The sequence below is a fragment of the Sinohyriopsis cumingii genome, chromosome 8 (genome assembly GCF_028554795.1).
Source record: "Sinohyriopsis cumingii isolate HCF-2022 chromosome 8, ASM2855479v2, whole genome shotgun sequence".
NCBI classification, from domain to species: Eukaryota; Metazoa; Mollusca; class Bivalvia; order Unionida; family Unionidae; genus Sinohyriopsis; species Sinohyriopsis cumingii.
In genome coordinates, this window is record NC_142968.1 from 42461518 (window position 1) to 42584897 (window position 123380).

At 37.1% G+C, this 123380-nt stretch overlaps 1 protein-coding gene and 1 pseudogene across 1 annotated transcript; one reads left to right on the top strand and one right to left on the bottom strand.

Moving 5' to 3' along the window:
- Nucleotides 1–14857: 14857 nt before the first annotated feature.
- Nucleotides 14858–16084, top strand: LOC149793376 (histone-binding protein RBBP4 pseudogene; annotated as a pseudogene).
- A 23768-nt stretch (nt 16085–39852) lies between these two features.
- LOC149793377 (retinoic acid receptor RXR-alpha-B-like) lies at nt 39853–92228 on the bottom strand. Its single transcript, XM_089967351.1, has 7 exons — nt 92071–92228; nt 84033–84583; nt 66664–66867; nt 58296–58400; nt 52413–52497; nt 40574–40761; nt 39853–40276 (listed from the first exon to the last, which is right to left on the bottom strand). The coding sequence occupies exons 2-7, from the start codon at nt 84514–84516 to the stop codon at nt 40041–40043; spliced, it is 1302 nt and encodes a 433-aa protein (XP_089823477.1). The 5' UTR covers nt 84517–84583; nt 92071–92228; the 3' UTR covers nt 39853–40040.
- Between the last annotated feature and the right edge of the window lie 31152 nt (nt 92229–123380).

Consider the following 123380-nt stretch of genomic DNA (forward strand, 5'->3'; position numbering starts at 1 on the left):
CAGAGCGAAGGGGAGTGTGTACTGGATTTGATCTCCAAGATTCGAATATTTGGAACAGTCTAGAAGGAAGTGTTTTGCATTCTCAATTTCAATGCGGGAATAATACATGTTATTAGATACATGATTCGTGTATAAATCTAATTTAAGTTACTATAATTTATTCTTAATAATTTGATCTGAGACATTATATCACGAGCTAAGTAGTAACATGGAGTAGGTTCATTTTTCTCCAGGTGATTTGTCTTCGTTAAGCTGCATAATTTAGTAGTTTCATTTAAGTTTGAATAATGCAAGTTTCACGGCACTTTTTATTCTCCTCGTCCATTTTATTGAGATGATTACAATTTCATAGTATGATTATTTTTGTATGGGTCTATGTTTTATGTTGCATACAAATTATTGGATTGTTGGTAAATTTCTTCTGTAATATTTGTCCTCACTCTGCATTTTCGCTACATTCATGCTACATCATATTATAAACCATTTTCTTATTAATTCTTCTCTTTTATCGAGTATTTCCCCTTTAATGGAACCATCAAAACGTATATGATCTCCCTGTTTTTTTTTCCTTCTCATTAAAGTTATTTAGTATTTATGGTTTTATTACTTGTCCCTTCCCTCCAGTATCTTCATTATTTTCAATCATTATTTTGTATTCACTCTCCATCTTTCTTCCCTTATCCTATTAAAGATGTACCAAATTGTTTGCTTACTTTCGCCATTTTGCTTCATTTCTTACATAAATGTACATCTCTTCTGTTTTTGTTTTACTAAGAAAAATGTTATCAAACTAGTTCTCTTTCTTCGTTTCATATTTGTACGTGTATTTTCTTGTACTAGTTATTGTTTTCCTCAAGATGTCGTTGTGTTAATATTTTTCTATAACGTTCAAAATAATACAAGGCTAGTTGGTAAAGTTTTTTATGCAGATTTTTTGTTATAGCTCAGTGTGTTAGTATTTTTTTAATATTTTTTGTGGAGGGTACTCTCTCCTGTTTGATCTTATCAGACCAGTGAAGGAGCCCTCCAGCCCTGCATGTTAATCGTTACTATCTTGTAAGTGTTGTTATAAATGTGTTGTTGCATATTATAAATATTTTTTTAAAATGTTTTTTTTATAATTAAATTTGTTTTTATTTTTTAATTTATTTTTCTCTCATTCTAAATATTCATCAGTGTCAAACCAGTATTATTCTACCATTCTCCGTTCTTCTTTTATTCGTCTTCTTTCTTCTCTCCTCCTTTCTCTGTTTGCTTCTCGTATTTCTGGATTTGTTGCTGATTGTTGCTCGTTTCCTTCTGTGGTGTCTTGTTTTTCGCTTTCTCCAGTGTTTATTTTAGCTTCTTGATTCTCTTGTGCTGCTTGTTTTCCTATTAGTCAGTAGCTTTGTTAATTTTGCCGTTTCTATGGTTAATTGTTGGTCGTATTGGGAGCGTTTGTTTTATCTTTTCTGTTGTTATTTGTGGTAGTTGTGTTGTCTGTTGGGTCTGATGATGTTGTTCTTGTTGTTGCTGTTGAGTTCTGAGCGTTTGTTTGGAAATTGGATTTTCTTGCTGCTGAGATCGCCTTTTTTCCGTGTTTTTGTTGCTTCCTTTTTCTCTTTTAGTTGTGGTGTCGGTTCTATTATCGTTATTTGTTTTCCCATTGTTTCTGCTTTGTTGGTCAGTGGGTTTGTTAATTTTGCCTGTTCTAGGATCAGTGTTGGTCGTATTGGGAGCGTTTGTTGCTGAGACCGCCTTTCTTCCGTGATTTTTGTTTCTTCTTTATTCTGTTTTAGTCGTTGTGGCGGTTCTATGATCGTTGTTTGTTCTCCCATTGTTTCTGCTTTGTTAGTCAGTGGGTTTGTTCATTTTGCCGGTTCTAGGATCATTGTTTGTCGTATTGGGAGCGTTTGTTCTTTTTCTTCATATTGTTATTTATGGTAGTTGTGCTGTCGGTTGGATTTGGTGATGTTGTTCTTGTTGTTGCTGTTGAGTTCAGAGCGTTTGTTTGGAAATTGAATTTCCTTGCTGCCTTACTTCCGTGTTTTTTGTTGCTTCTTTATTCTCTTTTAGTTGTGTTGTCGGTTCTACAATCCTTGTTTGCCGTATTCGATGCATCGATTCTGTTGTTGTCTGTAGTGTTTGTTTGTTCTGTTGAATCTTGTTCCTTTGTCCAGTTGAATGTATTTCTGTTGTTGGTTTCTGTACCAGTTCTTGTTATTGTTGCTGCTGTTGTTGACTTCCCTGCATTTGTTTTAGAGTTGTATTTTCTTGATGTAATGGCTCAGTACTCTCTTGTATTTCTTGTTGCTGTTTTTGTTGCTTTTGTCATTGTTGCTGCTGTTGATTTCTCTGTATTTGTTTTGAGATTTGCTGTTGAGATTGTCTATTCTCAGTAACTTGATGGTTTTGTTGATATTGTTGTTGTTGTCGTTGTTGGTTCCTTTCTTGTACGTCTCTGTTTTCTGCTTGTCTATGTACCAGTGCTTTCTGGTGATGTTGGTCTTGTTGCTGTTCTTGTTGCTGTTGCTTATGGTCTTGTTGTTACTGTTGGTTTCTCTGCATTTGTTTTGGGGCTGTAGTCCCTTGCTGCTGACTATTCTCAGTTACTTGTTTATTTGGTTGATTCTGTTGTTGTTGTCGTCGTTGTTGGTTCTCGCATGCCTCTGTCTTTGGCTGGTGTCACCTGATTTGTTGGACATTTAAAGGGTGTATGCCCTGTCAGTTCACATCTATTGCATTTGCGGTTGAAAATGCATCCTTTGTACCATGATTTTGCTATATAAAAAACGATAAATGTACAATGCTCTTGATTTTGAAGATATATTTTTAATCAATATTGTGACTTAACATTTCTAACATTTCTAACATTAATTAGAACATAGCATTCAACCCAGATTTAGGGTTAATTAAAGGAATAGATACAAAGAGCCATGTCTGTAATGCCACTCCATACAAGAACGCCTAAACATATACTAGAAATATAAAATAATAAGGCACAAATGTAACATCGGTTCAAAGAATGTACAAAATCCTCTTGTCAATCTTCAACTCTGCTGGATCAAAAGAATGTGTATTTATAATGTATATAGTATAAAATAAAATATGTGTATAGTATAAACAATGTATATTTGATATACATCTGACACATTTTTGATTAAAGGGAAACTCGGGAATCTCAGTATGCATCTCGTAGTATATAAAGACACCGCATAAATGCTATTCACACACACACACACACACACACACACACACACCTCGTAGTATAGTATGACATCGCATAAATTCTATTCACACACACACACACAGACACACACCTCGTAGTATAGTATGACACCGAATACATGCTATTCACACACACACACACACACAGACACACCTCGTAGTATATTATGACACCCCATACATGCTTTTCACACACACACACACACACACAGAGGCACCTCTCGTAGCATATCAAGACACAGCATACATACTATTCAACACCCACCCACCCCACCACACCCACACACACACAAACACAAGGCCTCTCCTGTTCCGTTATTGGTGCGGGCCCTCTCAGAATCATCATAGAGGACCCCTGGTGTCGAAAATTTAAATATTTTTATATCTGTATGTTGGATCATTAACTGTGTTTGTGCATACGTAAAAATTAAATAGAATTTTGATAAAAGTTTATGGAATTTTGGTTAGGGTTTATCCACCGCCTTATACTAGTGTTCCAATAGACTCATTTTAGTTAAACCCAGGCTGGTTTATTGAGTCTTCTTTAATTAGTGATCTTTGCCAGAAATCATAGTATCCAGTGTTTGTTATATGTGCATTGCTATATTGTTATGTATGCTATCTCGTGTTTGTGTTTAGACGGCATTAAATGATCAAATCTTTATTCGAGTTTTGTTATTTTAGAAAGGTTATCTAAAGGGAAAAATAAATATAATAATTTGGTAGGGCTTGGACTCCTCTCAATGGGAGTTTTTATTTTTCTACCAGATTCCTATCTAATTGTTTTCTATTTTGTAGAGAATATAGAAGGAAAACTTAAACAAAATAGCGATGTTGAAATAAAGTCAATGCGTGCATGTTCTGTGTGTGGTTTAATATCCCGTAGTTGTTAGTAATGTTCCTATTTCTCTGTGTTTGTGTTTGTAATGTTAGCCACGTAGCATTGGTATCACACCATCATGCGCTCCTTACTCGGTTCGGTCGATACCCCTGTACCTTCATATTGCATTGATGTGTTCTTATAATTGTTTAAAAATGCTACGAGATAGTAATATTAGTAGCTAACCATCTACACTAAAGTAATATGGTCTGCTTTTTCCATCACAAAAGTAAAAGAAAAATGGATAGAATTTTCGATTAAAATTTTTTCATTTAATTAAACAAAGGTAATGGTAATTAATTTTATGCATAAATACCGGTATTGAGTTTAAAAATTGGTTTTAGGTGGATTATTTATTCAACAGTAGTAATTAAATACAATAATGTGGTGAGTGACATTGGGAGGGCGTGAGAGAGTATAACGTGCCCTTTTTTGATTGAATAAGGTCTTTACTTTCTTTTCGGTTGGCTTTCTAGGTGTAGACTGTGTCCTTTTCCTTTTTAGCTGTTTATTGGGGGTCGAGGTCTGTTCTTCCTCCCCTTTATTGATTCCTTTCTCCTCAGGAACCGTGCCTGAGGTTGGGGGTCAATTTGAAAGTGACTCACGTTTCCGATTTTCTGAGAATTATTTACCTCACTTTCATTTATAATTTTTGGTGAGGTAAAACTGGGATCAATGATTTCAAAGAATGGAGACAGAGTTTTCTACAAGTATTGTCTCCTTCTCTTCATTTCTTTTTCTTGTCTCCTAATTATTTGCCTTTCTTTTTTAAGTCGGTTTTTCTTTTCCGCCCAGCTCGTTTGGTCACAGCTCTGCCAGGCGACCGGATTGGAATCTCTGCTGGAGTTATCCCCCACAGTTGCTTCCATTTGGTAGTTCCAGATTATTATTTTGGATTCTGGGATCTGGAATCTCCTGTAGTTCTTTCTCTACACCCTCCTTTATCTTGTTGATTTGGGCTACATATGTTTGTTTAGGGGTGGGATTAGGGCATTCCCTTGGCAGGTGACCCGTTTTTCCACACCAGTTACAGGTTCTTATGTAGTGGCATCCCCATAACCATGAATTTACAATGAATCCCATTACGTATATGAAAGGCGGCAACCTTCTGGCATCCTCCTCACTCATGTATAATATACGTACTCCAGTGTGAATTTATGGATATCTCCAAAAGGATGTCATCTTGTCTTAATGCAGTTTAATTCCATTCTTCTTCTCCAGCTTATTAAAGGAGGAATTTCTAGAGGTAGTCCTGAACAGTGTACCTCTGTAAATTTGTCGCCCAGCATTCTTATAATAGGGGGACTCCTGATTTTAATTTGGTGTTCCTTGATTTCCATGATGGAATCCTTAGGGTACAGGAGGAGTGGTTTCCTTGGTGAAGAGAAAGTATGTACCTCTTCCACCATTCTGCAAACCCTTTATATCCTCTATTCTAATCCCTCTAGCAGCTAAATGCTGGAAGATATCAGAGGGCCTAGGTCTTGAGCGTCGGCCTCGCAAGCGGGAGGTCGTGGGTTCGATCCCCGGCCGAGTCATACCAAAGACTTACAAAATGATACTAACAGCTATCTCGCTTGGCGCTCAACATTAAGAGGTTAGTGTTAGGACTGGTTAGCCTGGTGTCAGGATAATGTGACTGGATGGGACATCATGCTACATTTCTGCGGCATGGTGCCCTGGTGCTAGATATCGATATAAACTGCCACACTGCAGACATCGTAGCGATATGACTGAAAAATTGTTAAAGCTACGTTACAAATCCAAATTACATCACAACACATCCTCCCTTTTTTCCTCTCCAGTTCCAAATTAATAGAATCTTTGTCTTGATGTGCGGTCTGATCAAGCGATGTGTTAAGGCCTTTGATCAAGACCTCATTTGAGATATACTCGGCTGACATGAGTTCTACTCTCAGTCTGTCCTTTGGACATGTCAAAGTAACATCCTGTAGTAGATGTGTTTTAGTTCTCCTGAGGCAAACCATATTTCGCTCAGCGATCATGAATAGAGTGAACACAGTTCTAATGACAGATGGGACGTTTGCAATTAGTTATAATCCTTTAATTAGATCTATAGAACGCGTGTTGAATGAGATGTTCTAAATAATGTTAAGTCACAATATTGACGAAAACTCTATGTACAAAATCTTGGACAAGTAAAGAAGTTACCCAGCTACACAAATAACCTATGTCAAAAGAAAGTTGGAACATACACAAAATGTTACTGTTGAATAGAGTACAAAACTGGAGAGAAAGAGTAAGAAAGAAATTGCGAATTTAATTAAACAATTAGGTAAAACGACTATGATAATGGAAAAATGGAGAAAGTATAAATTAAAGAGGGGAAGCAATCTGTATAAGAAAAACAAATACCGCCGCCAACCCGAAATGATTTGGAAAAGAATCGATATCTCAAATAAACCACTCCTAAAGAGAGAATCGCCAAGTAGGAAACTAGAGAGGAAAATACGAAAACTTTATGCCTCAGTATAACTCTGATCAAACTTTTCTGCATGCTTTGAGTTAAAAGCACCATGGAAATAGCAACTAAAATATTTTAAATAAAAGTAAAGGAATATAAATCTTTGGAAGAAAAAAAGAAAATCTTTGATTCCCCCACCCCAGCAAATAAATAAACAAAGGTATAGTCATTTGAAATGAGCTTATCGTTTCATTGTTGCTCATGTTTGTAGGGTATTAGGCGCTATAAAATGTCCTCATTATTATTATTATTATTATTATTATTATGCACACTCTGAGTAAAGAGACATATAGACTTTTTGGTTATGTGCCCTTTCAAAAACGTCAGGACACTTGAAATTTTCAATCCTCAGCCCACACTTGGCTCGATCAGGTCCTCTGTCATATGCAGAATTCATTTCAATAATACGTGATATCCAATAACAATAATAATGATAATAATAATGAGGACTTTGTATAGCGCCTAATCTTTAGAAGCTCTAAGCGCTTTACAACATTAGACAACACCTATAAGATAAAAAAACATATAATAATATTATTACAAAAACAAACACCATGAAATTAGAAAAACATTAAAAAATTTAAAAAAAAAACATGCTGAGAATATTTCAGGTAGGAAACATTATTAGGTCTTTAAGTTTGTTCTTGCAGTCGAATAGAACAGAGTAATAATAATAATAATGAGGACTTTGTATAGCGCATAATTGTTAGAAGCTCTAAGCTCTTTACAACATTAGACAACACCTATAACATAAAAACGTATATAATGAATGATTACAAAAAACAAACACCGTGAAATTAGAAAACATAAAAAAACATCCTGAAAATATTTAAGATAGGAAACAATCACAACATTAAATAAGGACTAAACGTACGACAATCAGAGACGATAAGTGTATGTATGTATGTATGTATGTATGTATGTATGTATGTATGTATGCATGCATGCATGCATGCATGCATGCATGTTGTATGTATGTATGTATGTATGTATGTATGCATGTGTGTGTCTGTGCGTGCGTGCGTGTGTGCGTGAGTGCGTGAGTGCGTGTATGTATGTATACATGTAAAGAATATTTACTTACGTACCTATGTGTTTACTGGCTAGACGAAACAGATGTTTTAAGGCAGGGCATTTGCAGGTTTTGGATCCATCAAATTTGAACTGACAACGAACAGTGCAAAACTAGTATCTAAGTGAGGACTTTCAACTCTTAATGAGGGTTTGTTTCAAAGGCAAGCACAAAACATAGACACGACAAACAAATAAAACAGAAAAACCGTTTTGTTTGCAAAACTTTACATGGCTGTTTCTACAAGAATTAAACGTTTAAATGTATTATGTTTTGACTAATTTATTTCAACTTGTTGCGGATGCTGGCAAATATTGGTATTGGATTTAAGCAATACTTTATTTTCAAGTAGAAATGTTATTTTGGCTTGACTCTAAAAGAAAATAATAGAAACCAAATTTCAACTGTTCAGCCAGAATACATTGTTGTAATTGCAAGTTAGTAAAAATGCTTCATGAACTAAAAATCATTATTAAATATCTTTTTATACAAATTTTTGTACCTTCTAAAGGTTTACAATGATGACACTTTCAGTGATTTCTAAACGCATTTGAAACAACCCCTGTACGATGTCCATGAGGGCAAATTGCACATGTGTGTTCAGATCATAATTTCCGTCCTCATTGCCGTAAATATTCATACATTGCACGTTAAAATGAATACAATTACAGACATGACTCCTTCATTGTCAGTATCTGAACAAAACCCTCGTTTCCAACCGAATCAAAACAGACGTGAGTGTGTCTACTTTTAGAAGGAATACTTTTCGTAATGTACTCACTCACTTTATATAGCTTCATTACAACAGTCTATTGATAGCATTGCAAACTTATGGTTTATTAATTTGTCTACGTACTTGTAATTTTTGGCAATCTGCTTCGATGCTTCTGTCCGTATATTCACAAATACGAGTCAAGTCACAACTTTGACCGTACAACGTTTATCGCAAATTCCACAAAACTGAATTGCATGACCTACACAGTTGCATTTTAAAGTTAAATCTAAAAAAAAAAATAATACCTAGGCTTTGCTTTCTGTGAATTGTATATTTTTCTGAATATATTTACCTGCTGATTTACGAAAACAGACAATCTAATAAACTTGTACTTCCCAGACATAGCGATGTCCCCCATTACTTCCCCATTACTGGTTCACTTAAGTTCCAAACTAATTTTATGACAAAATAGTGTACAAGAGGCAGTTAAAATATCCAGATCACCGATTCGCATACTAAAACACAAATTGCTATTTATGTACTATTGCTAAATTTTCGAAACAAGTTTCTTTCTTTATATCATCAAAGGATAACATGCGGAAATCGGGCCGTGATAGCTGCTATAACTGACCCGGGAAAGGAGTAATGGTCAATCAGCTGTAAAAACACATACCTGTGAATGTGCTAGTTTGTTTGTTAGCATAATTGATATCAAAACTAGGCCTAGCTACTTACAGCTTGATAAATGTATTTCGCTACAACACAATACTAGAATTAACCTCGGGAAGGGATCTCAAAAAGTGTGGTCAGTCAACATACCTCTAAAATCAGAGAGAAGGCGAATTTTACATTATTTTGTCGACTTAAATATACATACAAAACATGACATTAATATTTTAATAATTGAAAAATACACAAATTTAATTTCGATATAGACTAATGTCTAACGATATAAAGGTTGCATGCTTTTGAAACCAAAGGAATCGTGTTTGATGGTTCATCAAAAGTTAGTTTGGTTCCCTGCTTCGTAGACTCTCGTTTTCGTAAAACACTTTTTTTTTTACATATCACTATTCAACAAGGCAGTGACGCTCTACAAAAACGCTTTCGCCCACATGTGGTGGTTGTTGAAACCAGTTGGAATAACGTGGACGGTAGTTCAGATGTTGGACATTTTGAATATAAATGTATTTTATATACAATAACGAACAACTTCGTTAAAAAGCACTTTATTGACAATTAATCCAGACTCGATTCAGTCATTAAACAACACAGTTTCCACCCCACCCCCTCGATTTTCATGATGTCACGCGTACATTTGTTACGTCCTCGGTAACTCGCGCCCTCGCTTATAGTGCGATCTATGTTTTGGGCCCTGTTGTGCGCGAGTTATCGAGAGAGAGGTGTATTTGTGTTTTGTCTGCTCATTTGCTTTCTCTCTTTTCAAGGGCAGGGGTGCTTATATTTTACTTTTATTTCTGTTTCCGAATTAAGAAACACCGGTGTATTGAAATTTACCATAAAACTGGCAAAACTTTTGTTTTGATGCCTGTTGTTCGTTTTTCGACGTTTATGGTTCTTTATTTTCTGGGGCCGGGTTGTCGTTGTCCGTTCTTTTCCCCTTTATCCATCCTGGTAGTTTTCTTTGCAATAACTTCCTTTGCTTTCAAGTCCTCATCTACGAATATTCGTTGGGAGCCTATGTTGTCTTTCCAAGCGATTAATCTCCCTTTCATAATTGTCTTCCCTCGATCTCCAATATATATTAAGGAATTCTCTGAAACTCTTTTTCACCACAGTAGTCCGTTTCTGTGAAACAAAGCTATTTCGTGTGGTTGCCTTGCGATCATCTTTGATCACAATTATGACTGAGAAAGTTAATTTAAAGTAGATTACGTACACAATGACATTTATAACAGTGTACGATTGATCAACTGAAATGAGTACACCCGCAATACGACAGGTGCCGCTAGATCTTAAGCATGCAGGGTCGGTATGATTTTTAACTCATTATTAATCCTTTATTTCATTTAAAAACGTAATTAAGATTTGAATGCAAAGGAGGCTAATTTGAATTTATTGCAACAATACAAAAATTATTCCGCGATTCAGATATCTAAACACTGTCGGCATTTTATTAGTTTCACATAGAAACGCTCGCGTACATAGCTGTTACGGTAGATTGACACATCTTACGCTTAATTACAAGAGGGCACATTGCCTTTATGATCATTGCACTTAAAATGAATTACAATATATATCTAGAATACAAATTTCCCTTGACAAATAATTATTTAATTGGTGTTTTTGTTTAATTAAAGTAATGCGTCCACCAGGCGCAATAGACATTTTCATTGACATAAATTTTCTTAAATTACGTTAATTACGGAGTACTATGAATGTCAGAAAGAAAATGTAACAAAGTATCCTAAGCTATACTAGTATAACGGGGGATCAAAACCATAACGATACTGAGGGACAAACCTAGCCTCAGATCAAGGAAAAGAAACACTAATGAAAATGAGGTTAAGGAAGGTGTAAGAGCTAGGTCCTCGGTCTGGTCCTTCGATGTTCTCGAGATCTAAAGGTTAGGATTCTGGTGGTTGTACTTCCTTACATACACAAATGTCTAACACCAGTTTTCTTCCCCCTATTTCCCACTGTAATCTTTTGCCTAAGTCTTCCCTCTTATCATGTGTATCTTATGCATTCCATGCTATACTGTGTGTTTGTGCTTGCATTTGTGTTAGGATTCTCATCTAGGTTATATCTTGTTTCAGTTGTCTATTTCCTTTCACACACACACACACACACACACACACACACACACACACACATATATATATATATATATATATATATATATATATATATATATATATATATATATATATATATATATATATATATATATATATATATATATATATATATATATATATATATATTCACATGACTCGTATTACAGTGGTTTGGATTGATATCTTTATTTCCTCTTTTAGTCGACTTATCCAGTTTAATCCTATAGTCATAAACGACACCTCTAGTAAATAAGACGAAACAATACCAAATGTGTAAGAATTTTTTTTAAAGTTCCTATATATTTCTTGGAATAGGTTATTTCATAGCATAATATTGGTGTGTGTGTGTGCTTTCTATCTCTGACATCCCATTTAGTTTTCTTCATTAGATAAATATGCTTCAACAGGAAATTGATCCAAGAAGGTAGGATAAAATATAATATATGTATTTACCTCTTTTCTAGTGTTTTGCATCGAGCCTGTTTCGTTTCGTTCTTACCATAATTGTGTGTGCATTTTCTTTTACTAGTATTTAAGTTTCTCAAGATGTCGTTAATTTGAACTTATTTTCCATAACAGTAAGAATTATATCAGCAAGTTGTTTATATTTTTCTTGCAGTCTTTAAGGCTTGTCGTAGTCAGTTAGAAGATATCTTAAATCTCCCGCAATAAGTTAATTTATATTTTTTCATTTCTAATTATTTTCACAGATCTGTTAAGAAAACGACTTGGGCTTTTTTATCTTTGCGTATGTGTTCATAAAATCACATCACTTAATGTTTATGTGATTTATTTTCATTGTTTGCCGCAGATCAACTTCCATTTTTGTTGAACATTTTATACCTATATTCCAATCCCTACTGTGATCGTTTCACCCTCTCTTATCATTTCGTACTGTAACTACAACTATTGTCCTAAATCCGTGTTCTATATGTTTAATCAAAAGATTATAGCTAATTGCAGAAGCCCATGCCCCCTCTCTTATCATTTCTTACTGTAACTATAACTATTGTACTAAATCCGTGTTCCATATGTTTAATCAAAAGATTATAGCTAATTGCAGAAGCCCGTGCCCCCTCTCTTATCATTTCTTACTGTAACTACAACAATATTTCCTATCCGTGTCTTATAGGTTTAATTCAAGGATTATAGCTAATTGCAGATGTCACCCCTGTCATTACAAAGGTGTTCACTTCATTCAATATTCCTAATATAACGCATTTGGTCGATAGGGTCTTTACCCTGAGGCTAAGATTAACTAAACCGCATTTCCAACAGGATGTTACTTTGACATGTGACAAAATAACTATTGGGAGTAAAACTCGAGTAAGTTAACTCAAAGCCTTGATACCAAAAACAAACAAAAAAGAACTTTAAAAAAAGATCAAAATAAAATATTAACAATATTTTAACAATTAAAACTACAATATATGACTTTTCTATTTTTATTATGCTATATAAAGTGTGGGTGGGTGGGTGTGTTATTTTAATTTTTAACTTTTAACGAAGCTTTAACAACTTTTCAGTCATTTCACTACCATGTTTTAAATATGACAGTTTACACTGATGTCTAGGAAATAGACATCATGCCGCATTATGTTCCACCCAGTCATATTATCTTGACACCATGCCGACCAGTCCTAACACTATCCTTTTAATGCTTGGCGCCTGTAAGTACCATTTTTAGAATTCTTTGAAATGACTAGACCGGGGGTTCGAAGCACTAACCTCTTGATGCTGGGCGCTAAGCGAGGCAGATGTTAGTGAACACTAGACCACCGATGTAGAGAGGAAAACATCGAATGCTTCATACTTTAATATATATATATATATATATATATATATATATATATATATATATATATATATATATATATATATATATATATATAATACATAAACCGTTATGTCTGTTCTAAGAGAAAATCACAATGAAAACAACTGTGAACATATTTTAGGTGGAATGAAAAAGAGTATAAATATTAGGAAGGAAAAAGAAAATCTAACAAAAAATACTGCAAATAATAAACAAAAGTCTAATCAAACGCACACTTGGGTACACGATAAAAAAATGTAGAGTCAACAATCAGACTATTTTCTATATAAGATTGGCGGAGGGACACAGTAGTGTTGCTATTGTTGCTGTTTTGGGTTTAAACGATATTTTTTCAGCACAAGATAGGCAAATGGCAGCCAGTATTAATGGTGGAGGAAGAACCCGGGGAAAACTCCGGAAAGAACCACCTACCCACAAGAAGCTACTGGCAAGCTTTCTCACATGCCCACATAGGCCGAACCCGAGACTCGAACCCACGCAAACAGAGGTGAGATGGCAGTAATACGTAACGGTGATCGCTTTAGACCTCGCAGAGCCCGTACAGTTTTGTTACTAGAAGGGTATAGGAAGAGGCCCACTACGGGAGATGGTACATTTACCAGCCCAGCCACCGTCACATGCTACACATATTCTACCACCCGCATCTCCCTCCATGTATAAGTTTCACTTTGTGTTTTACATTAAATTATCTTGAAGTGTGGCATGTTTCTGTCATCAAGTCAAACGAACACGAAGGGACGTGACCGAATTTATCCACAAATGGAGAGAAAACAATCTATTTTCCATATGCGGTGTGTGTGTCTTTTCTTGCACATGTGTGTGTGTGTGTGTGTGTGTGTGATCATTGGCTAAAATATTAAATCCATCAATACACTCTTACCCTGAAATCCAAACACCCATAATATATTTTTTCGATTCTTCTGTCATATGAAAAAGCTATATAAAAATATCAATACAATTCAAAACAATAGTAACGAATGATATAATTCGTGCGAGAAATAAATGTATACCACCTGAACACGGATTGTGTTCCTTTTCGATAAGTAATATTTGAGAGATACCCTAATACACTATTAATATAAAAATTGTTCATTCATTCGTTCCTTCGTTCATGGAACCATGGTGCACTGCAACCCGAAAATGCTTTGTATCGTTGATATTAGTTGGATTAAATACCTTATCATTGGATATATTTTTAAGAATATGTCCGATTCATAGATATTACCTCATCAAATATGGTTCTGTGGAAGAAAAAAAAAACAGCCGGGTCCACAAAGACACATATTTGTTCAAAATATCAAATATATCCTTCTTCTATTCTTCTTCTTCATCTTTTTCTTTTTCTTCTTCTTCTTCTTCTTCTTCTTCTTCTTATTATTATTATTATTATTGATATTAGAAGTAGTAGCAGTACTAGTAGTAGTAGTAATAGTAGTAGTAGTACTAGTAGTAGTAGTACTAGTAGTAGTAGTAATAGTAGTATTGCTATTATTATTATCATTATTATTATCGGTTCACATTTATATAGTTTACAACTGGAAATCAGTTCAAGCCGGATGTCGAACAATGGGACTTGATTACTTCGACCTATGGCATGTGCAAGAAGGCAAAACAACTAATCCTTCTATAAACTGACGTACTATTGGTCAGTTCGATGTCTAATTAGCTTTTGTTTGCGAAATAATGAATAGGGACACGCAAGGGTGATAATATAAAAGGCAGGTGCAACATAGATGTATATCGCTATCCTAGAGATTTACTTTGTCGGTCCTAGCTTCGGTGTGAATCTTTGACCTGAAAAAGAACTGAGTTAAATTTAGGTACATTTCTTTCGTTTGGAAACGTGCAAACTTTATAACCATGATGGAGCAAGAAGGATGTTTTCATGACGCCGAGGAAGAGGTATATAACGGCAAAGACAACAAGATATTTGATGCGGACGAACATGTTCTCAGTGACGTAGTGGTGAGACTTGCCCTGGAATGGACAAGTCTTACAGTACAGTGGTTGCCCAATGTTACAAGACTACACGGAGAAGACTACAGTTTGCAAAGTCTAATATTGGGTACACACACAAATTGGGACGAACAAAACTACCTGCTGATAGCTGGTGTAGAGGTGCCCAGTGACAATCCTCAGTTTAACGATTTCGATTATAACAACGAATTAGGTAACTGGAATATCAAGATAAATAGGAAAATCAATCACGATGGTGAGGTGAATAAGGCTTGCTACATGCCACAAAATCCTCGCATCATTGCAACAAAGACATCTTACAATGATGTGCTGGTATTTGACTACATAACGCAGCCATCCGAACCTGACCCCAGTGGAAGATGTAAACCAGAACTGACATTGAAAGGTCACGAGGAAGAAGGATATGGCCTGTCTTGGAGTCCAATTTTAAATGGTCAGCTAATTAGTTCTTCAGACGACCACGTCATTTGTTTATGGGATATTAATTCCATGTGTACAGAAGGAGGAGTTATTGATGCAATGACCATTTTTACAGAACATACATCTATTGTAAATGATGTGGCATGGCATCCCTCATACCAGAATATGTTTGGGTCTGTGGCTGATGACAAGACTCTTATGCTCTGGGACACTCGCTCAAACCATAGCAGTCTCATTGTTCATGCCCACGCTGATGAGGCCCACTGCCTGGCCTTTAATCCCTATCAGGAGTTTCTTCTGGCCACTGGATCTATGGACGAGACTATTGCATTGTGGGATCTAAGGAATTTAAAATCGAAGCTGTACTCAATCGAGTCCCATAATGATGCAACATTTCAGGTTCAGTGGTCCCCTCACAATGAGAACATCCTGGCATCGAGTGGCAGAGACAGAAGGCAATACGTCTGGGATATAAGCAAACTTGGACTGGAACAAACTGCAGAAGATGCCGGAGGTGTCGTACCAGAGCTGCTATTCGTTCGTTGCGAGCACACTGGTGAGATCTTGGAATTCTCCTGGAATCCCATTGAACCCTTGGTAATCTGTTCTGTGACTGAGGATAACATCGTGCAATTCTGGAAAATGGCTGAACGCGGTTATCATAAACAACCTTTGAAATTGGCGCATTGAAATCAAGACTCATATCCTGGCATAATTGAATTCCTATTGTAGATCCATTTAAATGATTAAAGATGTTATTTAGTTTACAATATAACTTAAAGTTTAAGGCGTTTCTTTACTCTCAAAGATTTAAAACACTTTAGTTTACTTGGAAATAACATGTGATATTTCCTTGAGAAGTTAATTTTCGTGTTTGTATGAAAATCGTTCTTAGTGGTGAGTAAATAATGAAGCAATGTGATTTACCTGTGTATATGTTTTTCCCCTCAAATATTTCACTATATTCACGTGGTCAGGTGACATACTATTGTCACAGTAGTGTGGTTACTCGCGTTAATGACTTCACTATTTCTTTTTCCTTTCTACTCCCTATCGTATGTCACTTTTATTCTCTTTCTTTCAACATTTCTTCTACACATAAGGACTTATCACTAGTAAAAGTTGTAGAATAGCAAAGGCTGAGAACGTTTCATCCTTATTGTTTGTAATATTTTCATTCAGCCATTAACCTTTAAACTCTGTACCATTCTTCTCTATTCTCACTACCATCTAATGACATACAGGAGAGCTCATGTTCCGGAACGAGCAGTAGCAGTATAGCTCCTTCCATTCTATATAAAAGTGTTTATTCTCGATTCGTACCTTCCACAACAATAATATTATCAGCTCTCTCTCTCTCTCGCTCTCAAAAGGGTTGTGCATAAATAACTCTGATTATTAAAATATAGAATGGAAAATACTATCGGTGCTTTGACATTCTGCTGAATATAAAAACAAGCTAGAACTGATGATTACCAGACATGACGAGAATTCATAATATTTTCAACAAATGATATTTTTTAATAAAAATTATGGGGGAGGGAGGATGGTACGGTGAGCAATGAAATTATGTTATCTCGTTTATTAATTAATCGAATACCACTTAACATATCTACTTTATAGTTCTTGTCTTTTTATGAGAAACTATTATTATTATTATTATTATTATTGGAAGTTATAAACGTCGTTCTTTTTGACCATACATCAGTAATTTTGTCAGTTTTTCAGAACTAATATCATGGCGATCGGAAACTCCTTAGCTAGCCCACCAAATATCTCACGTTCCAGTAGTAACAGTATGAACGTTTAAACCAAGTTACTGGTATAGGACCACGCCGTCTATACCACATGAATTTACCTTTACATCACACACCCAAATAAATACGGTAGTTGGACATAGAACACAATTAATTTTACTAGATGTTCACTACATTTTTTTCTCTCATTACGGACCTTTCCACTGTGTGACAATCAATACAAACAATATGTTAATCTAAAATACCTTCAAAGATGACTTCACGGTGAAGTTCTTGTCAAAGGATAACCTGCATTTTTTTTTTTTTTTTTTTTTTTTTTTTTTTTTTTGAGAGGCTGGACTGTCAACAGAGCAGCATGTAAACAGAACCCAGTTTCACTTCCGGATCATCATCAAGGCCTTATTACTCACTGTGCAATGTCGCCGAAAGGGTCCTACTAAATACTGCTAAGCCCGAAAAACCCCAACAATGCAAGACAAAGCCTGACAAAACCCGTTTTAAACTTACAATACTGGAAAATATTTACTGTTGATATAGCCATTAAATACAATCAATCAAACAAACAAACTGTTGATATAAAATGTAAGGCATGTGGTCGAAGTGATACTGTAATTCGATTGACACGCATTAACGCGTGTTACAATGACGAGTAGGTGAGCGCTACCTATAACTCAACACAGAGGCACTATAAGGGTAGTTTCAAAATGTTGATTATGCAAAATAATAGTATATTAATGTGATCATGAGTTTTTCGTTTTATGTTTATGCATTCCAAAAAAAAGGGTCAAATTAACTGTTTATTAGCGCAGAACAAAATTCTTCAAAATGTTCTTTTCAACCTTACTAAATTTAATCAATTTATCAATTTTTGGACTGTACTTCAGAGAAATAACAATAAACAATAATTACTGGACATTCATTATTAAATTGAATTGATTAGATGAAGTGGAATGTAGTGTAGTTTATCATTAATTTTACTATACTTTATTATTATTTACATAAATTAGCGAGTTTGGCATATAGTTATAAGGAAAAGCATGGAAGGACTGTCAATTATGATCGCAAAGTGACCTATTCCTTCGACCTATAGACACAAATCTAATTAGTTTATCAAAGTGAGGGATAGCTACATATTCAGCTTCATTACTGATATTTTTCTCGTTGCAGACGGCTTCATTCAGCATTGATCACGTGCGTGTCATGGCCAAACGAGAGAAACAACTTCTGCCGCCATTACGATTGGATCATCATCAATTAGACCCAGCACAACATTACATCTACTTCGCAGCACTTGGCTACTTGGAAGAAAATGCCAACGAAGACTCCCAAACGAACCAGCCTTTACTGAAAACAGAAGATGGGAACTGTCTTTTTAATGTCCTTTCCATCGCATTGTGTGGTGCCGAGTCTATGTGTTATGAAATTAAAGTGCGCACCTGTATAGAAATGGCCTGTAATGAACAGTTTTACATAACGCAGAATTATTTTAAAAAAACTATGTTGTGTTCACCTTCGTTTGTAGATGCACTCGTGAACTGTGCTATGATTGGTGCATATTCTAGTGCGTGGACCATCCAAGCTGCAGGTGATGCGCGGAATTGTAACATCAACGCTTTGTACCCAAAAGTAAACGGACCTGCCGACTACATAGCACAACTCTTGACGAGAACACATGTGCCACAACGCACAAATGAAACAACAAGTCACTTGGAGTTTTGTGGTCGAGAATAGGATTACAGGGCGGTCGCATCTGGTTGCCGAATCATTTTGTGGCACTGGTTCCATGTAAACATGAAATGGTCAGCACACCAAATAAGTCAATGAATGGTATGGACCTCACTTGCGAAGAATCATGTATCCCCGCCGACCCCATTGTCACAGATGAGGATAATTTAGCACAAACTCAAAGATTAGGCCTGGATATAACTTTGAGCAATGACACAGCTTATATACAAACTGAAGAACTCAAAAAAATTAATACTTGGGGCACGTTAAATGGACATATTGAATGTGAGGATCGGGTAGCATCATCAATCCCAGACATTGTAGACAGCAGCGAAGCTTCAGAGCATAGACGAGTTGACCAACATTCAGGAAATACCAGGAACTTGCCGTCTTCCCGGAAGAACCAACCCCCCCCCCCCACTAAATGCAGAAGAAATACTCAATATGATTGTGAGTGACATTCCGACTAGAATTAAACAAAATGTCTATGTGGTTCTGGATAATATGAACAACACAGAGAGAAGAAAAGAACACAATTATAAGCCTGCGCAGTACTGGGATGACTGTGCTGTATGGAACTCAAAGAAGGTCCGCGTGTGTAAAACTAAATATCTGATAGGAGTGAACGGAGAAGATAAGAAACTGTGCCAAGTTATAGTCAAAGAAGATTTGATTTACACAGAAACACGTGAAGCGGGAACAAGTAAAATAAAACTGCTGCAACTGCAGCCACCCAGGTCCGAGATAATTACATTCGTTAGGTATTATGCAACACTGAAGAAAAATAACAAATTACAAAAAAAAACGTGTCACCTGGATACACGGTTTAAAGTGTAGAGATGTCGCCATCGTGGAATATACCGGAGACTATGATGTTACGCTGGTTCAGCATGGGAATACAAAAATCTGCTCAGATTGTTATGAAAGAACGAATCCACAGGTTATGGATAAAATTAGAGAACTTGCAGAACACCAGAAACCGACAGATGTGTACGCCAGGATGACTGATCCATCCCATAATATATCTGTAGATTATCCGCGTGATCTCAGACAGTGTCAGAATATTAAAGAGGAATAAAAGCGAAGAAGATAACCAAAGGAAGCTCACATAATGTTGGCGACGAGTTACTGGATGTTTTGAGAATGATGAGTGAACATCATCCCTACGTAGCTGAAGTTATTCATTCCAGAGACAACGCTCTTCCTGCAATTATCTGCTACACAGAAGCACAATTGGCCGACTTTAAATCGTTTTAGAGTCCGGAGCAGGTGTGGTTGGCACTGACAGAACATTTTCCCTCGGGAAATGTTTCGTAACAACCACAGTATACAAATCGCATAAAGTGCTGCGGAAGATAACAGGCGATGCGCCAATTTTGTTGGGGCCATTGATGCTCCATTGGGACGGTCGTCAACAGAACTATTTCCGGTTCTTTTCCCATCTCAGAGGTGTGCTAGGTATTGAACTTAAAAATGTGGAGATACTAATGGGGACTGACGATGAGAAGGCAGTGGTTAACGCTATTGATCTGGCTTTCCCTGATTGCCAAAGAAAGCTGTGCACCAAACACATCAAAGACAATCTTATCCGTCAAATGACAGAAAAGATTCCCCAAAACACTAAGGAGCGGACATGTATCGTTGAAATGATCTTTGGATCAAATGGTGTTGCCACAGCCAATGACTCAGCAACTTTTGACGAACGTAACCAAATCTTGGAAACTAAATTGACTGAAAATAATCACGGAGATTTTTTGGTCTATTACGAAAAATACATTCAAGAGAAAATAGCAAAACATGTTGTATCTGGTGATGACCAACTTTGGACTAATAATAATACGGAAAGCATGAACAACCGGTTAAAGGTCTTACTCAATTGGCAACCAAGGAAAACGAATGAACTCATAGAAAAAATATATGAACTGGTCCAGGTCCAGCTCGTCGACCTTCGCCGATCTCTTTAAGGGACAGGCAACTATATCCTCAACACAAAATTCTCCCGATGTAAAATAATTGAAATAACATGGAATTCCAAATCTGAGGAAGAAAAAGACGATACATTCAAGACTTCTTTGAAGAAATCCCACCTTCAGTTAACAACAGCGGTCACGTCCTCTGACGGCATGTACACTGTTTTGAAAGCTCCAAAATTGGCAAAAAGCCAAATCAAAAAACACTGTGCCGGGCGACAAGGACTCAGAGAAAGAATCAGAAAATGTTTGCTTTGTCTATGATCATTATTTCTTATTTATTATCTATTTAACTCAGCGCAAAGGAACAGTTTAAAACATCTTACCAGTTGAGAATCTGTGATTATTCATTGTAGATTTGATTGGCTGTTGCCAAATCCATGTTCAGCATTTTGTACTAAATATGAAGACATTATACAAATGTTATTTCATAATTAAAACAATTTATTCGTCAATATAATTTACAATATAAATACACTTGTCTAAAATGACTTTTATGACTGTCAGGCTTTGTGAAGCCTTGTGAGGATTTGTTAGGCTTTGTATGAATTTGTCTGACTTTGTGTGATCAGTAAATATTTAAAAACAAAATGCACTTTCTTTCGATACGTTCAATGAACAATGTATACAGTAATAAACAGTTTACGTATGATTTTGTCATACTTATTTATTACTTTGTGATTATTCAGTTTCGAATTTATACTCTGTCTTCCAATTTTCGGTCATATAATTTTGCATAAATAAATTGAAAACTAGTCTTTCGGCTTTGTTAATTTATTCATCAATATAATTAAAAATATAAATACGCCTTTTTTATTTGACTTCACATGGCTTTGTCAGGCTTTGTCTCGCTTTGTCGGTCTTAGCAGCATTTAGTAGGACCCTTGCCGAAATACACAAGGAAAGCCACACCCTGAGCTCATATTCTCAAGAATAAACAATGACCTTTAAATCTCTACCAAAAATGCATAAATATAACTCTTCTATCACACCCGAAATGAGAGGAAAATATGTTCTAAAATAAACTAGAACTACATTTGGTACTGAACTGGAAGTACTATTTGTGACCTTCCAACTGGGGAGGGGAGGGTGCATTAAAAAAATATATAATTCCAACATAACGGTAATAATTTTGCGCAACACTCTTATTACTAATAGTTACTAGTTTTCTGAGAAAATATTATAGTTTTTGAAAATACAATTACTACACTCATTGGTTGCGTAAACTATATTGCAAAGCTAGCTCTAATGGCAGTCAGGCATATGCTGTTGAGTGTGGTCATACTACATATATCAAGGTGAAGCGTGCTAAGTCGTGATGGAATATGGGCTGGTGTGTGCAGGCATGGCGATGGGTGCCGTTTACCCGTGTACCTGGGTTTGAATCTCCGTAGAATGCGAATTACACATTCTCGAACCTGTATGATAGTATTATTTGTATTAAATATTTATTCTGCCTACTATTATCAAGCATTCTTATATAGGCTCCAGGGATAGCACTTTCCATTCTGTCTGGTGTATATTTCTCTCTCTCTCTCTCTCTCTCTCTCTCTCTCTCTCTCTCTCTCTCTATATATATATATATATATATATATATATATATATATATATATATATATATATATATATATATATATATTGGACAATGTCAGGTACACCAGGTAAATTATAGGGGAGTCCCAGTAACCTAGACCCACCTAAATACCTTTACTTCAGTTAGTAATGATCCTGATAATAAATCCATAAACAGAGAGAATATTTTACCTATGTATTACACTCAAATCACTAATGAGGCACAAATCAATGTCGCTGACTCCCTTGTACGTTTTATTTTATTTTTAAAAACAACCATATAAATGGATATTGTTGATGAATATAATTTTTACGTGCCACATGTTGTGATGTCCATTGGTTATAAAACATGGGATACTTACGTTACTTGGTCCAAATAATATGAAATCAAAATCAAAGGATTGAATAAACCTTTGAAAATGTAATCATGCTTCATATATGTCTGAAAATATCAAAATCAAAGGATTGAATAAACCCTTTGAAAATGTAATCTTGTTTCATATATGTCTGAAAACAAAATCTTGATAAATCAATCAAGCAATATTTTGACGAATGTTAGCATAAATAATGCAAAATAATACGTACGTTACCAATACATACGTGACAAAATATACTAAACAACGGAAAAGGTGATGATAGCCGGCCAACGTTGTATGCTGAAAGGTGTCATGCCACCATCTTTCAATTCTCAGTAATAAAAAAAGACATCAAGTACAACGAGGACAAGCCAGTAAAATTGTGTTATACTCTATGTACTAAAGCCCAACTATAGGTAAGCGATTCCAATTAATACTTTTGTTTCACACTTACGTTTTTTTGGACAGGAATCAGTGAAAAAGAAAGTAGAGATACATTAAAATATAGTGACCTCATTGTTTATAAGTGATGTAATCACTGTGTATAGTGTACTGATACATACGTTACAGAGCGTAACGTATGTATTATGACTTAATCCAGAACAAAAATGATTATGAGTGCAAAAATATGAGTACAATTTAGATCATCAATTTAGCTCTTAAAATCACAATTAATATTGGATAAATTTTTAAAAACTTTTAAAAGTGACTATGAATGACATTAGTATATTCGGTAACAAATGGTTGATGGACATGCATTTAAAAAAAATCTTTAGTGCGAAGGTAAAGTATAAATAAACGAGGGAAAAAAATTCAGTGCAAAGGTAAATTAGAAACAAACCATGAGTGTAAATATTTATAAAAAATTAAACTAATTTCAGCAATGCTCACATGATAATACAATACTCACATGATAATACTCACATACTTCAGATGATAATTTCGTAACGTAGTATCGATACTTACGTTATTAGTCCCCTACCGGTGAAACGGGGGGGGGGGGGGGGCTCAAGGTTACCACTGACTTGTTCTTGTCTTATGTAACGTGTTTAGGCTCTAATAAACAGTTAGTAGAAAAAGTGAAGATAACAAGCTTTATAAAATTTAACAAATAATTTATTTCCCTGGAAAAAACAAGGTAAAAATTAAATAATGGAACTTAGGGTTTTAAGAATCAAATCCAAAAAATAATCTAAGAATAATCCAAGAATTAAACATTAGAAGTCCTAATAATATAATGATCTAAAGAAATTTGAGCTCGAGTCCCGAAGAAAATCGAAAAATGGAAGGCGATAACGTATACTATAGCTAGTATAGTGCTGTTGTGTCGACAGTTCTTTATTATTCCACAGACAATACATATTCCGGTGTTTGAATTCCGAATAAAATTTAAAGAAATGTCTTTGTCCAAAAATTAAGTATGAGCACTAAAATATTTCCAGGAAAACGAATTCATCTTTTAGAATCCAAATAATTTGAATAAAAATCAAAAGGTAACTCCAAACTGGTTACGACAAAACGAACACATTGTCATCAAGTGTTTTTAAGCCCGAACTGACTAAAGTCTTTACAAACATCGGTATTAAACATGACTACTGCGCAATTCCGGTAAAACCAGATTTCGAAATAGAGGATGTTTACATCTGAAGACACATATTCTCAGTATGACCTTAACAAAAGCGAATTATTTTACTCTAAGAATAAGATAAAAATAGAAAGTAGTTTGCTTGACCCACTGGTTTTTGAATCAAGGTCAGGAACTAGGGCAGCTTAGGTGTTTACGACAAAACATTCAGGTCAAATTAATTTCTGGAAAATGCCAAATTCCAGTAAACTAAATTATATTTTTTAAAACTTACAGACAATTCAATGAAATCAAATATAAATTAAATCAAATATAAACAACACTTGTTTATTTTAAAATTGCCAAAGCAAGAAAGGAAATACAAAATGCATCAGGAAGGCCAGAAGGCTAAAGGTCCGGAGTTCCTCCAAAAAGAGAGAGCTGGGCAAAGGCAATATTATGTGCCATCGTCACAAGTAAATAAGAAGAAAAAGAAGGAGAGAAACATGAAAAATAAATTAAGAAATCTGACGTTTCAAACCCGAGACGCAATACGAAGACAATAAAAAAAGACAATTGAGCGATTCAGCAAAAAAAAGGTCAGACTGTTGACAGCACCTAAGGAATTAACACCAAGTAAAGGAGCCAATGCAGATGTTGAAAATTTATATCTGACCCCAAGAAGACGGAATCTTGTAAGAAGAAAGCTCCTTTTATGCAAATGCAGTTTTGTATGAAATAAAGACGTCAAAACACGTATTTGAACTTTAAAATATTTCCGTGTTTTACACTACGACACATACGTTACCATTCTACGTTGCAAAACATTTTATAAAATGCATTAGTTATTTTGTTTTATTTTAACAATTTGGTGAATTCACTTAATTTAGCATAAAATTTTTAATCATTTTATCTTCCAATAAAATATAAAATAAGCCATAAAGATGATAATAGATCAATTATCATGTGAATAATGATAATGTTCAACTGTCACATACAGGAGAAAAACACTAAAATGACGAATGTACGTGTTTAATATGGTTAATCAAACATATCTGTAATACTTTTATGCCATATTTTCATGACCAAAAGGGAACCAAGAAAACTGAGTGAAAACAATTTAAGATTTAATGAATAGTCTTTTGTCGTGTGTATCGGATACATATGTTATATTTTTGGAGTGTCTGGAAAGGCATACACATTTTAAACTTTCGTGCTTATATTTTGAATCGGAAACTGTTATGATTAGAATGGTATTAATTTGACAACTTAAAATGTTTTTGATGTTTTGAATATTCATTATTATCAATTTAAATCAAATTTAAAATAAGAGAAATTTTGGTAAAGATGCATTTTACTTTACGCACATTTGTCTGTCTTTTTTGATAACTCATAATAGCAAAACGCAATAAGGTTTTGAATTAAATTTATTTGCAATTATCGCAAAATACCTAATTATACAATTTTCAACCATTTCCCGGTATAATTTTATTTGTAAATCATAAAAAAACATACTTTCAAATACGATAACATCCCTTGTAACGTATGTAATTTGCTTTAGAATTAAGGTTTTGAGACCATATTTGTGAGTAAACATAAACGCAATATGAGTCAAATGGTGTTGTTGAAATTTTTAGTTTAAATTGTAGATATTTCTCTGTAAAATAAGCCAATATAGTTGTTGTTTCTGTGTTAAAATTTTTCTTCCATTTTTATACGTTTAATTGCGCCTCATTGGTGAGTTGGGGTCAATAGTTGTTTACAAAATAAAATAATTTTTAAAAGATAATTTATTCAGGTCAAGTAGAAAATGAGATTGATTTTGGACAGTGTTAAATCCAGCATACATTGTTAAATTACAATATCATTAGTGACATAACCCACAAAAACAATGCGAATTAAATATGCATAAAAATCGCACAAGATGTTTGGGAAATTGGTGTACTTGCAACAGAATGTTTTAAAGAACAAAGTACTGTACGAGTAAAAAAAATGGCACAGTAATATTATGCAGGTATTATCAAAATTAAAAACTATCAAATATCGAAAGCTACCTTTCCACTGAACAACCATTTTCCACATGACCACGCTTTTATGTCTGAAAGGCTCTCTATAGATTAGATCCTTATTGCTACGACTCGAATATTTATAACGTTTATAAAAGCAGAATATGTTTAGTATTTAACAGCTACGATACAATTTACATTAGATAAATATATGACATTGATCTTTTACTCCGGAGAAATAGTGATAACAGTTTTAAAAGATGGCGGGTGCAGAGGCCGATCGGATGCATCAGCAGCGCCATTTTCATTTTGCACTAACTAGACCTTGGGATAAATGGATGTGTACATAGTTTGTACACATATTCATGGCAATCTTCCAAGTAATAAAGGATTATCTCTAACAGATTTTTGATAATCCACGTGCGGACATCAAATGAGCAGACAACAAATGACAGGCCCTCCCATAAACTCTTTTCGTCTATGACCAGTAGGGCTTCAAATACTGAATGAAACTAGCATGGTCTGCACTTTGGTCAGGGTTCACCCAGGAGGTATGCACACGTGAGATACGTGCCATGATCACTAAATCTTCCCAATTTGTTATATACGAGTATTGATGTGATTGATGGTACGGAGTTTGCTTGTGGAGTTCTCTCTCTCTCTCTCTCTCTCTCTCTCTCTCTCTCTCTATATATATATATATATATATATATATATATATATATATATATATATATATATATATATATATATATATATATATTCTGTATAATAGATTTTCCATTCAGAAGCGGGACATTCCAGGGTGGAGTATTTTTTCTGTTCATTACCGCTCATACTACCGCTCTGGTGGCCTAGTGGTTAGAGCGACCGCCTCGGATGCGGGGTTTTGTGGGTTCGATCCCCGGCCGAGTCATACATAAGACATAAAAATGGTACCTACAGCTGCCTCGTTTGGCGCTCATTATTAAGAGGTTAGTGTTAGGACTGGCCGGCCTGGTGGCAGGATAATGTGACGGGGTGGGACATCACGCCACGTCTGCGGCATGATGCGCCAGTGCTAGACATCACTATAAACTGCCACACGGCAGACATCGTATCGATATGACTGAAAAATTGTTAAGGCTACGTTAAAAATCCAAATCACACACATATGTGCGCGTGCGCAGCTCATATCTATTTGACTAGTACATTTTTTTCTCCAAACTGCAACAGCTTTTCAGGTTTCTACAAGATTACAGGTTATCATTTTAAGGAATTGCAGGAAATTCAATGTATATATAAAATAAAATATATGTAATTTGCATTATTTTTTATTATAGAGGTTTCAATCTATTTAAAAGATTTGAGTATGACAGTAATTTATGCAGCGGACAACAGCATAAGAATATTGAAGTTAGCAAATGGTTCATCTGGACCACACGTCCATTATTTGTACGTTTCTAACAGATTCTTTGTACGGCTTTAAAGCTATGCTCTTGACAAAAGTGTGGATAATGGATGGATTGACACAAAATGGACAAAAACATAAAAAAGAACATTTTAAGTGAAGAACTGAGAATAGCAATGGCACACATGGGTCACTAGTCCAATATGTATTTACCAAATTAAATACAGATACCTTTAATAGTTCTATAGTCGTGCCCCAGAAGCAAAAGGACAGCACCGGTGGCCTAAGTGGATAGAGCATGGGGAGGTAGCAGGTTCGTAAACGGGAAAATCACACCAAAGACATAAAAATGTTACCTGCTGGTTCCTCGATTAGCGCTCAGCTTTAGGAGGTTAGTTAGGACTGGTCAGTCGGGTGTCAGGATAATGTGACTGGATGGGTCATGATGCTATATGTCTGCGGCATCATGTCCCAATGCTAGACATCACTATAAACTGCCATACGGCAGACATCGTAGAATATGACTAAAAATTGTTAAAGCTGCGTTAGAAATCACACACACACGCACGCGCGCGCACACACACATACACCAGAAGCAAAAGTGTGTATAATGAACAGGTGGATCGATGTAGAGAAAACTGGATAAAATAAATAAAGAACAAGATTCAAAGTGCAGAAATGAGAATAGCAAATAGCATGTTTCGGCCACAAGAACAATATATGTTCCAAATTTCATACAATTACCTAGAATAGTTTTATAGTAGTATTAGAGACGCAAAACTGTGGTCATTGATAGATTGATCAATGTGGAGACAATTGGACCAGCTCATAATATATAATGAGACTGAGGGATTTTACATATCAATGGCATGCGTGGACAACAAGCCTGACAGGCATACTAAGTTTCATATATATATATATATATATATATATATATATATATATATATATATATATATATATATATATATATATATATATATATACACATACATATATATATATATATATATATATATATATATATATATATATATATATATATATATATATATATATATATATATATATATATAGTGTCGTTCAGATACATTGAAATTCTGCTGTCCTAAATTCCGTGACAAAAATAATTCCGGCTACAATTTGTTCTCGTATATTTAACCTACCATGATCTGCAGTCACTAAAACATAACAAATTTACGTATAAACAGATCTTTCTGTAAGACACCAGTGTATGTAGATCTGAACCGACCAATTTACACTGTATTATCTTACTTGGTTATCCTTTACAAATGAATCTGAACTGTCAGCCTCTATCATCAGACATTCTGCCATTGATTTTCTCAGAATTGTTATGCGAGTTAATCCTCCAATCCGCTAATTTCAGAACTCTTTTAAATGAAATAGTTTCTTTCTTTCTTTCTTTTGAAATTTTCCTTATTTATTTTAATGTGTACCTAAATGATAATTTCTCTACAGTATATACCTTAACCTCTCCCTGGTCGTTACACGTCACTTCCAGGCAAGGCTGCCATTAATGTACTGATTAAGTTTTTTTTATATATGTGTCGGACCTGAGAAAGATATAATATAAACGGTGACACTACAAATACTTCCATATGCCTTTATTATCAAGATTCAACTTCGGTGAAACTGTCAAATCTATACTTTAAAACATAAATGTAAACAGTTACACCAGAATATAACAACGCAAAAATGATACTTTGTTACACTTGCGTCTAAAGAATTAGTGTTCACACAGGAAAATATAACAATAACCCAACTGTCCATTTAACTTAAAAGGCAACAACTAAATTTATTTAAAACAATCGTTCAAATGTTAAGTGCAATGAAATTTAAAACCCGACAAATTATCTCTAATCGCCGCCAACCCCTCCAATACATACATACATACATACATGCATACATACGTACGTACGTACGTACGTACTTACATACATACATACAATTTACTAAGGTCATTATGAGTATATTTTTCCTTTCCTTGAAAACTGTTTTATTTATATATAAAAAATGCACTTATCTATGTACAAGTTTGAAAGATTAGCTTAAATATTGATTATTTATGCTTTGGCTATATAGTTAGTTTTGGAGAAAAGGTAACATCGTCTGTTATACTATTTATCACAAGTACAATGTACATTCACTTACTGCAAATTGCACAGACCCAGCTCTCCCGTCGCATAATACACCAGAAGAACCGAGTCCATACAGTTTGTTAAGGACTTATTAGCAGAAACAAACAAAACAGGCCCTAACGAGCAAGAGAATAAGGCGATGATAAATCAGGGTCTGTGTTGTTTGCAATTGGACTTGACTTGCAAGCAAGTATATACAATAGATCATGATCTTTTCTGACACTGAGATATGATGAAAGTGAATATTTAATATAATCTTATGACAAATTCTTGCTGGGATAATTGATAAGGGAAGAGTTTCAATAAAAGAACACTATTTTTTTAACAATTGATAAAATTAGTTAAATAATTCAAATATAGAACTATGGTATCAATGACTGAGGTAAATGTCAACCATTCCCTAAGTTGCTGCCTTTTGGATATAAAAGCCAAAAGTAACCAAATGAAATTATACAGAAAAACGGCCTAAATTATAACAGCAATGAAACTTTAATCAAATCACCTAGTGTTTCATAGTAATGGATTGCTAACTTAAGAAATACTTATACAAATACATTATATTTACAGTAAATGCATACAGTAATAACTTCCATAGTACCGAGCACTATTTGATAACAGCATCATAATGGTCGAACATGATATGAATGTGGCAACCCCTTTTAAACCAGAATGGAAATGTCAATTCTCTGCCATGTATATCACGTGCATCGAAATTTATCTCCCCTCACATTTCATTAGTTTTGCGCCGATCCTTAAAAGTCTATTGTTGGTTAGTCTATATACAGAAGGGTCATTGGAATGATTTATGAAGTGGGTGCACACCCCTAAAAAGGTATCAATGCACCTGAATAACACTACTGAAGATTTCAAGAATTCTGTAATCTAAAATCGAGATGTACAATTAAGTTCATCTATTAGTGGAATAAACGAACTTTTATTTTGTCATTCTTTATATTAAACACATAAAAACATATCTCTCAGTTGGATGTAAAGTATCGCTATGTCCCATTCAAAGGTGCTCAACGCGAGCATGATGTTGAGAGAAAAAACAAAACAATAATCTGAAGGAAAAAGATCATAGTGACAAAACTACATTAGATTACCGTTCTGACATAGGACTCTTTCTATCATGCTATATAAGAGGTGTGTGTGTGTGTGATTTGAATTTTTAACGTAGCCTTAACAATTTTTCAGTCCTATCGTTACGATGTGTGCAGATTGACAGTTTATAGTGATGTCTAGCACTGGGGCATCATGCTGCAGACATCTAGCATGATGTCCATTATCCTGACACCAGGCCAACCAGTCCTAGCACTAATCTCTTAATGCTGAGCGCCAAGCGAGGCAGCTGTTAGTACCATTTTGTAGGTCTTTTGTATGACTCGGCCGGGGATCGAACCTACGACCTCCCGCATCCGAGAGAAGGTACGTAACTTCCAAATATTTCTTTCCACCCATGACCCTCAACTTCTTTCTGCTATTTCCGTCTTTAAAGGCACACGACCATACCATATGGCTTGTGTTACTTCTCAGATATTTGTCTATTCATCAAGCCATCATTGACTTTTCTGCGTTGTACCAAACTGAAGTTATGGGCTCCGAAATGTTACAACAATAATCAATGAACAAAAGAGCATCATTATCTTTTACCCACACAACATTCATCACAAGGTCTGATTACAAATTTTATATATATATATATATATATATATATATATATATATATATATATATATATATATATATATATATATATATATATATATATATATATTAATTGATGTACTAAAGAATGATCAAAATAAATGGCCATAAAACAAATCAAAGCATAACACCCTTTAAAATGTGAAAAATGTATTGTTAATATGACACTGAAGGAAATGTCAAACAACTTTTAGTATTAACCATGATGCATCCAAGGGAATACTTTTTCTCACCCATTTTGCTTGTTGTTGAGGTCATAAAGACTAGGGTTCCATAGAACACACCAGTATACCTTTGACGTGTTATAATGATGTGACTTGCTACTTACAAAGGTGGGATGGGAAATATTATCATATCAGGGTACACACTTAAAGGCATATACCGGGGCATACCTAAAGTATTTGGCACTTGGGGCAGATCCTTCCCCTGGTACCCCCAAAAATAATTTTAAAATGTAAATGCACAGAAAAATATATTATGTTTTGCAAGTCGATTTTTAAACAGTACAGTACTGTCATAAGAAAAATGGAAATAACTTTTACTTGTTGGGCTGTCACTCTGGGGCGGACCGCCTCCCTCACACCTTCCTTTGTATGCGACTGGGCATATCATACATGGAGTAGCTACACTATTTTCAAATTAAAGCATCTGAGAGACAGAGAGAGAGAGCGAGAGAGAACGAGAGAGAGTAAACAATGGCTAAAAAGACCACTGACCACTGTTATAAAACCATTTGTCTTAAGAGAATATGCCGATTTAGTAATTATATAGCGTTATCACTTGTTCTGAGACCACCTGTTTTGAGACAGGTTCTACTGTTTACCTTTAATAGAGTCTGAAAATTGTTGATAATGCCACAGCTGCCAAGACAGTGATATCCATTTTCATAATTCACATGCAACAAAAAAACTGAAAATTGTGAAATTAGGACAGCACTGATAGGTATCACAATGTCTATTGGTGAAAAGCCCATATTCGTATAGACACCCATTTAGAGAGGAGTAGAGATAATAATATTTCCAAGATATGACTTTCTATTCTGAAGTAGCAATAACACAATTTTCAAGACGGTTGTTGTGGTGGCAATATTGGATGTCCAAGTTGCACCATTTTTATTGAAGACCAACTGGACATCAACTGTAGTCTTTGGTGAAAACTCCATGACAATACGTCTTCCTGTTTAAGTAGAGATGTGATAAGTTTTAAGATGGCTGCCACAGTGGCCATACTGGATTTCAGATTGGCACCATTTTTATTTGGGACCAGCTAGACATGATAAGAACTACATGCTGACATGAGGAGTAGCTGTAACAAGCTTTAGAAGATGGAAATTGTGGTGGCCATACTGGACATCTGATCGGCACCATTTTTCTTTAGGACCAGCAAGACATCACAAATCCTTTAGGATGCACTCTGCAGCTTCATATTTTGCATATGGTTTTTCTCAATGGTTATCATGGCCAGTTAAGAAAAAGAGCTTGTAAATCTTAGGCACGGTTGAAATAATTTTGAATTCTCTTTATTCTAGCATATGACTGATGCGTGTAATTTGGTTATAAAGTATACAGCTTGGCCTGACATCAACTGTGCACCTAACGAGAAACTAATAACTCAAATTGGTCATTTTCTTTTTAATTCCCAGATTTCAAACTTAAATTGTATTTTTAAAAACAAAACAAGCTTATAACGTTTTGACTTAAATATTTTGCAGTTCATTCACAGCACCTTCTGAAGCTGGTATTGCAAACTCTGGCAGAATTAGTTTTTCTTGCTATGTTAGTAACTTTTTAAAGATATTGTACATTGGATTAACTTGTGATGATCTTTTTTAATCACATGGCACCAGCCGACTGCTAAGGTGATGTACAATTTCCACAAATACAATATGTAAAGAAATTTCAGTCACAGTACATGATAGCAGTACCGAGTTGTGCCAACATTCTCTCCAATGTGCATTCTGCAAATGCCTGAACTTACACCTGTCACTCTTTCAGAAGCACATGCTTTCTGTACAGCACCATCATTATGAAAAGTGAGCTATTTTAAGAATGATCTTTGCATTTTCTCAACCAATGTTATGCTGAAAGATAGGAACATAAAACTTACCACAATCATTCCCGAGATATCACTAATAGGTGTTACAGTTTAAGCAGGGATGGAACAGATCAGGTTCACAAAGGTCACCTGACCTGTGATACTGACTTTGTAAATTAGACTGCAAAAGTGATATGATACAATCTAGAGTCAATAGAGAGAAGTATACCAAGTTCTACATTACAATATTGCATGAACTAAGATTTCTCTTCCAGTGACCTTGAAGAAAGGACCTTGAATGTGGAAAGTCATAAATGTAAATGTACAATTTTCAACCCAATATTAATTATGATTTTAGAGCCACAGTTCAGACATGAAAACCAAGCAAGTCGACCTATGACCTGAAAATCAAGCAAGTCTGACCTATGACATTAGCCTATAAGATAGGTACAGTCATTTGGTATATCAGATACTGTTCGGTAACTATATACTGAAGTACCTGCATATCAAAATTCATCTTCGATACAAATGTTTATGAGCTATAGTGTAGGCATAAAACAAAAATACCTCATTATCTTCGACCTGAACACTGAGGATAAAACTCAAGTCCGTCTATAACACCCTTCCTAACAGCCATGCTGTGAATTACATCAACCAGTCCTATTTTATTATCATTAAACTTAAAGCCCCAATGCCACCATTTATCATAATTTTCACTATTCTTCCAGTCTAAGTAATGTTTGGGAGGAAGGAAATGTGCTGAAATGTAAATATTACCTGGTTTAATGGAACCCAACCGTATTTTTCAGACAATTTGGCTTTTTTTTTGTACAAAATGGTGGCATTGGGGTTTATGGTATTATCATAAAGCTTAAGGTGAAATTCATCACTGTATATACAAGCTTTATTACTGAGCTCCCAGGACTACTACCAATTTTTTTACATGGCATGATTAACTGAGCAATAAAGTCAACTAAACATGTTGCTTACAAAGAATTCTACCCACCGCTGAATTAGTTTTCATTTAAATCTGGCATGCTGAACATGGGTAATGTTACTGGTAACAAAAATGCAATCTTTAGTTTGAAACTTTATCGCTATAATGGAGGCAGGTCTGGCCTAGCATGACGCACTTAACTGTTCCAATCAACAAACATACCTTTTTAATCTGCAACTTAAGATAAAAATTATACAAGCTTTAGTTGACTGATCGTAAAGAAAAATCTTTTTCATAACATCACTTATTTTTATTGCTTGGAACGTTTGAAGAGTCACTTCATCATTAAAGCGTACACCAGAAGATTTGTCTTCATAGAGAACAATCAATCATAGAGATCACCATAAATGATCCTTAGCTGTGAAAAGCAATTTTTGCTTCAAGTAAAAGAAAAATATTAAGAAATACTTATGTCATTTTCTAAACAATAATTAGGACATGGTTTGGTAGAAGAAAAAAAACACTTGTTTATTGTACAGAAGGGAAGAGAGAGGTTGCTTTTTGAGTAAAAGAGTTTGAGATTCTTAAATTCTCTGGGCAAATATTTTTCTGAAAGTTCTTCAGCCATTGTTTTTCCAAAAAAGAATTAATTTAATTACAGTAAAACTTCTCTTAAGACACCACCCTATCTATCAACAAACAGTGGTTGCTCAAGACAGGTGGTCTATCACTACAATGTCTGTGCAAGAGGGCCAGTTTTCAAAGTCAGAATTAAACTACGTTTAAGAAGAAAACATACTGGGTGTCCCATAATTTCTGAACTTATATTTTGTCAGCACTAAAAATACATTGATCATAAACATTATCATTTTTATTTGATATTTACATGTAGTCAGTTGGCATGATGAAATAAGTGAAAGTAAATAAAATAGGATATCCCCCAAATTCAGAAAGTTAGCTACAGTACCATTTATTCAAAATCTAAGGCACCGACAACCTAAATAATAATGGATTAACCTTGTATGCGCATTTCAAACAAAAACCTTTGATAATTACCTCCAAATGCAAGACAAAATAACAAAGAATATGAACACTGATAATAACTATACAACTCATAGTTTGGTTTGGTTTTGTGTGGTTTAACACCATTTTTTTAGCACATGATAGGCTATTGTAGGTGGCCAGTATATTTGGTGGAGGAAAAAGACAGAAGATCCCCCAACCCACAGGAATTTACTGACAGGCTTTCTCATATACACATACTGGGCAAACCACGACTCCAACTCAAAATGGCAATGGTGTGATGTGTGAATGATTTGTAATGGTTGTTGTAGGGTTTAACGCCATTTTTCAGCACAAGATAGGCTATACATGGCGGCCAGTATAACTGGTGGAGGAAGAACCCTGGAAAACCCAGGGAAGAACCGACCCACAAGCAGCTACTGGCAGGCTTTCCCACGTACCCACGCTAGCCAAGCCTTGGACTCAAACCCACGCAGTCAGAGGTTAGATGGCAGTGATCTGGAACGGTGAGTGCTTTAGACCACTCGGCTACTCGGGGCCCTGATTTGTAATGGCAATACCAATTTTGTGTTTTTTTCTCTGACAAATAAGGGAGTTCGAAAATGTAAATGCACAAACAAATGAGAATAAACATGAGAAAAATAGAAATCAAGATTAAAAGATTGTATGTTTTACATAAAATGTAACAGAAATCATGTTTTTTACAGGTACAATTTAATTATAGTGAAACCAGGAAGTTAAACACAGTCAGGACTAAATTAAAAGAATGACTTGTGTTACTTTTGGAAAATAAGTTTTCATGTTTTCATTAAACAGAGAAATAAGTAATTCTCTTTCTCGCATGTCACTTTTGGATGCAGACAGTACACTGATCTCCTGAGAGTATAGTACTTGATGCAATAACGATTTTGGTTTGGTTTTTATGTATGTAATGCCATTTTTCAGCACAAAATTTACTGTACACGGCAGACATTTTTTTTTGGTGGAGGAAGAACCAGAGAAGATTCATCTGCCCATGGGAAGCAACTGGCAAGCTTTCTCACATACCAAAGTAGGACAAGCCTATATTTGAAACCAAACCAACAGAGATGAGATGCCAGTGATTTGTGAAGGTGAGCACCTTACACCACTTGAATATCTGGGGCCCTGTCATTTTATCTAATCTGCAACATCTGTTATTTTATCCTGGTGTCGTCTTTGTACATGATGTAACTTAAAAATAGTTAAAGGATTTAATGAGTGTAACTAGAATTAGGTTATTGATAGATATAACTAGAACTGTATTGATATAAATTGCCAATTTGTTGTTGTTGCTGTTGTTATTGTAGGGTTCAAAGCCATTTTTCAGCACATGATAGGCTATACATGGCGGCCAGTATTAATGGTGGAGGAAGAACCCAGGAAATCCCTGGAAAGAACCACTGACCCTCGAGAAGCTACTGGCAAGCTTTCTCACATACCCACATTGGCCGAATCCGAGAGAAATTGCCAAGAACAAGTTACTCAGATATAGTTCAGACAAACTGTTGTCACTACTCTCTAAGGGCAAAGTCAGTACCCAGATTGGAAGTTGACATTCTTTTGTCATCTGTTTATAACAGATGGTCTAAATGTTTGTATTAAGAGGCAGTATTAACAAGTTGAGATAGTTATAATTAATGTTGAAGATTGGCACCAATGACATGACATAAGAACATTAATCTTTGCTGAAATTCGTTGCATTTGTGTCATGTGGTTGGTCACTGCTATTTAAAATCATACTTTTATAAAACTACTATTTTATCTTCAATAAACTAAATGACAAACTGGATGTGTTTAATGGTATTTCATTGCAAACTTTACTTCATAAAATTTGACAAAACATGATCTTTATTAGCTTCAGAGTTCAAGTCCATACATAATCAAGCCTTATCAAGATTCATCCCATGTATGTAAAAAACAACATTCTTCAAGGGGTTTAGAAAATATAAATGAATGAAAAAATCTGGCCCAAAAACCATAACACAAATTTTTCTGTGAACTTGCTGTGTAATGAATTGTCGTACCTTTACAGTGACTTGTACCAGGTGTGACGAGAATATTTCAAGTGGTTTAGAAAAGTACACAAATGAAAAGCTTGTGAAAACCTTAAGAAGATGAAGATGAGGAGGAGGAGGAGGAGGAGGACTGATGAAAAGAGACTGTGCAATGGCATGCTTCCCATTAATGTGATCTACACAAAATTTGTTTTACTTTTAACCATGTCCTTACAGACAGGACTATGACAGTGGTACAAGATATAAATCATACTAATATAGTGTACAAAGTTTCAAAAATATTTTAAACAGCTTGTGCAGCACACTGTCGTGTAACCTTTGACCTTAAGAAATGATCATGAGAGACATGACCTTAATTTCATCATATACAAGATTTGAATTGTAATTTCATAGTTTTGCCTAAAACTAACTATCCAAAATAATGACAGTCATGTAGCACACTCAAATGAAAGTGTAGTTAGTTCTGCCTAAAGTATAATGTAGAAATGAGAACTTCCACATACCCACTCAAAAACTGAACATTTTATGTAACAAAACATTGGTTTTGATCATTATTTGTTGTTTTCTTCCACCATTGTAAAGGGAAGTAACTCTTGAGTGTTGCTTCTGCTTACATTCAGATTCCAGAATTCCTGATATATCCAGAAAATTATCTTGACATTTCAGTCTACTCTGTTTCATCTACAATTTTACTGATGCAGTATATATTCTAAACTGCAAGTCGACCATGTTCAGTTATCAATCAAGGTCAGCACTTAATTAGGCTCTCAGCGAAAAGCTTGCGGACAGATGGTAAGATAGATTGACAAATTTTACATTTAAATTTACACATTGCATTTATGATTATTATGCTTAAGTGGACATAAAAGATATTAGTAAAACAAAAATTCCACTTAATTAAAATAACTGGCATTTAAATATTAATATTCTGCCTAACACGAGGTGTAAGTGACATTTTCATTGATTAAAATTTCCTTAATATCTTTAATTAGGGTGTACTAAAAATGTCATTTGGGAAAGAAAATGTAACCAACTATATGATTTCTTATTAAAAGTTGATAATTTCAAAATGTCAATTCAGGTTTCCAGGTCATATCTACCGTTTTCGACCATAAAATGAGCGATATATCAATGTTTCAGCAACCAATTTTGATCACAATTTTTTTTAAGTTCAAGAAATAGAGATCAATTTTTTTTGGGGGGGGGGGGGGTATTTTCTGGTTTAATAAAAATGGGATCCATGCCTGACCCCACATTATAAGCACGTTCGCAAATTATCAGGTCATGAGTTATCAAGGGAGTGGTGTACATAGCGTTTTATTAATAATAGTACTCCAAGCAAGAGTTCTAATATTGCTACATGTGCAATGGAACAAGATTAAATGATTTTTATTATTTTTTCAAAAGGTTAAAATAAAACAAAATCAGTTCCTAACTTTTCATTGGGTCTTTAAATTTGTGGTTCTGGGCAACAACAAAATTCATGATAATCATTCCAAACAAAAAATTCTGATACAATATTTGCTTTGACTGTGACCTTGACTCCAGGGTGCAAGGGGCAAGCAAGCATGTCATAGAATTAAACTGTCTTGACTGTGACCTTGACTCCTGGGTGCAAGGGGCAAGCAAGCATGTCATAGAATTAAACTGTCTTGACTGTGACCTTGACTCCAGGGTGCAAGGGGCAAGCAAGCATGTCAAATAATTAAACCGTCTTGGCTTTACAAAGGTTCAAAACATTAACAACTTTTCTATGTCTATGACCTTGATTCCATGATCAAAGAGGCAAGTGGGTATGTTACAGTATGAATTATTTTACATTCATAAGGATTCATGCCAATTATGATGACAGTCTATCAAGAATTTTTTGAAATTTAAGCAAACTAAAGAAAATGTGTTAAATTAAAACCTGAATGAATATTTTCTATGAACATGACCTTGGCCTCAATATAAAAGGAACCAGCGAGTGTGTGGTAGAATTAGCTGTCTTAGCTTTGTGCTCCTGTCAAGTGTGATGAGAATCTGTCAAGGGGTTTAGGAATTATACTTAAACCAGAACTTTACAACAAATTTTGTATGACTGTGACCTTGATCCCAAGATTAAAGCATTTCATAGAATGAATTGTCTTGACTACAAAATGAATAATTCCAAGTATGATGGGAATCCATCAAGACATTTAGGAAATACATGCAAATGAAAAACTGACAAAAATCAAAACAAACCATTGATGTCACCACTAATTCCAACACCAGAAAAAGTGACTGTTATATGTATTTTCCAAGAACGCATGCTCAACAAAAATCAAAGAATGTCAAGAATTATGGACCGATATTTTATGTACATATGCTGCATGAAGATTACAACTTTGTGATTTTGATTTCTTCATCTCGGAGGAAATTACAATATCCATGGCTAATTCATCATCTCCAGGACTAGATCATTAATTTGCAACGTTCCCTCAAGAGTGAGGGAAAGAAAACGCTCTGCAGCCTTTGCACTCAGGGTTCTCAGAGACGGTAATCGTAAAAGAATTTTTCCATATCTATAGGGATCTTGAGGATAGGTATGTCTCATGTAGCGGCGAAGAACATCCAGAAATTGTGTCTGAAGATTTAGTATCTTTTGTTTGTCCTGAACTCCTTGAGCATCTACAAAATACATAAAAAATTCTATCTGATTAAATTAAGGCATAACCATTTAAATACACAGAATTTCCCTCACTTCTTTAATTTAAAGATGTTAGACTCACTTTACTAACATGCTTTTGCTGATAATGTAAAATAGTTCAAAAGATTTTAAAAGTAAAATCTAACCCATGTCGTGTGGTAACTTTGGTTATGGCAAACATGCTAGTGCAAACTGACATATTAGATGTAGTGTTTTCCAAGCTGTGTGCATGCTATACACGGTATAATACATTACGTAACAAAATCAGTACAGTGTACCTGGATATGTGAGCACGATGGCGTTCATAATAGAGAATTCCGGCTGGTCCAGTTCCAGGTCCCGCAATCTATGAGTGAACTCGAGTGTGGCAGATACCAACTCCTTCCCCCACCCTAGACCCTCAGCCATGCTGCTGGGTACTTCCAAGCCATCCGCAAATTTAATTGCATTTTCCAATGGCAGTGATCTGAAGCAATAATTAGTCCGATTCAAAAGACTTTCTCCAAAACAAGGAACATCTCTACAAATATCATGATATCGGAATGAAAGTGAAGGTTTTATCCTTCAAATATGTTAATTTAGAACAATAATATGGTGGCAGTCTCTAACAATATGCTTGGCATTATCGACCAACTAACAGTTTTCTGGTAATAAAAATAAACTAGAATGGACTCAAATCATCATCAGGTATCACACAACTGACTCTTTGGATCAAGTGAAAAGATTCAGATTGCATCGAAAATATCTTTGTATTTGTTGCAAATGGATATTCGCTGAAGGTTGTCAACTCTTCCTGTTAAACAATCTCATTAATGATTCTGTTATAGCAACAGGTAATGAATTATGAAACTACAAAAATTATAAAACCAAGTAATGTAAAATGCTGAGAATCATTGTTATTTTCCAGTTAAAACTGGGACACAACTCTATTGTGAGACAAAGTCAATGAACATATTGGATTACTTTCCCAAAATAAGTTCCTGCAATATGCTCAAAGTCACCTATCTAACTGATCTATTATTGCAAACAAGGGTGACAAAGCTTAAATTTTCAACAAAAAAGTCAAAGATATGATTTTAATATGACAATTCTGGTCACACAGTTACACTGGGAGTATGACAAGTTTAGTAATATTGTTACACCAGGACAATGACACGTCTGGTAACAGTGTTTCACTGGGACTGTGACAATTCTGGTCACACAGATACAATGGGAGTATAACAAGTTTGTGAAGTGTTACATCAGGATAATGACAAGTCTGGTAACAGTTTTACACTAGGACTATGACAATTCTGGTGACACTGTTACAATGGGAGTATGACAAGTTTGCTAAGTGTTACATCGGGATAATGACAAGTCTGGTAACAGTCTTACACTAGGCCTATGACAATTCTGGTGACACAGTTACAATGGGAGTATGACATGTTTGCTAAGTGTTACATCAGGATAATGACAATTCTGGTAACAGTCTTACACTAGGACTATGACAATTCTGGTGACACAGTTACAATGGGAGTATGACATGTTTGCTAAGTGTTACATCAGGATAATGACAAGTCTGGTAACAGTCTTACACTAGGCCTATGACAATTCTGGTGACACAGTTACAATGGGAGTATGACATGTTTGCTAAGTGTTACATCAGGATAATGACAATTCTGGTAACAGTCTTACACTAGGCCTATGACAATTCTGGTGACACAGTTACAATGGGAGTATGACATGTTTGCTAAGTGTTACATCGGGATAATGACAATTCTGGTAACAGTCTTACACTAGGACTATGACAATTCTGGTGACACAGTTACAATGGGAGTATGACATGTTTGCTAAGTGTTACATCGGGATAATGACAAGTCTGGTAACAGTCTTACACTAGGCCTATGACAATTCTGGTGACACAGTTACAATGGGAGTATGACATGTTTGCTAAGTGTTACATCGGGATAATGACAAGTCTGGTCACATTGTTACAATAGGACAATGACAAGCCTGGTAACCTCCAAAGTGAACCTCCAGTCCTGGAGAAATCTGAACTGTTAGGGGTCATTATGAGATTTCCATTTCACCAAGATGAGAAACTGTATAGAGCACAAGTGAAGTCTTCCTAGGAGAACCATGTCTGCCAAGGAATTCAAGGTTCTAAGAGACAGAAATAGGCATGATGACAACCAGATCAAGGCTCTCAGCAGTTCCAACAGGGTCAGGATTCTGTCCAAGCTTTCTCATGGAAAATAGATTAATTCCATGTTTGTTAAGAAATTCATCTCTATGTACATGATGTCCCAAGATGGGATGAACTCTGATTTCTCTAGGATGGGTAAAAGACCAAACCGGTCTCTATGAAGGAGGACAGATCATGACTTTGGGACTCTTAGGAAAATACTGGGCTGCTAGGATCCCCATGGACCTTATGTGGATGGTGACTGTTCCTTACACCTTGGAAAACCCACTGGGTGCAGAGGCTAAGTTTAACGACTGAGCAAGAAACTGGAAGTCCTCTCCAACCAAGCAGAACTGGAGAAACTTCCTGTGAGGGAATATGTGGATATGAAGATATGCATCCTGGAGGTTGATAGAGATAATCCAGTTGCTAGATCTGACTGAGGCTGTGGTCTCCATCTTGAAAGATACAGCCTCTAGAAACATGTTTGCAGAGGAAGGATATATGATTAGCTAAAAACTTTCCAACCTTTTTAGAAACCAGGAAGATCAACAAGCTGAAGAGAGCTGCCTAAAAGATGTTGTCATGAGAGACTATATAAACCAGTGATCTAACCCTGAGATCTGAAACCTCCAGTGTCTTACATGTGAGGCAGGTCCAGGTCTCTGCAGGTATGTCCACTTATATTACCCTGGATTTCAAAGTGGGAGCTTTACGTGGCTAGACAGGGGTGTGAACCCTGCAAACAGATGTGAAAACCACAGTCTCAATGGGAACTGACCACCTGTTGTGCTGCCTAACCAGCTCCTGACCTTAGAGAAAGCTCCCAGAGCATGGTCAGGTGAGGGAGCAATAATCAGTTTGGGAGGAAGAGGCCTCAGAAGATCTTTTCCAAACTGGAAATCATTCTTTTTTTTTTCTGCCCATATGGATTCATTATGATGCTGATCCACCTACCTTCACTTGTCAGTCATCTGTTAGCTGACTCAATCCCCAACAGGGTTTACTGCTACACTGGCAAGCTGGATGGTTTCAATCTAGTCCTTGTTGCTGTACCAATGGATTTCTGATTAATGGTGACCAATGACCAGCAACCAGTGACCAGTTACCTGTCAATTACCAGTCAGATGACTGTAATCTGTTGGAGAATCCAGCCTCAGAAACAATCAAGTGTGATCATGGCTCTCTCTTACAAGGGTGGAAGGGGATCAATCTGCCAGTCACTTCATGGCTTAAATCTTTAAGAGAGTGCTGCTCCTCAGTCGTGGTGGGGAGGGAAAGGGGCATGACTTACTCTTTATAGCCAATGAGCAAAGGACAACTCCTCCACATGGGGGCGATGGTGCACTCAATCCCCTCGCTCTGGATTAGGAAAGGGCACTGCTCCTCCCTCAAGAAAGGGCATGCCTTACTCTCAGCCCCATGGACATGGGGAGAGCTCTATTTCTCCCTCAATGAATGAGAAAGGCACAACTCATTCTCCACCCTGATTATCCCTCCTTTGGGAGGCACCCATGACCCTAAGGTTTCTTGGGCCTGATCCATATCCAAAGAAACTGATCCTGTATGAAAGGGCTAGATTTTCTCTTCTGACCCCCATGGGACACAGGGCAGGTGAAATAATGTTAAGATAAGGAAGAGGAAGGTCATTTCATACATTTCATACTCTTATATGCATGTCAGTTCTCTGCAAGGTCCCACACCTTTTCATGTCAGACTGCAGTGCAGACACTTGTATTTCTGCAACCTGTGCAAAAGGCAGGTGTTGTGGGTATCTCAAAGGAGCTTCAAAGGAGCTTCTGATGAATGCTATTTCCGCCAGTTTCTTTAAACATTTCCCTCAAAGTCTGATTGTTGCTGTTGTTGTTGTTGTGGGGTTTAACGCCATTCTTCAGCACATGATAGGCTATGCATGGCGGCCAGTATTAATGGTGGAGGAAGAACCCGGGAAAACCCCGAAAAGAACCACTGACCCATGAGAAGCTACTGGCAAGCTTTCTCACATACCCACATTGGCCGAATCCTAGAGTCGAACCCACGCAGACAGAGGTGAGATGGCAGTGATCCGTAACGGAGAGCACTTTAAACCACTCAGCCACTCGGGGCCCCCCCGTCAAAGTCTGAAAGGAAAAGCAATAAACAATAACATAAATATGAAATGTATAGTATTTACAATGCCATAAAATGTATTGAGGTAGACAGATGATGAGTGGTGATGAGTGGTGTAACTTGTACCAACCTAAGATTGCGTTACCAAACCTAAGTAAAGACAGTCAAGCAGCCAGTGCATATTTATAAACAGATGCAGGAGTGGTGTGAAATAAATGAATCAAATATTGCTCTTCTAATAAACAAGACAACAGACAAAATTAATTACAGGAAAGAATAAAAAAGCCAAGAGGGAGTGCAAGTACTATAACGTGATAAGTACTGTATTTGATGGCCTATAAGTCGATGTGGAGTAGAAGTCAAATGAGCAAATTTGGTCAAATTTTCCATCCTTCATCCAGATATAGGTCAATGCTGAATATAAGAGGAGGCCAGATCAATAACTTGGTTTCATCTTTTTCACTTCATTCCACACATTTTATCTGTAATTCAGTAACCTTTCCTGTTAAGATAATTAAATGTAACTAAAAGTACCTAATTTGTTTCACAAGAAGTATTTTAAATGTACTACATACTTTTAGCTACATATAATGATGACCTTACAATTACAGACATAAAAGAAATTTACAATACCGTGTTCAACTAAACTACAGTAGCTTCCGGTTTCATAAATATTTAAGGTATCACTGTATGCTATTTCAGATTACCACCAACAGGGAAATTGCATCATTAATGCCAAAGTGCTTTTTCTAGAGTTGTTTTTTGAAGAGAGATACAGAGAGGCATATGTATTCCATCACACTGTTCTTCCTCCACCTCATGATCAAATAAAATATCACCTGATATGAGAGAAAGTGAGAGATTTCAGCTCTTCATGCTTTTTGGGGGGTGGGGTGGTAACTTAATGCCCCTGTTAGCTGAAGCATTTGTCAAGGAGAGAAAACAATAGTAAATTAAATAGTAAATGTAAACTATGAAAATACATACCATACTCCTTCAGAGTTTCAATATTCACAATATTAATATCCATATAGACTCTATTTAGGTTAAATACCAAGAATGACCATTTCACATGCTGTCTAATTTTCTTGCAAGAACAACGACCACTCTATTCCCAACAAATAAGATTTTTTTAAAGTGCATGTACTCTTCCTGTACTTAGGCAATTGTTTTTGATCTTTGCTCACACTTTAAATTGCTGTGAGTTCTATCAGCAAGTTCAAAAGATGTCACTTGTTGAGAAATTCACATGAGTAACCAGCATTTCCTTTCATTATATGGTACCATATTCATAATATCCTATGGGTAGCATCATTTCCCTATTGATAGCCTCACTAATTTGACCTGGTCTGCCAAATCTTGACTCCAAACAGGTGTTATCTTGCAAAAGCCTGACTACAGCTCTGTATGTGTGTGACTTGGATTTTTAATGTAGCTTTAAACAAATATAAATTACATCTTAAACATATTTAATTAACGTGTAAATACCACTACAAAGCCATGTCATTCTTGAACAATGGAAGTGGTAACTAAAACTAAAGAGAATCGATTTGCTTACCAGTGTTATGAATTGACAATGGAATACAGTAAAATCTGTTACATGAGACTGACCTTTCTGCCAACAAAAAATGGTCTCTCAAGACAGGTGGTCTTTCATAGCAGTTTTGTGGAAAAAGACCAGTTTCCAAGGTCCAGTTTCAGAACAATTTAAAGAAAAATAATCACAATCACTGTACATATGCTTTAATCTTTATTAATAGTTCTTGCAAAAAAATTCTGTGCATTCATCTAAAAACAAAATTATATAGCAATAAAGATATACTTCTATCATTAAACATGAAATCGCATTGTCGTTTGAAGATCACATAAATCAGCATATGAAATAGTTTCTGATTTACTCCTTTTCCTTTATAACAAACTAAATTTGTTTTACCGATGTTTAAGCTGTTTTTTTACGAGTGGTCTGCTCTTTTTCACTTTTTTTTTGAGTTACAATAGTTATTTTCTCCAGCCTTAAAATTTATCTCTTTTTAGTTGGAGTTTCGTCCATTGTTATTAAGGTTCTAGGTGTTAACATTATTAGAGCTCAGTTGTAATATCGAACGTAAAGACGGTTTTGACTGGGCTTTGAGAAAGTATGAAAAAACTATACAGGTGCATTGCATATCTAACAATTAATGAAATAAAAAGAAACAATTATCTCACCCAGAAACAGAACCGTTTACTCAGAGACAAAAGTAAATGGCTTCATTCAAAGAAGACATACAGGGATTAAACCTGGTCACACCAACTTGAATAGATGACAGCTCTGATTAAGATGTAATCATTTGACATAAAGGGAAAAATCAGAAAACAGCACCAGTCTATCATTTGAATCCCATAAACAATTCTCTTTTGCTGATTTAACAGACACCCCCAGCCAATAAGGATTAACTCCAAAGACAAACAATATACACAACCACTACATCAATTTCAGCACTTCAGTGGCAATCTGTGACATGTACATTAGCCTGGTTTACGGACTCTAGCATCTATCACCAGTAGCCACAATCCATTTTTTTCTTTATATTTGTTTTTGATCAGAACAATTGTTACTAACAAAGCGGTCTTTGTAACAACTGATTACATATAGGTCAGTGGTGTCAATGTTCTCATGATACAGTCGTTCATAGGGATGCTGGGTCCTACTCATACATATGATCTATGATAAGGCCATGAAGCAGGCTAAGTGTGAGAATAATTAGTCTGGTTCCCTGCTTCGTATGCTCCCTGCATTGATCTACCCTGTACAAATTGAGGAAAACAATGCAAGGAGCATACAAAACAGGAAACCAGACTATGGAATAATCTACATTTACTTTAGTCTGGTTTACAACAGTAACTATAAAACCCTATAAGAATACCTAGAAAATTTTAGATATCGATAGCCAGCCTATTTTTTAAATCTTTTATTAGAATGGTTTGAGTTATTGTTGTTGCAGGGTTAAAATGAAAGTCAATGGATTATATCCTCATTTTTGTGATGCAGTCATTCATAGCAGCATCAAAATGCATATTTAACCAAGATATCACAGTCGCTGGTCGTGTTCAGCAGGTGGTCGTTCATGACTGCATTTATATAACAAAATCAATCCATGCATTACGATTGTGGTCGGAAATGACAGGTGATCGCCCATAGCAGAGGTCATTCATAACAGTTTTTACTGTATGGTACTGCACTTGTACAAAAGATCACAGTCATCAAGCGAACAATACAGATTCATCAGGACATTTCTCTCTCTCTCTCTCTCACATACGGGGCATCAATTTTATTTGATTGTAAGTTGCAAGAAGTATAATGTAATGGAAAATTGTCTTTCTCATGGTTATTCATCTCCTAACTTGTCAATTCTAATGTACCGATATGTACTGGTAATGAAATTCAAACGCATATTTCCAGTGCACACTGATTCAATGCAATTACATCATTCTAATGTACATTAATTTTTAATACTGACGATCATGTAATTGTTTAAAATTCTTCTCAGTGTGGGGTCCTATATTTTTTCATACATAATCACTTTCCCAAAATAAAATATTTTTTACACATTATTTTTTGTACTTACAGAAGAAGTTTTTTCCATGCAAAAAATTATGTGACATATGATAAAACGATTTGGATGATATAATCCATTAACAAGTCAATTCGGAGTATAAGACAAAGCTAAGATTTTCTGTTAAAAAGGTATTGTCTTATAGGCCAGTAAAATAAATCAAAGAAGCATGACAGTCTGAACAAACAAAACAAAAGCTGGTGTGCAACCCCCTTATGAAATACTACAGTCAATGTAATTCATGACAGATAAGGAGTATTAGTAGCTGTACACTAACATAAAAGGAACATGTGACATGGAGGGCTCAAGGGTTCTGGCAACGAAGGCAGATAATGAAAAACAGACCAGCCACACACCACAAGGAGTGGTTGGAGGTGGGTTGGAGTTAACATTAAGCAGGTTACTGTTGAAAATGTAACAATAATGGCCTGCAAAAAAACAAAACAATACATGATCAAAATGTAATGAACTGAGGGGAAACACTCTGAAAATATGGAAATCGATATTTGCCAGATGAGCAATTTAACACAAATCAAAGGCATAAATTCTAAGAGTAATGTCACCAAAGCTTTAATACATGTGCATGTAGCATCCAGAATAATGACGAGGGCAACAGTACATGAGCCTGAAACCTGGGCAGCAGACTGGGTCTGTTTTGTTTTGAATTCTATCTCTGTGACAGTTCATCCATTAGAGAATTCTTACTGACTGGTTGAGGGTAATTCCATTCCAAAATAACTAAGCTACACAATGCAATATTGACAGGTATCATACGACTCACATGAACCAACTGATTTATCATTTTTTCCTCAGTATAATATGTATTTATACCAATGCATGTTGTTTGAAAAATTAAGAACCATTACATACGAGTTAAAAAAATAATTCTTCTGACGGTAATTTTTACGAGTATAAATTGTTTATGATGTCAAAGACCAGGACATGGACATTCTGAAATATCAACGATGAATTTATCACGACATGTATTTATGGTTGTGGTGGGAGTACGGACTTTTTGGAGCTTTTCCTGTTGCAGTATCAGGGGGCTCTCCAGTGTCCATACTCTCTCGACTTGTTGAGCAGTTTCACAGGATATCAGATCCTTTGGGAAGTCAAGAACTTTTGTTAATCCTCTCCTTTTTTTTGGCTTTGAGCATGCAATACCACTGATTCCAGCAGAAATCTGCTCTCTTTGTGGGTCATACCAGTTTCTTGGCAGGAGAGTTGATAATCTGTGGCAAACACATTCAAAACTATTGGGGACCGGTTTGCTGCTCTTTTCATGGGCTGGATTTGGGTGGTTTGTCATTTAAACAATAGGAGTTTTAACTGTTACACTATCACACTGATTCTTTGATATATCTACTTCAATAGTGGCTTCAACAGCTGCTAACATGGGATTTGGTGGTGTGAGGACTGAATTTTGGCTTGCTCTTCAAGTCATGTAATGTTTGAGTACAGTCAGCACTCGTGGAAGGTTTTCTCCTTCACTCAAGTTGTACTGGTGTAGGACATGCCAGCTGTGTTAAGTGGAAATGTGCCTTCCACATATATCCTGGCCTTAGGAAAGCTCATGCCTTTCTCTTGTTTGATGCATTGGATTGCCTTCACCTGTTTGATGCATTGGATTGCCTTCTCTTATTTGATGCATTGGATTGCCTTCTCTTATTTGATGCACTGGACTGCCTTCTCTTGTTTTTGATGCACTGGATTGGCTTCTCTTGTTTGCATTTTTGGCAGTCTCTGGAGCACAACATATTTGTACAAAATATTCTCTAAGCAGACTGGTTTCTCCCTTCAATCATTTTTTTTGGAGGCCATATTTATGGCAGCTGAACAATGTAAAGCAATAGAAATGAAAGGGTCAACATAGATGCTCAAAAACCTGGCCCTGATTAATGTAGGTAAAACAACGCAGCTAAACATTAGTAAATGCTCATAGGAATCAACCAGTCATTACAGCAAGCATGTTTGTTTTTATGTGAAACAGCATTTATTATTTACACATCACCACAATCCTGTCTATATAGCAAAATGCTAGTTTAATACACACGTGTCCCTTAGAGGTACTATTTCTCCACTGGCCAAAAAGAACTTTCAGGAATTCACAAGTCTGTTTCTTCTGTCCTTAACTTCTTTCAAGTCTGGTTTTCAAAACTCCTTCACAAAAGCGTAGATACTTTGATGGTCAGATCTGCACCATTTTCATTTCTGAACTAGCCAGATGAAAGGTCATTGCAAAAGTTCCTTTGGTCTTTGACTTGTAGAGCTAAAAGCAGACTAGATGGCAACTAATTTGAATTACATCAGGCTATTTAGCGCACAATGTTCATCAAATTTACCATGTGATTAGGACTGCATCTGCACAGTATTCATCACTTTGCATCAATCAAAGTACTAAGAATACTGAAGTCTTGTGGGTGTATGTGTGTGATTTGGATTTTTAATGTAGCTTCAACAATGTTTCAGTCAAATTGCTATAATGTCTGCAGTGTGGCAGTTTACAGTGATGTCAAGCATAGGGCATCATGCCACAGACATGTAGTTTGATGTCCCACCCAGTCACAGTATCCCGACATCAGGCCGACTAACCTCTTAATTGCTGGGTCCTTAGCTAGGCAGCTGTTAGTACTTTTTTTTATGTCTTTGGTATGACTCAGCTTGGGTTTGAACCCCTGACCTCCTGCATCTGAGGCGGACATTCTAACCACTAGGTCACCAGAGCATTTGTCTTGTAGGGTAGAAGTGAAACTAATTTATCTAAGATCAGATGGAAGAACACAACTCCAAAGAAATTGCTATTCATCATCCTTTTTACTACGAAAAAATACTGCTTTAAATAATCTTTATATTTTTGTTTAAAAAATTCTTTGTACATCACAAGAAAATTTACATCTATATATAATTATTAATTTAATGAGATGATATTATTAACAACTTCTTGCACTGTCTTCATTATAAAAGGACTTATTATTACTTCTGATACAAGGACAACCATCAGTGCTAATGCACACCATTGCTGTTAAGTGCCTCTGCTATCTGGCAATTTACTCTCCAGTTTTGGATGATGTTATCCTTCTGCCAACCAGCTCAGAGGTCACATCTGTGTGTTAAGAGTAACAGATTAGTTCCAAACTCATGACCCTATTACTCAGTTTATTTTCATGACTTGCCAAGGTCAATCTAATATATCTCTGGACTGCAATTTAAACTAAGCACATCTCTTCATAAGAAGAAATATTCAAGGGAGATAACTACTATCAGATCTAATCATTTACTTAAATCTGGTAGCCTCCACTGGCTTACAAAATTAACCTGAATTTCAGTAAGACCATACAGTTTGTAAAAAGAGAATGGATGATCACTTTGTCATATGCATGGAGAGACTGAAATCCTTCCATGCAAAAAATGTTCACAGTACATACAAATGCATGTGTGAACATTCATAGACTAGAGCGTGTAAACTGCTATTGCTGTGACTTTGTCAAATGAACCATATTATTTTTTTATTTAATATTGCTTACTTTGGAAGTTTTTCTGACTAATCTGAGGTTCTCTATTTTTATGAAATTTTGTATAAGGCAGGTTGATGAAATTTGTGCATAAAACTTCCCTTCAAAAACCATTTAACAAGGGAAAACAATTAATATGCCCATCTAGCCAACTAAAAATCATTGCTGGGGTTATATGTTTCCATGTAACTAGTCCAACTTTTGTACAAGAAGAATAATAAAGAAAAGAATCACAGTTCTAATTTCATGAGATGGCCTTCCATCCACACTTTGTGTCAGTATAGGAGGTCAATTTCTGAATTATCACCTCTGCTTTGACCTAACCAAAGTGCATACAATGTACTTACCTAATCAAAGTGCATACAATGTACTTACCTAATCAAAGTGTATACAATGTACATACCTAATCAAAGTGCATTCAATGTACTTACCTAATTGAAGTGCATACAATGTACTTACCTAATCAAAGTGCATGCAAAGTACTTACCTAATTAAAGTGCATACAATGTACTTACCGAACCAAAGTGCATACAATGTACTTACCTAATCAAAGTGCATACAATGTACTTACCTAATTAAAGTGCATACAATGTACTTACCTAATCAAAGTGCATACAATGTACTTACCTAATCAAAGCGAATACAATGTACTTACCTAATCAAAGTGCATACAATGTACTTACCTAATTAAAGTGCATACAATGTACTTACCTAATCAAAGTGCATACAATGTACTTACCTAAATGCAAGTCTGAAAACATTGAGCTCCATGAAAGATGACTTTAACAAGGCCATTTGGTCCTCTATGCAGAAATCACGAAACCCTACAAACAAAAGGGTTGAAAGGAAAATAACACTAATAACAGCATTTCCTCTGTGACAAATTGGGATTTACAAATCTTGTGCGAGGGTTGGGGGTTCATATCATTTATCAAGCTGTGTAAAATATACATTTTAACAATTAACTGCAAACATCATGTACTTTCTGATTAGTCACAGATCAGAATTTGAGACATTATTAGATTCTGCTCAGGTTTTTTACTTCATTGTCTTGTCAAAACTTTTTCCTATTTTTGTAACCAGAAAAAAATGTTTTCAGCTATTCTTTGACAAATATTTGAAACAAATACTGGTAGAATAGGTAAGAGTTTTCTATTTGAGGATTTGAAAGTGTAACCGGTGGTTTTACTTTTTAAAAGAATTTGTTTTACCACTTCCAATTAGTCTTGCCAGTACAATTCAAATCTGCAACAGAACAAACTCCATACCATATATGCAAACTTATAAGACATGTCCAATCGCAAATGGTACAGACCCACATATGCCATTACATAAAGCTTCAGCAAATCTGGGTCTGTGCAGTTTGTTAGGAGTAATCAGTACAACAAACAACATATATCCTGACTGGCAGGTGCATTATGCTAAGGCAGATAGGGATCTTTGTTGTTTGCAGTCTGACTTGACTTAAAATGAATATAGACCGTAAATATTTCGAAATCCGCAAATACAAGATCGTTATCATCCAAATTAACAGAATCTTCTAAAATCAAAGGGTGCATTTTACAAGATTTATTGTATTCCTCAAGATTGGACTTTACAACTACTGCATATTCTCTGCAGATGAAAGAATATAAGAACAACCTACCTTGTCACAGATGTTATGGTTGAGTAGTAGGACCTGTTCTAATGTAGCTGTGCTTATGGGTAATTGGTTACAAGTGAGAGGGTTTTCTTTTACACATTTAATATAACCTTAATGCTTCCAGATCTACATGCTGACCCCTGCACTACCTAGCTTATAAACAATCCTAGCAGACTTCAGAAAGAGCATTCCCAGAAGACCTTTCCCAGTGTTGAACTTATTGTCTGTGTTAACTGCAGACCCTTTATTTCACCCTAGTCTGTATACCAAAGTGCACAGAATCTAAACTATAAAATCCAAATAAAGACATATATACAGGCTCTTTTGCAATCTTTAATGTATATTTCAATTTTCAAAAATACATGTATTATATTAAATGGTAAATTACCTGCTTTTCTTCCAAACATTGATAAACACCATACCAATTGAAATAACTATGTTTAGCCCAGTAATATTGTGTGTATGTGTGTGTGTGTGTGTGATTTGGATTTTTAACATAGCTTTAACAATTTTTTGATCATATCGCTATGATGTCTGCAGTGTGGCAGTTTAGAATAATGTCTAGCATGATGTCCCACCCAGTCACATTTTCCTGACATCAGGCCAACCAGTCCTAAAACTAACCTCTTAATGCTGAGTGCCTAGCAAGGCAGCTGTTAGTACCATATTTATAAGTATTTGGTATGACTCAGCTGGGGTTTGAAACTGCACCATCTCGCATCCAATGCAGACACTCTAACCTCTAGGCCACACAAGAAATCTGCCACAAACACAATGACCTACTCTCTGAAATCATAAATTTTTTGGGTACCGATTGTCATAGATTTCATGCTTGCTACAAGTATAATTATGACCTGCTCTCTGAAATCAAAATTTCTTTGAGCATCTCCATGAAATTAGGTACCTAAGTCCACCCCCCATCGTGATGCATGGGGTTCCGAAAATAAAAGTGAGCTGTATTCTATTGTCACAGGTTTTATGGTTGTCACAAATATAATAATGACCTACTCTTTGAAATCATGATTTGGTGACAGGGGTATCTAATGTTATAGTGGCAGAGTGGTCTAAAGCACTCTCCATTATGGATCACTGCCATATCACCTCTGTCTGCGTGGGTTCGAGTCTCGGATTCAGCCAATGTGGGTATGTGAAATAACTTGCCAGTAGCTTATCATGGGTTGGTGGTTCTTTCCAGGGGTTTACCGGGTTCTTCCTCCATCATTAATACTGGCCGCCATGTATAGCCTATCATGTGCTGAAAAATGGCGTTAAACCCTACGACGATGACAACAACAATCTATTGTTATCATTTTACAGTTGCAACAAATATGATAACAACCTAGTGCTCTCTAAAATCCTGATGTTTTGCTGGGCACCTATTAACACTGATTGATGGTTGCTATAAATATAATAATGACCTACTCTGTGATTCATGATTTGATGTTTTGCTGTGTATTATTAACACTGATTGATGGTTGCTATAAATATCATAATGACCTACTCTGTGATTCATGATTTGATGTTTTGCTGGGTACCTATTAACATAAATTGATGGTTGCTATAAATATAATAATGACCTACTTTGTGATTCATGATTTGATGTTTTGCTGTGTATTATTAACACTGATTGATGGTTGCTATAAATATCATAATGACCTACTCTGTGATTCATTGATGTTTTGCTGGGTACCTATTAACATAAATTGATGGTTGCTATAAATATCATAATGACCTACTCTGTGATTCATGATTTGATGTTTTGCTGTGTACTATTAACATTGATTGATGGTTGCTATAAATATAATAATGACCTACTCTGTGATTCATGATTTGATGTTTTGCTGTGTCTATTAACATTGATTGATGGTTGCTATAAATATAATAATGACCTACTTTGTGATTCATGATTTGATGTTTTGCTGTGTACTATTAACATTGATTGATGGTTGCTATAAATATCATAATGACCTACTCTGTGATTCATGATTTGATGTTTTGCTGGGTATCTATTAGCATTGATTGATGGTTGCTATAAATATAATAATGATCTACTCTGTGATTCATAAATTTTGTTGGGTACCTATTGTCATAGATTTTATGGCTGACACAAACCATGAATTTAAGACCCAATGACAAAACAAAATGACCACTCCCACAACCCATCAATTTAAGTACAAACAAAAATATAAATTTTTTGCAAAGCTACAAAAAGTGCCCATTGAGAAAAAAGTATTTTTTAAAATGAGAAGTCTGTTTTTTATTGCATCCTTCTTAATAACTGCCATGTACCAAAATCATCTCATTCTTATTAAACACCAACATACTAAATCTAACGGCAAAATATCTTCAGACATGTTTGTGTTAACATGTGACTGATACTGTAAATGGTACAGAAAAAACACTGTGACCTTGAACTTGATACCATAAACAGAAGATCACTAAAATGACCCCTAATGCTGTCAGGCTGCTATACCCACAAGCTAAGTTTAGTTACATTCATAATTAACGCTTTCTGAAGGAAAAAAATGCAAGTTATGAAAATGGCATCATTAAAGGTAATCTTCACAATTCTGAGCTTATTACCAAAGTTTTGGAACTGCTCCAGATATTTTAATACAGCTGCCACCCCTCCTCCACCAGACAATGACAACAAGTTTCATTTCTCCTTGTTTATGGCAACATAAATGTTCTTTGTCAAACACAAACATGAAATTTAAGTATTGGTTCAATGGAAATAGTTTTGTTGCCCATATTGGTTTCAAGTGAAACACTGCAAACATGACTGTGTGCGTGTGTGAGTCAGCCATAGATTTCTTGGTATATTTATTTAAAATACAGGGAGCCTTTTGTAGATTGCTTATCTTTTCTATCATTTTCAACCCTACGATAGTTGTGTAGAATTTTAAAATTAACTCTAAAGAAATAAGATCTTAACAATTATGTGTGTGACAAATGAACAAAGATATAAATCCAGGGCTGAACAAAAAAAGCTGACCAAAGTACACGACAAGTGAAATTCTTGGTTTGGCTAGCAAATATTTCATTTGAGAGGTTTGAATGGGTCAAGCACGATTATATTAATGTGACAAAATGCATATTTCTGAAAGATTCACAGCTGGCATGCAAAATAATCAATCAGATCAGTTGCTTTCACAACTAAATTACTTCAGTTAATGCAAGTACTTTCAACAGAAGTGATCAACAAGCTTATCAACAACATGAAGCAGCACTCAAAAGAATATCTGCAAATGTGTACAAGCCACAATGTCACACAACGACTGTTGACACCTGTGTATCTCAGCTTCATTTGGCAACAGAGGTCAAAGGTGTAAATTGTAGGCTGTCATCTCTATCCAGAGATTTGACCTGGATTACCAGATGAAGGAGGCCTGTATTATTCATCCTGACATGGAGCAGGCCAATACCACAGGATGTGGTTTATGTGTACAGCCAGTTATGTCTCTCCCACTAGGGGATGAGGTGTGCATCGGGTGAGCTGGATGACAGCCCTCTAACCTTCCAGAAAAATTATACTTTCAATCTGAGTTACAACTCCAAGCTTAAAAGAATTATTATGCAAAATTGATGAGGTCAATCCATTACTACAAAATGTTACAATCATTTTCTTCCTTTTTAAAGCCTTGTTTTTGATTGGCTAATTTGCTCATGCATGTGCAGAAGGGTTAAAATTAGTCTGAAACAAAGTGAAAAATTTAATTTTCAAAGCCAATTTGGAAACAAATTATGACTCAGTGGATGTATCTTGGTCTAATATTAATAACATTATTTATTTTGTCAATATTTCTTCATAAAAAGAAACTTCCATTGATTTTCACCTGACACCAATTTTTGACATTAGTGGAATATCCAAGATAGTGCATGTATTTTGTAATTTTTTTATCACTGGCAAACATATTCAAAGACAATCATCTCAATGTTCCCCCTTTCCCTAAGTATCTATCTGGCTTGAAGGACCAGCAACTCTAAAGAGTTTTGGGGGGTCCAGAACATTTAACTTCCAAACATTTACTGGTCCTCAAAATTTACTTTTCATAAACTTGTAAAAAGTTTCAACCACATCTTTGATTTTTTTTTGGCAAACCCAAAACCAGAGTTTTATTGGCATGGGGGGGGGGGGGCAGGTGTGAACCTGTAGGCTGAGGCAGCATGACATTTTTACTAACCAGACATTATGATTCAGTGTTCCTGGAAACTTTAAAACTTCCATGACTTTTCCAAAACTTTTCCATGGCTTGCCCATTTCACAAAACTCTAGGACCACAAAGGAGCATGGCTAGCCACATAATTTTTGAATAAAACTAAACGGAAATCATACGAGATATACTGTTAAGGGATCTTACGCTTGCTAATTAAATGAAGTTGTTTATCGATCATAAATGTGTCACGTTTGAGAAGAAGTATTTTTAATCAGTGCTCAACTCCCTATGAAATCAGCAGTTATCATTTTTTTCAACTCCACTGTCGGATATACCATGACATTTCAAAACTTTGCAAGGTTTTGAGAAATTTCATGACCTTTCAATGCCACTGAAATTAAGTTTTTTTAAATTCCAAAGTTTTCCAAGATTCCTAAACCCACAGGAATCCTGTATGAAGAAATTTTCAGTTCATCATTTTTACACTACTATGATCAATTAGGCATCTAGAGAGTGCAATTAGGCTTCTACAGAGTGCAATTAGACTTCTAGAAAGTGCAATTAGGCTTCTAGAAGAGTGCAATTAGGCTTCTAGAGGGTGCAATTAGGTTTCTAGAAGAGTGGAAGTAGGCTTCTAGAAGAGTGGAATTAGGCTTCTACAGAGTGCAAAAAACAGTCTGCAATGCAGCTATGTTATTTGTGACCATGCAAGATCATTTTTGTTTTCCCAAATCCCCTGCTAATGAATACCTTTGCTGAGTGCCAGTAGATCTGTGTAAAAAAAATTGCACATGGGTTCTGAAAACAACCATGAGAAACTTACCAGGCACCTTCTTGGCCCAGTCAATTATCAATCGAAGTTCCATGTAACCAAACTGCATCAGCTCGTTGATGCCCAATGATCTGACCACATCTGTATCGAATGAGCCTGGAAATAAATTTAACAGCATTTAAACAAGTGGATAAAACTTAATAATTATTAAATGCAGTTAAATTAATACAACTATCAGATTTCCTGTACATGTGTGTGTGTGTGTGTGTGTAAATGGATAGGTCATTTAAATAAATGATTTATCTCCCTTGAAATGGAGACTATTCAGCACCCTATCACTTCCTGGGATTATGCTGTCATCAATAACATTGATGGATAAAGGAATCTTCTCTGAAGCAAGTGAATTTTTGGGCATAAATTTACAAAACACATAAATAAAATTCTCCAAAACGTACGATAATACAATGTATGGTTAATGCAAATGATGCCCATAGTACATGTACCATAAGTAAAGTTAATAAATTTATGCTCTGTGATTAACATAAGCAACATCTGTTATCTGTTGTCGAAAAATCATCCAAATACATTTGGAAGAATATTTAATAAAATTCCCTAAACAAATATATTTACATATACCTATCTTGAATTTTAGGACCATATAATACCTAATGAAACTTTTCAAAGTATCAAAATTCCATACATCGAAAGAAAATGTTTAAAATGTCAAAATGAGTGAAAAATTCAATCACCTTTTTGAGCATGAATTCTTTGGACTGAATCTGACCATGAAATATCATTACAAATGATAAAATACTTTGAAATATCAACATTAATGACAAATAGGCACAAAATACTGGTGAAAAATTTAAGCATATTTGGACAAATTAAAAACTGAATGGAGGACTGAATAGCTACCTAAATGTATACTGATTTCACATTCCAACCATCTGCGACTCATTTAAATAAAATGTATTTAACGAAACATAAAAAAAATGTTCTAACTTAAATCACTGATCACTCTTTTCTTTAGTAGACACTCCTTAATACTGAGATAATATGTGCCCTCTCTCTCATTTTCTATCTCATAGTGTTGCCTTGTTTCTGCCTTTTTATTTATATTACAATGTGATGGCTGCTTATATAACTGAACTTTGATTATAATTAACTCATATCCCATCAATGTATAGCTTAAATATTTTTTCTTCTTCTCAATAATGTTGTTCAGATCTGTTCCATTAAGTAGCTTTATAATTTTTAAATAAACTTTAATCAAAATAGCTCTTAGTGACAAGTGAACAGAACAAATAAAACTCACTCACAAAATCCACCAAATTCTAATTTAACTTGTAGTGCTTTATCTTTTTCAGTCTTTTTAGCAACTTTTGATTTGAGAAGTTAACTGTCACAATATCCGAACCATGTATACACGATGTTGTCAATAGAACTTCACAAGAATTACTTGATCTTTGTGAAAAGGCTAGTTAATGGAAATTTATGCAGACAAGATGTTTTTACATTATAAAATCTAACTTTTGTAAACATAGGAAAGAAAAGTAATCCAAACCATGCCATGTGTTTTACGTCTTATGGAGAAACAGTATCTACTGATATACAGAACTAAAACAGTAAATGTCAAAACTTCAGTGGCTATTTTAGGTTTCATAACTGCTATTCTAAGAATGTGATAGATTGCAGGTATCTGGAGCAACTGTACCCAGAAGATGAGTTGCCAAGTGGGCCATAAGCGATGAGTGGACAGAAGAATTACAATCAAAGGGAGTAACCTAGTTTCCGCAAAGGACTATAGCACTACAGCACTATAAAGGTTACAAAGTGCTAATTCAAATTTAACTTCTGAAAAAAGTACTATAAAACATGTATTGTGGTCATACAAGAAAAAAGCCAGATGGTAAATAGGCTCAAATTCTTCAAAAGGTACATGTATATTTAAAAAATAATTCATTTTAATAATCCTAAATATATTAGGTCAATTTTTTTATATGAACTGCATTCCCTCAAAAAGCGGTACATCACCAAAATTCTTCAGAGTTCACACAAAAATATCATCCATTCTGCAGATCAGAGGTCAATAGATTTGACAATGATGTGTTCTACCATACATGGACTGGCATTATCCAATCGTAGATTTGATGTTCCATTGGTTCTTTGTAAAGTTTTCACGCAGACATTTTGACAAGTACATGTACACAGAACATATCAATGTATATATGTATATATAATATTCTTAAGTCACCATATGGAATCTTTCATATAAAAACTAGTGATTGCAGGAACTCCTCGAGTCTTATCTGCCCATTCATTACCATTTATACCAATGGACATCATAATGGACTTTCTTCTCTCAATTGTACAAGTAAATCATATTTCTGTGCAAGATTTTGCACACTTTCATTGTGGAAATGAAACATGCAAATATATAATTCATTTTTGAGAGGTTTGATGTAGTTCAAGGATTTGTTGTTGTTGTTGTAGGGTTTAACGCCATTTTTCAGCACACGACAGGCTATACATGGCGGCCAGTATTAATGGTGGAGGAAGAACCCGGGAAAACTCCAGAAAGAACCACCGACCCACAAAAAACTACTGGCAAGCTTTCTCACATGCTCACATTAGCCGAATCTGAGACTCGAACCCAGGCAGACAGGTGAGATGGCAGTGATCCACAACAGAAAGCGCTTTAGACCACTCTGCCACTCTGGGCCCCTTCAAGGATTTGAGTATGAATGAAATTTCTGCAGCAAAAATGACTTTTGCAGTGGTGAAAATAAAACATATGGGGTAGGAAATAACTAAGTCTGTTAATATAAAAAAAGAAAACTTTGGAGTAAATGCAACACTGAGTTTTTAGTTTTGCTTGCGAATAAGGACGAATATAAAGGTGGAATAAAATTAAGTTTCCAGTCATGTGGAACCTTGGCCTAGAGATGATATCATATTGTGTAGGATTTGGTGGATTACATTAGAGTTTGGTAGTATACTGAACAGTCAACTTCATTCAACCAAGATGTGATGGCTCATTTGCTTCAACACAGATGGAACAGGAAGTTCTAAATGCTCCCTGACATTCCATTCTACATGCTCCCCCAATAGTCCATTATTAATGTTCCCCGACAGTCCATTATAAATGCTTCCAGAAAGTCTATTATAAATGCTCTCAAACAGTCCATTCTAAATGCTCCTAATCATTCCATTCTAAATGCTCCCAGACAGTCTATTCTAAATGCTCTCAGACACTCCTTTCTAAATGCTCCCATACAGTACATTATACATGCTCCACGACAGTCCAGTCTAAATGCTCCTAGACAATCCATTCTAAATACTTCTCGATAGTCCATTCTAACTCACCGACAGTCCATTCAAAATGCTCCCAATCATTCCATTCTAAATGCTCCCAGACAGTCTATTCTAAATGCTCTCAGACACTCCTTTCTAAATGCTCCCATACAGTACATTTTACATGCTCCCTGATAGTCCAGTCTAAATGCTCCTAGACAATCCATTCTAAATACTTCTAGACAGTCCATTCTAACTCACTGACAGTCCATTCAAAATGCTCCCAATCATTCCATTCTAAATGCTCCCAGACAGTCTATTCTAAATGCTCTCAGACACTCCCTTCTAAATGCTCCCATACAGTACATTATACATGCTCCCTGACAGTCCAGTCCAAATGCTCCCAGACAATCCATTCTAAATACTTCTAGATAGTCCATTCTAAATGCTCTAAAACAGTCCATTCTAAATGCTCCCCAAAAAAGTCCAATCTAAATGCTCCCAGATAGTCCATTCTAAATGCTCTCAAACAGTCCATTGTAAATGATCCCAGATAGTCCATTCTATATGCTCCCAGACAGTCCATTCTAAATGCTCCCAGACAGTCCAATCTACATGCTCCTAGACAGTCCATTCTAACTCACTGACAGTCCATTCTAAATGCTCCCATACAGTCCATTATAAATGCTCTAAAACAGCCCATTCTAAATGCTCCTAGACAGTCTATATGCTATCAGACAGTCTGTTCTAAATGCTCCCAGTCCAAGTCCCTTACTGTGCTTTGGCTCAAGCATCTGCAGCTAATATTCGCAAGAAAATTTGCATACAAGGTCAAGTTTACCATGTAACAAATGCTTGTATTAACAGTAACACAACTATTAAACCCTGTCTTTATGACACTGTCTGCAAGATATCTGCAGTAAAGATTGTTTATGTGTGTGATTTGGATTTTTAACATATCTTTAACAATTTTCCAGTCATATAACTATGATGTCTGCAGTGTGGCAGTTTATAGTGATGTCAAGCACTGTCCTAACCAATCACATTATCCTGACACCAGGCCTACTAGTCCTAACAACCTAACAATAACCTCATAATGCTGAGCACCTAGCGAGGAACCTGCTAGTACCATTTTCATAACTCTTTGGTATGACACGGCTGGGGTTCGAATCTGCAACCTGCTGCATCCAAGGCAGGCACTCTAATGATTTAGCCACTGGAGTGCTCTCAATATAGAATTCGCAGGAATTCAAGACAAGACAATTTCTGTTATTTTTAACTGCAGAGTTTTGAAACCATCTCTGATATTCTTTGGCTACAAGATTTTCAAATTGGCCACTTTGGTGGCCATACTGGATATAAGATCAGTACTATTTTCATTCAGGACAAACTAGACATCATTTGAAGACTTTTGGTGAAAATCCCATGCCAACAGAACCATCCATTATGGTGTAGTAGCAACAAAATTTTAGATGGCCATCTTGGCAGCCACACTATATATATGATTGGCACCATTTGCATTGCCATATTGGAAGTCTTCTGGTGAAAACACAATGTTGATATAACCATCAATTCCAGAGTAATAGCAATAATAAGATTTTCAAGAAAGCTGCCATGGTGACCATACAGGATGTTGGATCAGCATTATTTTTGTTCAAGACCAACCACAAAACCGTAAGAAGTTAGGAAGAGTTGCAATAACAAGATTATCAAGATGGCTGCTATAGTTGAAATATTTGATATCAGATCAGAACCATTTTTATACAGGACCAACTGGATGTCAAATTAGATTTCTGGTGAAAAAAACATGTACATATGACTTTTTTCCATTCATCAAGAGTAGCATGAACAAGATTTTATGATGGCTGCCATGGTGGCCATATTGGATATCAGATCACCATCATTTTCGTTAAAGAAAAACCAGATATCATAATTAGTCTTTTGGTGAAAACCCTGTGTCAGAATTAATTCCATTTAGAAGGAGTAGTGATAACAAAAATTATCAAGATGGCTGCCAATCTGGCTAACATATTGTGTTGCAGATTAGTACTATTTTCATTTAGGACCAACCAGATACCATAAAATAAACCCAATGTCAATATGACTTTCCATCTAAGACAAGTAGTGATAGATCAGCACAATTTCAAATAAAACCAACTAGACACCATAAGAATTCTTCCCGTGATAACCCAATGTTGATACACCTTTCAGTTTAGGAGAAAGATTGACAACAATATTTTGAAGACAGCTGCCATGGTAACCCTACTGGATGTCAGATTGGCATGATTTTCCTACAGGGCCAACTGTAATTAGTCTTTGGGTGAAAACCCAATCTGATTAAAATTAGATCTCCACCATCCTAGGTGAAGATCTGACAGCAACTACTCAAGGGACATGTTCTGGTGATCTTTGAATTAGTCAATGGAAATGCAGCTTTCAAAAATCTGAAAACGAATCAAATTGTTAAGAACATACTGATGCACTTCAGCCACAATGTTTAGTTTGCCAAACACAAAGATATAAGACATCATCTGATTGGCTGATAAAATTAGCGATTATAATAATAATAATAATAATAATAAAGGTCACCAGAACATGACCCCTAAGCAATGACTGTCAGATCTACACCTAGGAGTGGAGATCTGATTTTAATCAGATTGGATGAAAAACCTATTTTAATATGACCTTCCATTTAGGAGAAGTAATCATTTTCATTTAGGACCATAAAAATATCATATTAAGTCTTCTGATAAAAACTCTCGGTTAACAACTTTCCATTCAAGAGTTACTGTAGTAGCTATAAAGACATTTTAAAATGGCTGCCTGGCAGTCTTATTGGATGACAGATCAGCACTGCATTCAATTAAGACCAACTAGATATCACAAGAAGTCTTTGAGTGAAAACCCCATGGTGATATGACCATCCATTCAGAAGGCATAGCTATAACAAGATTTTCAAAATGGATGCTGTGGTGACCATATTTGATGCCAGATAGGCACCATTTTCATTTCAAACCAAACAAACATGATAAGCAGTCTTGTGGTAAAAATCCCATGCTGATATGACCTTACATTCAGGAGAGATAGCAAAAAAATCATTTTAAGATGGTGCCATGGCAGCCATACTGGACATCAGATTAGCCATTTTCATTAGGACTAGTTAGACATCATAATAAATCAAAAGTTCATGCTGATATGACCATCCATTTAGATTAAGTAGTAATAACAAGATTTTCAAAATGGATGCTGACTGGTGACAATATTGGATGCCTGATAAGCACCATTTTCATTTAGGACCAGGTAGAGATCATAAAAAGTCTTTTAGGAAAAACCCAATGCTGATATGACTCAGAAGGAGTAGCTGTAACTCAATACAGTCAGTGTGGTGGCCATACTGGGTATTTCAGGAGGAATAGCTATAACTCAATACAGCCAATGTGGTGGCCATACTGGGTATTTCAGAAGAAGTAGCTATAACTCAATACAGCCAATGTGGTGGCCATATTGGGTATTTCAGGAAGAGTAGCTATAACTCAATACAGCCAATGTGGTGGCCATACTGGGTATTTCAGGTAGAGTAGCTATAACTCAATACAGCCAATGTGGTGGCCATATTGGGTATTTCAGGAAGAGTAGCTATAACTCAATACAGCCAATGTGGTGGCCATACTGGGTATTTCAGGTAGAGTAGCTATAACTCAATACAGCCAATGTGGTGGCCATACTGGGTATTTCAGGTAGAGTAGCTATAACTCAATACAGCCAATGTGGTGGCCATACTGGGTATTTCAGGAGGAATAGCTATAACTCAATACAGCCAATGTGGTGGCCATACTGGGTATTTCAGAAGGAGTAGCTATAACTCAATACAGCCAATGTGGTGGCCATACTGGGTATTTCAGAAGGAATAGCTATAACTCAATACAGTCAATGTGGTGACCATACTCAGTATTTCAGGAGGAATAGCTATAACTCAATACCGCCAATGTGGTGGCCATATTGGGTATTTCAGGTGGAGTAGCTATAACTCAATACAGTCAGTGTGGTGACCATACTGGGTATTTCAGAAGGAGTAGCTATAACTCAATACAGTCAGTGTGGTGGCCATACTGGGTATTTCAGGAGGAATAGCTATAACTCAATACAGCCAATGTGGTGGCCATACTGGGTATTTCAGAAGGAGTAGCTATAACTCAATACAGCCAATGTGGTGGCCATACTGGGTATTTCAGAGAAATAGCTATAACTCAATACAGCCAATGGGGTGGCCACACTGGGTATTTCAGGTGGAGTAGACTTATAACTCAATACAGCTAATGGGGTGGCCATATTGGGTATTTCAGAAGGAGTAGCTATAACTCAATACAGTCAGTGTGGTGGCCATACTGGGTATTTCAGGAGGAATAGCTATAACTCAATACAGTCAGTGTGGTGGCCATATTGGGTATTTCAGAAGGAGTAGCTATAACTCAATACAGCCAATGTGGTGGCCATACTGGGTATTTCAGAGAAATTGCTATAACTCAATACAGCCAATGTGGTGACCATACTGGATATTTCAGGTGGAGTAGAGTTATAACTCAATACAGCCAATGTGGTGGCCATACTGGGTATTTCAGCAGTACCATTTTCATTATTTAGGACAAAAAAAAATCCTTGGGATAAAGGAATGTATAAAGTTTCATGGTAATCATCCAAGTATCAATCACAGACTTGTGCTAACAGATGGATGACAACAGGCCATGATATAAGGTCGTCTGGTAAATGACCAATAGAGCTACAGAGACAGGACTACGGGTGACAAAAAAGAAGGTAGTCCCAATGGTGACATATGCAAACTGAACCTCTCGAAAACTTGGTGTGACAAGCATACTGATCAGACTGGGCCCTTCTGACAGCCTGTCTAGCCTTAAGTTGATGCCAAAGTAATGTGTTGTTACCTAGATCCTCTCCTCCACCAACATTGGACACAAGCCAAACCAGGTGTCTCCAATAGTGACCTCTTATGAAATGCAAGATGTTGCACTGGATCTAATATATCCTTGAACACATATGGGGTTTATGACAAAGTTCTGGGTGAGTTTACAATTAATGAGAAAAGATGCATAAACAAATACAAACTTACCTGGATTTGGAAATAAATCATTTTTAGGAAAATTAAATGGTTTAGCTGTCATTAACTCATCAACAAGCTTTCTGTGATTCTCAGCATAATCTGAAGTAAGGTCAGGCTCCGTGCAATCTGAACTACCTATTTCTGTGGCAACTTCTCCAAGTCTGAGTCGCTTGTGGCGGTGCTTCCCTCCTGGAGATCTGTCCTCTCTCACCGCTTCAAAAAATAAAGTTAAAAAATTTGCAGTTGGTAATCATTCAAATTGCTGACCACAACAAAAGACACAACTACAAAAATCGCTATGGTTACTTACATGACTTAACACCTGAAACTTCACTAAGCAGGTTTATGAAGTATTGTGTGAACACTATCAAGGTACACTATCTCCCAAATTTTATATCATTTTATTTGATTTTATGTAATTAATATCCTGATAAAAAGTGATAATAGCATGATTAATATGCATAGTCTCATGGACTGTTTTGTTTCAGTTCTTTTGTTTTGTTTTAATGACACTTTCAAAACATTACTGGATATTTCCTTTTACAAGGAAATCAATTATAGAAACCAGATGAGAAATAAGGTCTTAAGATCCAGACAGGCAACAGTTCAACCAATCATTATTACAGTACATGTTTAAAGTCTAATCAAAATCAGATTTTAAAAATATGGCTTCAAGAGTGGCAACAAACTCAACCCACCAGGTGTAGGATCACCTCATTAATATGCACGAGTCCCAAGCACTTTCAATGTTGACCATGTGATTGTTCTTCATATACAAATGTAGCTGCTGAAATAATATCATACTGTCATTTCTATGAAGTAATTTAGACTGCTCTAGTGGCCAAAGTATTTAGAGCCTCTGCCTCGGATGCATGAGGTCACAGGATTGAACTCTGAATGAGTCATATCAAAGACTTATAAAAATGGTACTAACATCTGCCTCGCTTGACGCTTAGCATTAAGAGGTTAGTGTTAGGACTGGTTGGCCTGGCATCAAGATAATGTGACTGGGTGGGACATCACAGTACATGTCTGTGGCATGATGTCCCAGTGCTAGACATCACCATTAACTGCCACACTGCTTACATCATAGCAATTGGACTAATACATTTTTTAAGCTATGTTAAAAATCCAAATCATACACACACACACACACACACATACTTTATGATGTAACAAAGTTTGTGTGCATGCATGCATAATCGATAACAATGTATTCATCATTAAACCAATTTCAAATATTACTAATCTCATTTATTGTATTTTCTTATGTTAAAGGAGTCTTCAAACTGGGATCGTGTAACAAAGATACCAAGGTCAATGGTGAATCTGTTTCAAGCAACGATGCTGATAAACTCAGTGTGTGGGGCCAAAGGTTCTGGACCAATGGGTTGTGGGACAGATTCTTGGGGAATCCTTCAGCAGGATGGAAGAAGTGGATCACACAAGGATGACTGTGACAAGCTCAAATTCTGCTTGGGCAAGCCCATGTTTGCAAGGTACTTGCCAATGTGCAAGAGAAAGAGATGAGGGAGAGAGGGGCCTGATCAGTTCAAAAAGTTTTGCACTCTGCTATCTTGCCTGTATGTACATAAATTTTCTTTTTTTGCTTCTATATTCATTCAAATACACAGTTGCCCCCTACCCCAATTTCTTTTATCAACAGAGCATTTATTTCAGCCTATATATTGACAATCTTTCATTTCCTTCTAGTCAATGTTATGGTCAGTCTTGCATTTTCTCATGCAAACATGAAAATGTGAATGCACTGTTTCAAGCCTGTTTATATGCTAGCATTTCAATTATATTAAACTATGATATTTATACATATCTGAGAATCGCCAACTTTTAAATCCAAACTGGACAGCATATGAACTCAAAATGTACCATGATTGCTGAATGAACAAAACTGTTATGTGAAAGATTCCTTTGATGCATGTTGCTGTTTTCAAGGTGACTAGGTGATAATGGTTAATTACACTGGTCAACAGTGAAATCATTACTGACTTGAAAAGGCCCTAATCTGTAGTATTTTGGTGTGCCGAACACGAATATAACCGTGAAAAATTTGTATTGGCTCTCGTTTTGAAGATATTCATATACCTCATTTTCTATGTTTCACTGTGTAAATTTCTCCAGTAGGACTGCAGCAACATCCGGAATAATGATGTAACATTGCATAATACCATCATGCTCACATCATCCACAGTTGATTGCATCATTTTCTGATGCAATGTAATACTAATGCCATGCGGCTGCTGAAGTAAGTTGACGTCAGCAGTGTACTATACATGTGTAGGCCTATTATACTAATGCCAGGCGGCTGCTGAAGCTGACGTAAGCAGTGTACTATATAAAGCCCAATCAGATAGGTTCAGCATTTAAAATATTTTAGACGTTGTGCGAGACAGTTCAAGCTACTGTTACATAAAACTTATTATTTTATCCATTTACGTACAATAAAGAACAGTAATGCCTCGAAAGTGTGTTAATACCGTGGACAATTTTTGCTATATTTGTGGGGAAGTGACATTTGCCAACCAGAAGAAAAGTATCAATTCTCAAGTGAAGAAGGCATATCATCTTTACTTCGGATGCAAGGTTGGTGACCAAGACAAGCCTTGAGCTCCGCATATATGCTGTGCTACATGTACAACACAGCTTTCACAGTGGTTGAATTGCAAAAGGTCATCAATGCCGTTTGCAGTCCCAATGGTGTGGAGAGAGCCAAGCAACCACCTAAATGACTGTTACTTCTGCTTGGTTCCTCCTCTTTCCGGCGGAATAACGAAGCGAAAGAAGTCGAGAATAGTCTACCCAAACATTCCGTCTGCATTGAGACCAGTTCCACATGGTGAGGGACTTCCTATTCCAGAACCTCCAGCAGAATATTCTCTTGATTCATCTGACGAAGACAAAGGTGAGTCGACCTGTTCTTCTCCTGGTCCATCAGCATGCAGTGATCCAGATTTTCACTGTGGTGCATCATCAACCCCACACAGAATAACACAGGAAGAACTAAATGACCTGATTCGTGATTTGGACTTATCAAAGAACAAGGCAGAATTGCTAGGATCAAGACTCCAACAATGGAATCTTCTAGAAGAAGATGTCACAATTACTGCATATCGAAAGCGCCACCAGCAATTGGAGCCTTTCTTCAGAAAGGAAAGTAATCTGATATTCTGTTCCGATATTGAGGGCCTCATGAATGCTTTAAAAATCACTCATGACCCACAAGAATGGAGACTATTTGTGGACTCTTCAAAACTGAGTCTCAAGGCTGTGCTTTTGCACAATGGAAACATTCTTCCATCTATTCCAGTAGCGTATGCTGTCCACATGAAAGAGACATACGATAACTTAAGGCAGCTACTGAATTCTATTGAGTATAACAAGTACAGCTGGCACCTCTGTGGTGATTTGAAGGTAGTTGCCCTTTTAATGGGACTGCAGCAAGGATATACAAAATACATGTGTTTCTTATGCGAGTGGGATAGCCGAGCAAGGGAAATGCACTACATGAGGAAGGAATGGACTCACAGGCAGAATGTAGCCATTGGAGAGAAGAATATCCAACACCCAGCTCTGGTTGAGGCTCAGAAAATCTTGCTACCACCCCTTCACATCAAACTAGGTTTGATGAAGAACTTCGTGAAAGCCATTGACCGGACTTTGCCAGCATTCCGATACCTGCATGAAAAATTCCCTCGACTCAGCGAAGCAAAGATTAAAGAGGGAGTTTTTGTGGGTCCTCAGATTCGAGAGCTTTTCAAAGATGACCGGTTCAACAACTTGCTGGAAGGTGACGCGAAACAAGCATGGAATGCTTTTCGCCTAGTTTCTACAAACTTCCTCGGAAATGTTAGGGCAGAAAACTATAAGGAACTAGTAGAAGACATGTTGATGAAGTATAAGAAACTTGGCTGCAATATGTCTCTAAAGATTCACTTCCTTCATTCCCATTTGGATTTCTTTCCTAGCAACTGTGGTATTGTTAGTGATGAACACGGCGAACGTTTTCATCAAGATATCGCAACAATGGAACAAAGATACCAGGGAAAATGGTCCACTACAATGCTGGCTGACTACTGCTAAACACTCCTCAGAGATGCTCCCGAACAGCTGTACAAGAGACAGGCGAAGAAATCTAAGATGTAGTCAATGACTTGATTTTTTATAGGTAGGCTATTACAGTTGACCTTTTACTATTGGAATGCATTTCGTTATGTAAACATTAATTTCTTGCAGATTACAAAAAAACTAGAGCCAATTTTGCAATTTGACTGTCATATTCGTGTTCAGCACATAAAAATTGATAAGAATTGACTAATTTTATTTCAGTAACATGACTTTTGTAAAAATTTGTTGTCCAGTGTTATATAACCCATGAGACTGATTGACAGGTGCATAGGAAATCAAAAGCACTAAACGCTAATGATTAGCCACCTGAAAATCTAACATGCATCAATAGTTTACACGATTATTACATGAGACTGATATGGAAAATAATTATAAGGATCAAAATAAGTGTCCTCAAATAGTTCTCAAAAGTCAGCTTGTCAAAGATTGTTTAGATGCATGTTGCCAAATTCAAGGTGAAAATTAAATGATGTGGAAGCAGAAGCACATACGTGTGTGGACATAACACTGCCCAGAAAACAAAAGCAAAGAGGGAATTGATTGACAATGAAATATTTCAGTGAGGGACTAGTTTTTAATTTGTTTTCTTACTGGATTTGATACTAAAATTTGCACAATCAGCTGAAATTTGGGGGAATCACTGATGAAGCAAAAGGTTATATAACAATTTGATTAAAGTGAAGTTCTGTTCTGTGGGGGATCAATATTCAGTTTAAGGTATTTTACGTAAACAATACTACCTCTTACAAATCTAGCCATTTCCAAACCCTGATCTGTCTATGCATTTATCTATTTTATACAGAGTGACATGTCCTTCTTTGTTCCTCTCACTATATCTACACCTCTGCATAGCTCCTTATTTACATATCCCTCTATATGTACTATTTACATAAGTCTTTTCCAATAACTTCAATTACTGGCCTTGTTTAAAGGTACAAACAAAAATAACAAGACAAAAAATCTATATCGTAAAACTAAAAATAACATTATTTCCTTAAAACAGTCCTATACTTATTTTACATTTTACTTCTGATATTTTGTTGTCATATTCTGGGGCAAGTTAAAATCCCATAAGGGCAAAATGAATTTTCCAGTCAGTTTGCCATGGGCAAGCAGACTTTTATTAAATTTGCAAAGCCCTGATAAATCCATAAATCAATGAAATCTGTTAATAAAATCTATGCTTTGGTCATATCCACTGAAAAACAATATAATTTTTTATTATTCTGTTGAAATGCCATGCTTTCATCGTATCCACTGAGAAAAATACGCCATTTTGTTATATTCATTACTAACCTTTGTACACATGAGTAGGAGAGGTTTTTCAGTTGTTTGTTTACTTTATAAGGTGTCAGTAAAGGTGTGAGATAAGTTATCACTGGCCGATTCAGGATGTCACAGACTGAGTATCACTGACTGATTCAAGGTGTCACAGACTGAGTTACATTGATTGATTCAAGGTGTCACAGATTGAGTCATCATTAATTTGTATTTATAAATCTACATCTGATTCACATATGCAACATTCACATAACAAAAATAGCCCAAGCCCTAACAACTCTTTCTTTATATAATAATGAAATACACAGAACATGGACCTGAAAGAAAAGCTAGACAGGTATGTACAGTCATAGATAACCAAAAGCTGAGGTGTGTGCCAAAAATATTATGAATTCCACATGTGAACATGCAGTTAGAAATTATGCTAGTCAAGAACCCCTCTACTGCAGGAAGATTCAGTCTCATGAACAGTATCAAAATTATCGAGTCTAATAAAAAAATGGTTGAAAGCTACACAAACATCAAATCGTCACTTCCGAACCAGGTGGTAAAAAGTGCATTGATAAAGCAATCAGTCTCTGAAACCAGGTGGTAAAGAGTGCATTGATAAAGCAATCAGTCTCTGAAACCAGGTGGTAAAGAGTGCATTGATAAAGCAATCAGTCTCTGAAACCAGGTGGTAAAGAGTGCATTGATAAAGCAATCAGTCTCTGAAACCAAGTGGTAAAGAGTGCATTGATAAAGCGATCAGTCTCTGAAACCAGGTGGTAAAGAGTGCATTGATAAAGCAATCAGTCTCTGAAACCAGGTGGTAAAGACTGCATTGATAAAGCAATCAGTCTCTGAAACCAGGTGGTAAAGAGTGAATTGATAAAGCAATCAGTCTCTGAAACCAGGTGGTAAAGAGTGCATTGATAAAGCAATCAGTCTCTGAAACCAGGTGGTAAAGAGTGCATTGATAAAGCAATCAGTCTCTGAAACCAGGTGGTAAAGAGTGCACTGATAAAGCAATCAGTCTCTGAAATGAGGTGGTAAAGAGTGCATTGATAAAGCAATCAGTCTCTGAAACCAGGTGGTAAAGAGTGCACTGATAAAGCAATCAGTCTCTGAAACCATGTGGTATAGAGTGCATTGATAAAGCAATCATTCCCTGAAACCAGGTGGTAAAGAGTGCACTGATAAAGCAATCAGTCTCTGAAACCTGGTGGTAAAGAGTGCATTGATAAAGCAATCAGTATCCGAAACCAGGTGGTAAAGAGTGCATTGATAAAGCAATCAGTCTCTGAAACCAGGACCCAGAGGAAACAATTCCTTTAACTGAAACAGAATCAAAATTTAAGTAAAACAAGATATTTTGCTTGAAAATGCTGAAAAGCATTAACTAATTTGGAACCAAGTACTGGATTGCATCAGGACCTGCAAAAAACATTACATGTATTCTGAATGAAAACATTCTTCTGTGGTAAGGGTGCTAACTAATAGAGATGCATTAAATCACCCAGTTTGGTGATTCTAGTATAAACAGATCAGATCAACTTAAAATACAATATGAACTAATTTAGTGAAGCATGAAATATAGGTCACAGTGATTTATGTCTATGATTTGGTTGTACTACTCACTAGGATGCACCTCCTCGACAACTTTTATGAATCTAGTTATAACAGTATACATCAACAGGGTGCGAAATCCTATCTGGTCATGAGCTGAAACATGAAAACTGAACCCAAGCCAGTAAAATGTGAATTGTAGGTCACATTGACATTCTTCTGTGGTATGAATGAGGTACTAATAGAGATGCATACAAACTAGTTTGATGACTCTTGCATCAACAGAGCTTGCAAAATTAACTTAAAGCACAAAATTTAACCAATGAGAGTAATGTGTGAAATCAGTCACAGTGACCTACTTTTCTTATGAGGGTATAGTACTCATCAAGATGCACCCCTTCAGTAAAATTTAGCCAAAAATGTACTATTAAAATAAATGTACATGTACATACGAAGTTCATCTCCTCAGCCCCCTTCCCACAGGAGTAAGTGCTATGAAACCCACTCCAAACTGCTGCTTAGGGCCTAGGAAGAAAGAATGGTTGACATTCAGTCAGGGTGTAAATATGTACATGGTTTCATCTGTGTAGATGCTTATGCCTGGGGCTTGTAAAATTGCTTGACTCTAATTTATAGAGGTGTACACAAAATTATAATTACAACTTGAGTGGATTGCTCCTCTATGAATATTTTGTATAAACTGTCGATCCAAGTAAGAAAAGAAGCAAGTTTTATCTTCAAATTTTACATGCTCATAAAACATGTACAGTGGGACCCCGCTATAGCACGCTCTGTTATAACGCTAATTTGAAATTAACACGGTCATGGCTTGGCTCCCGAAATTTTATAAACATGTATTTTTCTCGCACACACAAAAAAATTCTTTCTGAAAAGTACGGAGAAAAATAAAGTAAAAAGTTTATTATCATTTTGGGAGAAGAGATCACGCATGAATAATACAAGACGATCGTGAAGTGGCTCCTGAAATTTTATATGTATTTTTTCGTACACGTAAAAAGTTTATCTTCTTAAAAGTACTAAAAATAAAGTGTATAAGGTTTATTCTAGGATCACGAAGGGCTTCGCCAATGTTGCAAACTGTGATTTTATTTTCCTTATTGGCAGCAAAATATACCATCTGGTGAATTTTTTTTATTGGCGACATTGTTGGCTGTTTAAACTTGTATATACAACCATTGGTTTGGAGTGGAGAAATTCAGAGGCCCCATGAAAGGAAGCCTCAAACCTGATATAAAATACACTAAAATTTATCTACTGTTACATGAACAATTTCTTTGTCCATACTGACAAACCATCTTAATAGTGCATTGTTATATGATAATTGGCTTATCCTGACATCTAGCATTAGTACTATATGTTGTGAGATATCCATTTTTTTTTGTTGTTGTTGACATTTCTGGCAGCAAAGATCAACCGGACGAAGCATTATCTAGTAATCTATCTTTCGTCATATTTTCGGCCGCTCGCTAGTAATTAATATATTTACATAGACTGACATTTGTGTGTGGATGGTATGTAAAATTCCTCTTCTTTCCACTCAGAATTAAATCCTTCAGAAGACCCACTTGTTCTGTAATAATCCTTGTCATAATACTAGAAACCTGCGTCTCTATTGCCGCTGACCCTTTGTTAAATTGAGTGGAAGGCAGCATCACTCCGCAACCACCAAAAATTATCTTACTTGTTGGTTTATTCAATAGGCAGGGAGGAATTGAAACTACGATCAACCAAATGATGGCCAATTCCTTTTTTAAAAACGTATCCAGATAAAATAGTTTGCTGAAATTTCAAAGAAAACATTACCTTTGAAGCACCGACTGTTATGAAAACGTACTAAGCAAATGAAAAAAAACTCAGTCTCAATCATGCAATACAATTATTTGATGTTGCCACCACAATAAGAAATGGGCATTTGCTTGGGTCTCTAAAGCCAGCCTTCAGCGGTGACTTCAATAAAGCATGCATATTTCATCAAGAAAACCAGACTACAATCTTCAATAAAAACAAAAAACTTTTCTTCAAAGTCAGTACCAAACATAACTCATTCGGCCCCAGCACTGTTATCAGTATCTCTGCTGCTATGCCCCAGAAACACTAAGCTGTGTCTAGCTGCTTGTGCCCCAGAGTTTTTACCTGTTTGAAAAATTTTGTTAACATTGTGCACATGCATTCACTCTTACCTTAATTTCTCTTCTTATATCCAATTAAAATCCACAAAATTTTCACCACTTATAGCAAATGAATTTGTCTACACAGTGATGTATTTTATTTCCCTATTTGTCCAAGTCTTTCACATTTTATTTATACACTATTTACAAAATTATGTGCAATGTTTATCCACAAGAACTCTTATCATCATCGCTGTCAGCATCATCATCTTCAGATGATTCAATCTCAGAAACTTTTATGTCCGAATCTAAATCTTGCAAAATATCCAACTGCCAAAAATATATTTCCTCAGCTTGCTCAATATTTTCTAGATCAAACCCAAGAAACTCCTCATTTTTGCTCTCCTCAAAATCACTCTTACATCCACCATCATTTATGATTTTTTTAGAACAGAACACATGTAGTGAAACTGCTCTCAAACAGTAACCCTTGGCTTCTGAACAATTCAAATTTCCACAAATGAAAGTAAAATCATTTCTGATTGGTTTAATAGTTGTTTAGTTCTTGGGAAAAAAAACATTTCTAACCAATCAGAGACGCTGTATCTAACATACATTCATCACACCTGGAGATGGAATCGGCCATTGAATGCAGTAAACAATCCACGATTACAGGTGGGATCGGCCAATGAATGCAGAAACTGGATCACGCCTACAGTAGGGATCGGGGCCAAATGAGTTAAATAAAAGCAATGGAATCTGATCGATTTTTTCATTTTCCAACGCGACTGGAACACGTTTACTGTGCCATGAAAGTTTCCTTTTTGCAAGGAAAAGTTTATGCTTACGAATGCTACCAACAGCGGCTTAAAACGCAAACTAACTTTTACCGACTTGGGACGTACTGAAAAGTAAATGTGCTTCATCATTTATTACGTGATTGCGCTATGTTTATCCACTGAATTCAGACCTCTATGACCTATGACAAAATTACTGAATATTTTAAATCTGTGTGGATTTTTTTGATGGAATTACTTGTATTGTGGATTCAATGTATGTGATAAGATTCGCATGTGAGTACACGGTGATGACATTATTCATGCTATACATAAGACATGTATATATGAACACTATACACATATATCTACCAATCCATGGTTCTCTAAATAAAGTAAAACATTATACATGCCTTATCTTTTTTCACTACAGACGTATTTCCCATATAATATGAATCGACATAAGAACGTAACTGTGCCAATGAAGCACAAGTATTTTACCGCCCGCATTTATTACCTACCCCCCCCAAAAAAAATTTGTTGGGGTATATGCATTATTTTCTTCAGCTAACTGACTTGGTTGCATATAACACAGTTCTATGTCTTCCAACTACCATGTCATAGCAGGATCACACTGTAATGAGAATATTCTAATTATTTCTTCATTTATAAATTAAATATTTCTTCAGTAAAAAGCAACTACTGCCAACTATTTCTACAGCAGATAACTAAAGCACTTTTAATGTAACAACAATATTTAACCTCTCTGTCATTTAAGGAAATAAACTATAACAATTAACTGGCAGAGAACACATCTGGAACAAACACACCATCTGGGCTCAAATATAGCTTTATTTAAGTATCTGAATTTTTTGACAAGTAGAGAAAATAAACACTCACAAAATCCTATTTCTAATGGCAATTTATTTTACTTGTTACTAGTATTAACCTATATACAGTGTACAACAAAAGTCTGATTTGCAATGGGCATGGAAAAAATGGTACAAGCAATTCCAACCAAACAAATGCAATATAATGCAAATGACATGACAACAACAACAAAAATTCAGAAAATTAGCAAGTCCGATTCCTTGAAAGGAAGATCTTTCAAAGTCTCAGCCCTATCAAATATATAGGTCTTACACATAGTAGCAATCTAAAAATGTAATCTTCACATATAAGAAATATGCATCAAGGTCATTCATGCATCAAGGTCATTCATGCTTCAAGGTCATTCATGCTTCAAGGCCATTCATGCTTCAAGAATATAAACATCTAACAAATCATACTGCCCGTAAAATGCAACAGAATCAGTTTTAAGGTTTAGTTAGACCTATCTGAGAAAATGCTTTAAAAGTCTGTGACCCCTACTTGCAAAAAATGACCTTGAAAGAAAAATCCAAAAGCCAGATTTTCTACACACAATTATAATTAAAGACCATGACATATGAACTCTATATTCAGTAGGTTGTCATGTGGCCCTAAACCTATGTAAACTGGAAAAGATATAGGATTTTCAAAAAGTTTTAACAAATACTAAAAATATCATCTTCAACAATGTGTGTATCAATCAAAACGAACAATTAGAAATCAGCAAGAACATACCCACTGCTTAAAAGATAGTTAAAAACTTCTTTCCTTTTAAACAAAATTAATGCATTTCCTAAATTAGCATCAAGGTCAAATTTTGTCTGAAAGTTTTGTTGCAAGCTATTTGGTGATTTAATGTCAACATGGCACAGAACCAAACTAAGCAAGATCACACTGATTCAAGTTTGCATTTTTTTACCATGAGGCATGCACAAGGCTCATAAATAAATAGCCTCACCTGACTGAAATGGAACATAGTATTGACAACCACCACTTTAGGAAAATGTCAGGATAAAATGTGACTCAAATATCTCGGAGGGGACATCCTATAAAACTGCTAATAAAGCAAGTACCATCAACGACACAATATTGTATACTAAAACTGTCTTTAAAGATTACTGCTGTGAGAGACGAGCTGTCTCAAGAGACAAGCTCTCAATGCGCTGATTCATTAACTGCACAGTGTTAAGATCGGTTATGAGAGCTCTCCTGTCTGGAGAGACCATTATTTTTAGACAATAGGTACAGTCTTTCAATACATGTTCTATTCCAATGTAATAGATTTTACGTAAATTAAGATAATATCAGAGAAATATTTTTGTATTTGTTAATAAAATGGTTGAACTTGAAAGAGATAACCTATTTCTCCTTGAAAATATGATGGCTGTGCCCTAGTTCAGAATATATTATCATTCAGTAACATGTATGACCACATTATTACGCTACACACTGACTAGCTTTTCTAAATTTCACCTTGGGTAACACTGTGCATGTATTTTTGCTGAATTGGCATAAAGGCTTTTAATATTGATATGCTGAATCAGCATAATTAAAGGGCTTTTAATAATGATTTGATGTATTGACATATTTACAGGGTTTTTAATAATAATTTGTTGAATCGGAATACTTAAAGGGCTTTTAACAATGATTTGATGTATTGGCATACTTAAAGGGTTTTTAATAATAATTTGCTGAATCGGCATATTTAAAGGGTATTTAATAACAATTTGCTGAATCAGCATAATTAAAGGGTTTTTAATAATGATTTAATGTACTGGCATATTTACAGGGTTTTTAATAATAATTTGCTGAATCAGCATACTTAAAGGGCTTTTAATAATAATTTGCTGAATTGGCATATTTACAGGGTTTTTAATAATAATTTGCTGAATCAGCATACTTAAAGGGCTTTTAATAATGATCTGATGTATTGGCATACTTAAAGGGTCTGTAATAATTATTTGCTGAATCGGCATATTTAAAGGGTATTTAATACTGATTTGCTGAATCAGCAAAATTAAAGGGTTTTTAATAATGATTTAATGTATTGGCATACTTAAAGGGCTTTTAATAATAATTTGCTGAATCGGCATACTTAAAGGGCTTTTAATAATAATTTGCTTAATTGGCATATTTAAAGGGCTTTTAATAATAATTTGTTGAATCGACATATTTAAAGGGTATTTAATAATGATTTGCTGAATCAGCGTAATTAAAAGGTTTTTAATAATGATCTGCTTTATATCACTGGAAAACGTATCACTCGCAAAAAGATGCAAGAGCTTGAAATGTCAACTTGCTTTTTTCTGAGTGAACTCACTTTTCCGACTATGCAAGCATTAAATTTGACCCCTATACTATAAAACTTCCAGCACAGCATCCTGTACATGAAGCCTAGCCTGACAGCATTCTATACATGAGGCCTAGCCAGATAGTGTCCTATACACGAGGCTTAGCCAGATAGTGTCCTATACTTGAAGCCTAGCCAAATAATTTCCTATACATTAGGCATACCTATTTAGTGTCTTATACAGTGGAACCCCGCTATAACGCGATGATCGGGGTCCATAAAATCGGATCGCGTTAAAAGCGGGGTCGCATTAATGCGGGGTTTTACATTATTTAACTTTTTTTCCGAGAACATATACGTGTATACATGTACAATGATAAAAAGTCGGCTTATCATCAGATGAATATTAACTGGAATGCATTAATTAAGATATATTCAAAATAATCGATGGCTAATATATTTATAGGTTATTACTGTGCATTAAAAACATTTACTAATTTTTAATACAGATTGACCGATAATACCAGACTATCGCTATATCATGAATAGTGTATCAACACCGTATGCTACCGTGCAGTCGTGGCATGCAGTTCATCCATAATGGATGTAATTTCATTGAAAATCGTACAGATTTAAAATATTCAATAATTTTGTAATAGTCTGAATTCGTTGTGTAAAATATAGGATGAACAAAATATTGAAACCATTTACTTGCCGTCTGATATCGTACGGTCATTGGATGCAGCTATTCCCGGGTCTACATACGGTGTCTGTACAAATTTCATACCGCTAAAATTTTATCATATGCGACAACTGCAAGAATAATTAACAATCAACGCATGATTTCAGCGTGCAAATAACTTTTATTTCAGATTTTGTGAACATCAAAAGAAACATGTGAAAACTGCTAAATTAATCGTTGCGCAAAGTGCAAAGTCAGTGTGGTTCCAAATTTAAATTTCATCATTTCTTGAAAAATATATCCAATGACGTTTGCTTCTTTGCCGCGAACTGTTGGGTTCTAGCAAAGTCAAGAATGTTTCTTAATTGAAGGACTTTGACGCTGTCAACATCTTGTGTTTCCAGCCACCTTAAACTTGCTTCTAAATGTACTACTGCTTCAGACACTTTTGGTGGGGGAGTTGGGGTGCCATCGTCATCGTTATCATTATCGTCACTGGTTTCAGGTTCTGACTGTGCAGCTTCATTCTTCCTGCTGACATTTGTAACAATTTCGTCATCTGATATGTGTTCGTATATAGGGCAGATGTCATCTACTGAATACCAGTTTAGGATATCATGATGACTGTGCTCGTATTTTTTGAGTGCTTCTTCTGCTAAACGTACGTCGTCTTCAGTGAATCCTGTAAATTCAAGCTCATCGTCACTATCATTTTGTGTCGAGGGCGTAAAAGCTGGCCCAAGACCCTTTATCCAGCATCGTTCAGTGCAGCGTGCAGTGATAGCATCCCAGGCTTTACCTCCAAGGTGACATACTTCTTTTAAGTTGAGTAATGCCAATGATGTGTCGACGGATGCATTATTATCTGCTACCATTCCCTTTATCATTTCACGGCGATAATTTTGTTTAAATACGGAAATTATGCCTTGGTCAAGTGGCTGGATTTCTGACGTAGTGTTTTTCGGGAGGTACGAAACTTTGATCTTGCCATCACTGCTGACAAGATTTTCCACTGGGGGGTGGGCAGGGCAATTATCCAGCAGGAGGAGAGCTTTTTCCTCCAGCTTGAGTTTTCGTAAATGAGCCCGAACATCTGGAACGAATGTTTTGTGAAACCAGTCGTCAAATATGGAGTTATTCATCCAAGCATTCTTGCTGTTAGTGTACTGAAATGGAAGTGCCTTCATATTTACATGATGAAAACATCTGGGAGCTTTCGATTTTCCAATCATCAGAGGTCTGACTTTGTGGCTGCCAGACTTGTTAACACAAAATAAGAGAGTCACTCTGTCCTTCCTCTTCTTGAAACCTTCTCGTTTGTGACTGTCAGTCTTGGCTGCAAGGGTGCGATCGCGTAACATTTTATAACATAAACCAGTCTCATCGCAGTTGTAAACTTGGTCGGCTGTGTAGCAACTGTCCTCCAGCAACTTTTTAAGCCCAATCGGGTAGGAATTGGCAGCCTCTTTGTCAGTGGAGCGGATTTCCCCAGACACAAGAACTTGGCTGATAGCGTGCCTTTTCTTGAATCTGTCTAGCCAGCCATTACTCGCCTTAAATTTGGAATCATCTCCATTGATACGGCGATCAAATTTCTCTGCTTGGGCTTTCAGAATTGGGCCAGAAATTGGAACACCTTCTGAGCGAGCTTGTACAAACCATTGGTACAAAGCTGAATCTAGGACATTGTCATTAGCTAACTTAACCCTTTTACACTGTAAACCAGTTTCCTCTTCAAGAATGTTGGGTAGACTACGGAGCTTTCCTTCATCTGTTTTCCACCCTCGCAAAGTGGACTCGCTGATTCCTAGATTTCTGGCAAGCTGAGTTTGTTGTTTGCCCTTCTTTAGTTGATCTAGGGCATACAGTTTCTCTTTAGCAGAAAACGACTTGCGTTTTTGAACTTGCTTTTCCATAACAGGAAAATATTTTTTTATATAAGCAAACAACGTACACAGATAAAGCTCGATAACTAAGTAATGAAGGCCTGCAATGGTTACGAATCACTTTTTATATAAAACAAAATTAAGCTGAACGGATGTACAATTTCATACCCTTTTAATTTACAGATAATAAAGTGGATATTATTTACTTTCAACTGTTTGTTGTTTGATCACACCGCCAAGCACAGCATACATGTTGGCGGCTTTCGTCCTTTGATGTTTATTAAATTGTGCGACTCTTGTATCAACCACAGCTTTGTCTGCTGCTTGGCTGTGATTGCAGTTAAATAAGAAGCCCATGTCGGCTATTGTTTGAGCAACGACTGTATACAGAATTCATGGAAGACAATCACAAAGACGATTTACTGGCTTTACTCATGGATCCGTAATAAGTAACACTTCTGATAATGTTTACTTTGGCTTAACAATTCAAAAACCTAATGAAACCAGTTTTCTCTTCTAGAGTAGAATACGGAGCTTCACCACAACCTGTTCAAATTGATAAATTTCAGAAGCAAAGCGTTGTACACACTATTTCTCGTACGTTATATATATCGTATTATTTTAGAATTCATACACGATCACTTCTCCAAAATCACTTAAAGAACGTGGATAAATTGTTAAGTTCCGATCGTTTATTATTAAAAGTCATACGCGAATTCTTCCACCAAATTATAATAAACGTTTTACACACTATTTCTCGTACGTAAAACAAACATTTTCACAGTCCAATAAAAATACACGTAAATGAATTTCAAATTTCAGGAACCATGCCACGATCATATTATTTTAAAAGTCACAACTAATCTCATGCCCAAAATGAAGTTAATTTCTTGTTTTGTTTCTTTTTACTTTTCTCCAAATTTTTTTTTCCCCATGTGTGAATGAATATACGAAATTTCGGGAGCCATGCTACGACCGCGTTATATCCGAATTCGCGTTATGGCGGGGCGCGTTATAGCGGGGTTCCACTGTACATGAGGCCTAGCCAGATAGCGTCCTATACACGACTGATAACTGGTGGTTTTGTTCTATTTAAAAAGGTGTATTTAACATGTGTGCTTTCAATTTCTGCAGTTTGGCTGGTTTAAAATGTACAGCTATAAAGAAAAAAACTTTAATGATCAGAATTTTTTTAAACTGCACTACTTAGCATTAAAAACTAAGCTAAACTTAGGCTATTGCAAAAATTACTAGCTATAAGGCCTTATTAGACTCAAATAACTGATTCCACCATGAGGAAATGATTCAATAATTAATAATTGAAGCAGTACTTCAAAAATGTTACTTATGTGCCCCTACTTTGTGGTGATTCCCTTCATACATACTGCATACCGACCAATATATAACATACACTCTACTGCAAAACAGGGTAAATCTAGATCTGTGGCTGCATTACATGCCAGTAGATCAGGATATTCACTTCTTGCTTGAAAAGAACAATGGCAAAGAAAAAACTATATGGACCCTAATCTGCCAGAAAATTATTTAATGACAATTATGCAAGCAAGTTATTTAACAGCAAGTTTGTGACTGCTATTCGTGGTTTTATAAGAATTAAATGGAGATAGTTCTGGGTCTAGTCGTATTCATCACAATGCTATTGATGGAACAATCATTTCACTCCCTGTCAGATTACCTGATCATTGAGGTCATTTCTGAAGGTCATTTAAAAGAACAAGAACGTATAAAATTTTGAAGACCTAAGGAACTCACCTTCTCGTTTCATGCCCATTTCCATGCATTTTTGAAATCTACATGCCTGGCAAGTGTTGCGTGTAAATTTGTTGATCATGCACTGGCCTTTATCTTTACAATTATAGATTAGATTTTTCTGGACAGTTCTTTTGAAGAAGCCTTTACAGCCTTCACAAGAAAATACAGAATAGTGGTACCCTGATCCTCGGTCACCGCATACCAGACAGGCAGACGTTTGATCAGAGTCGGAGAGAGGCTGACAGTCACCACTCTGAGCACCAACCTTGCCAGCATGGCGATAGTGCATCTTTGACCCCGGTGAATCAAGCCCAGCCTGTGAATCTGGATCGTTAATTGTCAAGACTGAAACATTGTCAGTGGAAAAGGTAACAACTGAATGTCCATCTGCACTCTCAATCTGTATCATTGGAATATTTCCTGTGTTGTCATCCACATCCTCGGATGAGCCTGCTGAACTGTGCATTTCTGATCTATCCATCATCTTATATAAATTGTTGAAGACAAATTACAGCCAGCAAGCAGAACTGTTCAGCAAGCCTGACATGAAACTGAAAGAGAGAGAAGAAATTAACTGTATGCAGCATTAAAACAATAACTGACAAAACTCAATGAAAAACAATTGCTAAATAACTATAACACCACGACAGTATGCATCACATACAAAAATAAACCTTCTTAAAAATTATAAACATTACCAGGCCTACAGTGACAATGCACATGGATCCTTTTAACAACCCATCCCCTCTCCCGCTGATGAGTTCTTCTCTGCTGAAATGGCCAGTAATACATAGTTTGGTGAATGAATACACATGTGAAGTATAAAATAAATTTGCAGGATAGTTTTTTTGCTGAATCAGCATAATTAAAGGGTTTTTAATAATGATCTGCTTTATATCACTGGAAAACAATGGACATGGATCCTTTTAACAACCCATCCTCTCTCCCACTGATGAGTTCTTCTCTGCTGAAATGGCCAGTAATACATAAAGTTTGTTGAATGAACACACATGTGAAGTATAAAATAAATTTGCATGATAGTTTTTACAAAAACTTTAAGGATTGTCTTTCTTATCTTGACCAACTGATCCTGATTTATATCAGCCACAAACTGATTACTATCCAATGCAAACAAAGGAACAACTTTATAAAAATATGACAGCATTATGATAGTGACCAGTTACTCTCCACTGGTCCAAGTAAACATAAATTTTGATTCCTTAACTTCAATGACAGGTATCCTGACTGTCAATGACAAGCATCCTAACTGTAAATGATAGGCATCCTCACTGTCGCTGACGTATATCATCATTGTCAATGTGGGTATCCTGACTGTCAATGACATATCCTCACTGTCAATGATAGGTATCCTGTCAATGACTGATATCCCTACTGGTAATGATGAGGAATCCTCACTATCAACGACAGGTACCATTACTGTCAATGACATGTATCCTCAATGTCAATGACAAGTAACCTCAATGTCACTGATAGGCACCCTCACTACCCTAGACATCACTATAAGCTGTCACACTGCAGACATCAAAGCGACATGACTGAAATATTTTTAAAGCTACATTAAAAATCCAGATCACACACACACATATACTCATTCCATAGTTTGATTATCACATTACATTCCCAAAACAACTGCAGTATTGTTTCCGGGGCATTTTTACAAACAGTACATTTATCAGTGATGGATAATTTTATTTTATAAAGAAAAGAATTAATTGGTAAAATTCTTTGAGCAATGCAAAATTGAAACCATTGTAATTTTGAGTTTCTTGTAACTTTAGCATATACGCCAGTATCCATATTCAGTATCCATATTCAGATTGAAAATTTCATTCCATTTATTTTCACCAGCTGGTTTAACACCCTTTTTTAAAAGTTGTTGTTGTGGGGTTTAACGTCATTTTTTAGCACATGATAGGCTATACATGGCGGCCAGTATAAATGGTGGAGGAAGGACCCAGAAAACCCCTGGAAAGAAGCTACTGGCAAGCTTTCTCACATACCCACATTGGCTGAATATGAGACACGAACCCAAGCAGACAGAAGTGAGATGGTAGTGATCCGTAACAGAGAGCACTTTAGACCACTCAGCCAGTCTGGGCTCCTGGGATAACGTGACTAGGGGGCATGATACTACATGTCTGCAGCATAATTCCCCAGTGCTAGACATCACTATTAGCTGCCACACCGCAAACATCACAGCAATATGACTAAAGCTATGTTAACAAAATCTAAATCACACACACACACACTCACACACAGATCAATAATTGTGGGTCCAGAAAGAAAATTAGTGACATTAGCAATTAATTAGCACTCATTCATTACAGATAGCATGACATATGTACGTGAATACCATATTAACTTAAAATCTGCTAAGTTTATGGTTCCGTTTATAATGAAGCATCCACATGACGGTCAGTGTGTGTTCAAATTTCTTGTTTCTTGGCCACTTTAAGTGGCTATAAGTTTTGTGTGAATATAAATTTAGTGGTTAAACTGTGTTAATATCCTTTTTCTTGGTTAAACTAGCTACTAGACCTTCATTTTTCTTTTACCAATGTATTGTAAAAAGTATTTCATATTAGAGGAAAAATGTATATTGTATTACACTTGTATGTTCCTGGTATGTATGCTATTTTAATTGACAGGATTCGTTGTTTTTATTAGGTCTACTTCTGATATACATGAGCTCATGGTCTGTTGTCCGTAACTGATTGCCTCGCATCCGTACATTAGCACAAGTTTCTTAGTGCTACTTTTCCTAAATGGATGGTCATATAATTATGAGTTTTTCATTGAAAGACTTCTTATTATGTCTAACTTGTCCTAAAAGAAAATGGTGCTGACTGAATGTCCAATATGGCCACCATGGTAGCCATCATGAAAATCTTGTTATCACAACTCTATAGAAAGTCATTATTCAAATGTCATATTGATGACACCTTATTATGTCCAGTTGCTATTGCCAACCTAACTTCCAGTATAAATGCCACAGCAGCAATCTCGATAATCTTGTTATTGCTAATTTGAAATTTCCTAATTTGAAAATCTTCACATTTATCTCACAGATGGTTTCAACACTCAACATTCAAAAATAAATCGACTTATCTTAAATTTCTGGAAATTCTTTTTGCTGAGTAGAGTATCTGTCAAGGAACAGTTGCTTTATTTATAATTTTTTCTGATTAAATATGTTGGGCATTTTATCCCACTTGTTTGCCTTAATTTCTTCTTTTTAATCATTAAACTAAATGAAAACAATAGCAAGACAAAGAACATAGAATACATTTTAATAAATGACTAAAACGTCTTTTTAAAATATACTCACTGAATTTCTTTATAGTTTGAAATTGCTTTTATTGTTTATTTTCTATGGATAAACCCTTTTTATTTGTTTCCTTTATCTGTATATGTAATATGATTGTATAATCGGGGGATATATCTATGTTTAATTTTTTTTATAGATTATTTTCATTGTACAATATGTTATTTTTTATCAGTCTACTTATACCAGCTTTTAATACCCTTAAGAAGTACAAATCAATTTTAGCATTTGGGGATGTGCACCTCCCCCAGGTAATAAATCTGATAATTCAAAATTAAATTTAGTAGTCTCTATTTATAACTAATCACTGAAAAAATTAATAGGTAAGGAAAATGCGACATGAAATAGTCTCTTAACTGTTATTATTTTGGCTAGTGAAACTTTTGGTATTTAATAAATGTAGTGAACAGCAAAATAATCTCAAGTTATACCTCTAAATGGCACCTGCTGGAATTATGATCCATATATGTTAGCTAACATGGCATAAAAAAAGTTGTATTTGGTGAAACTAAATCTTAACTGCAGTCTTTAAATCAACTTTTCTGATTTTGTCATAAAATACATGATGATCATCTACATACACTTATGTATATAACACAATTTTGATTATCTATAGTACATTTGTGCACACAAATATAACCTTTAATGCCTATGATCAGAGATCTCGGAAACGCTTAATTACGCATATTTGGATGCCAATTTTTGATCTGGGATGCAGAAAATCACTGAGGCGGGAGTCCTCTGTACGCATGTAATAGGTGTGCAGCAAAATTCAAAGACTTGCCAGTCCTGCTTCAGCCAACTGCTTTGTGGGAAAATGTGTTGATCAATTAGCTGTGCTGATATTTATAATGACAGAATTCAGTGACTGAAAGACCCCTTGAAGTACATACATGTTGCCATTATAAGAGTACATAAAAAAGAACATGATACAATAGCTGGGCAGCAAGTTCAATGGCTTCGACTGGTGGCCAGATGGGAAAATGTACTGATATTTACAGTGATTGAAGGGGCCCAAAGTGGCCGAGTGGTCTAAAGCGCTCTCCGTTATGGATCACTGCTATCTCACCTCCATCTGTGTGGGTTCGAGTCTCGGATTCAGCCAATGTGGGTATGTGAGAAAGCTTGCCAGTAGCTTCTCGTGGGTCGGTGGTTCTTTCCGGGGTCTTCCAGGGTTCTTCTTCCACCATTAATATTGGCCGCAATGTATAGCCTATCGTGTGCTGATAAATGGCGTTAAACCCTACAACAACAACAACAACAACTACAGTGACTGAATTCAGAGTAAGAAAGATCCAGAGATGTACATGTGGTCATTTATAAAGTACAACAAATAAACAACTTTAGCTTTCGTTATTGTGTTCATTTCCGAATGTATTGGAATAAGTAGTGCACAAGAATCAAGACATGTTGAGACTTAGACAAAATGGCATTCGTAAATTTGGATAAGTATTTTGGGATTAAACGGCAAACTTAAGAAGATTGTAACGAGATTCAGAAGAGTGCTAGAATTGATAGTTCGGATAGGACAGTAGCTAAGTGTAATAAAGTGTGTGATGCCTAGCTTAGTGTTTGGAATAAGCCCTTACTTGGATTGACAAAATTCAGTATCACTCTGATGGATGAACAAGAGCTATTTATGAGGTACATTGACTGACCATACTTTTTTTTAAAATGCAGCTCGCCTTAGCCCAGTTAGTTTTAGTGTTGTAGCAAAATGTATTCATCAATAGATCAGTAACTAGGCCTAGTTTTGATATCAATTACATTGACAAACAAACTCTTGCCCATTTACATGCATTATGTTTTGATAGCTGATTGACCATTAACTCTTTTCCGAGTAAGGTAGCAACTATCAATTTCCTGCATGATATTCTTTGATAATAGAACATACAAACTTGTGTTTTAATATCAGAATCAGTGATCTGGATATATATTAACTGCCTCTTGTACACTATTTTGTCATAAAATTAGTTTGAAACTGTAAGTGAACCAGTAGGCCTAACAGGAAATAATGGTGGAGCTTCACTAAGTCTGGGATGTACCAGTTTATTAGATTGTCTGTTTTCGTAAATCATCGGACAGATATTTTTAGAAAAATATACAGATCATTGAAAGCAAAGCCAAAGCATTATTTTATTAAAAATTTAACTTCAAAATGCAAATTATATAGGTCAGAAACATATGGGACAATGCTATGTTGTGGAGTTCACCAGATGCACTTTAAGGTCTAAGCTGTTTTCTGACCTGACACATATTTGCGAAAATACGGGGAAAAAACAGCAGATCAGATGCTATTTAACCATTGCCTAAAATTACAACAAGGACTCAGACAAATAAATAAACCATAAATTTGCAATCCTGTAAATGGACTGTTGTAGCGAAGCTATATTAAAGTGATTACATTACGAAAACCTCTCCATCTAAAAATAGATGCACTCACATCTGTGTTGATTCTGTAGGAAAGAAGGGACTGCAACTTTTGATGGTGGGACTCCTATTTTTACCAAAATAAGAGTCCTGGACTCCTAGTTTTAAAATCCTAGTGAGACCTCTGTATGACACAAGGTACTTGTTATTTGAGCATCACACAACAGTTTACAAAATCTAAATATTTAAAATTGTTATGTCAATTTACAAAAATGAAATCACGATTTTATATAACATGTATAATCACATAAGCATGACAAAATATATTTTAAAAATTAACGGAACTGTATGTTATGCTGTGCAAAGAAAATCTCAGTCTTTTATAGTTCATTCTACACATCACTGTGCATGACATCTGCTTTCATTTCTCATCGAATTTTCAAATCCATATTTCAAAATGTAGCTGAAATTACAGAATTCACTTCATGCACAAATGATCTTAAACATAATTCATATTGACAACAGTGCAACACCTTTCATTCGTTACATGCTCAAAAAGAATGGTCTGAATACACATTATCGCCCTAGTCCCCATGTTCTGGAAAAGTAAAAATGAGTGAGATGCAACTACATTATGGCTAAATATAGCCGAATAGGAAAGCTGATAACTGCTTAGTAAACAAATAGTCATCACAGGTTATGGTGGCATCAAAGAATTTGACGTAAACAATCAATCCTGTTTAAGCATGTCATTGCTTGCAAGTATCATGATGTTTTATTGATACAAATGGTACTGAAATAATTCATGCACAAACGAATTAAGCAATTTTATTCACATTTAATGATGGTGATACGAAAAGTCACTGAGCTACAGCCACAGATATAATTTGTGATACTTTCAACAATGAACTATAATGCAGTGTATCTACTTTTCTGATATATTCATGCAATAAACATGAACATGTACCTTGTATATTACGCATATCCAAGGTATACCTGGAATGGGTCTTTTTCACCGACGTCATGATTGAGTATGCAAATATGCACAATGCAATGCACCCACACCTTACACTGCCATTTTTAGTCCCTAACATAGCTTTGTCAATATTAGTGATCACATATATTCAAGTTATTTTTCTTTTCACAAATAAACAATACTGACATTTTTTAAAAGTGTGTTGTATCATATCCCTAAGCTTGTCGTCTTGAAAGGTATTTCTGGACAATGATTTTTGGGATACAATATCAGTTAAAAATTAAAATTTCATAGCATGTGTTTTATGCCAGACTTGTTATATACAAATACTTTTCGTGACAACAGGTGTTTCTGCCAAAGACAGTTGACAAATCAATTTAATTAGTATGGTCAGGTATTGTATTTGTTGTGGAAATGATGGACAAAGGATGATAACCATTCAAGGAAATTTCATCTTCGGTGTATTGAAATGAAACACTTGCCTAACAGAACATGATTTTTGTGTCAAATGTCAAAGCAAAGTACAGTATTCCCTAAATGCTTTTAGAAATATGAAATTATATATTAACAATTATCGTTTTAACTTGAACGATAACCAAAATGATTGATTTCAACCCATGAAAATTGAAAGTCATTTAATTTTATACTTTTTTGTGTATCCATTTGGTTGTGCGTTTGTTTATCGATCAATCTATTTATGAAAGAATAACAAAGATTGTTGAAATTTAAATGTTTTCTTTGAAGAAAACAAGTAGAAAAGTCACGCATTTTGTCCCGTGCGGTTGACATGCACAACAGTATGATTGTAATGCATTATTATATTCTCATGCACAAAATGAGACGTGAAGAACACTGTTATTCGGTGCCTGTTTGCGGGGCTAGGGACTCAGAATGGCTAACATGGAAGTACACACGTTTTGTAACGTCACGTGGAAACAATGGATAGTCTTAGGTGGATTTGATATACATTTGGGGTACATGGGGGGGGTGGGGATTGAGGTTCATTGAGGCGTTTCATTAACCCAATGAGTCATTTCAGTATCAAACTGGCGTCCTGTATCTAAGGCCGCCGAAAGAATCACTTTTATCAATACCTCGCGTATGTTATGGCAGGTGAAACAAAATGTGTGACCAGTAAGCCCTATGTCCTTATTTTATGAAGCTACTGTCAGATTGTAGACATGTACCTTGTGAACAAGGAACCAAAAATTAGGTCATCGTGCATAAACTGCTAATGACACTACTGAACATAAAGCATAATACATGCTAGCTAACTATCTGAATTTAACAAATTATTGCATAATATTAACCAAAGTCAAAATCTATATGTAAAAGTAACTGTCAACCTTGTATAGCTTGTTTTAAATATAAAGATGGTATACAATCTTTCACCAGGTAAGCTGAAACGGGCGGTCAAGGAAGACTGGTCCCCTGTCTTGTTTAACTAATTAATTCTAACGGATGAACAAACTTTGATCTGAAACGGATATTGTTTGCTATTTTATTGTTCACTAACAGCAAATGTTACGAAGCCATACAAGATCGAGGATAACGCCTATTTTGTTGTGGGCCGGCTCCATTAATGGGCCAAGCATGTTATGTGGAAATTTCTTAATTAAATTTGTATGGGCCGAATTTATAATGAGCCGACTTATATAACAGTGTCAACAACACGATACGGGCCGGAAACCAGGCTACATTCAAACGGAAACAACCCTATCACTACTAAAAGCCGAAAAAACTCTGACATATTAAACATCCGAACCGGAATTTCAAAAAAACACAACAACAAAAGAAATCACAGCACGAATTTTCCAGATCTTAAACTAAAGATCAATGTGGTGTTTGTTTTTATTTTAAATTTCCATACTTGTTATACATACATCCTTGGCATACTGTCTTAATTTTATATACTGGGATGATTTATCACTCTCTTTCAGCTATTTATTTTTTGAAAAAAGTCTGTGCAAAATAATTTAACTAGTTTTCATTAATGTTTACAAATAGGTAACGGCTTTCATAATTTCAGGCACCTTTCCTGGTCAATCTCCAATTTTTATAAATATCTTGATTATGTATTTGGTTCCATGCAAGTAAACCGTATTCTAAACCGGTCACACGACGTGTATTACCTTGCTAGAGTGGAGGAATCTCGAATGAGTCGTATTCTTTAGTTTAAACATCCCCTAAGCAGACTTACACAAGAAGAATATAGTCTCTGATCGTATTGATAATTTATACATATGCGCTACTACAGGCTTGACGCCCGGTTCCAGGTGGGGAAAACATGTGGTTTACTCAGGTCTTACAAGTGTTTAATCTGGTCATTAGACAATTTCTCAAAAAGAATCTTGAAAAATCTTGGGAATACATTTCAACATGTTATTCGTTATACATATTTGGTTTAAAAACAAAAATAGCAGACTAGAAAGATTTTCTTTGCTATCAAAGACAAAGGTCTAAAAGGATAAAAATTGGACCAATCGCGTACTTGAATGAGTCATATAGCGGTGCTTGATTGGTTGAATGTCAGGGATGATATCAAGTAGAAATTATCAAGTAATGCATGCAAGGCCACAGTTATGTTTTCAATAGGTCATTAAAAGTACAAGAGGCATTCAAGATCACATGTTCAAGTAAATTTTGGAATGAGCATGTAACGTTACAGTTTATCCTTCAAGCTATATTACTAATGTGGATTCAATGTTGCATATCATGAGAGATTAAAATTTCCAGGTCTTATTTTCTAGTAGCATTTTGTGAGAGAAGCTTGTGGTTTCAATGAATTTTACGAACCATTTGTTGGACTCTGCTGCTAGAGACTTAAGCCGTCCTGGAGAATCGTAAGGACCATGTGTTGAACTCTACTGGTAGGGACTTCAATCTTCTTGGAGATTCGTAAGGACCATGTGTTGGACTCTACTGGTAGAGACTTCAGTCTTCCTGGAGATTCGTAATAACCATGTGTTGGATTCTACTGGTAGAGACTTCAATCTTCCTGGAGATTCGTAATAACCATGTGTTGGACTATTCAGCTAGGGTCTTAAGTCTTCCTAGAGATTCGTACGAACCCTGTGCTTGACTCTATTACTAGGAACTTAAGTATTAATGGAGAATCATAAGAACCAAATGTTGGACTCTACTGCTAGGGACTAAAGTCTTCTTGGAGATTCGTAAATACCACGTGTTGGACCCTTCTGGTAGGAACGTCACTCTTTCTGGAGATTCGTAATAACTATGTGTTGGACTCTTCAGCTAGGGTCTTAAGTCTCCCTAGAGATTCGTAAATACCACTTGTGGAATTCTACTGCTAGGGTCTTAAGTCTTCCTGGAGAATCGTATGAACCAGGTGTGTGACTCTACTTCTAGTAACTTAAGTAATAATGGAGAATCATAAGAACCAGATGTTGGACTCTACTGCTGGGGACTAAAGTCTTCTTGAAGATTCGTAAGGACCATGTGTTGGACTCTACCGTTAGAGACTTAAGTCCTTCTGGAGATTCGTAAGGACCATGTGTTGGATCCTACTGGTAGGGACTTAAAATCTTCCCGGAGAATCTTACAATTTTCATTATACTTAAGATTACTGTAAAATTGTGTATCATCTGCGAACAACCTCGCAGTAGAATTAATTGAATCTGGAATATAATTAACATAAAAAGGAATAAAATAGAGCCAAAATGTTTCCATGAGGGACACCACCAACAACAGCTTTCCAAGATGACAGTCCACCGTGGAGAAATAGTTTCGACCTCTACCGTTCCCAATAGTATGTTTATATATCAGTACATTTCTTCCAATGCATGAATCCGCCTCTTGCGCATACCACTATCGAAAGCCTTGTCAAAATCCACGAAGACGATAACAGTTTATTCAGATTGTTACAGTTACTCTGACCAATTGAATTCAATTATTCCTGGAGAATCGTAAGAACCATGTGTTGGACTCTACTGCTAGGGACTAAAGACTTCCCGGAGATTCGTAAGAACCATGTGTTGGACTCTACTGCTAATGACTAAAGACTTCCCGGAGATTCGTAAGAATCATGTATTGGACTCTACTACGGTAGATTTCAAGTCTTCCTGGAGAATTATAAGAACCACGTGTTGGACTCTCCTGCTAGGGACTTAAGTCTTCCTGATTAAAAGCAGATCTTCACTATCCTACGTGAATATATGATAGCGACCGACTGGGGGTCATGTTCTGGTGTCATTTAAAACAGCCAATGGATGTGCAGCTTTCAGAAATCTGAAAGGTAATCAAATCGTTCGGAACGCATTGATGCTCTTCAACCATACTGTCCAGCCTCCAATACGCGAAGATATAATACTTCATCTGGTTGGCTAGTAAAATCAGCAATTATGGTAATAACATAGGTTACCATGAACATAACTCCTATGCGATCGCTGTCATTGGACAGTGGATGGAGATCTGCTTTTTTATCAGATTGTTGTAGATACGTATATTTATATGTAAATTCGCCACTGCAATCTTAAAATCGATTTATTTGAAACCGTGATCGCCAATCCAACCCAACTCCACCCGCAGGCTAGTTGCATTTAAACTCAGAGGAACAGAGACAGCACGAATATACAATGAGTTTTCACCACATGGAAAAAACGATGAAACAAATAAATACAAAAGAAAGTGTAATTGGAGACAAGCAATATATGATGGGTACGGGTATTGCTCGGTGACACATAGAATTGTAAGCAAATATGGTCACAATTTTAAATTTTGTTTTGTCAGCGTTTGCTCTTTTCTGAAGAATTAAGTATTAGTACTGTGTAGACGTAAGCCTTGAAAGTTCGTTTCTAAATATGGCTATTAAAGTAATCTCAGTATATAGGTCATAGATCAACAGTATCAAAATTCAGTAGACGAAGTTTTGGCACGGTCTGTTTATAAAAACATGTTTCTGCTGAGCAGTGAAACTATCATGCTGCGGTAGAACAACTATCGTTTCTGTATTGTAAGCACCTGACACATTTTGTTAATGTCGGTGTATCAATGTTATCCAAACAAAGGTGTTCAGCACACACACACACACACAGATGGTTTGATACATTGCTTTATTGAGCTGTAAAATACAATAATGGATAATTATGGAAGAGATGAGAAACCTATGATAAAACAAGAAAAACAATGTTTCGTAGACTTTGGAATGAGAGACTACGCGAACAGCTGATTTGAAGGAATTAGGGCAGGCAAGACAGGAAAATATTGTGGGAGTTTGGTTCACTGTTAAAATATTTAGAATAACTGATGGCTGCCTGAACTTGGATGAATGAGAAATGGTGCGTGTGTCTGGTTACACTGGTCGCTTGTCGTATATTAGGTGTTAAAGGAATGCCCACGAGTGTGAACCATTTTATAAAGCGTGACCAGTCTAGCGTCTGAGTGTGAACCATTTTATAAAGCGTGACCAGTCTAGCGTCTGAGTGTGAACCATTTTGTAAGGCGTGAACAGTCTATCATCTGAGTGTGAACTATTTTGTAAAGCGTGACCAGTCTAGCGTCTGAGAATTTGTCTCAGAGTGATCGCCAACCTAATTTGTTCTGCATGTACGTTACACTAGCAGTTCTCGCATAGTTATTTCTTTTCTTTTTTTTATGTTTCGCTCTACTTTGATTTTTCTCCTCAATTTTGGGGTTGTTCTGTCTTTTGTATTGGCTCTAGAAAGTGTAATCACCTTGCCGGCTAACCAAGGCTTTATAAACTGCTAAATCACGTATCCGTTCATATAATTGCTTTTAATATTTCTTTAGAAATGGTGTTTATTTTTGCGATATGATGGTTCCAGTATAAGTCGTGATTGAAGTCTACACCTAGGTATTAAAATGATCTTTATTTGCTCATTTCCCACCATGCACCTGCTAGAGGATATGCAAGACCTGGCATTGACTAGGGCTAAAATCCATTTCAATAATTTGTTCTGGTTTTTTGAAGAATAGAAAGGTCTTGTTGAATTTTTGTTACGCTTATTGCTCATCACAAAAATGACTTCCTGATGTCAAACTTTAGAGTAAAGTTCTAAAAATGTAAAAATGAAGGATTCCACAGATACTTGAGGCAGATAAATCCTTCTAAACTAAAAATAAGAATATGTAATTCAAGATAAAAGGAAACTATGTAATAAACCCTTCTAAACTAAAAATAAGAATATGTAATACATGATAAAAGGAAACTATGTAATAAACCCTTCTAAACTAAAAATAAGAATATGTAATTCAAGATAAAAGGAAACTATGTAATAAACCCTTCTAAACTAAAAATAAGAATATGTAATACATGATAAAAGGAAACTATGTAATAAACCCTTCTAAACTAAAAATAAGAACATGTAATACAAGATAAAAGGAAACTTTGTAATATTCTGTAAAATTTATGAAACAATCAAATATAAAGGCAAAATATATAAAATCCTTAAAATATATGATTTTAAAATATGCATTCCCACCAAAAACTCCAAAATCTTCTCTTGTGGAACATAATCGTGTCGATTTGCATCATAAATCAGTTGCCTTACAGGGTGGAAGTCGACACACTCAACAAAAATGTATCCTCTGTCAATAGACAATTTCAGAACGCCACTTTAGCTTCACCCTTCAGGGGAATGCATGAGTCAGGTATGGATATCCGATATGCGATCAACACAGAGCTATCTCATCCCAGCGATTTGTTCTGTATGAATGGTGCCATCTGCAATGATGAGCTGTTTGTTCTGATGCTGTTTCGTGGAACGTTCGTTCTGCATTTTGTCAGGGGATATAACATTTTAAGTGAAAATATGGAATCTTCCATTCAAAAACGGGTGCCTACTTTCTGTGCTTAATCTGAGCTTTCATTACCCTTAATAACTAAGCAGGCAAAATCATAGAACACCATTTTTAAGACTGTGTGAACAAAGCATGTTTATGTACGATTTTAAGTATTCACGTGTTCCCAAATTTCAGGTTTGCGGGGGGGGGGGGTTAATGTTGGTCAAAAACATGAGCATGGTCTGTAAAATCAGCGGTAAAAATTGAGACCCTGTAATCGGCTCGATATTGTACAATGGCAACTATAAAGGTGTCGGTATCTTTAGAACTGTCTGTATTCAGAGACTCTTGTCCAGGACACGAGGTTCGGATTTAATTGTTTTCTCTGAAAAAAGAGAGCATATGTTGATAACTTTCTGAATTCGCAAAGATCAACTATTATTTAGTGAGTGATTTGCAATATTTGTAACCTGGATTGTCTCTGCTTCTAGGTGAAGACGAATTCATATGCTTCAAGGATGAATGAAATTTGGTAGATGTTATACTAGTATACGGAATTACCTTGATTAGACGGTAGTTTGGTAACATGCTCAAAAGCCAGTTTCGTTCGTCAAAGATGAAGTAATGGTTCGTTTGGCTCAGCATAGTGGCTTTGTGGCGGCGAAGTTCCAAATACACCCAGAGTCATAGTTCACGATCGTGCATCGGATCAAGCATCTGCAGTTAACAGTTAGAAGCTGATCCGGACATAATAGAACCATATTAAGTTTCTATCCAACTAATCACTGGTTTTCCCATTCCATGACCCTATCTGCTTCCGATTTCGAGCTTGCCTGACTCGTATTCACAATTTGACAATCGTTCCAATGGCGGATCACGAAAAATTGTATGGGGAAGAAGCATAAACAACTGTGCAAAGGCTAATTTGGACCCAGTTTTTTACGGTCGAAAATTTTAACCCTAAAGATGTGAAATCCTCCGTAATAGGAATAAGACAACAGTGTCATCATGAATTCAATGTAATCGGCAGAGACGCATGCAAACAATGTTAGAGTTCGAAAATTTAAACTCATTTTGTTCATCCTGTTATGAACTCCATTTAAACGTGCCTGTAGTTGTCATTCTGACCTTCCGTTCAGCTAAGTTGAAGTCGAAGTAGTATGTTGTATCGGAGTGGTAATCTTCGGCCTATCTTATACTCAGCTACCAGAATCTTCACCTCCAAAAACACTGGACGCAACCTTAGGCAGACTGGTTTCCTCCACTATTTCATCTTACGATATTCATGATCACGTAACGTGCATATTCTACAACCCCGAAGCACAGGTGCTCGACGAGAGCTTCGTGTTGAGAGAAAAAAACAACACAATAATCTAAAGGGGAAAAAAATCATACAGAGTGACAAAATACCTGAGAGTACCCCCATGACCCGTTCTGACATAGGACCCTCTCTATCATAATATATAAGAAGGTACGGAACTTTAAACACTTCATTCCACCCATGACACTCGATTTCCTTCTGCTATTTCCGTCTTTAAAGGCACACGTCTATACTATATAGCTTGTTTTACTCCTGAGCTATTTTTCTATCCATCAAGCCGTCATTGACTTTTCTGCATTGTACCAAACTGAAGTTACTTGGAGGCGGGGGGGACCAGACAGATGCCCTCCCTTACCTAGCCAAAGGTGGAAATTGTTTTTGTGTTGGTGTTTTCCCCGAAGGTGTGTTGTGTGTATATTTATTAAAAAAAGAATTTTAAAATTGTATTATTATGAAATTTGATTGGGGGTATTTCTTATTTATCCCTAGTGTATCTATAGGATTGTTCATCCGAGAATGAATTCTATTATCTTCTCGGAATTCCTTCCCTAGTTCTTTATAGTTCACCTTGCTAGTGGTCACCTATGTCCCGTGTATGCTATATGTGTATGCTATATGTTGTGATTGCTAAATCGTGGGTCAATCTACGTACAAGGGGAATTTAACATGGGAATAAATCGTGGGACAATCTACGTACAAGGGGAATTTAACATGGGATTTTTTTTTAAATTTAAAAAAAATTTTTTTAAAAAACGGGGTAGGCAATGGAAAGGCTATCTCTTTTCGAGAAATATGGCTGGCCCTGAAAAGGGCCTTTGGTTTATGTTAATATGCCCTTAACATAAAGGGCATTTGCGACATCTTCTTTTCCTCAAACTTCGTCTTACAGCAGGGCCATACATCAGAGTCCTCTTGAGGCAACCTTGTCTCTCTATATAGACTCTTCTTATCCACAGACTGCTGTTGGTCCTGTGCACAACGGTCCACTTGGATCGGACATACATGAGCATGTCCGTCCTGAACATCATTGTTGACACAAGGGTTGAAGATTCAACGTCGGTCCACATGTTGAGGCTCCGAGAATAGGTGAATCAATGCAGTGAACTGCGCTTATTTATAGGGACAGAAAGGATTGAAACGGATTGAGTTCATTCACCAATCCGAACACGCGTTACAGAATTCAGTCAGCCCGCATCCAATCCGAAGAGAGCAGTCTGTGACGTCACGTAGTCAATATAGATTCGCTAGCGCTTGTGTGCAGTCAATCTATGCGATAGTGATTCAACATGACGGAAACTCAGAAAACGATCCAGTGGGGTGCACCAGCAGGGGAGACCGCCCAAGGGAACCCGGACTTACTTTCAGAAGAGGTGAATTGGGATTTTGTGGATTTTCTCTCCTCGCAAGAATTTGTTCCGGAACCTTCGTTACCTTCTTCATTACCGCAAGTGGAGAATTTTAGACAGAGACAGAAAGAAGAATTGGAGAAATTTATACAACGACAAAAGGAAGCGGAACAGGCTTTTCTCCTACAGCAACAGCAACAAGAAGAAGAGGTAAGAAAAAAACAACAGCAAGAAGAAGTAGCAGCAAAGAAACAAGAGGGTGAAAATCAAACGGTCACGGTACTGTTGGACATTTTAGCGGAGTTAAGAAGTCTGAAACAAATGTATCAGACTTCTTTATCACGACCGAAGAGAATACGACCTTCCCGAGCCAAACATGTCAACCCTGTGACTAAGCCTACCGTACCACCCTTAGTGATTTCAACCCAATCATTATCATCATTACGCAGTCCAGAAGTAGGCCTTGGCCGTGGCAAAGGCTTAAGGCAGTTAAAATTGATTGCTTAAACTCACCCCTGCACCATAAAGAAAAAAAGGCCCTTTTCAGGGCCACCCACATTTCTCGAAAAGAAATACAATTTCAATTTGCCAATAACTCAAAAAAAAAAACTCACCCATTTTACCCTTATAGTACGTGTCTGTGTATGAGTGCGTGAGTGTAGCTTCTTATTTTAAAATCAAAACTCAAAGACTCTTACCTTATATCATTCATTTATTCTTTTCTCCATTTTTTACATTCCAATTCACAATTCACAACACAACACTTTAATAAAAAGTTCATTGATTTCTTCTTTTCTCCTTGTTTAGTCTCTCTGTTTTTTGAATTTCTTCACCGTCACACTCTTTTCCTCTTCTTCTTCCTCCTCGCTTTCTTCCCTTCTTCTTTTTTTCTCCTGTTTCTTTTTCTTCACCTGTCTTCTTTCTTCCTCAGAAGAATCCCTCTCTTCCTCTGAAGAATCCCTCTCTTCTTCTGAAGAATTCCTCTTTTCTTCTGACTCCTCTTGTTTCTTTTTTGGGCAATCTGGAGACCAATGTCCTTTTTCTTTACAATAATAACAGGTATCTTGACTTTTGTCTTTTTTATCCCCTGTTTTTTTTCTTTTTTGACGGTCTGGACACTCTGAAGACCAATGCCCTTTCTTCTGACAGATATAGCAAGTATCTTGACTTTTATCTCTAAAGGAAGGAGAGTAGTCCGTAGGCTGGTCTGAAGAGAATTTTCTAATGACCCCTCGCAAAGCTCTGACGAAACGTTCCATCTGGTTAGTCTCTTCCATCGTTGTGCTCGGCTTGAGAGTGAAATGAATAGTGAAAGGACAAGACACACACCCTTTTATATACGCTGGTCTGCTATGACTATAAAGTAGTTTATGGTGTTTGAACTTAAGTCATTTGACTTTTTGCTTTCAAGATGAAACGATCCCATTCATTCGAGAAGAAAGAAGAAGAAAGTAAGAGGCAGAAACGTGATCTATCGCCTCGTACCAGGGCTGAAATCTTGGCACAAATTCATGCCAGTGATTTTGAAGAGGACATGAGTGAACCAGAATCCGAACCCTTTAAACCAAGTTCATCACCCTTAGTTAACCCTGAAAATTACTATTCCATTCGAGAGACGGAAAAGCGCTCCTCTAGAAAATTTAGAACCACGGCTTACAAATACACGGTGAAGTTTAAAGATTTCAAGGCTGAAGTGCCGTTAGAGAAAGCAGAAGTGTTCATCACTGAGGTGTGGGATTCTTTGCTCACTGCACTCAAGCGACAATGTCAACCCAAAGAAGACGATCGCTTGAGACTTTCCATACAACACGACGGTTTGAAATCCCCTGTTTGGATCGAGTTTAGCACCCCTGCAGAATTGACTGCTTCCAAAGTCATGGACAAGATTCAACACGTACAACAATCTAATGATCAGTTTGACATCACCGATGGTAAAGCCACACTGGACATGACCCACGTCTCTCCTCCTCAAGGGACAGGACGCAAAAAGATGTTATTGGTGGACGACCTTCGCAACACCAAAACGAGTCTCGTCCGAATTAACAACCCTCATGACCAGATGTGTTTAGCCCGTGCCATCGTGGTGGGACGAACCTATGCCAACAAGAACGACACGGTAGAATGGAAAAGAACCTGGAACACTATTCAACGTTCCGACCGAGCCAAACAACGAAACGAAGCAGAACTCCTGTTACAACAAGCCGGACTGCCCAAAGACACACCCTGTGGCATTCCCGAGATGCAAAAATTGCAAGATGTCCTAGCTCCACGATACACCTTGAAAGTGCACCCTCAAGAAATGCGCGGGCCTCTGTTGTTTCGAGGCCAAGATTTTAAGGACGGAAAATACATTCACCTTTATCATCACGATGACCATTTCGATACCATTACCAGTATCACTGGATTCCTGGGATATGCTTATTATTGTGAGAAATGTGACTATGGTTATAATAATCGAGAGCAACACAAACATTGTGGATGGAAATGCTCAGGATGTTTGGCCTCTCCACCCTGTCTGAGCGAAGAACCAGTGCCTTGTTCCACTTGTCTGCGCACGTTTGTCAGCCCTACCTGTTACCAACAATATTTGAAGACGCAAGGTTCACAGAAGAAATGCGCTTGTCAACTGCTGAGATTGTGCCCCGCGTGTGGACAAGTCATACGTACCAATAATACCAAGGCACACGTATGTTCAGGAAAGAAAAAATGTCACATTTGTCACCACATCGTGGACTTGGAACACGAATGTTACGTGCAAAAATACCAACCCCCACCAGAGAAAGAGGACGGTCACAAGAAGAAAGGCAATTTCATCTTTTTCGATTTCGAATGCATGCAAGAAACCGGCATTCACATTCCTAATTTTTGCGTGGCTCATCGAGCGTGCGAGAAGTGCATTCAAGAACCTATCTTCAGTCATTGCCCTCACTGCAGCAAGATTCCCGGAGGGCGTGAAAAAATCTTTCGGGGACCGAACACGTTAGCCGATTTTGCCCAATGGGTCTTAGACCCCATCGACAAGACGTGGAGCCAAGAGGACATCGAACGTTACGGAGATTGTCATCGTCATGCCACGGTGATGGCTCACAATTTCTCCGGATACGATGGACAGTTTCTTTTGAGGTACTATACGGAACAAGGCATCGAGCGTCCTAAAATGACTTTGAACGGAGCCAAAATCATTTTCATGCAAGTGGGACAAGTGCAGTTTAAAGATTCGATGAGCTATTTGGCCATGCCTTTGAGTCGAATGCCTAAAACGTTTGGAATGACAGAAATGGCTAAAGGGTACTTTCCACACTTTTTCAATACGGAAGCCAATCAACACGCCGTTCTACCCCATTTACCAGAGGCTCACTATTACGACCCCGACAACATGCGTACCGAACAACGAGAAGCTTTCTACGCTTGGTACCAGATTCACGCCTCGGACCCTTTCGACTTTCAGGAAGAAATGCTAAAGTATTGTCGTTCCGACGTGGACATTTTACGACGTTGCTGTGGAAAATTTCGAGAACTGTTCATGGAACACGGAGGGGTCGATCCTTTGAAAGAAGCTTGCACCATTGCCAAAGCGTGTTCCTTAGTGTATCGACAACGATTCATGCCTGAAAAGACCGTGGCTGTCATCAGTCCTCAAACGACCCACTTTGTCAAACGTCAATACTCGGTCAAAGCCCTACGTTGGTTACATTACTTGTGCGACAAGGAAGACAAGTGGATTCAGCATGCCCGCAACGGAGGGGGCGAAAAGACCATCGGAACGTATTCGGTCGATGGTTGGGACTTAGAAAACCCCAAGATCGTGTACGAGTTTAACGGTTGCTTATTTCACGGATGTCCCGTCTGTTACCCTGACCGTGGCACTAAAAATCAGTTTTTGCAACGAACCATGGAAGACTTGTACCGGGACACTTGTCAGCGTCGCCTAAAGTTAGAACAGCAAGGATACCAAGTGGTGGAAATGTGGGAACACGAGTACGATCACCGTATGAAAACCGATCCCGAGTTTAAACGTCTCGTGGAAAGTTACCAGTTCATGGACCCGCTGAACCCGAGGGATAGTTTGTACGGAGGAAGGACCAATGCCACCTGTTTGCTGTACCAAGCCGACGAAGAGAAAGGAGAAGAAATCAAATACTTGGACGTGTGTTCGCTGTATCCCTACGTGTGCAAATATTGTCGCTTTCCTGTAGGGCACCCGCAATTGTTAACGGAACACATCGACCTGAAAAACATTCGACAATACGAAGGCTTGATCAAGTGTAAAGTTTTGCCTCCCACGAACCTATACCATCCCGTCTTACCTCACCATTGTCAAGGCAAACTGATGTTTCCCTTGTGCCGTACTTGTGCCGAAACGTGCAACCAAGACCAGCCTTGTCAGCACACCCAGGAAGAACGGGCCTTGACGGGAACCTGGGTCAGCGTAGAATTGTTCAAAGCTCTGGACATGGGATACCAACTGTTAGAAGTGTACGAAATTTGCCACTTTCCCAAGACACAACAGTACCGCAAGGGTGATCCCAGTCAGAAAGGCATTTTCGCAGACTACGTGGATGCCTTTTTGAAACTGAAGCAAGAAGCCAGCGGCTATCCTTCCTGGTGTCACACTCCCGAAGACCAAATACAATTCAAAGAGAAATACTACGAACAAGAAGGCATCACTTTAGACCACATCGAGAAAAACGAAGGCAGGAGATCGTTTGCCAAAGTGATGTTAAATTGCTTGTGGGGTAAAATGGCACAACGACCGTGTTTACCGAAGACGGAATATTTGACAGAACCTTCCCGCTACTTCCAGATGATTCACGACAAAACCAAATACATGAAACACGTGGACGTCGTTCGAGAGAATTTGATCTTGGTCAATTACGAAGAAGATCTGGACTTTGTACAAGACGACCCTTTTGCAAATGTCATCATTGCGGCTTACGTGACAGCCCATGCTCGCTTAAAATTGTACGAAGCTTTAGAACTGTTAGAAGAACGCGTCCTGTACTTTGACACGGACAGTTGCATTTACATCCATCACCCGATTCAACATCACCCTAACATCGAAGGAGACCGTTTAGGAGCCTGGACAGACGAGCATCCCGACGACAAGATTCTAAGTTTTGTCAGTGGCGGTCCCAAAAATTACGGCTACGAATACCGTGACAAACAAGGAGAAGTGCACACGACGTGCAAAGTGAAAGGACTGACTCTGAATTATCGTACCAGTCGAGTGGTCAACTTTGGGGTATTGAAAGAAGCCTTGCAATCGGGAGAGGATGGAAACTTTAAAGTGACCACCTACCAACCGAACAAAATTGTACGTTTACCCACTCACCACATCGTCAGTCGACCCTTGGAAAAAGTCTATCAAATCGTGTACCAGAAGCGAGTTCGACTTCCCAATCATTTCACCTTACCGTACGGTCACGTCGGTATTGGTCTGTATATAAAAAAGGAACCCTAGGCAAGATCGATAGTTCATTGCGACTACCAAGACCGAGCGAACAAGATGAATACTTTGAAAAAGACATCGTTCCAGTTTGGGGATTGTAAAAAAGTTGTATCTTCCTCTAGTGTGACTAATATTGGATGGATAAGACCCAGACATTGCGACGGAAAATGTCCGGAAGGAAACTGCGATTGTCCATGTGGTTACCATTGTAATTGCGTAACGGAGTTTGCAGACGAGTGCGATTGTGAGCCTTGCGATGGATACGATGCTGTACCTTGTGACCTGAGCGATGCCGTAAAGCATCATGGGAACTTTAGTACCCCTACCCCTATCATGGAAAGTGATGCTGTGCGTGTCAAACCTGTGGGATGCGAAAGCGATGCTGCTCGTCCTCTTGGACATTTTACTGGGTTTCGTTTTAAAGGGGAATGTCGAGCTTCACGTTTACCTCCCTACGGATGTCATCCAGCCCTGAGCAAACTCCTGTTCCTGTCACCCAACCCTCATCGAAACGAACCTGTGAAAGACGAATATTCGTTCCCTGTGCGTTTGTCGGAATACTGCGACTTTGAAAATCGTCTTCAATCGTTCAAAGGAAAATGGCCAAAGTATCTGGGAGGACCGACCCCAGAAGAATTAGCCAGAGCCGGATTTTTCTACTTGGGCGAAGGAGATAAAGTCAAGTGCTTCAGTTGCGGTGTGTCACTTCACCACTGGGAACCGCAAGATTCGGCCTACGTTGAACATGCTCGATGGTCACCGAATTGTCATTACTTACCTTTAGTGGGACCGAGACATTGAAGTAACTTCTTACCATAATAATTTGCTCATGGATACTTTACAAGAGAACATTCGTGCTTTGCCTGTGGAGTTGAGAGAACGCATTTACCGAGAGCTGGTCAAAATACAAGTGAAACGTAAAGAACAATTGCATCCGTTACGTCACCGGTGTTTGAACCACTGGTACCTTCAGGCTATACAAGGACTGATTGAGTTGAAAGTGTTCCATTGGACAGACATTGATCAACGACCTCCTGGTTATAAAAAGGAATGGTTTGGTATTGACGATTCTATCTACTACATTGTAAACGTACTGCATCGAATTCCAGAGGAAGAGTTAACGAATTACCAACATCTTTCACTCAATGTCAACTTGGTGAAAGAGGAAACTTCTGAACGAATTGTAATGTGTAGATTAGTGGTGAAACGATTTAGATTCGACAATGAATTAAAACCATGTTTGTGCAAACAGTACATTTCTTGTGTCAGACCAAAGAGGATTTAGTATGACCTATTCATGGATACTTTACAAGAGAACATTCGTGCTTTGCCTGTGGAGTTGAGAGAAAGGATTTACCGAGAGCTGGTCAAAATACAAGTGAAACGTAAAGAACAATTGCATCCGATACGTCACCAGATCTTTAACCACTGGTACCTGAATGGTATAAGAGAACTGATTCGTCAGAAATTCTTTCAATGGTCAGACATTGTTCAAAACTTTGAGGTCGCTAATGATCGACATGTTCATGATTATGGTTACTTTGAGATTCACCTACAGCAATACATTGAGGAAGACAAGTTAAAGGATTACCAACATATTTTACGTGGAATCTACTTAGCGGAAGACGAAACTTCTAAACGAACTCTGACGTTTCGGTTACAGTATGCAAGTTTTAGATTCCCTACTGGAGAACGAAGATCTCTGGCTAGAAAGTACGTGTATTGCATCCAAAAAAAAGAGAATATAAAAACAGGCTGCCATGCCACGGTTTATGTCACATGTCATCCAACAGATTCCGTGGAAGGAACTCAATGACCATATTCAAACCGTGGATCATTACCATCAATTATTACAAGAATTTTATCCATTCAATTTTGGACGACAAGTGGTGTGTGTTTTAGTGACTTGTTTTCTGGGATTTCGTTTACCAGCCGATTCTTTGTGGACTCTTTACGATCAGTATTTACCACCTCCATGGCCTTAAATGGTCACGAAAAACTCCTTTTGCTCAAAGCCTTGCGATTTCATCTGGATACTTCTCGACCTCAACAGGAAAAAAAGATTCGTCAACTTTTAGCTACCCAAGACCTGTATGACGATGTGTGTGTAGCTTGTGACTTACATCCCCATTGGACAGATGTCCGTGCCTGGAAAGAATGGGATTTTGAGGCTTGGACCCAAGAAGTGGCCCAGTATGCACGAGAGTTGTTCAAGGAAAAAAGTTACTTTTCAACCCGTGTTAGTGACGGTGCCAGAAGAAGAACCCGTCACCCAGGACAGGACTGTCGTGGACAGGCCTGAAAGACCCTTTCGGGAGGACACTTGTGTGACCTTACCCCCTACTATAGAACTGGTTAGAACATTACCCAAAACATGTGGTTGTTGTACAGACACTTGTGTTTATTCCACATTCATCGTTATCATGTGCCTTTTATCCTTGTACTTAAGCCTTTGGCTTTTATGTATTTTTGTCTTTCGTATTCATGTTTGAAAAAAAAACATTCAATAAACGTGTTCTGAAAAAGTATATAAACTCTTGTCTTGTTTGTTTTTCGTGTCACAAGTGACATTTCTCACACCATGGCTACCTCTACTGTCTCTGCTCCCTCTTCTTCTACTGTCAAAGTCATCGACGAACACTTAGATCGTGCCAGTTGGGAGGCTTTGTATCTTCGCCATCCCTTTAACATGCTCATTGCTGGACCTAGCGGTTCAGGCAAAACCGAATTCGTCAAACGTTTGATCGAACATAAACATCATTTGATCGATCGGCCCCCTCAACGGATCGTGTGGTGTTACAAAGAGTGGCAATCGGTGTACAGCCTCTTGCGAGAAAGTCAAGGCGATTCCATCGTGTTTGTGGAAGGCATTCCTAAAGAAGACGACGGCATCGTCTCTGACTCCCGTCTAACCCATTTGGTCATTTTCGACGACATGTTAGGAGAAGACGAAGAAGAAATTAAATTGTGGTTCACGCGCAAAGGGCATCACCGTAATGCCAGTGTCGTTTACATCACCCAAAATTTGTTTCAACAAAGTAAAGCCCATCGCACCATCAGTCTCAATGCGCATTACGTGGTCTTGTTTAAAAGCCCTCGAGATAAATCGCAAGTGCAAGTCTTAGCCAAACAGTTAGGAACGCCTTGGCTGACTCAGGCGTACGACGATGCCACTCAAACTCCACACGCCTATTTACTCGTCGATTTGAAACCTACGACCCCCGAGGATTTGCGATTTCGTACCCACTTGTTTCACCACTGGTGCCAAGACGGAGGGCCTGTCCTGTACACGTCTCCGTCCTCGACTTCATTTCACTCCCCATGAAAAAAATCTATAAAAACCTCAGACCCTTTTTCGTCTGTCTCACACAGTGTGAACATGACGTCCCTTCAGTCGCATCTTCCCGTCAAATTGATTCGTGCCTTGTATGGCATCAGTCGAGAAAAAGATCCACAAACACGAGCTCGTGTCTTAGAAGCTAGTCTCAAAGAAGTCTTACGATGGTTCACGGTGACGGCACGTCAATTACTCCAAGGAATCATTCAGATTCCTCATCAAACCCAACGCTTTTTCGATCGAAACAAAGTCGCTTTGGTCCAACTGGCCGATCCCCGCATCGACACTCAAACCAAAAAACAAATCATTTTGAAACCTGGAGGGAGCGGTACTCTAGGAGGGGTCATCATTCGCTCACTCTTAAGATGGGATCCTAATGCCCCCAAAGTTATCCCCAAGACAAAAGTTCAACGAAGCCCTAAGAAGAAAAAGAAAAAGACCAGGTCCCCAAGAAGAATAACTTCTCCAGTGGCAGGACCCTCCTCTTACCAGACACCACCACCACCACCCCGGAAAAAGAAAAGAAGCCCCTAGAAAAAGAAACAGAGAAAAAGTCCTCAGAAAAAGAAAAGTCCACAGAAGAAAACTAGTCGCAAGAGAGGCACTTCGGCCAGGACGCAACCTTACACTCGCAAACCACGACCTGCCACAGCGTCTCCGGCAGCCTCACGTTTGTCCACTTCTCCGTTGATGTCACCAGGAACTGAAGAGTACTTGGAGACGTTGATCACACCAAGAACTTCTCCGTTGATGACCCCCAAAAGAACTTCCCCAGTGGCAGGACCTTCCAATTTAGCGGCAGTGGCTGCTGCTCACAAAGTACCTTCTCCCAAAATCAAAGTCCATGAAAGATCGGGCATGTTACAAAGTTTACTGGATTTGTCCAAGCAAGAACTGGCTCGATTTAGTCCGTTACGTACCCCTGCACGACGTGTCATGCCTGTCCTCAAACTGATAAAACGTAAAGACAATCAGTGGCGACGCGTTCCAGTATAAAAAAGGCCTGTGACCGAGTAGGGTATCAGTGTTTTTAGGTGCTCCTAAAGACTCAAAGATGTCACCCTCCAGAAAACCCCAAGGAAAGAAAAGGAAAGGACTACCACCACGTTTAGCCAAACATGGGGACCTGTTATCTGTCCTGTCCAAAGCTTCTCCACCCCTACGAAAAAAACTCATTCAAACGGCCTCCAAAGAGGTCATCGATACCGTGTGCGAATGTTGTTTGAACGTTTTGAAAGGCACGATCCCTTTGTCCAAACACCAGAAACAATGCTTAGGCAAACATCGTCACGTTCTTCGGAAAATGGTTCAAAAGAAAATTCCCATTCGTCAAAAAAAGAAGATGTTGGTCCAACGTGGAGGCATTTTACCTCTCTTGTTAGGCCCCATACTGAAAGGAGTCTTGGGAACCATGTTGGGAGGACTGGTGGGAGCAAGATAAAAAGGCCTTCGGAAGTCCCAAGATCTCAGAATTCACCCCTGACAACCCCATGGAAGGACGAAAACTAGCTTTAGTGCCTTACAAACGATGGATGGAATACCATCGGTGGCAAGAACAACGCACCCCGCATTTACCTCCCAATCCCAATTTGAGCGAGATGTCCCAGTTACAACACGAATTGCAATCCTTGATGGATCGCCAAGATTTGTCCGAAACAGAAAAATCGCAAAAGTACGGTCAACTCTTGCAACGACTACAACTCTTTCACCAGAAAGCTTTAGACGAAACAACTCTACCCACTCTGAAAGATTTTAAGACCTTAATGAAAAGTCCAGCACCATCACCAGTACCAGTACCAGTACCACCAGTACCCGTGACCAAGACAGAAAAAGGAAAAGAAGAAGAAGAAGGGTTTCAAACTCCACCAGAAAAAGTACGCAAGTTAACAACACCACCTACCTCCAGAATTGGATGGATTAAAAAGATGATGGCCACCCCTTCTTCCTCACAAGAGAAAAAGAAAGTGAAGACAGAAGTGAAGACAGAAGTGAAACAAGAACCGATATCCCCTGCTCAGACATCCTCCTCCTCTTCGACACCTATTGCTGGCCGCACACGCAAAGCATTACAATCCAAGAAAATACCCCAAGAGAAAAAGAGTAGCCTCTTCCAAGAGTGGGTGCCTTATTAAGACACCAATCAACACAAAAAAAAATGGAAAAAGTCTTAGCTAGCATTTACTACGATCCCTCGCATCCTGCAGGTTACGCAGGAGTTCAAAAATTGTATCGTGCTGCCAAAACGCGACTGAAAAGTCTCCGTTTACCTCAAGTACAACGATGGTTACAAGAACAAGCTACCTACACTTTACACAAACCCATTCGACGCAAGTTTGCCAGAAGTCGCACCCGAGTGGAAGGCATCGATCATCAATGGCAAGCCGATTTAGCCGATGTCTCTCATTTGGCCAGCTACAATCGCGGCTACAAATATTTGTTTTGTGTCATCGACGTCTTTTCCAAATTTGCCTGGGTCGTGCCTTTGACTTCCAAATCGAGCAGCGAGTTAGTGCGAGCCCTGCAACGGGTGTTGAAACAAAGCGGTCGTCACCCTCTTCGATGGCAAACGGACAAAGGCACCGAATTTCTGAACCAAGCTTTCCAAAAAGAATTAAAGAAACGTGACATTCATTTTTTTACCACCGAGAATCCCGAAACCAAAGCCAGCATCGTGGAACGTTTTCAACGCACTTTGAAAGAACGCATGTGGAAATATTTTACGCATCACCACACTCTGAAGTACATCGACATCTTACCGCACCTGGTGCAAGCGTACAACCAATCTTACCATCGAAGCATCGGACGTGCCCCGCAAGACGTGACTCCCGACAACGAAGTGCTGGTGTTCGAGCGCCTGTTTGGTACGTCCCCGACGAGGGCTGTCCCCAAGAAAAGTGGAGAGTTGACCGTAGGAGATTGGGTGCGCATTGGCAAAACCAAACGCACTTTCGACAAAGGTTACTTACCTAACTGGACGACCGAATTGTTTCGCGTCACTGGACGAGTGCATGGCCGTCATCCTGCCGTCTATAAATTGGAAGACATGAACGGAGAAGTACTCAAAGGAACGTTTTATTTGCCCGAGTTACAACGTGTCACCAAAAAAGAAGACGACGTGTACGACATCGAAAGCATTCTCGAACGCAGAACCCGTAAAGTGGGCAAACGACGTGTCAAAGAAGTCAAAGTACGTTGGAAAGGATATCCACCCAGTTTCGATTCTTGGATCGACGCTTCGCAAGTCATCGACTATAAAAAGAAGAAGTGACCATCATGCCCTTTCACACAGCAGACGCAGCTACGTCGACCAGTCCTTCTTCACCTAGTTCTTCTGTGCAAGATTTACAAAAACAACCCTTGTGGGTGTGGTGTGGAGAACGTGTGCCTAAAACGCAAATCGTCTTTTTCTGCCAAATCTTCGTGGTGTATTGTGTCATCGGGGCAGCCATCGCCAATTTGAGTTTGCAACAAGGAGACAAACAATTGTGGACCATTTTATTGAGCAGTTGTATCGGTTACCTGCTTCCTAATCCCTCCCTGAAATTCTCCTCGAACGGGAACGTTGTGTCCAGCGCCAGTGTCAGTCACGACTCCAACAACCACAATCAGAACCCCATTTTAGACGGAGACACGCCTCTGACGTCCACTAACCCCTCGGACAGCCACAGAACTCTGGAATTATGAGTCACCAAAACCAATTTTACTTAACTTTACCCAGTGACAGTTCCATGGAGGTGTTTCCCCACAACACGTTGTGCTGTTACACGGCCAAAATACCTCAGGCCATCCCCTTAGATCACGAAGCCCATTGGGAAGTGGCTTTAGTGGAAATGATTCACCCTACACAAATCAAAAACATCACTGAAACTCAAAACACTTTTGACATCGAAAATTTGGACCCAGTACTGCAGCAAACCATGACGGGCAGTCCTCAACATAACTCACATCTTGCAAAGGACCTATTACCCCGCAGCAGTGACTCTTCTCCTCCTCTTTTCGTTTATCACTTTAAAATTAACTCAGGCCATTATTTTAGTGGTCAACATCTGGTGGAAGCCATCGCTGACAAATTCTATGCAACCTTTGACAAAGTTCTGACCACAGCAAAAAAACGTGTCACCATCGAGTACCACAAACTGTCTCACCGTCTACTCATTAAATTTCAAAGTGAGGAAAAAAGTATACGTATTAAATTTTGCCCTGAATTGTATGACATTTTGGGTGGAGACCTCAATATGATCACGGATAAGCAGACCAAAAAAATTATTAAAATGGCAGAGATTGACAACGACATGCGTTTTGCAAGGTATTTTCGTTTCCCGGTAGAACTGAACCAAGGACTGAATTTGATCTTCGTGTACTCCGATGTGGTGGAGTACAACGTGGTGGGACACACCTCCGTACCGTTACTACGTGTCATTCCTTTCAAAGTAAATTCTGCCACGGTCACTGACGAGGAAGGTGGAAACACTTACCACATCCACCGCGAATTTGTCCATCCTCACTATTTGCCTGTCAGCAAGTCTTATTTGGACACGGTCAACATTGCTATAAAAGGAGATCTGGGACAAAATATTCCATTCACCAAAGGAAAAGTCACGGTGAAACTCCATTTTCGAAAACGGTTCTCTCACGACTCGTAAGTAAGTCATGTATCCAGTGTACCGAGGGGTTGCACGACAGCGAGGACACGGTTTAGGAGATATGTTAAAATCGGCCTTTCGTTCGGTGGCCCCGGTGTTGAAACCGATGGTGACACGCGGATTGCACGCCTTGAAAGATGCGGCACTGACACAAGGCAAAGAATTTCTCCAAAATGTCATCATCGACAAACAAAACCCTAAAGAAGCCTTCATGAGGGCTGGCAAAAATGTCTTGCTACAAACGGGCAAAGACATTTTAGGCCGACGAGACACACCTATAAATGCCCTGCACGCTACCGAGTCAGGCATTCAGCAAGGACAAGGCAGAAAGAGACGACGAAGAAGAAAACACCCTTTCACCAGACTTCAAGCGAGAAAGGCCAAGAAAAGAAGAACCGTTCGAGACTTAGACGTTTTCGATTATTGAAACACAAAACAAAATGATGCACCGAGAGTCTTGCGCCTGTTCCAAGACGGAACTGGATCTGTTTGCCATGCCCCCCACCATGATGACCATGCAAGAATCCCAATGGGTGGAATTTCACCCCGTCTCCTCACTGACCGATTCCGCTCCCATCGAGTTTGAAATCAAAGGACATCCCGAAGATTACATCGATCTGAATAGCAGTTACTTGTACTTGAAAGTCCAAGTTCTAAAAAAAGATGATAAAGGAGTAGATGACGATGATAATATAGCTCCCGTCAACAATTTCATGCATTCCTTGTTCAGCTCAGTGGATTTGTACTTGAATAACAAACTGGTCAGCAGCAGCATGGATACTTACCCTTACCGTGCCTACCTGGAAAATCTCTTGACGTACGGAACAGATGCCAAGGATAGTCATCTCAATGCCTGTGTGCTGTGGGAACCTGACACAGCGGACAATTTCGACGAAATGGATCCAAACAATTCCGGCTTTGAGGCAAGAGAAAACAAAATCTTAAAAAAGAACAGTTTAGAACTGATGGATCGTTTGCATTTGGACATGTGGTTGCAAGAAAAGTATTTGCTGAACGGGGTCAATGTCCGCTTGAGACTGAATCGCAGCAGTGCCGCTTTCCATTTGCAGGCTGCTGATGATACTAAGGGTCCTAAAAGCACAATTTTAGAGGCCAAACTCTACGTACGACGCGTAGAAGTGTTACCCAAAGTAGGTAACGACATCAATCAAACGTTGAGCAGAACGACCGCCAAGTATCCCATACGACGTGTGGAAGTGAAAACGTTCACCATTTCTGCTGGACTGCATTCCATAACCGAAGATCATCTGTTTCAAGGACAGTTACCCAAGCGTTTAATCCTTGGTATGGTCTCGAATTCAGCCTTCAACGGAGCCTTCAAAGAAAATCCTTTCAACTTTCAACACTTCAACGTGAAGAAAGTCGAAGTCAGTCGCGATGGCAAGACCTTGTGTACCCGACCTTTCGAACCTGACTTTGCCAACAAAAATTACTTGAGATCGTACTTGTCCCTGTACGAAGCCACGGGTCAGTTAGGAACCAACACCAGTCACGGCATTGAGTACGACGATTACGCAGGAGGCTACGCTTTGTGGGCTTTCGATTTCACTCCAGACCAAGGCAGCGACGAGGGACATTTCCACCCTATAAAATCAGGCCAGATTCGTGTGGAACTTCAGTTTGCAGCAGAACTGAAACAGACAGTGAACGTCATCCTGTATGCAGAATTCGATAATACCATAGAAATCAACAGTTTGAGAGAAGTCATTCTAGATTATTAGAAAGCCATGGAAGACTGTTATCCCTCTTTACCTAGTGGAGAAACTTTGGAGATGGAATGTAAGGAGACCGTGGAAGGAGAAGAATCTCAAGACAAAGACGAAGAAGTTTTGATGAAGTCGAGATGGCCAGAACAAGAAGCCCATTTAGTCTGCTGTTTTGCCAAACACTTGGTCGACAAAATGACGGAATTGATCAAGAAAAATTGTTATGGATGTCAAAACGATCATCCCAGTCAAATTCAACACGACAAATGCCTGATGTTGAGTCAAGAAGAAAAATTGGACGAGTACCTGGACGAAGCTTGGAGTCTCATCTCGAACAAAGACGTGTTGCACCAGTGGTATAAAGACTTGCGTGAACATTCTTGTCCACCATTAACCACTCAAGAGATCGATCGTATCGAAGCTCTCCTGAATCAGAGTGAGGAAACAGAACGAATAACCGTTTATTCGTCAGACATTTTCAAGCAAAAAGTCAGGATCGAATTGACGACTTATTATTACCTGTGAAGAAGAAAACAAACACAAATGGATACCTGGGAACTTTATTACCTTTTGAACCACAGTTCGTATACGTCTTCTTGGAATCCCGTCGTCTGTGCTAAAGATGAACTCCCTCATCGCAAACCTAAAGACCATCAAGCTTACGTGATCAACACGGACGACAGTCATCTCCCAGGAACCCACTGGGTAGCCGTTTACTTTCCTCAAGAAGGATGTGTGGAATATTTCGATTCGTACGGATTGCCCCCTTTGGAAGACGATATCATTGACTTTATGAGAAGAAATGCTCAGACCACCCGATTCAATAATGTGAAATTACAAGGCACAGATTCCTTGGTGTGTGGACAGTACTGTGTGTATTTTCTGCATCATCGCAACCTGGGCTATTCCTTAGAACATTTAGTGACTCATTTCGATCCTCGTTCTTCTTCTAGAAACGATGTGAAAGTAGATCGATGGTTTTGTGACCATTATGCTTATCTTTTGTCTCAAGCTAGGAAACGTAGTGTCCATCAATGGCCTAATGATTTCCAACAGTGGAAATCACAATTTCATTCACAACGTTGTCAGCCCTGTTCAAAGTAAATTGTAGATTGAGAAAAAAATGTTTGTGATTTGAAAAAAATTGTTTGATGTTATAGTGTTGGATTATTGTTAAAAATGTTGTTGTTTAGTGTTAAGTGATTTTTGAATAAAAAATGTTGTGTTTAGAAAAAAATGCCTTTGTGGTTTGTTTAGCTATAAGACTGTTAAATTGATGCTCTTTGATTTCTTACTATCCCTCTCATGAACGTTGCGGCTCGAAAACCGTGTGGGGGGATGTTTTCCTTCACGTCCGCGCTTTAACTTTAAGAACCGGGGTTGTTCCCAGTCTAACCATCCATTGTCGACTCATCCTCCTAAGAAGATGTGTTCCAAACTAGCTAAGCTCAACGAAGCCTACGTGAATTTGCATAGGGTCAGACACAGTCTGATACCGAAGCCAGAAGAAATAGAGAATGTGAGAATGTTAAAAATCACTGAAGACCTGATAGAAGAGCTCTTCAGAGAAGAAATGAACAGGGAAAAAGAAGAATGGACAGAGAAGTACAGACTTCAGAGACAGCAGCAACAGCAGCAACAGCAGCAACAACAGCAACAGCAGCAGCAACCTGAAGCTGACAGAGGCTTTGTCGATTGCCGTATCGACACCAAAGAGTTCTTCTTCTCTTTCCGAAGAAGCAGACCTATCGCCAGAAAGTCTATCCTCAGAGGACATCGCATTCTTAGAAACTAAAAAAGAATGCCATAGCAAAACAAAAAACAGCCCTTTTCAGGGCTACCCAATACTCTAGAAAAGAAATAACGATCCATTTGCCAATGTGTGTAGGTAGAGTAGTGTGAAAATAAACACTAACTCTTTATTAATAGTGGAAGTGTATGTGTTTGTGTGTTTGTGTTAGTAAGTGGTTAAGTAAGTTGGTATGGATAGTAGATTAAAATGATGTTTGGTTTTTTTTGGCTGTTAGAGGTGTATATTTTGGGTTAGATTGGATTGCTTTGCGTATGTGGATAGTCTATTGAAGTGATTTATAAAAATTTTACAATAGTGATGGGTAGCATAAAAAAGTGAGCGAGTGTTTCTTTTACGTCCGCGTTGTTCTGGGTCATGATCTAGGTAAGATGAATTTTATGTTTTTAGGGGGATGTTTTCCTTCACGTCCGCGCTTTCAGTATAAATTGAAACTCGTTCGGCAGTCCAGCTACCCTTGTTGATTGATCAACACAGCCAGAAGAATGAATAGCAGAATAGTGAAACTGTTAGAACTCCAGATGCACCTGGAATATGCCAGGCGCATAGTAAACGAACTATCAGCGGAGGCTATCGTAGAAGAAGCAAGAATACAGAAGGAAGAAGAGGAGAGAAGACAGAGGGAAGAGGAGGGAAAGAAAAGAGAAGAGATGATGTCGTTTAATATTCCTGAAACAGAGGATTGGGGTGCTGAAGCGAATCATCCTCCCTCTGCGCTCCCCAGAAGAAAGGTGAAAGAAGACTGGGGAAGAAGATGCGTGTGCGGCGCCAGGCCAGGAAGGTGCAACCATTAGATAGGTGCATCTGGAGTTTAAAAAAACAGCCCTTTTCAGGGCTACCCAATACTCTAGAAAAGAAATAACGATCGATTTGCCAATGTGTGTAGGTAGAGTAGTGTGAAAATAAACACTAACTCTTTCTTAAAAAATGTGAGGGTATGTGTTTGTGTGTTTGTGTGTTTGTGTTTGTAAGAGCTCAGGTATGTTTGTGTGAATAGTAGATTATGGGTTTCTTTATTGTTTCTTAGCAAATGTGGAGAGTATAGTTAGGGTTATATTATATGAAATGAGAAAGTAGGGGGATGTTTTCCTTCACGTCCGCGCGATGTTTGGTCATGATCTAGGTAAGATGAATTTTATGTTTTTAGGGGGATGTTTTCCTTCACGTACGCGCTTTCAGTATAAAACTAACAGTGTTGGCCATTGGAACCCATTCTACGGAATAAGCAAACAAGAAGATGCTAGCAGCTTCAGCTTTATACAACGATCTTATGGGAAGTTGGTATTGGATGGTAGATGGATTGAGTGTAGTAGAAAGGGTTGAACAGGAATGGAGGTATGCAGTGACAAAAGACTTCGTCTCAAGACAAGTAACCAGCCTCCACTTATCCGTAAATATTGTAAAAGAAATGATAGAGGATGAGGAGAAGAGAATCAGAGGTTTAATTAACCCACCGTATGTCAAAGTGGGTAAGTTAAAAGAAGCGATAGATCATGTGACGAGTGCAAGGTGCTTTCTAGAAGACATTGTAGAATGGACAGATTGGTGTTTCGCGAAGTGGGGGTTAGAAAAACTTAAGAAAGCTGAAGAACTAATGAGGAATGTGCTGACCGAAGAGGTCAAGAAGATCAAAGAAAAGTGGTCAAAGGAAAGAAAAGAAGAAGAAAATAGAAAAAAAAGGGATGAATTCGAAAAACTGAACACAAACTGGATCAAAATCCAAGAGAAGTTAAGGCCATGGGCCACCCGGACTGGTTGCCGGAAACAGAAAAGAAAAAGAAGAAAGGAATGATGGACAAAATAAGAGGATGGTGGAAGAAGTTAAGAAGTTAAAAGAAGAAGAAGAAAAAAACCCAAAGGCCCTTTTCAGGGCCAGCCATATTTCTCGAAAAGAGATAGCCTTTCCATTGCCTACCCCTTTTTTAAAAATTTTTTTTAAAAAAAAAAAAAAAAAAAAATCCCATGTTCCATTCCCTTTGTCCCTAAACAAGCCCAAACTGTATTCCCCATGTTAAATTCCCCTTGTACGTAGATTGTCCCACGATTTATTCCCATGTTAAATTCCCCTTGTACGTAGATTGACCCACGATTTTTCGCCATGTTAAATTTCCATTGTACGTAGATTGACCCAGGGGTCCCTGTAATGCTAATTCCCATTGTACGTAGGGTGCCCCCTTTCACTACTCAGGCTCTTCCATTGGCCTGTTCACTTCGCGTAGCGCCATGTGACGTGGCCCCATGGCGTCATAGTGCCGTACTTTCCTCATGGGTGGTCCCTTTCATTTCATTTGGTTATGTATGTAACTGTTGTATTTCGTATGAAAGTAGAGTTGCAGTGTACTTATTTTCCTATTACAATTACTTGACGACAGGCCCTCGTGGTTGTTACAATATATTCAGTAATTTTGTATAACGTATCTTTATTAAAGTTTCCTTCTAGGTTTAAACTTTTCTGTTTATTTATTTATTTCTGCTATTGTCTTTATTCTGTTTTCTTTTGATTGGGGACATTGCGTCATTGTATGTAATTTACTAAATGGTTCAACTTTACACAGTGGACATTTTGGCGGTACTCTGACCATATGCCGTCTCACTGCAGCCTCTCCCGTCAACCATGCATCATGCATGTATTTGAAGCAGAGGCTTTCAATTTTCAGTGAGCCTAGTTTCGACCAGTACCCCCATGCTCTGTTCCAGTTGACATGTATATTTTCTATTTCTATTTTACATTTTATTTTTCCTGTTATGTCTTCCCTTATCCAATTGTATGCAAGTTTTCCCTCGCTGTCCCATAGATCTTTCCTATCCCTGTATTTAAGTAAAAGTTCCTTTATGCCTCTAAATTTTCGTGGTATTTCTAATTTTTTAAAGTTTATTAATTTTATATATACCTATCCTGTTTCTTAGTGTAAAGCCATACCAATAAATATCGATCCCCTCCCAAGGTGATTTAGGTTCTGCTTGTAGCTTTTTGAATCTATTTAAAATATTAGTGACTTTAAGTAGTATGGGGCTAGGTAAGGTTAGACCCTCTCCCCCCCCCCTTTCCCTGGCCCTATAGAGAGTTTCCTTATTTATGTAATGCTTCTTAAAATCCCATATGTAATCTATTATTTTATTATCTATTTTGTTTAGTGTAGTATTGCTAATGTCTGTAGATTTTAGGATATAGTTTAAATTCGCGTACATGTAAGTTTTTTGCCACTTGGGCTCGTTCCATGAGGCATAACGGCGTTAGTGCCCAGATATTCACGTCTTTTTAAATTTCCTCTTCCATTTTATTTACAGTTTTCCTTTTCCTCGTCTACTCCAAAATAAAAACCTAATGCTTTGACTCTTTTTCTAATTAGGTGTGGGGTAATCCAGAGTGGTTTCCCCGCCAGTTCCCTATTTTCAGAATTTCTGTTTTATCGTGGTTGATTTGAGATCCTGGTGCTTTTCCAAATTTTTCAAATTCCTTGATTAAGTGTTTAAAGGAATTTGGATCTCCTATAAAGTTTGTAACCTCATCTTTTATATTTGGAACTTTGATACCTATCATCTCCCCCTTCCCTTATTTCTTCACGTTTGTACAGGCCCTCTGCTACCTATTATCTCCCCCTTTCCTTATTTATTCACGTTTGTACAGGCCCTGTGTTTATTTGTGTATATTTCCCTGCTCTAATTTCTCTACTCCGCATTTCCTCCTCTATTATTTTAGACAATCTAATTTTAAGTTAATTATATTGTGTTGCTTTTCTGAAGTTGCAATTTTATTGCCTATTTTTCCATTTGTAGTTTTTTACTTCTTATTTTTGAAAATTGGATCGCTCTCTTTTTAAATATATTCTTTAGTAACTCCCATTCCTGAATTATATCTCTGTTTCCATTTTCCTTAAATGTATTTATTTCCTTTTTTATTTCATTTATAAAGTCAAGATCTTTCAGTAAGCTATTATTAAACATCCACCTTCCTTTACCCCACTTTCTGTTATTTTTAAGTTGTAGTCTCATGTAAACAAATTTATGGTCCGAAATTCTTAAATCCGTAATCCCCGCTTTTCTATGTATTGTTTTATTATAATTTGTGCATAAAAAAAATTATCCAATCTACTTCCTTTTTTTATTTTATAGTCAAAAGTGTATTCCTTCCTTGGCATATTTAAGCGTCTGTATATATCCGTAAATCTCTGCCTTTTTATGAAGTTTTCTATTTCTGGTTTGATCCTAATATCATTGGATGTTTATTCGCCTTCCCTATATATGTTATCCCCAACCCAATTAAAGTCCCCACCTAATATTGCGCTTTTCTACTTTTCTAGATATTTTGTTAATTTCTCTAGGAATTCTTTTTTTATGGTTCCTGTTTGCCGGCATATATAAATATGTAAAATGGATCTTTTCAATAATTATATGTAAAAGTCTACCTTTAGAATATTTCTCTTCATCAACCCTTTCCCAATTTACTCCTTTTTATTTTTTATTACTGTAGTTACCCCCTCCCCCTTTTTTGTAAAATATCATTTCCTTCATAATCATTAGTTAATATTATCCCGTTTAATTGATTTTCACATGACACTTTAACTTCTTTCGTGAAACCATTGTGCTTCTTGGAAGAATAAAACGTTATATTCCAAATCATTTCCGAATTTTAGTAGTTTGTCCTTATTTATTCCATTTACATGTATAGACAAAACCAGGAAGTTTGTTCCTTCCATTTTTGTCTCTCTACATGTTGTCGCAGTAATGGTTATACTTCACTAAGTTTATTTTCTAAAGTTGTTTTAGTAATTAATTTTGTGTGATTTTAGATGGGGGCACTGATTTTACGGGGGCCCCGAGTGGCCGAGTAGTTTAAAACGCTCTCCGTTACGGATCACTGCCATCTCACCTTTGTCTGCGTCGGTTCGAGTCTAGGATTCGACCAATGTGGGTTTGTGAGAAAGCATGCCAGTAGCTTCTCGTGGCATGGTGGTTCTTCCCGGGGTTTTCCTGGGTTATTCCTCCACAATTAATACTGGCCGCCATACATAGCCTATCATGTGCTGAAAAATGACGTTAAACCCTACAACAACAACAACAACAACTGATTTTACCGGCTCCGATACGTGCGATTTTCGCGAAGTTTTATTATGAGACAAGTCCGACCTCGTGTGATAATAAGTATAACCTTTTGAGCCAATCATATTTCGGCGTTGACGTGTGTGCCGCATAGTTTACCTATTTTGACTTGACAACCTCTTAACCTCGGTAGGCGGAGCGATCTACCTTCTGGCGTAAGGTCAGTTGACCTTACACCAGAAGGTAGATCACTCTGCCTACCGAACATGTGACTTGACAACCTCTTAACCTCCGACAAACATTCTGTGAAAATGGCGGGAGTGATAACATTAAAATATATACCAGACGATATTGGTGAGCAATATTTGTCATATGAAACAACATTGAGACAGAGACAGAAAGCGAGAGTATTTATCCATCGCTTGCACTTCTCTAAGTTGCGTCGGTATGCGGAGAACTCGCCCCCACGTATCTGGAGAAGTCGCCCCAGAGTGGTTGGAGAAGTCGCCCCAATTGGTTGGAGAAGTCATCCCAAAACTTGTCACCCAAATAACTTTTTTATAACAGAATTAAGTCATCTTTTAAGTGATTTATATATATATTTATATATATACGCGGTCACAAAAGAGATATTAACTAAATTAAAGCAATATCATAGTAATATTTATAAGGACGAAATTAAGTCTGTATATAATCTAATGAATGACGACAGTATAGTGATTAAAAAGGATGATAAGTCAAACACTATTATTATTCTGAATCAAGATGATTATGCTAAAGAAGTTGAACGTCATTTAGAAATTAAATAAAAAATTTCAACATGCATTAATGAGATCGCTAAAAATTATAATTCCGCATGTGAGGAATTTGATACTTTCCCTCTTAACATACGTACACCTCAAAAATAATTCCGTATATGAGGAATTTGATACTTTCCCTCTTAACATACGTACACCTCAATTCTACATATTACCCAAAACTCATACAAATCCTGACCATAATTTACCTTTAAATTTTCCAGGACGACCCATTATATCAGGTTGTAATTCATATACTGAAAACCTATCCAAATTTATTGATAGTGTTTTTCAGCCTTTAATGAAATCACTTCATTCATACATTAACGATACAACTACTTTCATTAAAAAGTCGAAGTCTATTCCACATCTATTTGATAATTTTAAATCTGGTATCATTAGATGTAACATCACTTAATACGGA

Coding starts and splice junctions, on each gene's coding strand:
- LOC149793377 (XM_089967351.1), bottom strand. CDS start 84,516: ATGATGGATAGATCAGAAATGCACAGTTCAGCAGGCTCATCCGAGGAT. Junction 58,401..66,663: donor TGATTTATTTCCAAATCCAG/GTAAGTTTGTAT, acceptor ATTTATTTCCAG/GCTCATTCGATACAGATGTG. Junction 40,277..40,573: donor CATCGTGCTCACATATCCAG/GTACACTGTACT, acceptor TGTATTTTGTAG/ATGCTCAAGGAGTTCAGGAC.